The 144,179-nt window shown below is 33.1% G+C and overlaps 4 protein-coding genes across 10 annotated transcripts; 2 read left to right on the top strand and 2 right to left on the bottom strand.

The window, feature by feature from the left end:
* The first annotated feature begins 34,759 nt into the window (after window positions 1-34,759).
* dpr4 (defective proboscis extension response 4) lies at window positions 34,760-93,462 on the top strand. Its single transcript, XM_077434208.1, has 5 exons — window positions 34,760-34,884; window positions 70,196-70,406; window positions 70,484-70,583; window positions 91,197-91,354; window positions 93,236-93,462. Exons 1-5 carry the CDS (start codon window positions 34,849-34,851, stop codon window positions 93,370-93,372), a joined length of 642 nt encoding a protein of 213 aa, XP_077290334.1. The 5' UTR covers window positions 34,760-34,848; the 3' UTR covers window positions 93,373-93,462.
* Window positions 93,463-106,556: 13,094 nt separating this feature from the next.
* Window positions 106,557-109,104, bottom strand: RpS6 (ribosomal protein S6). Of its 3 annotated transcripts, none has more exons than XM_077441728.1 (6): window positions 108,979-109,104; window positions 107,981-108,185; window positions 107,767-107,912; window positions 107,280-107,441; window positions 106,889-107,035; window positions 106,557-106,740 (listed from the first exon to the last, which is right to left on the bottom strand). In XM_077441728.1, exons 1-6 carry the CDS (start codon window positions 108,982-108,984, stop codon window positions 106,648-106,650), a joined length of 759 nt encoding a protein of 252 aa, XP_077297854.1. In that variant the 5' UTR covers window positions 108,985-109,104; the 3' UTR covers window positions 106,557-106,647. The 3 variants fall into 3 exon arrangements, with proteins under 3 accessions (XP_077297854.1, XP_077297860.1, XP_077297868.1); XM_077441734.1 differs by having other exon boundaries at window positions 106,611-106,734; window positions 108,979-109,077; XM_077441742.1 differs by having other exon boundaries at window positions 106,611-106,722; window positions 108,979-109,077.
* A 2,308-nt stretch (window positions 109,105-111,412) lies between these two features.
* Window positions 111,413-118,294, bottom strand: LOC143909416 (uncharacterized). 4 transcript variants are annotated; one of them, XM_077427401.1, is made up of 4 exons: window positions 118,245-118,294; window positions 112,717-112,981; window positions 112,416-112,634; window positions 111,413-112,343 (listed from the first exon to the last, which is right to left on the bottom strand). In XM_077427401.1, the coding sequence occupies exons 1-4, from the start codon at window positions 118,277-118,279 to the stop codon at window positions 111,537-111,539; spliced, it is 1,326 nt and encodes a 441-aa protein (XP_077283527.1). In that variant the 5' UTR covers window positions 118,280-118,294; the 3' UTR covers window positions 111,413-111,536. The 4 variants fall into 4 exon arrangements, with proteins under 4 accessions (XP_077283527.1, XP_077283544.1, XP_077283535.1 ...); XM_077427418.1 differs by lacking the exon at window positions 118,245-118,294 and adding an exon at window positions 113,890-114,099; XM_077427409.1 differs by lacking the exon at window positions 118,245-118,294 and adding an exon at window positions 113,238-113,948.
* Iru (E3 ubiquitin-protein ligase Iruka) lies at window positions 117,090-126,755 on the top strand. 2 transcript variants are annotated; one of them, XM_077427383.1, is made up of 7 exons: window positions 117,128-117,375; window positions 120,129-120,293; window positions 124,740-124,801; window positions 125,069-125,122; window positions 125,280-125,566; window positions 125,648-125,839; window positions 125,940-126,755. In XM_077427383.1, the coding sequence occupies exons 1-7, from the start codon at window positions 117,265-117,267 to the stop codon at window positions 126,431-126,433; spliced, it is 1,365 nt and encodes a 454-aa protein (XP_077283509.1). In that variant the 5' UTR covers window positions 117,128-117,264; the 3' UTR covers window positions 126,434-126,755. The 2 variants fall into 2 exon arrangements, with proteins under 2 accessions (XP_077283518.1, XP_077283509.1); XM_077427392.1 differs by lacking the exon at window positions 125,069-125,122 and having other exon boundaries at window positions 117,090-117,375.
* Window positions 126,756-144,179: the final 17,424 nt, after the last annotated feature.

Genomic DNA, 144,179 nt, shown 5'->3' with positions numbered 1-144,179 from the left:
GTTCTTGATATCGCTTTTGTCGCCTTTTTTGTGTATTAAAATGATAGTTGCGTTATTCCATCCTTCTGGTATAGCATGGTTCTGGATGCATTTGCTGAAAAGCCTAGCTAAGATATTAATTAGGGAGGGGCCGCCACATTTTAGTAAGTCAATGGGAATATTATCTTCCCCTGGGGTTTTACCGTTCTTTGCAGTTTTTAGCGCGGCCTCTACTTCGCTAGGCAATACTGCAGGAACCCTTTGGCCGTGTGTCGATTCCAGAGCGGGGAATTGGCTGTTGTCGTTCTCGTATAGTTTTGCATAGAACGTGTAAACTCTGTCTATGATTTCTTCTCTATTCCTAATTATTACTCCGCTCTCTGATCTGATTGCGATCATTTGGTTATATATATATATATATATATATATATATATATATATATATATATATATATATATATATATATATATATATATATATATGTGTGTACATATGTTTGTATATAAGTATATTTTATTCCAGTAGTCTTTGCAGTAGACATACTTGATTCCTATTGGTCGAAAAGCTTTGTTTTGAACCAGTGACGTGTCGTGACTTGTCAAACAGGGGACTAAATATGGACTTATGGACTAAGTATAGTAATATAATCTGTCTGAAGTGATGATAATAATTTTTCATTTTAGTGCCAACAGAAATATTCTAAGTAGGCAATTTTTCTTAATGACAATTTTTGTCTTCAAAACTTTCTTCTGGATGATTTGTCGATCAATCAATCGAGAATACAACATTTCGAGGCCCCCGTTGTTTGTTTTCTCCCAATGGAATCGTTTCGTGAGCCGCGTCTTTTGCCATATTTTTACTCAAGTGTTAATGTGTATATATATATATATATATATATATATATATATATATATATATATATATATATATATATATATATATATATATATATATATATATATATATATATATATATATATATATATATATATATATATAAATATATATATATATATATATATATATATATATATATATATATATATATATAAATATATATATATATATATATATATATATATATATATATATATATATATATATATATGTGTGTACATATGTTTGTATATAAGTATATTTTATTCCAGTAGTCTTTGCAGTAGACATACTTGATTCCTATTGGTCGAAAAGCTTTGTTTTGAACCAGTGACGTGTCGTGACTTGTCAAACAGGGGACTAAATATGGACTTATGGACTAAGTATAGTAATATAATCTGTCTGAAGTGATGATAATAATTTTTCATTTTAGTGCCAACAGAAATATTCTAAGTAGGCAATTTTTCTTAATGACAATTTTTGTCTTCAAAACTTTCTTCTGGATGATTTGTCGATCAATCAATCGAGAATACAACATTTCGAGGCCCCCGTTGTTTGTTTTCTCCCAATGGAATCGTTTCGTGAGCCGCGTCTTTTGCCATATTTTTACTCAAGTGTTAATGTGTATATATATATATATATATATATATATATATATATATATATATATATATATATATATATATATATATATATATATATATATATATATATATATATATAAATATATATATATATATATATATATATATATATATATATATAAATATATATATATATATATATATATATATATATATATATATATATATATATATGTGTGTACATATGTTTGTATATAAGTATATTTTATTCCAGTAGTCTTTGCAGTAGACATACTTGATTCCTATTGGTCGAAAAGCTTTGTTTTGAACCAGTGACGTGTCGTGACTTGTCAAACAGGGGACTAAATATGGACTTATGGACTAAGTATAGTAATATAATCTGTCTGAAGTGATGATAATAATTTTTCATTTTAGTGCCAACAGAAATATTCTAAGTAGGCAATTTTTCTTAATGACAATTTTTGTCTTCAAAACTTTCTTCTGGATGATTTGTCGATCAATCAATCGAGAATACAACATTTCGAGGCCCCCGTTGTTTGTTTTCTCCCAATGGAATCGTTTCGTGAGCCGCGTCTTTTGCCATATTTTTACTCAAGTGTTAATGTGTGCTATTTTAACAAAACAAAAAAGTTCAGAATTATTTTTGACACAAACCAAAAAATTCCATAAATACTTGAAAAGACGAATAGATTTCAAAAAAAATTGTATTCTATAGAACGCTTATATGTACATAACAATTCGTCAGTACCGCGAATGGAACAAAATTGAGACAGCGAGTCATGAAATTGAACAACGCGGTGGACCATACTATACAATCTACTACGACTATCAATACCTCATGTAGGGCCGATTCCAGTTTCTATACTTCGCTAATCCGAGTGAACAATATCAATATGGAAAACGATTTGAATTTATTGTAATTGAATTGTTGATATTTTTAAATTTTAGGGGTCTAGCCTAGTCCCTTTGGTCCAATGACTGTTTTGCAAGGCCGAGCCAAGGAGCTTGACCGCCTGTGTGCAAACTTAAATCACCCACTCTTTAATTTTATCAGCATCTGTATACATTTTTGTATAAATCACCCACTCTTTAATTTTATCAGCATTTCTATAAAGTTTTGTTCAATTAAAAGCGTTAATAATGTAAAAGGGCCTTCGAAAAATCGAACACCAGCCAAATGATCACAAGATATATGTAATTATACATTTTAAAAATCCTCGTTCTTAAATATACACAAGTGTATGTATTTAATACACTGCTTGATGAAACCCTCCTTATATAATATTGAAATTGGCCTCCAATTGAACGTCTAAACTTCATACATATTCGCAATTGTCTTTATTAAATAATACTAACCACTAATTGCCCTATTAATTGACACTCAAATTTTCCAGCATATATTTTCATCCAATTATACTGCCTTATTAATTTATTATACTACACCATTTATTTAAATTCTCTATTATCTCTCAATTACTTTATTTTCTCTATCATCATTTTTGTTTCTTTTTAATCTATCAATTTTCAAAAAATTATCCATAAAAGTAATTTAATAAACTTTTAAATATAATGATATCTATTCCATTTTGTTATAAATACACAATCTGATTTGTATCACTGACTTCAAAGAATGTTTAGTCAAAATATTATATGTATGTATATGTTCATATGAAATTTACACACTTTGAACCTTTAATATTTTTATTTTAAATAGGTTTTTGTGTTTTTTTTTTCTATTATTCCGCTTACACTAACATTGAAATAAATACTAACAAAAAATTGTAATTAGTTAGATATAAAATGATCACTGGATCAATGGCGACTAGAATACTTCCAAAACGATTATATAATATATGTTTATAAAATATAATAATTAATGAACAATTGAAAAACATTTGAATAAAAAACCATGTGAAATGCAAAGGAGGTATGTAAAAAACTAAAAAAGAAGATGTTAGATGGGATTTAATTTTTTATTTAAAATTTAATTTATTTTTTTATACTTTTTGGCCGTTTTTTTATCGAATCTAACAAATTAATACGAGCTACGTATTTTTAGCATTTCTAAATTAAATTATTTCTGTTTTTAGCAATATAAAATTTTCAAATGATACGAAAATGAACCCTTATTTTAATGTTGAAAAACACCGTAAAACGTGACGCCATAAAACAGGATATGTAAGTTTATAATATATACAATATTATATTATATGATAATAAATATGAAAATTATCATAAAATAGTGCGCATTTAAATTTAATTATAAATTTATGTACATAGGTGAAGTTAATATAATACAATCATGTGCATAAAACTTAAAAAACATTAAAATTTTATTTTTCAAACGAAAAATCAAAAATAAAATTCAAATAATACATATGACGCTATTTTATTATATTTTATAAAATACCTAGCTCTATACGGACCGAAGCTATACCTGCTATCCCGCTATTTCCCCGAATTAAAGCTCGGGTGTGTTACAACTTGTAACTTGCAACAGCAATCCACAAGTATACAACTATACGCATTTTAAAAAGTACGATGTCTTGTTTCGTATTTTTAAGGAATATAATTTTTTCGACTCTCATTTATTTCGGCCGATTTTATATTTCAACCGCCTGTGTGCATTGTGCACATTTGCACATATGGGAGGCGCGGCCCTGCTGTTCTGAACCTACATACATATGAGCCCGGCCGCACACCAAAGACGCATGCAACATGCACGCTGCAAATACTTCAGGATGCATTTATTAAACCCATATATTTGAATGAGAGCACGCACACCGGGCAAAACATTTGCTGCGCGGCGCAGTATGAAAAATAAATGCTTCCTGAAGCAATTGCATCGTGCATGCTGCATACGTCTTTGGTGTGCGGCCTGACTAACATTCGCGATTTTTATAATTATTACCTGAACAATAGGGAAAGCGTATTTTTCTCCTTCCTGCAAACAGCCATCAAATTAACTATTGTCGAGATGAAATTCCCCGGAAGTTAATTAAAATTTTAGTTTAAAGCGGAATACCATTTTGCGTCGGGCACAATTGATAAAATAATTTCCCGACACGGCGGGGGATTGTTTGAATTAATTCCGAAATAATCGTAATCTATTTTTACGCGCACCTGATGCTCGTAAGTACTCGGATTAAATTTGAAATTTAAAATACCCTTAAACCGAATTATCCACTTACCCGTTTTAATTTAATTTTTCCGTCTATTTATCGCCGTCGTGTGCACACCCTTCAGTAAACCTTTTCGCGTTGAGACTTTCGCACGGAGACTTAACGTCTGGCAACAAATCAGACATCCTGATCCATTTTGCATGCCCTTCACGCCTTCCTGATCAGATTTACGCAATTACGTCCCGATCTCCAAGCCGGATATTGAGCCATGAAACATTTACACTTTACGTATCACAATCGTACATTCGATGTCGTGTGTATAGCAGAAACATATATTATACATATTCATGTTTATTAAAAAAAACCTTTCTATACAAAAGCAGATCAGAATTTTTCAGTTTGATCAGTTTGAATTTGATTTGGTTACTTTTTTTATTTTTATTATGTTTTACAAGACTTACTAGTGATCTGATTTTGAATCACTTCTACTCTTTAGGTATAAGCTATTGTTTCCAACATGAAGCTAGAGAAGTTTAATCATTAAAGAACTTATTATATCGAAGTCTTATGTCAGATCGAAGCGATGACAACTAGCTATCCACACGTGGCTTTCTACCACCCTTTTGCAAATCAATTAAACAGTAGTAAAAGCTACTTTTTTCACTCACATTTATTTATACATATACATATGTTGCAGTTAAATTATAATTACACTAACGTTTCAGTGAATTCATATCCAATTACATTTTCATTGGTTGTAGTTATATTTTCACTACGGAAATTATATATTCACTGTATTTTTGACAATTGAATTATAGTGAAATTCCAACTTAAGATTAATTTATAGAATGCTTTACGATTCAATAATTAATTGATATTACGTACTATGAAAATCAAGTTTTTGTATTCACCCCAAACTGAACAAAACACACATATTGTCCTCCAAATACTTATGTATTTCATAAATATAATAAATCCCAATAGTTAACTTTGGCTGGATATAACCATCGAGATGAGACTTCGCCTCTTTCTCTCCACCCACATTTTTTTACATACCTATACAATGTGTCTGAAAGTTGTATGTACGTAGAACCCGTCTCAAAAGATGTCTGTCTTCCATAACACGTGTCATCCATCGATATTTGAAATTTCAAGATGACTTTATAAATTTGATATTTATTCCTGAAAGATCTCGAGATAACTTATTTGTATTGAACAAATATTAGGGCGTATAGACGTGTCTAAAATTCAATCTTTGGCATGTCGGATAGATTAGTACGGTACACGTAACGTAATATGCATATATTTATATACATATGTATGTATGTAAATATTGGAGCACAGTAACGTGTACGTGTTTTCGCATCGTGTTTACCGTGTTGAGCGATCTGTATGTATGTCGTTCACGGAGCATTAGTCATGAATAATGCCAGGCCAGGAAAGCGTTGGATCGAGTCCAAATGTAGTATTTTTTATTTACAAAACTTCTGGGTAACATGCATAAAAAAAAGTTTGCAGCCTGCGTTCGCCATATGTATGACGAACTAGCAAAATTCATAGCCGTACCCGCCGCAAACCACACATACTATGTACATAGGAATGTACATACATACATACATACAATCGAAAAATATTAACTCGATGCCCCAAATCGTAAGCATACATATTTTACATAGAGAATGTGACAAAGGATTGAAATTTTGTATCTATAGATGCAGTGAACGGTGGTTTTCAATACAAAACATGATACATATGTATTTTCGTGAATTAAATCACAATAAAATAAATAAACAAGTACTATGTATTGTAATAAAATTAATCAAAAACAATGTGAATATTTTCGTGTTAAATATAATATGTATTTATGTATGTATATGAGTATGTGGGCATGTATGTATATGTATATGTGAAAGTGCATCGTAGTACATTTGTCAATTTGTTTCTTATTGTGTACACTATAACTAGCCAGATTGGTTCGTGTATGAACAACTGGTATGTTTGAACTGAACATGCACAATTTAGGAGTATATGTACGTAAGCTTTCTGGGTGAATCTAAGGACTAATGGCTACGTCCACACTACCGATGTCTACACCCGATATTTTCAAATTTTCCATATCCAGTTCCCATATTGCAACCTGTGGTTACTATTTAGGAACTAGTTATGGAAAAATTTGTAAATATCGGGTGTAGATATCGGTAGTGTGGACGAAGCTAATATATAATTTATATATAAAAATGAATGTTTGTCTGTCTGTTTGTCACGTATGCGTTCCTATACCATTCAACTGATTACAATGAAACTTACATGAGTTATTGTGTGTATGTCCACGATCGTTTCTGTAAAAAAAATCGCCCAAAAACGGGAACGGGAACGGGAAAACAGGAATGACTGGCATTGCAACGTAATAAGTATAAATTTGAAGCTGAAACATTTACTTATTGAAACACATCGAGAAACGGGAACAGAAATTGCATTCTTTATTATGGCATTGCAATGCATGCCGGGTTCAGCTAGTAATTTATATAAATAAATCATATATTTATGTATATTACTTAAATAAAATTTTGTTGAATAGTTTAAAAATTAGGCAAAGCACTTAAGAACTTTTCAAAAACGATCGATACCGCTTATACGCATATGTATGTACATACATAGGTACATACGTTCGTGTTGTTTAAGAGAAAGCTTCGCAAAAAAGCGTAACCCGTGCAAATTCTCATATATCATACACATATGTTTTTGTGCAGGAATAGTTTCCGGCTCAATTGGAGCCAACCATCTGCGGACCATTGTTGATTTTGAGTCCCCTGAGAGAGGTTTTCCACTGCCATCCCCTCTCCACCTGATCGTGCTTATTCCCCCCTCCCCCCATCACATCCCCCCCCACACCCCATTGGATGAGACCCTGGCAAAACTTTCCCTCGGTCGTTCAAGGTAAGAAAATCTATCGGAGCGAGACGTCGATATTGTCCCGTCTCGTTGCGCATATTTAAGCCGCACCATCGAGATTTTCCACGTAAGTGAATTTTCCCGAAAATGTATATATATATATATATATATATATATATATATATATATATATATATATATATATATATATGTATATATATATATATATATATATATATATATATATATATATATATATATGTGTGTGTGTGTGTGTGTGTGTGTGTGTGTGTGTGTGTGTATATTCGTCCGATTCGGACTGGGTAAGATTTCCTAAAATAAGAGAAGGATTTTAATGACCTGGCCAAAAGAAATATGAAGCAGTCAAAACGTATTAAGGCTTCGTACGAAAGTTTCATAACGCTCCGGTGTTTCTCGAATTGGGGACGGGGTGGGGGGGGGGGGGTTCAAATAATGGATAATCCTGTATCGACGGTGGGGTGAGATCGTAAAGAAGTCTCGCTGTCCCATCTTTTCTTAAGGACGAGGGTTTGAGGGGGTGGAGGAGTTGAAATCGGAACCGTTTAAATTAATGATCGTTAGGGCGGCGCTAGCACCCTTCGCTCATTTCGAAAGCAATTTGCTGGTCAATATAGCGGGATCATTGTCGTTATAAAATATATTTATTTCAGTATCTCGCTTAAATACTCTTTTCAATACCTTAAACGTAAGTCGTATTTATATTCGGATTTGGTTATTTACCTACATATATAAAGTAGTTCGAAAAGTGAAATCGATATATAGCTCGTGTATGAAACTACATAATCTCCATTCACAAACGTACTAATAATATGAAAATAATGTCCGTTCTTTTGAATCTTCTTTTGAACATAGATATTTTATAATAATTTAAACCGTTTAAGTCCGTTCTTTGAACATAGATATTTTATAATAATTTAAACCGACTAGTATCATATGGACAACTAATTTAATTAGATATACATATGTATGTATATGTACAAAAAAAATCATTGTTTATTGCTGTCAAATCAAAGTAAATCATTGTACATTCATATATTCAAATAATTAGGGAAGGCGATCGGGCGCTTTTGATAGCCAGCTTTCATCGTGTTGATGTGACAGTCGATTAAAATGATTACGTTAATGATTAAATTGTTATGTTGCTTTATGACGGAGAGATTTTGTTGTTAAAAATTCAAACTAACTCCTAAAAAGATAAAAAAGCGATCTGAAGAGTGGAAGTGGTTAAAAATTATCTCACAAAAATTTCTCCATGAACGCACAGTAGGGTTTCTGGCCGGGACAAAAATTCCCGGGAAATCATGGATTTTTCGATTTCCCGTATCCCGGGAATTATTATCTTGAATCCCGGGAAAATTATTTCAATCAAAACTTTTTTTAAATGGTTTAATGAAGGCGAATGTATATGTTACGATGAAAATTATTATAAAGCGAGTGTATGCTTTTTTTATTGACAATTCTACAATGGGAGAAACTCTTTTGGATTCTGATAAAAATGAGACAATTTTATATTTGACGATGAATGGAGAATTAATTAAGAAGCTATCCAAAACTTCAAAATAATGTAAATAAAAATGTTCTCGGCTTTAAAAAATAAATTAAAATATACATGATTACAGGAGAAAAGAAGATAATTAAAAAAAAATGTTATTATCCCCTTTAACTATAAAACGAAATTCGACCGAAACCGAAGATTTTTTCCATTGCTGGAATTATTTGTGCCAAGTCTAAAATAGGCTTTCGGATTCTCATTTAAAAATTGTGGTATTCTTAAGAAGCTATTTCAAATAGATTTGTTTTTATAAGTACATTTTTTCCAGGTAATAGACATATTGTTAGCTTATGATAATATATTTCAATAAATATATTTTATATTTATAAAAAATAAATTACATTGAAAAAAAATAGCATCATGTTTCGGGATTCCGAGAATCCCATAACGAACCCAAGCTCCGTCCCGTGTCCCAAGAATTGAAAAAGTTAGAGAAATCAGATAAAAATAAATAAAACTTGATTGAATGTTTAAACTGAAATAAATACTGATCAAGATATCCAAACGTCCATTCTTATATTTCGTAAAAAAATCAATATTTTTAATTATGAGTGAAACAGATAATAGAAAGTAGAGCAGGCTTCAATCTAGCTTCAGATTAAAAAAAGCATGCTGGCCCATGTTTAAGCGAACGTTGCTTAAAATCCTCTTTAAATCAATTTTTTATAGTAAATTTGTTCAGCTTTTCATATTAAACAGCGTTGCTTTGAGTTTCGGGAAAAATGTAAATGTAAAAGTAATACATAGTTACGTATGTACATTAATTTGCCGTCCGAGATTATTTATATTCCACTTTTGAAAACAACTGAATAAATATGTAATATAATTAATGAGACTACAATCCCTAACATTCAATATAAATATATATAGTATATATACATATTACATCAAAGCAATTCTTTTCGTTTGAATCGAGTTCTCACCTTTTATTTACAAATGTGTGAAATAATATACTTACAAAATTTCAAATACATACGAGTATATTGTTTGTTTGCGCTATTTATCATCTCGTGTTACTTCGCCGATTCGAATTCTCGCTAACGAGACACTTACCCTACGCGCCATAAATAAACGCCAATATGGGGAAATTCCTGAAAGCCTTAAGGTGGGTGACATTTTGCACCCAAGCACCTTGCCAACACCTTTCCATTATTATACCGCGAAAGTTCGTGTTAGGTAGGCATCTTCATCGTATCGTAAACGTAAATATGTACATATGTATCACACATATCATATGTATATTATTATTATATATTAGTATATTATTATATACAAACATATTGTATTTGCATAACATGTATGGGTGTGATACTTCGCTCGACACAATATCGCGTGGAAATATTGGATAAAATACGACAATCGATGTTTATATGTATGTGTTGGTTCAAGTGTTGGTTATTACAGAATTCAATTAAAAAATGTTTCTTGCAATACATGGCTCGAATGTGTATATGTATGTATGTACATATGTGCATAAATATGTATATGAAAGTAATTTCAATAAATGATGGAATGTCATTTAATACCACTTCATTCAGTTACCTTCACGAATCGTCCTAATACGACCAACGCAAACAAGCCTCGGTTGTAATTTATGAATACTAATATTTATTTTAGAATTTGAGTCCAATGTCATAATAATGCTAATTTTATTATTATTAGTTTTGATTTCGATCTTAGTCTCCAAAATTAAGCTCAAAACTTGTAAACTGAATATATAAAAACTTTTATAAAATTTAAGGGTCAGAAAAATATACTTTATATTTCTTGTATTGAATTGTTGGTTTCAAAAGTTAGATTCAAATTGAAATGAAATGTGACATGTAAAGTATCAACTTTCTCCATTTAGTGTTCCTTAAAGATTAAAATCGAAAAATTTTGAAAAAATATTGTAATAATTTGAGCTTATTTTCTGTTATTTTTAATTTTTGCTATATTTCACGAATGAAAAATAATAAGCTCTACTACCAAGCGCTCAATCGAAAAGTAATTGCTTCGAATAATACGTACCCACTTTAGATTAGATGATTTTTTCCAAGAAAAAATATTTCTTTTGACTGGATGACAATTTCAAAAATAGATTTTATCAACGTTTTTTACATTGAAATAAACACACATATGTATGTACAATGTACAATTTAGGCCAGAGCGAAAAACACGAATTGTGGATTTTAATCGATGGACCTAAACAAAACTTTTGTTATATCTAAAGCCCGGACCCTGAGGGGGCTGTATATTGTTCAAATGTTGTAAATGCATTGTTAAAGGTTTGCCGAACCTTTTTTACAAAGGATTTACAACAATTGAACAATAAACAGCACGCTTCCGGTCCTACCTCTAGTTATATCAAAGGAACGATAAATAGTCCTGTGCCTCCCTCCATCTAATCGCTTTACTCGAAAAAAAATTCTAAAAAGTGTTTTCTCATATATCTCTATTTCAAAAATAGTTTTTTTATTATTTTTATAAACAATAAACTTTTAATATTATTTGAGTCGATTTATGATCAGTTTTGGGGATGAACGAGAATTCAAAGTAGCCGTTTCGCTTGAAAGTCCACATACAAAGCTCTTCACGCTCGCAAAGGATGTTTGTATGGGAAAAGCGTTATTTTCAGAAAATCGTCATTTTTGTCATATTCCCGTGATTATTTTGAAAATAAAAGTCGCCGAGATTTTCATTGGGAGCTTCGTTGAGAGCTTCACTTTATAACTTTTTTCTATCTTCTAAACAAATACTCGCCTGAATTTCCAATTAGGATCGATCGAGTAAAGTACGTATGTTCTGCCGGTATTTTATGAATATTTCAACTGTTTTACGAATTGAAGGAAAGACATTAGAGCTCTTTTATTTATGATTAATAATAATAGTAATTATTCTAAATTTTTGTGCCCGTCAATCTGATTGAGTCGCCGTGTTTCGGCAGTTCTAATGCGAGCAAATTGTTCTGGTGTTGACGCGACTTTTGATTGATTGTTTTATAATACATGTGCGTTCAGAGTTGTGCGGTGAAAAAAAAATTGAAGCATGTAATTGGAAATGTTTGAGAGGGGACCAGCACGGCCCAAATATGTATGTCATTTATTTTTGCTAAATTTAATTAAGATCCGACCACCGGGACAAAAAACGGGAACAGGTTTTCCGCTGACTCTGTCGATTGATTTATTTCGTGCTGCGTTCATATATCGCGTTCTCGATTATGTTACAAACATTTTTAGTTACAAACATACTAACCGACCATGTTGTACATATACATTCGACGGAATTGGTTACATTGAGGTTTCTAATTAACCTATATAATCGTATTATACAACGTTTATAAAACACGACGAATTGTTTCATATGTTATCATATTTCGTTTGATCGATATGCTCCAAAATGAACCGGAATTTAATTATTGTTTAAAAGATTATAACAATACAAAGAGTGAATTCGATCGCGATAACATTTTTTTTTCAATTATAATATCACCGTTTTTCAGTTTTAGCTAGATTATGTGTGTCATTATTGACAAATATTATTCAATGAATTTCACTCGGCTATTATTTCAGAATCTAACTATCAATTTTAATTCGAAATGATATATGTATTTTTGCCACAAATATTATGTATATAATTTGTGACAATATTATATGATACACTTTATGCATGGCTGTTGGCATATTAAGTTATTAAATAAAAAAATAAATAAAAGAAATGTGTCTTCAAACGATGAAGGAAGAGATGCAACTCAAAATTAGTACCACGGAAATGAGACGAATGCATTCATAAATATCGGCATTTAAACATAAACAATAAATAAATTTAACATAAGTTTTATTTGACATTAGAAATTAAAATTAAAGTCTTTTGGGAATGGCGACCTTTGTTCGTCGCGCTTCCTCGATTAGGTTTTTACAACCTAATTCTGATAATTGGCAAAGACATCTACATGAGTGAAATTTTAAAAGAAAGAGAAATAAGCAGGAATGTTTTTAAAAAAGGTTTTACCTCTTAAAGAAAACTTAGTTGTTTCTTTAAATGCAAAAATAATATCAGTTATTCCTGCTTGACAATTTTTGAAAACTTATTGCATCTCTAATATTTTTTTCTGTTGACACATATGATTGTATTTGTTTTTATATCATTGAATAAATATTAGAAAAACAAAATAATAATAATTGAATAACATACCACTTTTAACATGGGCAGTATTAAAAATTAACTGTGAGATGTAGGAGTTTTTACTAAAAATCTTTAAAAATTAAATTTAAAAAAATCCATAAGACTTTGTACCAAGGTTTGTGTGGCTTCAAATGTTCTAAATGGAGCTATCAACCCTTTTAGGTTTTGCATTTAGCTTCATAACACCCTGTATGTATGTATGTGATTGAAAGTTAGAAGCAAAGAACTCCGATTTTCCGAAAACGACAAAACTGGAGAAAAACTTATGCACATACACACCTCCACACATATTTATGTATGTATATATGTACATATACTTATGTATGTATGCTTAGTCGCGTGCGCCACTTGGAAATAAATAAACCCCCACCCTCCCACGCACAACCCACCCCCTTTCCATCGTATTTTTTTCTAATTTCGCATATCTAGCACGCATCTAAAGCTTTATCTGCGATCTGGGCCAGTGGCGGCGTTACTTATGCGACAGATTTATGCGCGCTAGCTGCTAACAAATTCGCGTACGAGGCACGACGGGCGCCATTTGCATATCGCGACATCGAGAAAATCCGATAAAATTAGCTGTTTACATTGGCGGGGGGTGCTACGAAACTGGCACGCGACAATTTTATCTCCCGTTCGGGAATTTTTCAAATGCCGGATAACTGTTTAGCGCGATTCGATACGTTTCGGTGCGAGTTCGTATATTGTGTTCATGTTTTTACTTTATGTTTTTTTTACTCCATGGGTGAATGTGTGCGAAACCGTCGATACCGGGAGATAAACGTTTCGCGCTCGCAAAACCAATATATAAAACTGGACATAAATTTTCGTTTTCGCTCGAGGATAGTAAACGCGTAAGATACTTGGATTACCAATTGATCATTCGGTATTCTTTGCGGATAATCCCTCAAGATTCATTCGGGCACATAAACCTTTATTGCCTCCATTTCTTCTTGGTAGTAGTAGGTATAGCAATGTATAATACGCAAAATGTACGCTCATTTTTAGAAATTGCTCTTGTACGTATGTGTTCTTCATTTACATTTTATTATTTTATATGCATTATTGCATGATTTTCACATTTTGGATTAGTATTTTTACTTTATCTATATACGTAGTAACAATAGATGAAGTTTTGTGATCATGTGAAAATTCTAACTCGAGATTTTGACTGATTTGAATCGATCAGTGGTCATGTTTTCATGATTTAGAAAAAATGTGTGTGTGTGTGTGTGTGTGTCGGTGTATTTTGGGGATTTTTTGAACACCGTTAGTCTTATAGAACTGAAACTTGGTACCGATTACTAAAATTTTTATCGATACTACTTTAATTTTTTTTCTAATTTTCAAGTTGACCGGAAGCGGTACCTCCCCTTATAGGTGTCTCCTTATTTTTTTTTTTTAAATAATATTTCATTATTTTATTTCGAGCTTTTAAATTATTTCTATATTCATGATATTTTATTTTTATATTATTTATAGTTATTTTAAGTAATAATTTTTTTTTTTAACAAAATCGGACATCCGAAAGTAGAACTTTTGGCTTGTGTTAGTATTCATACATTTGCGCCCAACTTGTATCGAAGATGCTCTCATAGCCGGTATGTGTGAGCGTGTATGTTTGTTTCATTATTGAATTTTGTTTGTTATACTTCTTATATTCCTCAAATACATACATAGATAAATTCACATCCGAATTTTTTTAATAAAGCATACTTGATTTAAAAACAATTTCTTCGTTCAAAGTGTTGTGTATTGAAAAAAGTGTGCAGCTCCTTCTCTACATACATATCAAAATACTTACTGGATAAAATGAAACGGACAAGGATTTGAAGGAAATATTGTACAATCTCATCAAATAAAAATTGGAATTTTGAAAAATACACTTAAAAAAATATGGTGGTTTTGATTTGAGACATCGTTTTTCATTGGGACGATTTAAAAAAATCAAAACCTTTGATATGCATACATTCTTCCCTATTATCTGTAATAAAATAACTGTATTTACATGAACAATCAAATCTTGAAACTATTACTCAACTTGAAAAAAATATTTTATTTTGGTCTTTTTATATTATTCAACACTGCGCGTCAACAGCTAGGCATAGTCCTGCACAGAAAAGACTACTTGTATTCATACAATACAGCACCGCCCGTTTCAGGCACGTTCATACTTGTATTGGACTAGAACAATGCAAAATCTTCTTGCATATCCATTACAGAGTGCGACGATATGGTAAAATATTGCTATCGTCAAAACAATGTTGTCACAATATGAAATTCCGAAAATATTCATATGCACATGGCAACACTTTCGGGTGCACTCGCAAATTTGACGTGCAAATTACCATAGTGACCAAATAAAACTGCTTCTACTTGATATGTTTCGGTGACATGTTCTGCTGTATGATATGAATAGACCGTATTGGTTACGGCTGTTTCGGATGCGTCACATACACGTACGAAACACATGAATCTGTTCTAGAATGCACAAAAAAATACTTTTTGTAGTGACGTATACTTACATTTACTGGTTTGAGCAATTCCGGTATAAACGAACCTATAATTGTTTATAAAAATTTAAGGAAAAACTTTTTTTTCTTTTTAATAAAATTAAAATACTTCATATTATTTTGAATCTAAAATAGAAGTCAGAATACCGTTGAAATGTCCAATTCTATTGAAAAATTTACGCTTTTCATAAAATTTTCATTTATATTGGCGATGATTAAATTTTAACTTTAGCTGTCAAGTTATGAAAGTGCGTATATATTAAATTCAAAATTCATATTTCGTTATCATAACATTGGAAGTCGTAATTTTTATTTCATTCATTATCCGCCAGCCGAGGAATTTTTACGATAAAGTCGAGGAGAACAAAAAAACGAAGCCCTTTGAACTGTAATAGATATAAATGGCTCATCGGGATATGAAGGAGGCTCGATTCCTTTCAGCATTATCGTTCTCCCTTTTTATCCCACTGGCCGGGCCCGCAAATAATATTATTTTTCGCTTATATAAAAAGCTCCGATGATATATTTCAATTTAGTCCATTCTTACCCCCTCCGTATCATAATGAACACCGATGCGCGGAAAACTAGGGAAAATTTCCCGTATTCAACGTACATTCTGACTTAACTGTTTTCTCACAGTATCTCTGTGATATTTGGGATCGTAATTTTTTTCCAGGAATAAGCTCGCTCCGTGTCTCTACTGGGATACTTCTGTTTTATCTACGTATATCTTCAGCTGATATCGAACATTAATGAGAGAAGAAGAAATCTATTGCATAAATATAAGTTCTTGGAACTAATTTAGTGTAATGGCATTAGTGTCGATCCGCTCCCTACCCAGATACTGAGTGACGTTTCCGTTATTGACCGCAAACAAACAGTTAATGGAATTTTCCGTCAGATGTTTATAAAACACTACCTATACAATCTTACTATGCATATATATATATATATATATATATATATATATATATATATATATATATATATATATATATATATATATTAATGTGCGCGCGCAGAATACGGGAGGAAAAGCCTGTTCCTCTTGTTCCTGTTGTACCCTGCTCGCGCAAATTATGTGAGTATGTACCGTTTACCATGCACCCTTTATTTTTGATCTTTCGACTTAAGATCTTTTGATTTTCGGTCTTTGCCTTCCAATATTTGTGTTTTCTGTAATTTAGCATTCTGGCTCGTCACGTAGACCCATATATATATATATATATATATATGTACATATATGTATATACATATATATAAATTATGCAAATCGTACTGCAACTCGGAAGTGCAATAAATATATGTATACGATAAAAACGAAAGAAATATTTCATGAAAGCCTATTGATTTGACACATGTTATCACATTATCACAAGTGACGAAATTTCATATTTACATAAAATAAATAAATAAAGTTTATATAGAAATGAAATTTTATTCAGAGTAAATAGTAGAAAAAAAAATTTGAAATTATTTCAGTGGAAATAGATACGGTCTTTTAAAAATCATAAGTTTTTTACCGTCGCAATAAACCAAAAGGATTTATTCAACGAGACCATCATAATTACAAATGTACATATGTATGCATAATACAAACAAAACAACACGATAACGTCAAAAAAATGAAGAAAGGTTACCCACGTCTGCATAATTTTCAAGTCAAACGCATTTTTCAGACCGTGCGACACTTAAGCCGTAGAAAAATTAATTTTAACCTTTAAATTCGCGGCGCGCCGTTGATATAACCCTATTTACGCGATCCGCGTGCCGCGCGATAAACGCGCGTTATCAGACTTAGTTATTTTGTCACATTTTTTATTTTATTTTAACGATTCCAATCTCGAACACCATCAGCTCTCGTAAAAACGAAACGAGGAAGGTGACACATTTAACTAAACATTTCATAGTATATAAAATACATATATGAATATGTACATATGTATATTCAAAAATAAAAGCGAGTTTACACGGTTCGTTCGCTTTTTCCACTCGAATCGACCTAACGCGACTCACGCGAATACCAAGTCGAGTGATTTTATTCAAATTACAATAAATTTGAATACGTACGTGCGTATTTCTTTATTTGAACTCGCTTTGAATATTATAAATACATAATAATTTCCTAAAGTGAATTTTCAATTCGCCTGCCCCCCTCCCACTATCTTTCTCGATCTCAAAATAAACACACACTTTTCGACGGATCACGATCGAGCGGCCGATAAGGGTTGAATATTTACCGGAGCATGATCAAACATTTCCCCCATGGCGATACTAAAAAATAAATAAATTTGGTGTGTGTGTCGGGGTGTGTATATTGTATGTGTAAGATTTTGCTTTCTTCGTGTCGGCACGCACTGATTAATAATGCACGAAAATGCTAGTAGTTCGCTTTTTTGGCAAGGTGGTCGATGTTTGGAGCTTTCTTACAAATTGTAATCTAGTTAAAGCACCGTGCGCTAAACGCGAGTCGTTAACGAAAAACACAACGAGATCGTTATCTTCGAGAAATGCAAATTTTGCATTTAAAATAGGGCGTGTATTTTTTTACTAAAGAAAAAAATTCTTTCAAAATAAGGCCAGTCTGACAAAATGTTACTTATTGATTGTCCATTTAAATCATGACATAATCGTATCATATTTATAATAGCGCTATTAATAGTATAATTTGCTACCAATATTTCCTCACGAGCATTTAGCGCTATCTATTGAAAATTAATTTAATTTATTAAGTATTTTAATTTCTATTGGTGTTTAATTTTGTTTATATGTAGGAAAGTAGGTAGTTTTTACTTCTAATACACCCGATAAAATTTTCATCGGGTCTATCACTATATAATTTAAAATTGCATACGTCACGCCATATAAAATATACGTTACGGTAATTTTATTTATCGAGGTTTTGAACCAAACAATTTTATTTATTTTTTTTTTATTTTACATATATACCAGGAAGGCCTTACAGGTAAATCCCAATGCGCCTTCCTGGCCAATTACAAATACAAATGCAGCATTTTTTTATTATAAGTCGTTGAATTGCGAGACACTGAAAAAACTCGCAAATTAACGAGACATCTATGAATTGTACATACATTTTTATTGTACATCCATCAAATTTCAAATAGTAGTGACATAGTAGGTAGGAAGGCTTTTTAGCCAATTTTTTTTTTCTGGGAACCGTTTCAACAATGAAATCAGAGAAAATTGGCAAACTCTGATAGGAAACGATCAACCTGGAGCACAAATCCAGGTCTGACCAACAGCATACTCTGAAAAATTCATTTTCATTCAGGGATAGAACCCGGCACCTTCTTGACGGTAAGCAGAAGCTTAACGTCCGAGCTATGCTGCTGGCTAATGAATTAAATAAAAATATTAATAATTAAATGTATTTTAAAGGTATTTGAAAAAATTGCGATCGCGATGAGGATCGAACACATGACCGACACATTTCTTTTATTTATTTTTGTAATGAATAACTTAATATGACATACGATGATATTTCATCGGGATTATCATTTGTGTGTATATATAATTCAGATACCCGAGTAGGTGTATTTAATTATTTACAAAAAATCTAATTTCAATTTTAATCTCTTGATGCAATTAAAACCAAATGATAATTGTGGCTTAACTTCATTTTCATTTCGTTCTGTTCGTCTAAAATGGGCGAAAAGTACATCAAAGAGGAAGCAATTAGCATCGCTTTTGGCATTTGACATGCATACATATGTAGTACATATATTCATATGTATTAGGGATTCACAAAATATCAACATCACAACCAGTACTAAAAAGATGAGTTCTAATTTTCGCATGATCACAAATATATTGTTGCTACGTGCATACATAGATAAAGTAAACATCTAGTACCGGTAATACCGGCATATGCCGGTATTGGTTTATTTGAGCCATAAGTGCCATTAACCAGCAACATAAATCTGTGTTTAGCATTTAATGTAGGCTTTGTTACTGGCCAAACCTTGGATATGTAACTCCAAGGTCGATCGTTTTCTTTCAGAGTTTGCCAATTGATCTGGTTTCATTGAAAACGATCCTATTACTCGCAAAATTTGAAATTACAGCGTCTCATAATTTGTTGATATTTAAAAATGCTGCAAAAATTCATCCATAGATGTCCAATGGGATGATTGTAATATTTGATGGTCGATGTTTGTAATGGTGACACGACAACTCGTTCACAGATTTTCCGTAAACCGATGATGCGCTCCAGGCATTTCGTATACGGCCATCTCTTTCTCACCCCGTCTGTTCACCATGATCTCGTTTACTCTGCCATTACGTATGCAGCCATCTCTTTCACAGACGGTCTGTGAAAGAGATGGCTGCATACGTAATGGCAGAGTAAACGAGATCATGGTGAACAGACGGGGTGAGAAAGAGATGGCCGTATACGAAATGCCTGGAGCGCATCATCGGTTTACGGAAAATCTGTGAACGAGTTGTCAGGTAACCGTTTGTAATTGGCCCTGTATAATATTTATTTACAACGTAGACGATAGATATCGTGTTAATTAAAAAAAATAATGGGTGGATACCTGTATAAAATAAATAAAATATAGTGCAACAAAATTTAATTATGCAATTATCAATAAAATTTTAATTTATTAATTTTTCTGGTTAATAATTATTTATTTTCATCAATTATTTTTTTCCAAAAAGTTGTAAGGCCGCGATGCTTGTTATTGTTAACAGTCAATTATAAATCTATAATAAATGTATACGTATTCGGAAAGAGTCTCAGGAATAAATATAACATATTCAACATACTTTATCTTTGATTTAAAATTTATGAATCATTAATTATGATACACGACTCCTTTAAATAGCAGTTCAAAAATAATGTTGAGTTTTGACTCTTTCTTCGACTAACCCAAACAAACTAGCCGATGCAAGGTTTTTTTCTGGTACCGGTTTCATTAGCACCGGTATTTGAATCCCTATTATGTACGTTTATATACACAAACAAGAATGTAAAACACAAAGGTATTATCTTACATTAAGTATTTATTTATATAAATTTAATATGTTCTGTGTTCTTATAAATGTTCGTATTATTTCGTCGTGTTGACAACAGTCGTGTTGACAATAATTTTGCTTAACAATCTGATTTTCTTTGTGGAAATTATTGCATGAAATGGCACTGTCAGGGATCGTTAACCGTGTCACGACAATTTCCACTCTTATTCAAATTTGTTTTTACACACACATCCGCTTTTTTTCTTTGAGACATGCACGACCAGGTACCTTTCTTTGACTTTTTCCCCGACGCTAAGTTCGTTAGGCAAGGTCGAGTTAGCATAATGGCGGTCTATCAAGACATGGGAACTTTTCGGCATTTTCCCCATATAACGGGTAATATCGACTCCGGTCTTTTTTTCACTCTTTTTTCCATCTGCCCTCATACGAATTTTTTTCATGATCGTTATTATTATTATATATTTCCAAAATAAAGAAACGACATGAAAAGAAAATGAAAACCGTCGACTACCTCTCTTAATTTTTTTTGGCGTCTTTAATGTTTTTTTATTATGCCTCGTGCCATCAACAGGCTTTCGGCGTTGGAAAGTCCCGTTAATTACTTTACGTTATGCGGATAAATGGATAAAACCGCACAACAAAATGAAAACGCTCTCAATGAAAATTGCCTAATTATAACCCGTTAGCTGTTAGCCCACCAAATAAATTTCTGCTTTTATACACTTTCTGGTTTTGTACAATGCCGTTTCTAAAAACCGAATTCTAAATAGCTCCAAAGTATAATACAATATGAATACGACTAATCGAACCATAAGCTGTGAATGTATGCCTACATTTATTTAAAAGTATTAAAATTCAACACACTTTTACATTGTAGTCTTCGTAGAGTACATTGTTTGCATTAATTATTTTTGTATTATTTTGTATATAAACTTTGCCTCTCAATGAGTCTTTTGTGGACGAGATGGTTTTTGAAAATCAGCCATTAAAACTTCACTTACTTCGTAAAATCTTTGAAAATTCACGATTATTAAAACGTAATAAGAAATAGGACTTCAATAGATAGTTTATAACGCACGTCTATGTAGGAAATAAAACAACGTTACCTTCTAGTAAAACATTTTAATAAGTTTATCGAAGTTTTAACAAATAAAACACATTTTAATACAATCTTAATAAGGTTTACACATATGTATGTACATACATATTCACATGTATTTATTGATCCAATTTAAAATATTGTCATTATACAATACGTACATACAAAATACGTTTACACTATAAATTATCAAATGTGGTATAATGATCAAATGAATTCTATCAAATTTCATTACACCCTTATTAACGATGATATCTTTCTTACAAATTTCGCAATATATATATATGTATGTACAAGCGGCTTTCAAACAAAGGCAGATTAAATTTCCACACATTTGTATGTACATACATATGTACCTTTCTTAAGAACTTCTCAGTGAAACCCCTATTGTGTAAAGTGCATTCTATAAACCGTGAGTATTCAAATACCGAAAGTGGAAGCTGGAATTAAATACTCATAATTAAAGACATTGCAGATTATTAATAAATATATTACTCCTCATTATAAACAATATAACTTAAATTAAAAAAAAGTGAATTGTGTGGTTGACTCTTGTGAGTCATTTCTATCATCTTCATTGGCAATGAAGAAATATTTATGTACAACTTATGTAAATTGACTTTAATTTAATTTATTTTAATTAAAATTAGGATTAATTAAATATACTCTGAACTAATCTAATATATAAATTTGAAAGAGACTTTGTATGTACATATGTAACAGTCGTTGGGAACTTTGTAAACAAGTCGAAGTTTCCATGACGACGGTGGGGGTAAAATCCCGGGGGTGAAGGCCCGGGGGGAACGCCGGATTCTGGTATAATCTTCTAATATATAATTTCGAAAGAGACTTTGTATGTATGTAACTATCGTTGGTTCGTAGAATCCGTGACGTTAAATTTAATAAAACAAAAACAAATGAATATTCAAATAAATTTAGATAAAACAAAACTATTCAAATAAATTCTTTACTATGAGATTGGCCATTTGTAAGCGGTTTATATTACAAATACCGAGCAAAGCCGGGTAAAACCACTAGTATTATATAAATTCAAGTCATATTCGTATAGTGTTACAATTTATTTTATTCGTGTGTGTAGCTTAACTCTAGACTGGTGCATTTTAGGTCAACAGTCTGCGCCGTTGCAGCTATGCGCATCCAAAAGCGCCAGTCGATGCTTGCATACGAAAAATAATACATTCAGTTTAAAATGCACGACTTTAATTCGTATCCAGCTACGAAGTGTACCTCGTAAAATTGTACAACGTTGCATCGAAATATGTCTATTCGAATCAGATTCCCGCGTTGCTTTTGTGCATACATCGAGCCGAAATTGTTTGGTGTGTGCGAAAAACGCGCCGTCAGCTCTGATATACTAATCCTGAATGATGATCCCAGACTGGCAGATCAAGCCGAGTTTATTTTCTGTGAAGGGTGAAAAGCGCACAAAGGGGACGCCTGAAGGGTGCAAAAGCTCTCCTCGTGACAGGGTAAGCGTTTGATGGATGCCGCGCCAAGTCATAACCATCTCGGGTTGTTTTCACGTGGAAATCGGTGAATTTACGTCACAGAGACAAGTGGAGGTGTATTTGCGTACGTTATCTGAAAACGTACACGTATCCCTTTAATTCTGATGTGTTATCTGTGTCTTCTGAATGGCACGTATGACACTCCACGTAGGTGTAGCAATCGCACTATGTAGGATTAGTCACTAGATGATAATCAAACAAATTACATATACATACGTATGTGCAAGTATATTAAAATCATAATTTCAAATTGTGGATCGTGCTTTTAATTAATAATGTTCATATAATGGTCCGTACGCACCAAACCAACGACGATTTTGGGCCAACTTTTAAAACCAGTAGCGTACAAAATATCGAAATAAAAATTAAATTAAAAAATTGAAATTAAATATCAAAATTAAGCTAACGAGCGAGATTGAGCTAAAATTAGATCATCGTTGATGTTTTGAATTACAACAATGTTTTGAATTACGACGATACGCATTACAACCAGAGAAATATTATAATTTCTCTGATTACGAGTGAAAAAAACCTTGTTGTTTCTTATTAAAAGTCGTCACGATATACTACTGTTTCCGCCACCGATGAGACATTAAACAAAAAAACTGTCGGTGATTTGTCAAAGGGTTTTTTAGGTCGGTGATTTGTCAAATCTAATTTTAGGTCAATCTCGAAAATTTATTTAAATTGGGCATGTTCTCTTTTAACTTTCAATATTTTATTTTAATTTTAATATATTGATTATAATTTTATTTTGATATTTGAATTTAATTTTAATATAATAATAATAGTTTTAATTTTGATATTTAATTTCAATTTTTAAATTTGATTTTTATTTCGATATTTTGTACGCTACTGGTTTTATCCTGCTGGTTAAAACGTTGGACCAAAATCGTCGTTGGTTTGGTCCGTACGCAGCATAATATAGCAGTGATCGGAAACTGGCGGCTTCAAAGGCACATGTGGCTTTTTAACAGGCCTATATTAAATGTTTAGTTATTAATTCCCTTTGTTGGTCTAAAAATTAAATAAGTTGTCAGTGATACATCAAAATGCTCATTTAATATTATAAATGGTATACAGAAATTGTTAATTAAATTAATATATAGCAAGCGGTACAGCTCGGAGGTTGCGTTAACGTTAACTACCGAGAGGTTCCCGGGTTCAAGCCCCGGATTGACCTGTACTGAAGAGAATTTACTCGTATTTCTGCAGTGCTGCTGGTCAGCCTTGGACATTTGTGACTCCAAATTAATCGTTTCCTATTACAGTTTGCCAATTAATTTGATTTAATTGTTGAATTTTTTTTTATTTATTTAAATAATCGGTATAATATAAATGGGTTAGTATTCAAATGAAATAGTCAATAATTCAAAATAAATACACTCACATGATCAGTTTTATGATATGTTTTTAAGATAATTGGAAAACATGAAAACAGAACTCAAGTCACTCACTGTACGGTTTGAACACTCCTGTAAAAAAATGAAATATTGTTTAAAAAAATGGCTTCAAGGTAAGAAACGAGATGCAAATATGTTATTATTTGACAGATTAAAAATAAACATGTACGAAAATACCAAAATTAGTTTTGGTCAAATAGAGCAGTGGTGTTTGGATCAGAATCGGAGAATTCAGTATATGTGGTGTTTCACAATAAAATACTGTTTTTTACTGACCATTTTAATTTAATTGCTGGCCGAATTTTGTTAATTTATTTAGTAGGTAGTCAAAAAATGTGTTGCCCTGATAATTAAAGCCCGGACCCAGAGCGCGCCGTTCATTGTTCAAATGTTGAAAATGCATTGTTAAAAGTTTGCCGAATCTTTTTTACAAAGCATTTATAACAATTGAACAATGAGCGGCGCGCTTTGGGTCCATACTCTACTTGGGTCCATACATGTGGAACAAATCCATTGAAACTAAGCCACATACGACAAGCATTTCCGAATCACTTAAATTCACATAATAATTTCGAAAATTTGCGCAATTAACACAAAGCCAACCGCAATATTGCGCAATACGTGGCGCAATATAACCTCCGAGGCTTATGGCGTTTATCCTTTCCGCTCTAATGCACCCTGCAACCCCTTCAATATTACCATTGGCGATCTCCGCTCCATTTGGGCGTGAGAACTTGGGAGCGGTTGATAACAACCCGATTCCAACTCGCCTTAATTGGAATATTAGCGTTATAGCACCATTATATCGATTTGAACGAGCTCAAAGGGTTAACTCTGTATTATTATTTTGTTTCAGAAGTCAAGAGTCCGGAGGATGTGAACGAGCTGGAGCCGTTGACAGAATATAATTGAGAGTGGCTGGAAATTGTTAAACAGACTGTGCCAGTTTAGTATGTGGATATATTGTATGTAAAGTGCGCGTTGTGACGCTCGAACACAGCTTGTCAAACTTTTGCGGCAGCCATGCGCGCGCAGAGCGTCATCAAGTAATGCTTCATGGAGGCGAAGAGACGATGATGTGCTGATGCTGCAACCGTCTCAGCCCGATTCTGCAAACTACCTGGATACATCTGGAGTTTACATGGGATGAGGAAGTATGCCTGGAGTGCGGGCCGCGCGCTTCTACTGCGCCTTCTATTGCTCGCAGTCGGTAAGTACCTACATCCATACAATGTATGTACATATATATGAGCCGTTATATAATATTTAAAAGTGGCGGAAGTCCGATTTTCAGTTCCAAGAACACTATTCCTACTTGACTTAATTAACAAATTTTTATCACTTATTTTAATCCGATATGTCCAGAATCTCGAAAAAGCCGAATAAACGTATCAGTATTTTTAATATTATTAAACGCAAAACTTTCTATTTAATGTAATACGAAATATCTCTCAAAATGAAAAAAGTGGACTTATGCCGCTTTCAATTATAACGGCTAATGTTATCTGTTATATTTTTGCCGATGTCTGTGTTTTGTTTGTATAATTCAGATGACGATGATTGCACATTTGTGCTTCTGTCTATAACTTGATTATTTATTCGTTGATTTGAAATGTTTATACACATATGTATGTATGTATTTATGCCACATGAAATTCAATTCGATAGAGTGTGACGCATTATCGGAATACTTGGATGAAAAATATGATTTGGTTCAGCGGTCTCCAACCTTTCGGACTTAACAGACCACTAAATTCATAATTTTAAATCCCGCAGACCAATTCTATGATTTTTTGAAATATATACATATATAATATATAAGATAGTGATCACAGAATTAATTTGTAAAATAGTGATCAGAGAACTTTATTTATATGGAATAAGAGAGCCAGAGGCGTATCACGGTGTGGACCCTGGTGCAAAACGTAAACATCCCTCCCCTCCCCTCCTTAATATTTTTACTTTATCTATGTACGTAGTAACAATAGATGAAGTTTTGTGATCATGCGAAAATTTGAACTCGAGATTTTGACTGATTCGAACTCAGAATCGATCACTGATCACGTTTTCATGATCTAGAAAAAAATTTGTGTGTGTCTTTTTTGACCTCTTAAACATGTGGGATCTTCACGAAAAAATTCAAGTATAATTCTTGTATCAATTTAATAAAAAAAAAAAAAATCAATAAATTTAATAAACTGGAAGTGGGATTTTTTCCTCACAGAAAGGTCAAAAATGTTGTGGCCACTATTCTGTCCACAACCTTGAACCTATCAAGCTGAAAAATTATTTGATATTGTTTTGGTCAAAATTTGTAAACCGGAAGTAGTATTTTTTTTTTTTAACTTTCATTATTTTATTATGACCTTTTAAATTATTTTTATTTTCTTGATATTTAATGTGTATAATACTGATAGTGATTTTAAGTAATGAAAAAAAAATTAAACAAAATCCGACAACCGGATGTAGAACTTTTGTTTTTTGCAAGTTTCCATACATTTGCGCTCAATTTGTATCGGAAATGCTGTCATAGCTATTATTATTTCAAAATTCTGCCGGTATGTTTAAATGTGTATGTACAGTTCAATATCGAATTGTGTTTTGTGACCTTCTTATATTCCTCAAATACATAGATAAAGTCATGGGTTGGTCACATCCGAATTTTTTCAACTGAATACAATAATAAATTTAGGATTTGTAGGTATTTGTAGGTATAATAGCATTTGTAGGTAGTTTTTATGAATTTCAATGATCAATAAAAAATATTACCGTAGTGAAGACTAATCAATCGTTACTAAGTTTGACCCACTAAATTCGAATATGATAACGATTTTTATAAGATTTTTCTCGTTAAATGCGCAATTTTTATAGATAGAAAAACCAAAACTTTTGCAGTTTTTAACTCAAAATCTAGTATTGCTGTGTCAAAAGTGAATATTGGAATCAATAGTCAGATTTTTTTAGGTAATTAAAAAACAAAGTTTTTGTTTATTCAGGGTTATTAACATAAAATATACGCACCCCCGGTTAAGAACCACAGCTCTAGTCCATTGAAAAGCCCTGCTTCAAAACTCTATAGTAGTATTCAATGTTTTTATTTTAATCCCATACTAAGTTTATTTCATTTCCGTATCTAAAACGAGATTACTGCAGCAAAAATCTCTACTATCTGTGACATTTTGTAATTGAATCCGTTTCAAAAACTATTTGGGCGGCTTATCGTGATTTTCGAAGTGCTATGTGTGTATATTATACATAGCACTTCGCTTATTCACTTATTTATCTCAATTTAGACAAAAAAACAACTAGCAAGATATTAGTAAATATAGATATTAGACCGGTGTGACGCTTTGGGGCAACCTGTCAGGTCACACTGGTCATTTTATTGTTGTTATTATTTTAAAATAATAATAAATTAAATAAATACATAAATAAATATAAAAGCCTATATTTTAGCAACGCTAATTTCTCACACTTAAATACGAGTATATATCTATTGTATAATAATAAGATGTAATATGCAACCATATCGTGGCAGTTACCCAATACTTACTTACACACTGCCATTTTGTCGGTTCGATTATCGCTGACCATCCATCGTGGTAATAATCTGCTATTGGCGCTTACAACCGGATTACACCGTGCCACATAAATTTCGGCATCTTTCCTTGCCGGCCGACTTTCGTCCGCATTTCCCACCTCTCCACCCCCACGATATCTCACCACCGGGCTAATCCTAGGCTTACGGACACCATGGTGTTGAATATCCGGACCATCGATCATATCCGAGACAAGTTCGGGTGGGAAAACCGACGTCGGTTCCGTCCTTATCATTTCTCGGCCTGTCGCTGTCATTCGTCAAGCCAGACCCATCCAAACATGAGACACCCTCTTCGGAACTTTCCCAAAAAAAAATAAAACGCAATGGATGGGCTTGAATGGCGTATGTTCTATAAAATAATATACATACATATTATGTATATATATATATATATATATATATATATATATATATATATATATATATATATATATATATATATATACATAATATGTATGTATTTTATAGAACATACGCCATGCAAGCCCATCCATTACCACGCATTTCCATATTCGAGTCGCGGCGATACATCTTATCTTAATATATTGCGTAATGCAATCCATCATTGCGTCCCTATAATATTATTCGCGGTTGATTGTCAACGCTGCTGTTAAAATTCAATCTATCCGTATTTTTCGCTTTCTTCTACATATGTATATCAGGTATATGAAATCCGATTTTAAAATGTCACATTCAACTTTTTTCTCCATATAATGTGTAAAAGTTTCAATGAAAAATATGAATCAATCATATATTTCGCGTACGTTCATAGTCAATAATATCCCATCTAATATTATATATAATTTCGAAAGAGATTTTGTATGTATTTATGTGTGTTTGTTTCGTCCGTAAATCCGTGACGTTCATTTTAATAAAAAACCAAATGAATATAGGAATGATTTTTAAACTAGCCGAGCCGTATGTGTGGTTGGTCAAACTGAGACCGGATGCGTGTTGCTATGGTCACTTGTTGGAGAGCAAGCCCGAAGACATGTACAATAAATACATAGTTCTGACTTAATCTGCGTTTCACTTGGAATCCTTCACATCCGGATCCTATACTTGGGGGCTCGTCCGGGATGCCTGAAGACATTCCAGTGACAGCCAGGTGCGGTCAGACGACGACACGGAATTGTGACAGTTGAGGTTAAGGACGCGCGCGCGATGACAGCGATAACGCGTACGAGCATAAAGGCGAAGCCCGTGACGTGGGTGACGTCACGACAGCGAACACGCCACACAACAATGATGATATCCAAGACGATAACGCCATTGTCAGCGTCAGTTGTACGTCGGCTAACTGTCGTGGAGATGCAGAGGTTTGCGGACTTAGACGAAGATGATGACGACGAGGATGAAGAGGAAGAAGAAGACGAAGTGCCATATTTTGATAGAGACAAATTCGAGACGTACGCGCCACGGTTTAAGGGGATCGGTGGTGTGCCAATCAGCCAGTGGATTGAGCGCATGGAAGAGTTTGCGAAGTTCTTCCACTGGACGCCCCTGCAGCAACTGGTCTACGGGAGAGTATATTGCGTAGGAACAGCGAGAATGTTCCTGGATTCAGAAGGGATAATTAGATCATGGACTATCCTTAAGCAGAAGCTGATAGAAGAGTTCCAGTGGGATGACGAAGAGCTCGTCTTTGAAGAACGAGAAATGCTTGCTCAAGCAGAGCACATTGACTCCGATTCAAGTGGGGCCGGTGAAACACCAAAGATGTCAAACGGTACACAGCCTGCAGCATCGCCGTCTCAAACTACTTTAGACGCTTCTTCAGTGCGACTAGACACGGGTGAAACAGATATGACTAAATCACAAGAAGAAATAAGAGAACCAGTCAGTATTCCAACACAAGAGGACGGTGTGGACACGAGTGAAAAAGATATGACTAAATTACAAGAAGAAATAAGAGAACCAGTCAGTATTCCAATACAAGAAGAAATAATAAAAGAAGTCAGTATCCCGGGTGCCGCCCTGTTGGGTAGCCCCATAACAGAATCCATTGTGAAATTTGTTAATAAACCGTGTCTTTTGATGGAGGTTAACTTAGAACGGAGTCTGCCGAGGAGAAAAAAAGAGCAAGAGATGAGGGATCGTAAGGAAGTGTGGCAACAGGCATGTAAAAGACAATTTAAATGTCACAAAAGACCTTTGCAGCAACGGGCTTCACGAGAGATGTCTGCTCAAGCAGAACTCATTGTTTCCAATAATGAAGAGGACGATGCGAACATGGCTGATGGAGATGTAAACATGGCCGATGTAAGTGTGAACAGTGATGGATTGCAAAGAAGAAGACTTTGGGACTACGGAGACATACCGTCTTCAAATACAGATGAACCACCCGATGATCAATTTAGAAAAGGATCTAAGGATTATAGTCATTTGAAGAATTCTGAAGATGAGAATAAAGAAAACGAGAAACATAAAGACAAAGAGAAAGATATGGCTAAATCACAAGAAGGATTAAGGGACCCAGTCAAAATTTCAACACCAAAAGACACTGTATTCACTCTCAAGCTTGGTCGTAGTCGGATTGATGTTACTTCAATGGAAAAGAAAATAGAACCATGGATTGAGAAAAGACTTACTGGATGTATCAGTGAGCCAGAACCAATATGTGTTGACTTCATTTATGGTAAATTACTAGCAGAAAATCTGTGGGGTGACGGCAGATTCATCGGATGGTCACGGAGAATCGCCGCGGGCATTGGATAGAATTTAAGTTGTACCGATGGAAGTGAAGTGTGCGTTAGTGAATTAGAGTAGAAGTGAAATATCTGGAGGGGTTTAGTTAAGCCTTACTTGTAATTTGATGATTGAAAGGTGCAATGTTTTATTGCTTATTCTAGTATTTTTTGGGAAGTGCTTTGTACATTGAATAATGTTTTAATTTGGTTACATGCTTAGAAGAATATAAGATAACTGTATTGAAATGTAATTCTAGTAATGTTTTAAAATGTGATTGTTTCCGATGTAAAGATTTAACTTCTGTTATTGTAAAGGTATTGATTTTAATGTTTTGTATTGCTTGTAATAATTTTAAATTGTAATTGTGATACCTTTCTGTTTTGTATTGCTTGAAATAATTTTAAATTGTAATTGTGATGATTTATGTGTAACTTTAATTGTGATGATTTATGTGTAACTTTAATTGTGATGGTTTATGTGTTACTTTATTGAAGATTGAATTGTGTTGAAATGTAAAAATTGATTTGTAGTGAAATGTGTAACGATTAATTTGTTATAATTGTAATTGTTATGTAAATTGTAAAATGATTGATGTATAAGTGTATTGAAATGTAGTTGTGATGATGATTGTAATTGTGATGATGATTGTAATGGTGATGTAAATTGTAATTGTGACAATTGAAAGCATGTTTAGAAGAATATAAGATGATTTTATGGTATGGAAGATGAAACATTGTTGAGGATGATAGAGGAAATGTTTTAAAAGAATGTGAGATGAAACATTGTTGAGGATGATAGAGGAAATGTTTTAAAAGAATGTAAGATAATACATTGTATAGAGTAGAAGATGAAATGTTAAAGAATATGAGATGAAATGCTGTAAAAATATAAAAGACGAAGAATGTCATCCGAGGGCGAATGACAGTCAGGAATGACCGAATATAGGAATAATTTTTAAACTAGCCGAGCCGTATGTGTGGTTGGTCAAACTGAGACCGGATGCGTGTTGTTATGGTCACTTGTTGGAGAGCAAGCCCGAAGACATGTACAATAAATACATAGTTCTGACTTAATCTGCGTTTCACTTGGAATCCTTCACATCCGGATCCTATATGAATATTCAAATAAATTTAAATACAACAAACTATTCAAATAAATTTAATAAAATTTTTACGGGGTCTTATTACAAATACCGAGCGAAGCTGGGTAAAACTACTAGTAAAAAATAAATAAATAAATATATATATATATATATATATATATATATATATATATATATATATATATATATATACTTTTATATATGTATATTCATACTGTTATAATAATAACACGTACCTAATTTAAAACGGGTTTTATTGATTGCCACTTAAATATGCATTACGCACAGTACTTCTCAACTAAAACGCGATGATACCAATTTCAATGGATTCATTAGAGCTTTGTGTGTGTGTAAATTATCTCTTCCAATGATGAAACTGAAAATTCACCGCACAGAATAAGAGAACCACTAACGAGAGACCAGTGAGAGATAGAAAGAGAGACAAAGTGAATGTGGAAAGGGACGCTAATGAAATTACTTCGAATCTTTTTTTTTCAATAATCCTATTTGCAGACGATAAAAGCGAAACTCAAACGAGCTTATTCAAGGGATACTTCAAAATTTCAATTAATAAAACCGCTAAAATACAGCCTGACAAATCTGATTAGAAAATATTAATTGTACGATACGGCGAGACGGTTCATTAAATTAAATTCATCGTTCAATGTACCGATAATGTATAGTATTATATTTTAAATTATTAAAGTGGAAATGATTTTGTTTTAAATGAAATTGTGAAGTCGTTTTATATCATCCATTAAAATAAGTGTGATATGGCTGTTTGATATTAATTAACAAATACATTAAATACATGAAAAATTGAAAATAAAAGACGTGAGGTTGAACTTTTATGATTTTGTCTCTCGTTTTATCCAATTTTCTTTAATAATATCGGTTTATTGGCAAAACTTGGCTTATGTGTTGGCTCGCTTCCAAAGGGTCACATTTTTCCGGTTTCATGAATACAACCGAAATTTGTTTTGACAAAAATGCAGAGATTGTTAACCTACAAAGCGAACCTCATATGATAATATTGCATAATTTATACATGTGTACTATAATATTATAGGCTTCATATTATAATATTTACATATGATAATCTATTAGTGATTTAAAAACGTATATGAGAATATATTAAAGCTTTTAATATAAAGTTTATATGAGATGAGAGTAAATCAGATTGAAAAAACTAGTTTTTACCATTGTTTAAGTGAGTTGTGAAGGGCGGTAGAAAGCCACGTTTGGATAGCTAACTGTCATCGCTTCGATCTGACACAAGATTCTGATTTAATTTTTAATGAGTTCGTTAGTGATTAAATTCCTCTAGATTCACGTCATAGCTCCTCCCGTAAGTCGGTAAAATATCAAAGTGATCTGGGAGTGGGAGTGGTTCAATATCAGATCACAAATATTTGACTGGGAGGAATGTCACTGAACTAACAATGTGAAGTTAATAAAAAATTATTATAAAAAATGGAAAGGTCGTATGTTTATTTTGTATGATACCGGTAGTATATTTAGTTACATAACGGGAGTGTAGTCACATAGCCAGCAGCATAGCTCGGTCGTTAAGCTTCTGCCTACTATGTCACCACTATTTGAGTATGATCAATGTACAATAAAATTTAGGTACAATTCATAGATGTCTCGTTAATTTTCGAGTTTTCAGTGTCTCGTAATTCAGCGACTTGTATAATAAAAATGTTGTATTGTTTGTAATTGGCCAGGAAAGCTCATTGGGGTTTACCTGTAAGGCCATAATAAAATAAACATGTTCATTTATACGCGGACGGCCGGGGGAGCGTGCAGGAATGGCATGAGAGGGCAGTGCGGGGGGTGGATTGGGGGGTAGCAATGTACGAGAGTAGCATTTAATAATACACTGAATAATAAGCAGAGTACTATATAGTTTAAATACATATGTACATATATGCAAATTGACCACAAGGGCTGTGCAAGCTGAAACCGCTAGCGAAAATAGCCTTGGGTGTGGTTCATGTATCAATTTCTTTCTGAATCGACCAGTTGAAGTATTAACAGGCACAATACAAGTATATTGTGTTTTTGCTAATATGGAATTTAAGCGTTTTTACGTATGTAGTGGCTTTGTCGAAATGTCAAACTTTGTCATTTTCATCACAAAATTATCGATGATAAATGGACGAGAAATTTTAAATAATTAATTCTTCCTCATATATCGTTTGTCTTTTGCTTACGTATATTTTTTTCGTTAATTTTAAATCGAATAATGAACAAAATAGTGACTTGTATTTAAGTGTAGGTACTTAAAATATGGAAATCATTGAAACTAATATTTTTGAACGCCCAACAGTTTTTCATACTTTTTGGGCACGGGTAAATTTTCGAACAAGCGAAATTATTTAGTTATCATTTATCAATTTAAAATATATGCGTATATTAATTCTGATTTTGAATATTTACGTCAAGACAAAAGCTAATCATAAAAACACAATTTTTATGGAATATAATCAAATTGATGATTTGAAAACTTTATTTTAGATGTTAGTTAAGTTTAAAAACTCTATAGTTATTTGATTATTATTTTTTACAATTATTTCAGGAGCGAGCGCGGCTAGCTGGGACCCTTTCCAGCAGCCCTATTTCGACAACTCTACCAAGAGGGAGGTGACAGCAGCCGTTGGCCAAACGGCCTATATGCATTGTAGGGTCAGGAACCTTGCCGATAGGGCGGTAAGTCAATCCTTTCAATATCCGTATTTCGACCAAAACTAAATCCAACAATGTATCTAAATTAAGAAAGTAACAAAAAGTGTGAAATCAAGTAGTATTTTTAAAGATTCAATCACGATTCGAAAAATATTTCTGACATAAAGGTCACTTTTCATCCAGTACATTTTTACTGATTAAATTTGAGCTGAAAAATAAATATATAAATACTTATATAATTCAACTTGTGAAATGATAAGATCTTACGAAATTAAAATTAAATTAATCTTGAAAAATAAGTTTTGCAATTGAAATTACTCCGGAATTGTTACTTACGTTTAATTGTTACTTAATTAAATTACTTTTAATCAACTATTCATTAAAATGTATATACATACATATGTAAAACCTCAAAACTTTCATTCATACAATTACAAAAGATTTTCATTTTGTGACTTTCACCTTTAAGATTTCGCGAAACCTTATTCTATCTACTCCTTAAAAATTCATTCTTAATAATAAATAAATATGGAACAGTCCCTTTGTTACGAATTAAGTATTAATTCCTATTTTGCGTCTTTCAAATGATCAAATACTATATAAAAAATTATATTAAATATTTAAATGTACATAAAAATTTGAATTAGAAGAATTTACACAAAACTAAATACATGTATACTTTAGTATACATACTGGGCCGGAGTGAAAAACGTGAATTTTGGATTTTCATCGATGGGCCTATGTAATAGAAAACTTTCGACGTATCAAGAAAACATTAAATAAAAAATTTCATCGATTTTATAGTCAAAACTTGTATGATACTTTTTCAAAAATTTTGTCGAGATAAATCGATTGGTTGAAGGCAGACCGTTTTGTTTGAATTTTTTCAATTTCATTGTTCAATGATTTTTTTTTATAATAATAATGTTCAAGGGATACAACTTAAGTTTTCCACTAGGGCCATCGATGAAAATCCAAAATCCAAATTTTTGCTCCGCCCTAATACATACGAGTATGTGTGTACGTATGTATAGGTACATATGTACAAGTGCTCATACATCACGAACCGTGAAGCAGCCAATTGGCATTTTTAGCGTAATAATTGCTAGCTCCCTCTTTGCGGGTCTTTTTTACTTTCCTGTTTAATTCCTAACATAAATCACCAGCACGTCCACGCTTGGGACAGACGGACGGATAACCAAATTAGAACACACTCGAGACTAAACAAAATAATCCATCAATTAAGCTGTACGCCTCGCTGACAATGGGCAAAGTGAGCTTTCGCCGAGTAATAAAGTGCGCAATTTTCTTGCTTAATCCATTTGTCAAAAATCAGTGGCAGGACATGTGACGTACACGAAGCGTTGCGTGTCAAATGTTCCACATCATCCTCACGTGCGACAAAGTCGCGTGTGTAACATACCACGCGTCACCGCTGCATTTGACCGTTAACCTTATAAACACTTAAACATATTGTACTACGTACATACATACATATGTATGTATTCATATAATCAAACATTTCGCATTGAATTGAATAGGTATAATTTCATAATATGTCTGTTTACAGACATATATGTTAATATTAATGTTTGTTTGTGAGTAAGTACATACGTATGTAATGATATAAAGGCGGCCCAAGCATAGTAATATCTATATTTAATTACATTAGTTTAAGACGGGATCATAATTTTGATTGAAATCCCAATTATTGAAATCTTTTTGATTCAAACCTTAATCATGAAATCCCACACATTTTATATTATTATAGTTTATATTGTCGTACATTTGTTATTGAAATATTGTTTAATTTGCCTATTTACTTTATTTTATAATTATTTTTTTATATTTTAGTACATTAGATTTTTTTTATATTGTCTTAATTTTTATAAAAAAAATATAGAAGAGGCTAGTTTTAAAAAAAAACATTCTACTATTTTTTTTATACGTTTTAGTTTTAGAGAATTTTATTTTTATATACAATATTATGTAATTATTATTTACAAATTATTTTAATTTGTTTATTGGTTGGGTTATTACGAAGAGTTCTCTAAATTGAGAAGTCACCAATTCTCTCCGTAAACTTTGATCATGAGTATGGCAAAGTTCTGGTTACCTGACAACTCGTTCACAGATTTTCCGTAAACCGATGATGCGCTCCAGGCATTACGTATACGGCCATCTCTTTCTCACCCCGTCTGTTCACCATGATCTTGTTTACTATGCCAATACGTATGCAGCCATCTCTTTCACAGACCGTCTGTTATCGGTGAAAAAATGGTCTGTGAAAGAGATGGCTGCATACGTAATGGCAGAGTAAACGAGATCATGGTGAACAGACGGGGTGAGAAAGGGATGGCCGTATACGTAATGCCTGGAGCGCATCATCGGTTTACGGAAAATCTGTGAACGAGTTGTCGTGTCACCCAAAGTTCTCAATCTGCTGTAACGAAAGGAGGGTGAAAAGGGAAAAAACGATCAGAACAGTATGGACAAATGCGACAGTGTGAACGATAGATGTCACCGTGAACGAAGATGCAGTATTTTCAAACGTATCTATTACGGTTATTTTTCACTATCGTAATGGCGGACGTCATTTCCACATATATTGATGACCAAACCGAGCAAAATGGCAGAGTTTGAAAACTATCAGATAAGAACCCAAATTTCTTCTGACTAGAAATCGTAAGTGAAAGTAAGAAGAGGTTAGTAAAAAAAGAAGAAATCCAGTAAAGAGAAGCGTTGGTCGTTGTCGGTTCGTATTTTGGTATTCGTGACGTTGCCGATACAATGTATCTGTCATTTTAATATACATTTCATCGCTTTTTAAGTAGCAAATAATTTTTCAATGATCAAAGCAAGTTTTTAATGCAATCTGTATCCTTCATTTAAAATGCACACAATTTTTGAGTAATGTACAGAAACTTTTTTAATGTAAAAAATATTTTTAAATTGCTTTTTTAAATGCACATTTATTTTATAAAATGGACGTTTAAATTGTTCCCAAAGAAATTCACAACAACTCCAATAACCAAAACAATGTCGACGATTTTCTTCAAAGACCCCTTCCTCCATACAGATACCCGTTACGGTTTGTTTTTTAGTTTTTAATTGCTTTTTATCGTTAATAAATTATGTTCACAATACATCTTATAAAAGCTACCGATCTATTGACCATTTTTATTTTATGCTTTTATTTTCATGATATTATCTTATTTTTTAATATTATTTAAGTAATTATTCATAATATTATCTTATTTTAATGCTATAGGAAGAAAGCTCAAAAACCTATTTACAAAATACATATAAAATGTCTGTTTTCGTGAGCGAGTTTTATGGTAAAACGGTGACTTTTAACTAGCATTTATCAGTAAAAAAAATTTATTTACTATTCTTTTATTTACTATAAATTTACTATTCTCAAAATCCACTAAATCAATTAGTTGAAGGCACGGGACATTGTTAAAAATCGATAATTTTTTTATTTAATATTCCCTTGATATGAGATAAGTTTTCCACGTGGTTTTGCGCAGAAATATTGTATATACATACATACATATGTGCATCATTTAATTAAATAAACTATTCTCAAAATATTTTTTCATCCTATGATTGTAAGTTCCTTTAGGAAAATTAACAAATTCTAAATGAATAAAATATTTCAGGAATATATATAAAAAAGATCCAAGTGCCATTTTTAATATTTTGAGATATTTACATCGGTTTTTGTCAATGCATTGTATAACAATTGTATGAAAAATACAAACTTGATATTGATACATACACTGTTAAAAAACGATGTTGGGTACTTGGACCATAGCTTAAAGCATTTTCGCTGGCATCTATGTACATACATATGTAGAACGTATTTCTGGCATAAACCGATTTTGGATTTTTTGGCACTTATATAGTTCCTTTTTTATTTTTGGTATATATATGTATGTATTCTTATTAGAAAAAATATAAAATTTTTCGTTAGTCTTCAATTCTACTTATAACTAATTCAAGTTTGAGTATCTTTCCAATAATATTATGTTATTATTACAACCGTCAAACATTCAAAATGTCAAACATCCATCAATCGGTTCGCATATATGTATGTATGTATGTATATGTATTTAGTTTTCACGTTGTATTAATTGCATATTATATGTATGTATGTGTACATACATACATACGCAACACTTAACAAAATTAAAAACAACATTTTTGTGATATTCTATGCTTGCAACCAACGTAAAAATCAAAATAAATCACTGGGTGTTTACAAACGAAATGTTTGCCGTCAATCATCTCCCTTCCGGCACGACACGTTAGCCAACAACATTGTGCGTCGAAATTGGCAAATATCGATAACAATTCCGTTTCGAAATCGATTTTGATTTTGAACTCCAATTTGTGTTTTATTTACAATGTAAGCCATGTTCATATATATTATGTATGCAAATATGAAATTGCAGACTTATACGTTGATATAATATGTATATTACATGTACATACATATGTACATATGTATATATATTTGACGTTTTATGAAAACCGAGATCAACATCGTTGAACATGTAAGAAAAAGAGCAAATACACAGTAACGGCTACTAAGAATTGTAGCTTCCATTTATACATGTTATAGCAAGAGTGTACACACATACATTTCGTTTGTACATGAACATAATAGTTTGTTCTTGCATGAATCAATCTGGCTAGCTATAGTGTACGCAAAAGAAAAAACTGGCAAACAAATTAATTTGCTGATGCACAAACTATTAGGCATAAGTTTAAAACCAATAGTTCGTGTATGAACCAACTAGTATGTTCACTTTTGATCCTCAATTCACCCACAACCACATCAAGACAGTCGCTGACGTTTCCTCTCGTCGACTTGGATTTGTTTTGAGATATGCTAGGTTATTCTCCAACCCCCCTGTCTTCTCGCTTGCTTTTCAACTCGCTTGTTAAAAGTAAGCTAGAGTATAATGCGATTGTGTGGAATCCGCATTAAGCAATATACTCTCTTATTATCGAAAAAGTGCAAAAAGCATTTATTCGTTTGGATTTTGGATTTTATTTTTGATTTTTACACGTTTGTACATTTATTCTTTTTCTTATGTATAATATTATTTTTGTTTTCTGTTTTTTTTTTTATTTTTATATTTTCATTTTATCATGTTTTTCTGCTTTTGCATCTTTGCTTTTTATTTTATGTATTTTTTTTTCTTTATCAAATGTAGGCCATTGTGGCGCATTAGGCTCTTCCCGTAAAGCCACAATGGTCCAAAACTAACTATAAATAAATAAATTATTTCATTTTAAAATAAATAAATAAACTAACAGGCGTGAACTTAGGACTGTAACATATACACATTGAAATTCAGTTGTTGGTTTAATATTCTATTATCTTAGTATTTCATATAAATTATATACTTATCAGTATGTTCCATCACAATGTTTCTCAACTCGTAATCCCAATGACTTTGTCGTGAGTTGACGCAACAATTCCCAAACGTATCCGATTGGGTTTGAAACTTTTTGGAGGAAATTGAACATTCATATCATGAATTTCTTCAGTTATTAAGAATCTCTTTACTTTATCTTGTCGATGAACTTGTGAATACTATGTATTTAACGGATGCATTTAAGTCATTTAAATGCATCCATTAAATAAAATTATTTTATAATTAAGTAATTAAAAATTAAATTCTCGTACTTTGAAAAGTATAAATATGTGAATCATTTATTCTACTTTGGACCTGTTAATTTTTCATTAACTAATTTGTAATGTTTTTGTTGTAACTAATAATCTTTACAATATACATATGTACAAGCGCAAATACACTTTCAACGATGTGCGTCAGTTGTAATATAACAGTTAGGTTTTTACGAATGCTTTAGAATTCAATAATACGTTCATATTTGCGAGGTATTACGAATAAAGAATGAGTACCGTATTATGGTAACTCTAATATTGTATGCAAAAGAAAAATGTGAATTTTCAACTCAATTTACTAGTGGAGTGACGTTTTCACGAAACCTAACCTTTCCATCTTACATGGTACCAACTTATAATTGAACTGCATTTTAATTGTAATATATTTTGATCAGTTGGAATGTAATTCTCCATATGAATTAACTTACGTGGGATAAAAAAAATATATTCCAACTAGTTAAAATATATTACAACTGCAAGACACACTTCAACTGTAACATATGTATATACATAATTTTATTAGATGACTTTAAATATTATAATTTATATTTAATTCTGGCAAGTTGTTAATTTATTCATTTTAATTTAAAAATACTTGGGAGTGCTCCGAACATTGTTTAATTTGTTTAAATATTTTTTTTATTTGCTTATATACAGACATACATACTTTATTAATAATTTTGACAAATATGACATTCATTCATACTCGTTAAAAAAAACAGCGGGAAACATTGAAGAAAATCTGGAGCATGTTACGCAGACATTTGCCGAGTTTGAACTTTTTTAGTTTTCTTTAATTTAGAATTTCTTTAGCCAGTGATCGATTGAATATCTAATGAGCATATGTTCATGTAACGTGTACAAACAAAATTATTAAAAAACAAACATACTTCCTTTGGTTTATAGCTCATTTTCAAAATAAACTATTTCTTATACCTAAGCCTTCCGATAAATACGTCGAACGTTGCTCGCTTTTTATATTGGCAATACGATATCGGTTTCCAGACAACGATCTAGAACGAGATTAAAGCATTTACTCGCGTCAATATCAAACAACAAAAGCAAGGGTATCAAAGCGAACGGTCCCACATCACCTTTGATATTCTCACATTTGGCGCTTTCGCGTCCTACGGAACAACCCTCAAATTGATCAAAGGGGATGCGAGATGCCTCGAATTTCTTCGACCAAGTATCTCAGACCCATCGTTGTTACACCCTTCGAGTATTATCTGAAATACCACCACCATACCTCCCAATCCCACCCTATCCCGACTTACCCAGTGTGTAATATCGTTTTAATGATTTCCCCATTGTTTCGTGAACTCTCACTCTCTCTCTCTCTCTCTCCTCATAGTACACACATCGGTCGCTGGCAAGTTTCGTTATTTGCGGTTTGCGGTCTCCGCCTCATTTCACGAGCCGTGCGGTTTAATAAAAGTCATTGGGATAATTTTATCGTCGTCGTCGAACAAACCTGGAAGTTTGAGCTTTCATATTGCTAGAGTTTGCGGCTTCTACCGTATTTCCCGATCTTTAAGTCAATTTTGACTCGTCCTACTCAATTTGTTTTGACTATCTGGTGTATTTATATACATATTTACTTAACTGGTGATTATGAAAATCACTATCACGGTATTACTATTTAGAGAGACAAAATTCATTTTGGTCTGTTATTTGGGCAATTACTTTAATACCTATGTATATATAATATATATGTACATTTGTATATCCACATATTTTTTTTAATTTTATTTTTCATGATGCCATTACGCCTTGAGTGACACCTATTATATTAAAATAATACATATATAACTGTTACGTATACTAAAAAGAGCCGCCGAGTAATTGCGATCGGATTAGGCCGGGTAGCGTCCTGAGAGACCGTGTGACCGGTGTAAGTGAGTTTTAAGGATTAGCGATAAGCTAAGTGCATGAAAGCTAAACAATGATTGCACTTCTCATACCGTGGGAATACATATCCGAATACGTGACTATACAGTAGGTAAACAGATTAGACGTCCTGAGAGATCTACCCTTTATAAGGCGGTACGTAGGCGATATCATGTCATTCTGGACTTAGCACTGACAGTGCGTGTATCTCCTTAATCATCAATAAATGCTGTGAAACGACTGTTGGCCTTTTACTTGGATCCTCCACCCACCCCTACGCAACATAACTTTATAGATTTGAAAAGTTTATAATTATATATATATATATACATATTTTATAGACTTAATAGATTTGAAAAATTTTAAATTTGAAATTACATATATTTAAATAGAGGTGACAAAGAGTAGGTAGGATGGTTTTGCCAATTTTATGAGGTCAACTTCAATCGAGGTCAACATAAGGCTTGAGTCTGGGGATCTCTCGGTGGTTAGCATTAACCCACCAAGCCAAACTACCGGCTATATATGTTCAGTAAATAAAATCATAATATAATATACATATATTGGGGTCAATAGAGAAACCGTCAAAAACTACCTCCATACATACATAAGTACATATGTATATATAAAAAGGGGTAAAATTATCAATATTTGATGTTTATCACTCAGGACTTTAATTAAATCGTTAGTTTGTTTTTACAATCGGCTCGTAATTTAACATGTGAAGTTTATTACACGCATATTCAAATATATTAAAATCTAATTTATTTTACTTTACTTTTAAATGAAATATTAAAAAATCATTGAGACCTAAAAAATTTTAATAATATAATAAGTATTTACTGACAATTGATAATTCGTATATACATAGTTATCTAGCTGAGTTTCTGATTAAATATTGTAATTCAGAACTGATTAAAAATTTAGCTGCCGTAAATTTCAAGGATGCGAATTTCACAAGAGTATCACATTCTGTAATCGATCAATATTATTATCCAAACAAAAAATACAATTGTTTCGCTTAATTACATTATTCATGTAAATGTTCTCAATTCCTGTATTTAACGGTTAGTTTAGTTGAATTTAATAAAGCTTAAAAATAAGATACGCTGTTATTATTCAAATAACGGACCGAGGAAAAAAGTATGTACCTTTTTCACTCAGAGCACTCCCCGTTGTTTTTGACAAGCGTGTTTATACTGTAATAGTGCAGCGTACGAGGTATTTTCGAAAGTGTTTATATCGAACAATGCGTCAACACGTATAATTATGGTAGTAGATGTGGTTTCGCCGAACAAGGCTTCCCATTTGCGACCGTGATTAACGGTTCGAGTTTTCCACCAGTTTTTCCGGTTGAGCTTTCCCCTCCGAGTTTTCCGTGTCGACTTGGAAAAGCGCGTTTTCCAAAGCCGCCCCTCTCGAGCACGCGAAACTTATTATTAGTGAACGCCCGATAGATTTAATTTTTCATTTCGATATTTTTTTTAAATTACAATACCCGATTGTCATTACACACACATATGTATGCATACAATTTACTGTAAATCAGTCGTTAATTTTCTATTAAAAATATAAGTGTTTATTTTTCATTATTTTATTATTATTGAATACATAATATGTAATATTATGTATTCAATAATAATATAGTGTATTCGATATAACATCGCAATAAAAATGAAACCTAAATATAGATTAAGAAAATTGCTGACTTCCATTTACAACATCGGTTATTTCCTTTATTTATCCTTCTTACATAATTGGAAAACTTTGACAACGTGTTTAAAACAAATCCGAATATCGTTGGCATAAACAATTCATGGTGGGGGAAATTGGTAAGAAACATATTACATAGAAATAAATATTACATACAAATACATATGGATGTATTGAATACATAATATGTAATATATGTACATATACATATACACACATATATCTATGTATGTACATATAATATTAATTGGAACTGGCTGTAGGTGCAAGGCATTACTTATGCTATATTTTTGATTTGATATTTTTACTTTATCTGTTATTATTAAATGCTATTTTTTATGTTTATGTATGGATGTATTTATGTTTATGTTCAAATGTATTTTTTTTAGGTATAATTGATTAGTATATTATTTTCGTTATGTATTAATTTATGTTTAATTGTTATTTTGTTTTTTTTTGTGTTGTATTTTTTGACCATTGTGGCGCTTTAGGAATTCCTGTTATGCCACAATGGTCTGTTTAGAATAAATAAATAAATAAATAAAATATAATGAAAATTATTTAATTTTTATTTTTCAAAATTAGTGAACCAGCAGCATAGATAAAATAAGTAGTAAGCATGGAATGCTTTCAAACTGAGTAGTCATGTGCTCAATACCTGCCCGGTGCTGCTGGCCAGTCCTAGGATATGTGACTTCAAGTCGATAGTTTCCTAACAGAGTTTGCTAATTAATCTGAATTTCATTGAAACAGTTCCAAAAATTGGCAAGCTTTGCCTAGTTATCGGAAATTTAGAATTTTCAGCATCATCATCAATTTTTTTTTTTTATTTGTCAAAAAATTTATTACGTTTATCAAAATTTGTCAAAATTTATATGTAGACGTAGTCCCTGTTAGGCCTACTTTATATATGTATGTAAAATAAAGTAATAAATAAAAAATGTACTTTCATACCCGGCAAAATACTATTCATATTGTGCAAAGTAATACACATAATTCAGGGTATATTAAAATTCAAAAGTGAGTAACAAGATTTATTTTAAATGTATCTCTTAGTAAGCTCTTAGTTTTCACGCCTACTTTGTTTTGAGCTTAAGTTTTCATGCTAATAATTTGGTTTTTCCCAAAAACCGAGTGAAACTTTAGATCAAAATTAACATTGAAATGTATAGGTATATGTACTTAAGTCGTCTTTATTGTTGTTTTTAACCATTTGTAGTTGTATCTATATCGTATTCTCTATTTTTTTATGAAATTCATTGAAAAAAATGTTGCGATTTAAACTTTAGTGTTATTACTAAGAGGTTTCTTTTACTGACCGCCAAAAGTTAAGTAACTTAATAAAGCACATTATCTAATACTAAATGTATGTATTATATATTGTATGGATATTTTTACTTTATCTATGTACGTAGTAACAATAGATGAAGTTTTGTGATCATGCGAAAATTCGAACTCGAGATTTTTTTATTTCACACACAAAGTACTTACTTATTTCAATACCGGTTTGAGATATTACTTAAATTATTGGTTAGAGTACGAATTGATGATGGCTTATATCGATATGAAAACCAATCGAGAATCGCCAATTCGGAAATAATTTCTGAAAAAGTTTTCCCCTTAATTGAACACGATAGAAGTTATAATCACAATTGCTCACCATATATGTACAATATATGTATGTATATATGGTATATATGTACATACATACTGTGTGTGTTAGCATTGCAAAAGCTAATTTAATTCTTCGATTACAAAGCTTCATCGAATGAAATCAACCATTTCTAAAAATATTCTGAAAATTTAATTGGCATTCAATAAACCACCATTTTGGTCGCGTTAATATATATTACCAAAATAGAACATTTTCGATTATGTTACTGATAAAAATGTTTTTCTACAACACATTTTGCATATTCATGTGAATATTCATACATTTTATTTCTACGATACGCAAACATATTATATGAATACCAAAAATCCATATTAAAAAAACAGGAAGGAAACTTAATCGTTTTATGAATTCCATTAAGAAACCTTTGTGACACCACAATGTCACTCCTATCATTAAAAAGCCATCCGTCGGTCAATTAAAAGCTTTCATGTTAGTAATAATGACTAGAAAACTAGAATTAGTACAATTATAATGGCTTTATCTTGTTTGGCTTATAAAGGGAAATGCTGCTATTTTTAAATATACATACATACATACCTACATATATAATTAATATAAAGTTACGCATTTTCATATTAGCTGTGTTTGTATACATCATAACTAATAAATCAAAAAACTTCGAAACACCAAAGTTTCGTAGGAAAAACATCATATAATATGATTTTCGCTTAATGTACTTACATATAAATGCGAATATGCATATTGTGTAATATGTACTTATAGATATACTTATGTACATACATACATGCACGTGTGATTTTGCGGTGTGTGCAGGGTCAGATTAGTAACTTTTACCGGTTCAGAAATTAAATGCTAATTTAAGTACGCTTTTTGCATGAATTTGCATAAAATTCTCCCTTTTTAGAAGTGCGTCTTAGGATGCCTAGTTGGCATATCGCGCCAAAGTAGCCGGCTAAAAACACAGAAACCAAAAGCGATAGGGCTCGTTTGAGTATATTTACGCTTGATTTTCGCAGATATAATCGTCGTCTTTTGGGAGTACATTTCAAAAATACAAGACTCTCACGTATACGACGTTGTCTTATCTCATATGAGTCAGGAATACACTCATGATACTTTGCTTTAATGTACCTAGAGTTAATTTCGTAGACGATACGCCTTGTGATTTTAACATAAATTTTTGACCTCGTCTTATGTGTATCCATGTTAGTATTTTACAACGAATTTTTATTTGAAAAAAACAGTGTATACGAAAGCTTATGAAAAAAATCACGTTTTCAATATTCTTTGTTGTTTTGTTTTTTACGAAAGTTTTGCAGTTTTTCAGAATATAAAATGTTATGAATTCAGAGCAGCATACATATGTATATATGTATGTATGTATGTGCTCTCCCTCTGAAAAAAAGTATATATAATACATATGTATATATCATACAATAATACGATTTCCTTGATAAATATTTTTTTTATTATTTTAGATTGATTTATTAAGAAACATTAGTTTCTTTCAATACTTAACCTTTAAATTTTTCCAAATAAACACAAATTAAACTACATATGTATGTAATAAGGTCGATTTATATTATCCAGCATTGCACGTCAACAGCACGGAAAAGACTACTTTTAATCATACTGTAAAGTGGTAACATGAGAGAGAGTATCCACTGTCTAAGTGCATTCGTGGGTGAACAATAGAGACCCCGGATTAGGCTAACGGGACTCAGCAAGACCTGGGCGTAAACAATACCTTTAGACTCGCCAGGATAGACCTTTACGTGCCTATACATAGACACATTAATGGATCGGGTAAGCTGTGCTTTGCAACTTGTCCTTTATAAGTAGGTACACACGGTAGATCAGATTATTCTGGAGTGAGCGGTGGTTCTGTGTGGACCTCTGGGATTATTGAATAAATGCTGTGAAGTGACTTTGGATTTTCATTTGGATTCTGAGCAATATTATACAACAATACTATACAGCACTGCCCATATTCGGAAAGTTCATACTTGTTTTGGGCGAGTGCAACGCAAAATCGACTTGCATGTACCGATGTTATATTACAATGGGCAACAATACCCTGGAGGCGAGGCCCGGGGACGGGGGGCGCCGGGGGGACTGCCGGATTCTGGATTCCTTTTTGTTTCGGATTCGGACTCCATTTTCAGTTCCGGATACCGATCCCTGTTTCAGTTCAGATTCCCGATTTCTGTTTTAGTTCCGATTCCAATTAATTATTACTATACGTATTGTAACTTTATTTTAAATCATGTATTAATTCCTTTCCGAAACCACCCGATGAAATCAACGGGCACAACACTAGTAATATATATAAAAATTAACGTGACGTGTATGGATATGTGACTATGTGTGTGGGTATGTGGCAGATGCGTAGATACACACCCAATCAGAGTAAAGTATTTAAGGCGCGGGGAAGCGTGGTAACGGGGAAGTGGGGGAGGGGGGGTGCGGAGTGATATGGAGCGTCGTTTGACGACAGGCATGTGCGACGTTGAGCCGAGTCACGGGTGATACATACAAACACACACACACACTTCTTTCATCATTTCGACCAGGTTGGATTAGTAAGCGCGTAATGTACGCACTTTTTATTACGATTAATATTGTGCGCCCGCGTGCCTATAAATTATCTTACTAAATATTTATATTATAACATATAACTATATTTGAATTCGTGTATATTGATACGGATATGAGGAATTGTCCTTTCTTAAACTACCCGTTGAACTCAACGGGCAAAACACTAGTAATAGATAGTGTCGGTTACTGCTGTTTCGGACACGCCACGTACAAATTACGTGTCATATAAATATGTATATGTATCAATATAGAATGTACTAAATAAAATTTTTCGTACTGCTGTTTATGTACGTGCAACTGTCGGCTTTACTGGTATGATCGAACCTTAAATAATTATATTTGTTTAATTTATTGTGATACGTAATGTATATATGTGTGTATGAAAATAAAATAGCTTGACCCAAGGTTCAGACTATTTATTATGTATATCAAAAATTATAAGTGAGTTCTATTTTATTATTCAAATCAAATTCCAGTAATAAACTAAATGTATTAATAGTACATATCAGTGGCATGCCATGACTTTAAAAACAGGGGACTAGGCAATGACAAAAAAATATACACTTATACACTAGACAAAAAAATAAACACAGAAATAAATATTTTAAATTTTTAAATTATAAGAATCTGTCTTGAAGTGATGAGTAAAATTTTTCATTTTGTACCAGCAGAAAGTAAGCTAGCATTCTTAATACCATAATGATTTGAATTCGTACTCAAAAAGATGGGTATAAATATGTTTTAATATAACAAAAAATAGTCCATGAATGCTTAATGAAATGAGTAAATTAACAAATATTCTGTCTTCAACGAAACGATTTAATATATTTAACAATTAATTTATAATTAATAAGCTACGACGCGGTGGACCATACCATAACAATCCTCTACCACTACCACTATCTCAGGTAGGGCCGATTTCAGTTTCTGATCTTTGCTAATCCGAGTGAACAATATCAATATGGACCACGATTTTAATTTAATATAATTGTTGATATTTTTAAATTTTAAACATTTTGGGGAAATAGCTTAGTCTCTCTAGTTCAATGACGGCACCCCACTGGTATGTATGTTACTTATGTATTTACTAGTTCTTATACTTATATTATATACATACATGTATATGTGTTGCCATGGCGGGAATTTAAAAAAAATTAATCCCGTCTTTAAACTTATTAGAAATATTTAAAAAAAATATATGAGGGAAGTTCACAATCAACAATTCGATATTAAATACGAGTATATGTAAATATGTATGTATGTCTGTACTATGAATATCAAAATCAAAATACGATGTTGCTTAGCAATAATAAGCATTAGGGGATAAATTGATTGTTCTTTGCTCATAAATGGTACACGTAATTATGTATATATGTACATATAATATTAACAACCCTCACTCCATTCTATGAATATTATTTATAAACATTTTATCGGTTAAATGAAATAAATAATTGTATGACTTATTTTGAAATTCAGAATTTTTTCTCATCGAATAAAAACAAACAATAAATAGATTTTTGTATAAGAGAGGAAAAGCGACGCGAGAAAATGGAAAAATAACTTTTTACATCCGCATTGGCTTTTGGTTGGGAAAAATCGAATCGAAAGATAGAGGCGGGCGAGAAAAATGGAGAGGCATCGCATCTGAGAATTTTCCTGGCCGGGTGTTTTTCCGGCAAACGGCAAGTCATCCGAGTTGGCTTTCGCCCGCTTTTCTCGTTAGCGGCGGCATCGAAAGCTTAATAGGTTTCCAAAGGGAAAATATTGAAACCGCGTGCCGTTTGTGTGTGTCGAAGCATATGAACGCGACGAACAAAAAATACACACACACACACATGTATCCCAGGCCAAATAATATTCTGGAAGCAAAATCCTTGGAAACGCCTTCGGATGATATCCTTTGTGCTTTGTATTAGAATTCATTAATCATATTTGTCTCGGTCGGCTTGCTTCGATCTTCGACCCGATATTACATACCCTTATTTTTACGTTCGCTTTCAGGATCCTAATCGAACGAGATTCGTATCAATTAACGGCTATAGGTATTCGTCAATGGTCGATTTCAACATTGAATAGATTTTTTTCTCCAATTGTACAATTAATATTACGTAATATATAATGAGTGTAATACTCGTTAATAAATCTTTATGTACATATAAACTAGTGGTTAGCATATTATGTTTTCAAGCTGAGTGGTCACGGGTTTGAGTCCTACTAGAGTCCCGCTGCTGGACAGACCTTGGTTTGTGACTCCAGGTCGATCGTTTCTTATCATAGTTTGCCAATTTATCTGATTTTCATTGAAATGGTTCCTGTAAAATATGCATCTTCTTTCTTATCTCTCTTGTTAATCTCAAGTTATTCGGTGTCTTGAGGTTCGCCAATTTTTTTCCATAGATGTCACTGTGGTTGTATGAATTCGCATTGTATAAAATGCTTATGTATAGGTATATTGATTGTATTGTATCTGTAAAGGCGAGTGTTCATTTTCAATGAAATAAAATTTAATTAAAATTAAATATATATATATATATATATAAATATGTATATAGCAGGGACTAGGTCAAATACTTGAACAAAATGATGCTAAACAACACGTTTTTCTTTTACGTTATTTTGTTAAAAAAACACGACTTTTATTATCATATAGATGCTAGAACAAAAAAGAGCTTTAACATTGTGCACACCTGGACATCTTCAGCGCGCTTCGCAAACAATACAGGGTGGGCCATGAATTATTTATTCGATGAATGTATGACCGGCATTTACACCCTGAAAAACAGCACCGACGGACAATTGCCCGATCTTCTTTTTTTTCTGCATTTTTCTTCGTATCAAAGTATAGACAGTGGGACGTTTACTTTTCCAGTGTCGAACGTCGACAAACAATGGGCTCGATTTCTGTTTACGCGAATTATCGTAACAAAATTCTAGGCTATTTACATTTACGCTTCTAAGTCAGTGATCTGAAAAAGTATTTATTATTGAATTTTCTTCGCGCTTTACTGCTCATTGAGAAATTCTGAGTGTGTATTTTAATATTCATGAACTAATCATTCAAAGTCTGTATATTATAATAATGTATTCCGTTTTAATCGCAACGCTCTCTGTACGATTTTCTTTCAGACATGTAAATTTTCCGTGGGATGAAAATGCTCAGTGTGTTTGAATCTCTCCGCTCGTTTATTTGTACTGTTCGTCCTAAATAAACATGGCCTGGGCAACTCCGGTTCCGGTTAGATACCATTGATTTCAATTGATCCACTATTTACACAGCAGCTCAACGTTAATTCTGTTTTATTAAGATTAAGCTTTCGACAGAGATCAAGCGTTATTTGTTCGAAACGGACAATTCAATTGTAGCGTGTATCTGTGAAAAGTGATTACGTTTTAATTCAATGACCGTCATCCTTGTTTATGATTATGGTTTGGACTCATTCGAAAATATTTAATATCTTACAAATACAGCGATAGAAAATCACATATGGAATGGCGAATGGTATAAAAGAAAATTCAACGATTATTCCTGGGTAATTTATTTCAATGGAAATATTATACTGTACAATAAAGTGGAGTCTCGACATTTCCACGCGGACAATTTCGCGCCGACATTTCGGCGCGCAATATTTCAACGCGCGACATTTTCGCGACATCATTTTTGTCAGACATAGGTTAATGTCTTATTAAGATAAAGCTTAATTGCTTAAATGTATAAAAAGCATTAAAAGAAGAATTAAAACAACGCTTTCCGAACTAAAATCACTTTCATATGAGATTGAGATCACGACAAGAGATTGAAAATAATGAATCTCTACACTTTGGATATGAGAAGAATAATAATAAATAACATTATAAAAAACCACTGCAATTGTCTGATGACAAACCTTCTTACCTTTAATAAAAATACTCACTCGAGAATTCATAATATCAGACTCCAAAAATATATTTAATACAAAAAAATATAGAATAGGTAAAATATAAATATGTAGAATAGTCTACCAAATGAAATATTAAATTCGAATAATCTCTTAAAAAGTATACTCGATTTCCTAAAAAAATATTAGGCTTTCGTAGTTCTTCTTTAAAGGTTCATTCTTGTTGTACTTTTTCCATTTCTTCTAGTTTTTGTTTTAATTTTATTTTATTCTTGTTTTTATCTATGTACATATACGTAGTTAAAATGATAAGGAATATTTCTTCAACACCTCTCTATCATCAGCCCGAATAATTGGTAATAACTCTTATATTAATTTATTTTGTTTTTCTTGTATTTTAAAGCGCGCAAATGACATCGCGCCGAAATGACGCCGAGCTCAGTTGTACCACGCCGAAATTTCAGCGTAATATTTTCCGCGTGTAAATGACGGGGTAGCAATAAAATCCTAATTAAATTCAATAAAAAATAAAATGATACTTTTTATTGTAGTTAAATATATATGTACATATGTATGTACATAGATATTCAACATACATACATACATACATATATCTCTATATTATATCGGATAAAATAATATTGCATAACTACCCATTAAAATTTATACTTCATATTAATTGAAAATAAATAAGTATATTAATATCATTTCAAACATTGATGTTTTTTTATACTCACGTTCTCTCACTAGTGACCATAATATTTGAACAAGTGAACATTACTATAAATAAAAATGTTAAAGTGCGTTTTGTAATATTTAAAAATAATAGCTTTTAAATATACACTTTAACCCTCGACCACAACAATAACCCTAAATTTATTAAGACCACTCCTAAAGGATCCATATTTAATGCACATACGTGTGCGAGTTCGCGTGTTCACAATACCTCATTCTCTTTATCAATTTTGCGAAACATTGAATAATTTATAAACGAGCCATAAAATTAATGGTGTATGCTTTTCAACCCCATGGGCAGTACAAAAAATATATAAATAAATAAAATTCAAAATATCATTTATATGTATATGCTTATGCGTCGGGGACAGACTAATGTTGCGTTAAAATATAATTCGATAATATTTCATATTTTTAATGGATACTAAATCATTTGTAATGGGATATATGTATGTATGTACGCGCACATCGCACTTTCGAATCGGCCGAACCCTTATTTATTTCGACGTTTGAAAATATATATTGCAATTTTAATAAAAAAAAAACATATACATATGTATGTACATATGTATGTGTACATATATCGTCAAAGTTGACATTACAATAAAAGTAGTGGATATTTATTTATTTGAAAAGGTTACCCGTTTTATATATTTACACGACTTCTATGATCAAACATTGTACATAAATACTGTAAATAATATTCAAGTAAAATTACAAACATCGAACAGAGACAACTATGAACAAATTTTTGCAGCATTTTCGAATATCAATAAAATTTGGGATGCCTTAAACTCAAATTCTGTGAGAAATAGTACAGGATTGCCAATTTGTTGGAACCGTTTCCAATTAAATCAGATAAATTCCAGGAAACGATCGACCTTAGAGTCACATATCGAAGGTCTGGCCAGCAATAAAGACAGTCACATAATTGAAATAATTACATGCTAACAATGTATCTATGCCGCTGCATATGTACATAATATACATATGGACATAGTTAACAAACTAAATTATACTCATTTGCATATAAAGTTACCAAAAACTTCCATAGTCCATAATTAATTTTAAACTGATTTCGTTTCGTTTGTCAAATATTCGTCAGATGTTTGACACGGGTCTACGTGACGAGACAGAATGTTAAATTACAGAAAACACAAATATCGGAAGGCAAGGATCGAAAATCGAAAGATCTTAAGTCGAAAGATCAAAAAAAATGGTGCATGGTAAACGGTACATACTCACTTAATTTGCTCGAGCAGAATAAAACAGGAACAAGAGGAACATGGTTTTCCTTCCGTATTCTGCGCGCGCACATTAATACGGGAGGAAAAGCCTGTTCCTCTTGTTCCTGTTGTATCCTGCTCGCGCAAATTAAGTGAGTATGTACGTGAGTATATACCGTTTATTTAAGTCGAAAACTTAAGATTTTTCGATTTTCGATCTTTGCCTTCCGATATTTGCGTTTTCTGTAATTTAACATTCTGTCTCGTCACGGAGACCGGTTTGACACTATTAGACTATGTATCATTTATAGCTTTTTATAAAAGAAAGACAACAAAACAAGCTTTTATACATATAAAATTACATACACAAATTTTTGATATTGAAAATATCGTGCATTCATTCACGATATTTTTAGTATTAAAATATGCGTTTCCTAATACCTTGCTTGTCTTTATCCACCTATATACATATGTATATGTATGTTAATATGATGCTTGTGTTGTATGAGGATTCCCCTCGTTTTGAAGACGATAATCTGCCATTAGATTTTCTCGGCTCGTCCCGGGTCAAATTCAATAAGCGGCTTTGAAAGGTTGAGATAAGACCACTTCCTTACACCTGTCAACGTCCACGTGTCCAAGAGAGCTGCTGGGTGGGTTCGGGGGTGGGGTTTTTCCGGGGCTTTCTCGGGATTTTTCACGCCTGAGCACTTTCAGCAGAGGTTGAAAATTGGCGACGGTAAAGCCTCGGCGAAAATGACGCATTTTCGCACTCCGAACACCGGGAAAGCGATTTGCTCCTACGAGTAAAGCTTTACACGTAGTGCTTTCAAGTGAGGGATTTCTACGTTTAGTCCGCTCTAACGCTCCTAATGGAAAAATACTAATTCCACATTCGATGTTATTTAAATGCAAATTAAATTTTACTAAAACAACTTCTGAATAATACAAATAAAGTTCGTTTATTTAAATTTTCACATTTTATAGCATCCCTTGAAAATTTTCTATACGTAAATATTTATTTATTTATTAATAGTTTTGGACCATCGTGGCATTACAGGAAGAACCTAATGCGCCACAATGGCCTACATTTGATAAATATATAAAAACAAGTACTATTAGTAAAAAGCAGAAAAAGTAAAAAGCAGAAAACATGGTAAAATAAAATAATAATAATAAAAGTAACAAAAGGAAAATAATACATCAGAAAAAAAAATGAACAAAAGTGTAAAAATCAAAAATAAAATCCATAAATCCCATTCTTTGTTTACATTGAACAAAATTAAAATAGTACATAAAAATGTACAAAGGAGAAAGGAAAAGTAAAATAAAATAAAACAAAATATGAATAAAAAATAAAATAACAGCGAGGCCTAAATGGAAGAGATAAAATTAAGAAAATAATAAATAAATAGGTTTTTGAGCTCTTTTTCCTATTATGCTTTAGATTAACATTAGAATAATATAATACTGTGATTACTAACCAAATTAAATTAAATTATAAAATAGAAAATGATCAGTAGATCAGTAGCTATTAAAATAGATATAAGATGTATTGTGAACATAATTTCGTAATAATAAAAAGCATTTAAAAATCAAAAAATCAAGAAAATAATAATGAGCGCAGGTTACCAGATAAACATGTTAAAATAATATCCGATAATGTACGCTCACCAAGGTGGAAAATATCGCATTCAGGGACGACAGCAACGATTATATAATATATTATACATGAGTCTTTGAAGATTCATCACGCGTAATTTCACGAAAGAACAACGACTGAATATAGTGGAATATTTTTTCGAAATGACAGATATACATACAGACAGATATATATATACATCAAATATATCTCAAAGTGGTAGATATTAATATTCATATGCTTATGAATGGTTCAAATGTTTATTTATTAGCTTCTGATTGTGTTTTTATTATAAAAATAAATAATTAATTGTTCTCCGCCTAAAAAGCAAAAGCTAAAAAATAACTTGAAAGCTACCACTCTAAGCATTATTACTTATTCAGTAAAACTGCTGTAACGTGAATAATAAAGCCTATGAATAATAATCACTCAATTGACGTCGATTTCAGCGGGCACTTACATACATACGTACATTCATTGATTATAATCTGTATGGTTTGCTTAAAAGGTAACACTAAATTATGTACTATAAAATACAAAAATATTACATCCGATTAGCCACCTTTCACACTATTTTCATTTCCTTCTAAAATTATCAAGATTAGCCTTGTCGAAGTAGTCCAAATACGCGTATAAAATAAGCATTAAAATATACACGAAACCTGAACTTTCACTATTTTCAACTTGCGAAAGCTATGAAAACATCCAGAAATCGAGAAAATGCATACAATCACATCTAAAATCCGTCTCATTAAACTCTGCGAAGGTTTTTCAGCGTCGTCATGTACGTACGTGTATAATGTAATTTACGAGCGAATAAGTTACGCGGTGACGTATAAGCGACAGTGTGTCCCAAAATAACCGAGCTTTTCCTCCTTTCGTCCCCCCCCCCCCTGGCCATGTTATAATATATTTTCATAAATACACGCCAGGAGGAAAATGCGAAAACCCCGTCCGTGCCGGATTTCCCATTACGCGGCGGCCGAGAACTCGGCAATTTTAAAATTCCGCATTAAATATATGACGAGGTGTAAGCGGAATTCTCAATTTGCATACATTTTTCTTTCAATTCTAAACGTACACGTAACGTACGACGAGTCGACGAAAAAAAATTTCGTGTTTTTTTTCGTGCGTATTATTAAAATGTATATGAGTTCGTGAATATGATGAGTATGCGTGCGAAAGTGTTTTATATTGTTTATTATTTTCCAAACATAAAGACCTCTATGAAAGTATCTGTTTATAAAATACTAGTGTTTTTACACGGCTTCGTTCAGTATTTGTAATATAATAAATCGCTTAACATTTTATTACATTTATTTGAATATACTTTTATTTTATTTAAATTTATTTGAATATGTATTTGTTTGATGACGTCACGGAATTACACACCAAAAATAGTTACATACATACATACATACATACATAGTTACAAAGCTTCCTTCAAAATTACATATTAGATTAGTGTTGTACCCAATGAAATATCATCGGATGGGTCGGATGTTCGATCCGCACGCGGTTAAATGTGAAGAATGGGATACCAAAGATGTACATGATAAATGGTTATGCTTTTTTAAAAATACTAAAGAAACAGAAAGAAAAACTAATCTACTGAAATTATGCCAATACCTGAACATAATGCTCACATTAAGCGTGTATTTTCATTAATTAATACTCAGTGGACAGATGAACGAAATAATCTTTCAATTGACACATTAGAAAACATAATTCGGTGCGTTTTCAATTATAAAATGTCATGCGTCGAATTTTATAATTATGTAAAAGGGAAAAAGGAACTCGTTCAAAAAGCAAAAAAATCAGAAAAGTATGATTGGGTAACGAAGAGCAATGAAGATCAAGTTCAAGAAGTTGGGGAAGAGTGAAGGCAAAAGAGAATGAGTAAAATTAAACATGATTCAATTACAATTTGTTAATATTATAATTAAACATGATTCAATTTCTTATAATTAAACTATCAAAAAACATAATAAATTATTTTTATTGGGTGTGGAGGGTTTCCCCGTCTATGGTCCGACAATTATGGCAACCCTAAGCTATACGCCAAATTTGAAATTTATGAGAGTTAAAACTATAAATATTTATATATTAGAGATAACGAGAACCTATGAAGCAAATTTTACAAAATATAGAGTGAAAAAGAAAAAGTTATAGGCGTTTAAAAAATAAAAATTTGACAGCGAGATTGCAGGGCGAAAAGTAATGAAACTACCGATGTGAATGATGAATGTGACAGATAAACGTCACCGTGTAATACGATGCAGCATTTTCAAACGTGTATATTTTTTCACCATCGTAATGGCGGATGATACCTTAACTTATATTGACGACCAAAATGAGCAATATGGCAAAGTATGAAAACGATCGGATAAAAGATAAGATATATAAAAAAGACGTCTTAATATGAAACGTAAAGGAGGTTTGTAATAAAAAAAATATTCAAGTCTAACTAGCCGCACTAAAGATTATACTCGGAATAAATTATTTTCAATTGAGGTCAGCTCACGGGATCGAACCCGGGACCTCCTGTTGGTTACTACTATATAATTTGAAATAATCATACATATAGTATATAAATTTATTACCAAATCGTACTGTAGAAAACTGAAGCAGAGTTTATACGGTAATAAAAACCTTACTGCCATAAAATTTTGCTATTTTGTTAGCTATTGAAGCATATGCAATTTTATTAGAGTTGTAGCTAAAGAAAGCAGCCGTTCGATGTATTGAATTTTAAAATTAATGGTGATTTTACAACGAAAGCGACTTAATAAAATTCCAAATTCCCATTATATGCGTGCATACTATTATGTGTATTTTATGCAGATATATATGTATGTATGAACATACATTTATGTGTGTATATGTACATATGTATAAGATAGGACCCAAATTTGCACGGAGCATGGAAAAATTGATAAAAAAATCAGCATAGTATGAAAGAATCACGATATGCATTATCGTAAAAACTACCATCTTTCGAAGGGGAACCGTTTGGGATAACCCATTTGTATTTCTTCATCAGTGCCTAAATCGGTATCCCATCATATTCTATTTATATTGATAAATTGCAGGGGATGTCAACATTATTATAGTTCATGGTCTCTTCTTATAAAATGTAATCATAGAAGGTGACGGTTCCCGTTTCGGTTAAGTTAAGGAAAATTTCGCCGTTGAATATCAAGTCAAGTTTTCTAGTAATTTTTCTTGTGTGATTTATTTTTTTAATTAAAAAAATTATTTACTTATACTTGGAAAAGACGGCATAGATGATGGACCCAAATTAAAAATTTTCCATGATGTCGTTTTTGGATTTCCCCTAAGCGACATCTATGCCCTATGGCATTAAACTTCTTTATATATAAATTTATAGATCATAAATTTTAAAATCATATTCAAATAGTGATGACTAGAGACACGTATTTTGGGCATTTTGCTATTAATGCTTAATTGATGCTAAAATTCGGAATAGATGCTAATAGATGCTAAATTTGTAAAATATGCGAATAGATGCTAAAATAACAAGCAAAAGTGAAATTTGCATAAAATTTATAAAATTAATAGACAATTTAGAAGGGTCTTCCTATTCCTTTGCCCATTTATTATGTGAAGAAATTGAGGGGGATAAAACAGAGCTTGCAGTTTACCATAGACAGTGTTTTTCCTGTCGAAACCAAGCGACTGCTTTTGTCTACTACTGTAAACAAAAGAAGACAGTTGGAGCTGTGTTTCCAAAAGGCTGCTCAAAAAAGCGTCTTAAAACTAGACTCGCACTCATGACTAAATGAGACAAATCTGTTCCTCCAAACTTTGAGTAAACTATTCAATCCATCTGTGGCAGGTACAAAATCTAATATTAATGTTAAAGAAACAGATTTGTTTTTTAGAAACCTGCCATTGTTTAATGTTTTAACAGAGGCTCAATGTTTGGAAGGATATCAGTACCTTTTTAGACAATAAATAGAGAATATAAAAAGTGAATCCACGCTGGATATATTTCTTTTATTGATGGCAACAAAAATTAAATATGAAGAGTAAATTTTTTTTTGGTGTCCCGTCAATAGTATGGATGCTGAAAGGTATTTTAGTAAATACAATATAATTGTTACCGATCGTCGCACGAATTTGTAGAAATATGCTCCATGTTGAGTTTTAATAAATTTTGATTGGTATCATATTTTTGTATTCATATTTTTTGTCTTTGTATTTTTATATTCATGTTTTTTTCATTGTAATTTTAATTCCAAAATATTTTTGAATTTTTCTATTATTTTTTAATTATTGTGTTGTCTTTAAATTGTATATATGTATACAAATTTTATTAAAATTAATCGAAATTTTTTATTATTTAAAATTAAACTCTTCATAAAAATAGATGCTAAAATTGAACATTTTTAATGCCCTAAAACGCTAAAATGCAAAATGAAAATGCTAAAATTGACAAAAATAGATGCCTAAAATACGTGTCTCTAGTGATGACATAGTGGATAGGAATGGGTTTTTCCAATGGGTCACAAATATCCAAGTTTGAGTATTACAGATAATACTCGAAATAAATTCTTTTCTATCGAGGTCAACCCACGGAATCGAACTCGGCAATCCCTCACTGGTTAGCATTAGCGCAACCGCCAAGGCGTGGTGCTGCCTATTTTGATATGATTTATACCAGCAGCATAGCTCAAAAGAGACGCCGGGTTCGATCCCATGAGCTGACCTCGATTGAAAATAATTTTTCTGAGTACATTTGTAGTGCTGCTGGTCAGACTTGGATATTTATGACTCCAGGTCGATCGTTTCCTATCAGAGTTTGCCAATTTTCTTGATTTCATTTTTGAAACGGTTCCAGTTTACGGTTGAAACGGACTTGTAATAAAAATGCTGCATTGTTTGCAATTGGCCAGAAAGGCGCATTGGGGTTTACCTGTAAGGCCTTCCTGGTATATATGTAAAAAAAAATATATATTTTTTGTCAAATTGCGTAGGAATGTCAGTATTCTCGTATCTCAGCTCACCTTTCACAACCATATCAAAAAAGTCGCTGACGTTTCCTTTCGTCGACTTGGATTTGTTTTGAGATATGCAAGATTATTCTCCAATCCTTTGTCTTCTCGCTTGCTTTTCAATTCGCTTGTGAGAAGTAAGCTAGAGTATAATGCGATTGTGTGGAATCCGCATGAAGCAAATTACTCTCTGATGATTGAGAAAGTGCATAAAGCATTTCTTCGTTTCCTATATAGGAAAGAATATGGGTATTACCCATATCTCTACCCCACTCCTTTCCTTTTGGGCATGCTTGGGTATAATTCCCTTGAACTTCGGAGAAACTTCTCATTAATTCGTTTCGTTCTCCTGCTCTTACGTGGTAATACGTCATGCCCGTTGTTGCTGGAGCAGTTGGGGCTTTATGTCCCTAATCACTATGTGCGTGGTAGACATCATCATTTGCTGGCTGTACCTCCTGCCCGCACAGTCCTTTTTCGAATGGCTCCTATTCCAAGAGCTATCCGACTTCTTAATGAAATCGTTGCTGCCGAGACTGAATGTGATATTTTCCACCTTAGTGAGCGTAAATTGTCGGAAATTACTCTAACCCATTTATCTGGTAGTCTGCGCTCATCATTGTTTTCATGATTGATTGTGATTTATGAGTGAAATTTTGATTAACTCTCTTCCATTTGGGCCTTACAGGGATGTTTTGTATTTGTAGTTGTTTCTTACATATTTATTGAAACTGGCTGTAGGTGCAAGGCATTCCTTATGCTATCTTTTATTTGATATTTTTACTTTATCTGTTATTATTAAATGCTATTTTTTATGTATGTATGGATGTATTTATGTTTATGTTTAATTGTTATTTTGTTTTTTTTTCTTTTTTGTGTTATATTTTTTGACCATTGTGGCGCTTTAGGAATTCCTGTTATGCCACAATGGTCTGTTTAAAATAAATAAATAAATATATTTATGCGTAGTATATTCAAACGTCGTCTTTGTACGTGTCTACGCCATTTTCGTGACTTTTGCAATAAACACATTTAACTTGAGATCCCGAAATTCTGAAATTCGTAGCTAAAACTAAAAAAAATTCAGATAATATATTTTTTTTAATTAATTTATATAAATAAATATAAGTATATATACCATAAAGGTCTAATAGGTAAACCCAATTTCGCCTTCCTGGCCAATTATAAACATCGATAAACAATTCATAGAGCAATTTTACATTTAAATAAATTTGACATTTTTACAGCATTTTATAAATCAGCAAATTCAAGATGCTGAAAACTACAATTTTTTGAGAAATAGGACAATTTAGATAAATAGGACAATTTATCCAGTTTCAATGAAATTAGATAAATTGGCAAACTCTTTATAGAAAACGATCGACCTAAAGGAACATATCCAAGGTCTGGCCAGCAGCACCAGGACATTGATTGAACCCGTGACCACTCAGTTGAAAACATTACACGCTAATCACTGATCTATGCTCCTAAACACGGATTTTTCCCACCAACAACTATTTATTTCAATGTTTAAAGCTTAGAATTGAAGCTGAGGATATAGAACTTAGGCACATGAAATTATTTTCGAAACAAACAACTATTCGTATTTGTTAGAAAAAAGTGACGAGACTGAGACTGACGGAGATACATATGTATGAATGTACATATGTACATATTTACAGTTACCTTACGCACATTTATTGTATACTAAAGTTTTTACCTGGTTTCGATCGGTATTTGTCATATAAACCGTTTTAACATGGCCAATCTAATAGTAAAAGTTTTATTAAATTTATTTGAATTGTTTTATTTTATTTAAATTTATTTGAATATCAATTTATTTGAATAAACAATATAAATTGAACGTCACGGAATCTACGACCCAAACAAATAAACAAACATACATACAAAGTCTCTTTCGAAATTATATATTAGATGGGATATTATTTACTATGAACGTGCGCGAAATATATGATTGATTCATATTTTTCATTGAAATTTTTATACAAACCCCTACGAATACTCGTCTAAGAGCCTATGGTATATTGAAGCGAACACACATACACCGTCAAAGAACCCTCTCGTACTTATAATCCACTCAATATCGTTCGCAACGATAACGATAAGATAACACGGGGTAGTTTCTTTATAGACGGCCGTCGGTGGGTGAAAGGGTGGGGTTTGGCATTTTTTTCGCCCTTTCTTACAAGCGTCCGCCTCGTAACAGCCGTTAATGTACAAAACGACGTAAAGTGAGGGCTTCGGGTGCATGTCGGTCGCAACCCGAAACCGCACAAATCGAAAAATAATGGCGAATTAATGACGCGTCGCGACGCCGAGTGACGCCATTACTACGTCGGCATCAATCATTCCCAGTCGTCGGATGTATAAACAAAAGAGAGAACAGCCAACACACAAAAAATGTATATACTCGTAGGTACATACATATATACAACATATATAAATATAAATTCGTCTCGATAACTAAGGGCGAAACTTTTCCGGAAGATGTGGATGGATGGTGGAAGTAATGAATGGAACGATGGTGTGGGTCAGGGGTGGGTTGTGAGTTGGCCGCGTCACCATTGGAATGGGGAAGTATCGGGGAGGGGGAAATTCAAATGAGGACCGGTGAAGAACGGTTAATTTAAATGAGAAAACGTGAAAGCAAAACAGATCAGGAGCAAATCCCCCACCCACCCCGATTCAGCGAAAATGTATTTTTTTTTAGATGGAAATTTTAGGTGAATGAGCTGTCACTCAGTCCTCTCATATTTTCGAATTTTATATTTATTCTTTTAAGATTTTCGCGTTCTTAGAAAATTCCAGTTAAGCATACTTCGTCTGTAATTGTCGTTGTCTATTTTCGACTTGGTTCTTATACACCGGTAAGGGGATTATGTATTTTAAACGTTCTTTTATTTCGTTTCATTTAAAATGTTGTCAGCTAAAATATATGTATATACACTAGCTAAATAAAAACATTTTTGGAAAATAGCATTCAAAATTTTAATGTTTCAATGTGAATGTTTTGACATGGATACATATGTATGTATGATCTTTAACGTTTTTAACCCGCGATGAATTTTTGAAATAAACCATTTTGTACACTTGACACAACACAGAACAGAAAATTATCTTTATACTATACAACACCACTCATTTTCAACACCTTCATGTTTGTTTTGGACGAGTGCAAAGCAAAATTGGCCTAAATTTGTATTACAGAGCACGGCAATACGGCCCAATATTGCTTGCGTATTATCATCGAGTCACAATATGAGGTGTCTGAAAATATTCATATGTGCATGTGCACTTTCTTGGCCAAAGAAAAACCCGGTTCTGCTTGATTCGTTTCAGTGACATATACTGCTGTATAATATGAATAGATCGTGCTGGCTAATGCCGTTACGTCTACACCACGTACATATTACGAAACATATGAATGTTTCCATACAGAATTATATATATTTTTTACTGCTGTTTACGTGAAGCTTTAGGTCATTTTTTAAATAAAAACTTTTACGTTACATACATATGTATACATATGTACATGTACTCGTATGACGCAACTTTTTCACTAGATCCATTTATGGGAAAGCCTTTATTTCTCCAGCCTAATGGACATATCTACTATATAACATTAAAGTATTAAAAAAAATCAAAATACCCTTAAACAAAATTGGAAAAGAAGTTATGAGACTTTTATGAAAAAAAATCCTAGGAAACTTGCTTTACTGTCTCGACCCCCATATTTTCTATATATGTAATATAAAGATAAGGAAAGAAACTGAACTTATGTTCAAAGTGTCCTTAACTGATATACATATTTAAATTTTATTAAAAAATAAATCACTCCAATTAATATCAGAAATATGTGCCGTTTTAATATAAACAGTTATGTTCTTGATTTTGTATGTGTGTACATGATAGCTATTTACAAATGTGTATTATTTATATGTATATACATATACATATATGTATATATATATAAATAAATATATATAAATAAATATATATAAATATATATATATATATATATATATATATATATATATATATATATATATATATATATATATATATATATATATATATAACTATATATACATATATATACGAACGTATATACATATGTATCTACATATATTGGTTCAGTATTTCAATGCCTTTGTTTATAATAAATATCACCCCTCTTTGAATCAAAATTAAAAACAAATTATATTAGCTTGGCTCATAGTTTATAGCTCATAAGTACCTTTCAGCAATGCGCTTTTGAACTAATATTAATATATTTCATTTGAATTCGAGTTGAATACACACACACACATGCATTATGATTGCGGATAAAATTCTCATTTTTTTAAAATATCTACTATAATGAGTACATATGTATATACATACATACACATACATATATGTATGTATGTACATATGTATGTATGTATGTAGTTAGGATACCCATGTAGTTACAATTATCCGCGAATACAAGCTCGTCAATCTTCTACGTGGTAGTGGTAATCTTCTTCGAATATTCCACTCGATCTGTCCCATAATAAAAGATTCATGAATTTTATTGAAAGACAGGGGAAATAAAGTCCCGCGGGAGTGACCTTTGGGGAAGAAAACCAGTCACAAGGAGGACATATCTTGAAAAGCACACGTCCCATAAGAGACATAGTTACAGATATCAAAATCCTCAGACCTCTTTTGATTTACCGCGATTTTCGTTCTTTGTTTCTGTGACTTAAAATTGTCGGATTTGCCACTGCTCTATCTGGATTTGTCCTTTTTCAATTTAATAATATTATATTATATATATACATATGTAGGTACATTTACTTTCACAGAATTGTGGATGTATCGAGCAAGCTCGAGGATTAGTGCGAAAGACGAACATTATTTTACCTACACAATAGTAGAAATCTTATCCGAAATGTATCTCTTATTAAAATATTATATTCTAACCAGCAGCATAGACTTGTGGTTAGCATATAATGCTTTTGAATAAAGTGGTCGCGGGTTCAATCCCAACGGCTGCTGCTGGCCAAACCTTGGATATGTGACTCCAGGTCGCTCGTTTCCTATCAAAGTTAACAATACTTGTTAATCACCACACTCGTCGCTTTGAAGTAATCTATTAAGACGAGTGTGTATGATTGGTTGAAATAAAATAAAAATATGCAAATTCACATTAATAAAGATTTTCATGTCATTTCTACTACTTATATATTAATAATTATCAAGTTGTTATATATATGCACATATATTTACTTTTTGCCTGCTTTAAAGATTAATGATCGACCTACATAGATATGTATTTCCACCTTTTAACCTATTCATTCTATACTGAAAAAACTCAGGTGTCAGTATATTATGCTATTCACTAGATTTTGCAAGATTAAATATTTATCATTGCTCATAATAAATGATAAGGTGATCTAACACAACGGATATGAATTTTATTTTAAATAAAACACATATTTAATGAATGCAGTTCACAAAATTTGACTAGTGCAAATTATTCACTGAACAAAATGTCATTCATATGATCATCACGGATAAACGTTTGTGAATTATTGATATATCCATTTGTACACTTTACTTTTCAAAAAACATCAATGAAGTGTTTTATAAAATAAGCACGGAATTCGTCTTGTATGCTTTTTCGTCATTATACATACGGTTACCTGACAACTCGTTCACAAATTTTCCGTAAATCGAGGATGCGCTCCAGGCATTACGTATACGGCCATCTCTTTCTCACCCCGTCTGTTCACCAAGATCTCGTTTACTATGCCATTACGTATGCAGCCATCTCTTTCACAGACCGTCTGTTATCGGTGAACAGACGGTCTGTGAAAACATAATTATAGCTACTCTTTCAATTTCTTTACAGTTGAACCTTTTATACTTTGAATCTATGTATGTACGTATATGTATGTAATTATGAGTGACTATTATATAACTTCTGATACAGTTTTCCTTCTGATTACTAATCAACTGTACATCTACATATTATATGTATGTAGCAGTGGCGTGCGCTGAAATTCTCTCAATTTTTGTCGTACAGCCTTACTTAATGTGCACGAACGGGATACAAGAGGAACAGCCTGTTCCTCTTGTATCCTGCTCGTGCACATTAAGTAAGGCTGTACGACAAAAAGAGAGAGAATTTCAGCGCACGCCACTGGTATGTAGTATGGAAGAAGCATTTCAGTACAGTTTCCAGGGCCGTTTATTCCGCTTTCGAATTGTTGTCGTAAAAACTAGGTGAACCAACGGCCATTTCGAACGGGCATCGCAAGCCGTGTCATACGACCGTTACGCCAGCGTGCTACGATTATAGCTACGACGTAGTATCGATCCACATCGTTTGGTCTAGCAACGACGTCACACAGTGCAAACATGAAGACATTTCGCACAGGTGACGCCGACCGCACCATCATCGGTCGTGTCTACGGCCCAATTTGCGCAGACGAGAGCTGGGCTGGACCGGTTGGCGAATAAATTACCATCCCCTTCCCTCGCTCCTCGATAATCCCGTGGGAAGATAAACAGAGGGACACGTATGTATATACCGTTGAATTAAGGCTGTGGATCTGTGTTTTCGTCGACGTCTCTCGGCAAGTCGTTAACGATTGCAAGAAATGCTGTACAAGCAAACAAACCAACGAATGTAACTGCTACGGCGTAGCCCGTCGCTCGTGGGACTGCTTTGCATGCGAAATAAACGCTGGCGGTGCAGCGCGAAAGCTGCGAATGCCGTTTGAAAGTCGTTTGTTTAATGGCCAAAACCTTTACATGTGCAATTTAGAATCTATTCTTGTGTTTGTATAGGGCTGTCGTGGCAACTTTCTCTCCGTTTTATATTTCTATTCATTGCTTTATCTACATATGTATGTACATAGTAACAGTAGATGAAATTTTGGAATCATGTGAAGATTCGAAGTCAGATTTTGACTGGATTTTATTATTTCATAAAAGCTTAATTTTATATGTTAACTGAATGTTCATTTTACAAAAAAAATCTACTGAAGTAAAATTTGATAGGTAAGTATTACAATATATGTATTTACATGTAGCTCAGCAGTATAGCTCAGTGGTAGCGTTTGTGTTTAGCACCAATATATTATTGGGTTCGATTCCGGGCTAATCTTTAATAAACTGCTGGTTAGACTTGGATGTTTGTGAGTCCAAGTCGATCGTTTCTTATCAAAGTTTGCCAATTTTATCTGATCATTGTTGAAACGGTTCCTTAAAATTGGCAAAAAATCATCTTACCTGCTGTCGCAAATATTCTGTATTAATTTATGTACAATTTTTAAGAAAGTCTAAAAATCCATAGATGTCTCAGTGGATTAATTAATTAATTAATTGTTAATTTCGTGTTCAGCTTCTCGAAATATAGTGATTTACGTAATAAAAAATTCTGCATTGTTTGTAATTAATTATCCAGGAAGGTGCATTGGGGTCTTTCTGTCAAGCCTTCTTGGTATACATATATCTATGTAAAAAATAAAATACAAAAATATATCAAGTATGAGCGTGGGGAGCTCAGACGGCGTTCTTAGTAATCAACATTTTTTTTACTATAATACGGGTGAGTATATTTTACAGGATTCAAAACGGAACGCTACGCAAAAAAATTCTCCTCCCCTATATAAAAAAATTTTTGCTCTATCAAAATTTTAATATCTCCTCAAATAATCATTAATATTGTCAAGGAATTATAGTTTATTTAGATACAAGTTAAAAAATAATTATAGAAAACTAGATACTAAGGGCGGTTTCAGACTAGCGTATTTTTCTGCGCGTATACCGTCGTTTCGGCATACGCGCTTACACGCGCGCTACATTTCGCGGATCGGACTCGCGTACACGGGCTTATTCCGGCGTTTTTGCTCGAACCGGTAGTGGTGATTTAGTATTAACATGGATAATACGAGCTTATAAGCGCGTCTACGCTCGTACGAGTTGCGCGTATGGAAAACGACGCGCCTATACGCGCCTACATGCAATTCAAAAAACGAGATTATACGCGCGTATAAAACGCTAGTCTGAAACCGCCCTAATGCAGTGCAGGCTGATTTTTTTTTCTGAAATTTTTAATTGCAAAAATCATGTGCAACTGAAAATTTTAATTTCTTCTTTTGCTAAGTAACATAACTTTTAAATAAAAAATGGAAGAAGATAAAAAATGAAATATAATATAATATTGTATTTTACTGTTTTTGTGCAAAAAACATTTACCTAACGCCGATCTTTGTATATAATTTTTATGACTTTATGAGTAAAACGAAAAGAGGACAAAAAAATTCTTATGTGAATCAGTGGATGGACAAAACGGAATAAATCAAATAATTTTACGAAAACAACAAAACGAAGGGCAAGGCACGTAAAAAACGGGACTGTCCCGGCCAAAACGGGACGTATTGTCACCCTACCATATAGGTAATATCTAGAGGTAGGAAAGTGACAGTGCTATCCATTGTTCGGCAAACCTTTAACAATGCATTTACAACCTTTGAACAATACACGGACCACTCAGGCTACGGTGACTAGTAATATCATCATTAACTGCCATTCAACATCCACTACTGGATGAAGGCCTCTCCAAAACGTTTTCATTCGTGTCTGTCTCATAATTGGCTCTAAAAAGCAAAGTTAAATAATTAAAATTGGTTTTAAATCCTTGGGATCTGTCTCAAATAGCCGGTTGACTAAATACCAGTTGTGCCAATTAAGCAGAATACACTTTTTTCAATTTTGTCATAATTTTCACGTAAAATATTGGTTTTGTGGCTGTTATTTGTAGCCCTAATGATCTTGACATCTTTGGTTTAATATCCATAAAATAACATAAAAATACATTTTCATCCCCTCCCCCCCTTCCCTTCTAATAAATATGAAAAATTAATGAAAAAACGCAGACGTAAAGACGTTCCACCTAGTTTTTCAGGTGAAGTTTGTCCGTGATCGCTTATATGACTGTTTTTAGTGCGTTGGGTTATAATTTGGACGAGCCATTATACATACATATGTATGTAATGTAATATTATACTTATGTAATTGATAAAATTTTAATATATACTTTGTGATATGAGGTATAATAACAAATAAATTAATTCATATATTATGTAATATAAATTCATTAAAAAAATAATTTTGACCGTCGCATTCATTATATAATGTATGTAAATTACGAAAATTTATAATATATGTACATACATGTACTTCCATTGTCTTTTCACTTGAAAATTCAACTTACGTTTTAACATTTATATTCACGCAGGTGTCCTGGATAAGAAAACGAGATCTGCACATCTTAACAGTGGGTGGCTTGGCGTACAGCTCCGATGGTAGATTTTCGTCCCTGCACGCAGACGGATCCGACGAATGGGCCCTCAGGGTTGCCTCAGCACAGCCCAGGGACTCTGGGATCTACGAGTGCCAAGTCTCATCCGAGCCAAAAATCAGCCAAGCGTTCAGACTCAACGTAGTAGGTCAGTAACACGTTCATACAAGTACAGATGTACTTTATTTAAGCAAACAATTATGATGGAAGTTTCTTTGTTTTTAGTTTCTCGAGCCGAAATCATGGGCAGCCCTGAATTATTCGTTAGGAGCGGTTCGGACATAAATCTCACATGTGTGGTGAAACACACCCCAGACCCGCCCAGGTATTTAATTGTGAAACCATATTAAAATTTTGTTTGTTTTGTCAGAAGATATGATACTTGCCATGGTCATCTATTATGATACTGCAATATTTATTATACATGTATGTATGTACCTTGGCATGAATTAAGCCTGTTTTTTTTTTTGTTTTTTATGGTTTTATATACAATGTAAGCTACATATGTAAAATGGTGTGACTACATATCGTATCCTTAGAGCGCAAAGTTGTTAAACTCCATTATATACATAGGTATTATATAATAATTATTTCAAGCAGTATAAGTACATTGTGCTTGAATTTTACCCATTGACAATTCAATGAGTGTTTTTGAACCTAACTGACAAGTTATTTTCAAATTCTAGGGGTGAGCTTTTCCCTGAATTGCGACAGTATAAACTAAACGAGATAGCGTTTTTTACGTGTGCAAAACTATTTATTAATAATTAATATTTGATCAAAAAAACACTAATGATCAAATATTGCAATTGACAACTTTGTTTTCTATATATGGCAAGAGTAAATTTATATTCTTTAAATTTTTCAAATATGTATATGTTTGTATGTATTTATGCATATTTGAAATAGGATTAAAAAAATGTTTAGCACATTAAAAAATTTATCGTCTAAGCAAACTGAATATTTACTCGTTGTTTCAAATTTATCACTAGCTGAATATGCGTTATTGAATGTAGCGTTAAATATCGTATTTGTACACATATGTATGTATGTATGTATGTGTACGACAATTTATCACTCACATATATATGTATAATAATTATTATTTCAAAACCAGTATTTTTTTCATATGTGGAATAATTCAGTTATTCCATTATAATGCGATAGAACCGTGTATTTAGAATAGGTATATGGCTGTTCATATCCGCCAATGTAAACGCTCCCTAATTAGAAGTTATGGAATAGTTTCGGTGAATTCAAACAGGCTATTCCATTCCGTCGCATTCAGGAGTGGAAAACATTGTTCAAATGGCAGTATTAGCTTCAAAAATTTAAAGTTACTCGAAAATGTAAACCGTGTGCATTGTTCCGGAATTTTACAATTGTGCAATTGGAATTTTATGACATAGAAGCGTGACGTGACGTCAACGGATATAAAAGTGTACTTGGATTTTCCTTACAACCTTAGCATATGAATGTCTTAAAGCAATGTTTCTTATGCCGGGATGACATGATACGAGTAAGCCCTGACCTGATCGGACGTTACTTGGTCGAACGAACATACGAGTAATGTCCGAATGACCAAATTAGCGCAATCATATCGTGTTAGCCCTGTGTCTTTTGTGCATAGGTTGGATTATATTTAAAATACGGATAGTATACATTTGAAAGACAACAGATAATTCTTCATTTTAAAAGCCAAATCAATCTGAAATTTACTATTAGTACTTTTACATAAAGCAAAATTTGTATGAAGGCTATGAAGTTTTATATCTCATGCCCATTTTAATGCAGTTTCCACAAGCACTTTGCTCGTTTTATTGAAAAATTTCAGTTTTCTCATTACGGCACGACTTTAAGGTGGTGAGCAATTAGCTAACGAACTAAACAATGTATACTTGAAAATCGCAAGAGATGGTGAATGTGAAAAATATACATATATTCATTATTATATTTGAAACGGGTTTTATTTTGTTTAATATTACATATAAAAAAAATATATACATATCATCTTCTTCTTATATTTAAAACCGAAACGGCATCTGTAATTCGTTTCTGATTAGCTGGATTAGTCTAAGACCAAATTTTTCGGTCATTAAATATTTTTTTTTTCGATTCAAATAAATTCAATAAAAAAAAAGTTTTTTTTGTAAAACGGAGATCGTCAAAAGTGGAACCGAGCGCAGCCGGGTAGTGGCACTAATACAATATAATGGTGAGGTTTTTTTTTTGTAAAGAAATAAAATATTTCAATTATACATACACGTTATAATTGAAAGTGGCTTTTTTCATACACGTTATAATTGAAAGTCCACTTTTCTTCATTTAGAAAAATATCTTATAAAACATTAAATATATTTTTTTGGGTTTAACAATACATACGTATTTAAAAATATTGGTGGCCTTTAATACGCTTATTCTGTTTTTCCGAGATTCTGGACATACATATAATATGTATGTACATACATATGTATAACGGGCATATTTATAACGATATTTTTTTAATCGTTCTAATTTGTACCTAATGTTTTTTTTATGGGAAATTCGAACCACCTTGTGTAAACATACACACAAGAGTGTGTATGTTTACATTTTGTTTTTTTTTTTGGAATATTATGACTTTTTTAATTTGGGAAAAACGGCATAACCGATCGCCCCAATTTTATATTTTTCCCATGATGCTATTTTCGGGTTGCCGCTGAACGAAATCTATGGTATTGAATTTATACATACATATATCTAATATTAGTGATATACATTTGAAGTGATATATGGATGGTTTTTGCCAATTTGATTAGGAACCGTTTCAACAATAAAAAATTGGCAAACTCTGGTAGAAAGCGATTGACTTGAAGTCAGAAATATCCAAGGCTGAACTACAGCAATATAGAAATACTCCGAATAAATTCTATTCAATCAAGGTCAACCAAGGGCTTGGACCTGGGAACCAAGGCTCCAACCAACCCGGGAATATCCAAGTCTGACCGCTACAAAAATACTCATAGTAAATTCTTTTCGATCGAGGTTTTCCCACGGGATCAAACCAAGCATCCATTCGGTGGTTAGCATTAAGCCAGCCACCAAGCTATGCTGCTGGCTAAATTAACAGTATTTTATTACGAATATTAGTTGTTTATTTTTGTTTTTACATGCATGTACATCGTTAAATTTGTAAAGTAAATTTTACCATTGCCAATTTAAACGCCAAAGACACGATAATACGTTTGCCGACAGTGAAAATTAACATCACTTTATGGTGGACATTGTCGGCACGCGCGCCAACGGTTCCCCGTCGCTGGCTTTTATAATTGCGCCAAAGGCTCGTGCTGTAATGAAACCACGTACCCGGTGACTTCAGGAAACATCAACAATTTATGGCCCGAAACAAGTTCATTTGTCCACTGATAAAAGCCGAGCGAAAAGAGTCGACATTTTAATGTTAGCCAAAAAATAAAAATATAGCAATAAATAAAAATAATAAAGATACGTCTTTATTTACAGTGTCGGGATTTTTATACGATATTTCGTTAATATTTCGAGAATAACATAAGTCTCCGCATCAATTATTCGGCGACGAAAGTGCGAAAGTCTCTCGCGAAATGATCACTTTCTTCGCGAAAATTCTCTCGAGAAAAAATCCAATTTTCCAGAAGCGTGCGGGGGCATTCCTCTCTTCAATTATTTAAAGTAAAAACAAATTATTATTAAATCGTCTAAAAATATTAAAGGAGTTCTTTTTCACAACGTCACGATTGTTTATCTGCTCTGAAATAATAACTTGTCATGTGATACATTATAAAATGCGTAATTTTAAAGTCTTTTAAGGACGTGCGTTTGTCGAGTTAACAAGGGAAAACATTTCCAGATGGTTCCACGTTATAATCTCACATAACAAACAATGTCGTACGAGTAAATAATACGTTTGTCTTTTTATTTGCCTTTTATTCTGTCATTCACTAAGTACTCCTCAAATTTGTATTGTAACATATTTATTTTAATAATATTATATGGTACATCATTCCTGTATAATATTCAGACATTCGTTGGTATTCCGTTTATTAATTTAGTGAATTTATTATACATTAATTTTGTGATGTTTATAAAATATAATTTATGATATACATATGTACTACATATTAACAATGAGACATTTCAAGAACCGTGCGAAAATTAATTTATACAATACAGCAATCAAAACTAAGGAAGATTTTAGAGGTCTTAAATAGTTTAGTAAAGGTGAATTTAAGGTTTTCTAGTACCATGAATCCCGGTGCTGACACGTCTCAATATCGAGATTACGGTGCTGGCAGACATTAATTTAAAAATACTATTTTTACAAAAATAATATTTATAGAACATAAAACATCGTTATATTAGGTCATCTGCTCGAAAATGTGGATTTTTATACAGATTTTTGAGAATCAGTTTTGTTTCAACTATCGGTCTGAACACGAGTTCTGTACATGTACATGTACATATGTATGTATTGAACAATACGTAAAAGAAATTCAATTAAAAATGGACGTCAAAACTCGATGGAACAGTATGTTTTTCATGTTGCGGCGATTTTTTGAAGTTAAAAACTGTATTTAAAAATCATTGATTGATGTGGATTCACTCGATTCATTTGAAGAGAAAAAATTTGAATTGATTCATGATTTGGTGAAAACGCTAGAACCTTTAAAGATTGCGGGCGAATCATTTTTTCCTCGTGATGCAACACTTCTCTCAGCTAACACGACTGTAAATTTGATGATGAACAATTTAGGAAACAGCGATTTAGCAATTCAGCTGAAGAATTCACTTGCTCGTCGAATAAACAAGCTTCGGACTCATGTTTCGTCTTTATTCCAGTTTTTACATAAGGGCGAACATGAATAAAAACTCATTGATAAATAATAATTAAATTCAGTACTGTATAATTAAAATAATACTGTGTATTATAACATTTTCATTTTATTTTGTTATTTATACGTTTAATTTTATATTATTATTACTTATTTTAAGTATATTTGTATTTACGTCTATTTCTTTAAAGAAATATTCGATTGAAAAAAAAATATTTTCTTATACATTTAATTTCCCGGTGCTAGCACCAGGATCCCGGGATCGGAAATTTCCAGCACCGTAAATCCCGCTGCTGAAAAAACCTTCCGGAGTTGGAAACCATACTTAATATGAAACTTATTTTCAACGGGCATAAATTTAGTTATATTACAACAATTAAAGAAAAACTGAGTATAAAAGAAATCTTAAATTGATTCTATTTTTCAGCTTGTATACACAAAATATATATTTTGATATGAAATATATTTTGAAGAAATTTGGTTATAAAAAAAGTATTTTTTTAAGATATATTAAAATTCAAAATATTGAGGGAAATATTTTCCAATAATAATTTTCCATCTCCCAGAATAGTTTTCGATTTACTTTTACATAATACTTCAGTCTGTTTACAATTACAAATACATACGATATTATTGAACGTAGATTGGTTTAGCTTCTCTCGCCCTGTAAAATTCAATAATTATTATATACTAGCTGTATTACCCGGCTTCGCTCAGTGTTTATAATATAAACCGCTTAAACATGACTAAGCTAATTTAATTAAAAAAAAAAAAAAAATTTAAAAAAAAAATTAAAAAAAAAATAAAAAAAAAATAAAAAAAAAATCAAAAAAAAATTTTTAAAAAATCAAAAAAAAAAATCAAATTTTTTTTTTTTGCCTTCTAGGGCTTCGCCCTCGGCACCCCCCTGAGCCTTTGCCTTCTAGGGCTTCGCCCCTCCACGCCCCATGAGCAATTGCCGTTTAGGGCTTCGCCCCCATGATCAGTTGCCTTTTAGGGCTTCGCCCCTCCGCGCCCCCATGATTCAAAGCCGTCTAGGGCTTCGCCCCCCTTAGTTAATGCCTTTTAGGGCTTCGCCCCCCGCGCCCCCAAGATTAATTGCCGTTTAGGGCTTCGCCCCCCTTAGTTAATGCCTTTTAGGGCTTCGCCCCTCCGCACCCCCATGATTAAATGCCGTCTAGGGCTTCGCCCCCCCTAGTTAATGCCTTTTAGGGCTTCGCCCCCCGCGCCCCCAAGATTAATTGCCGTTTAGGGCTTCGCCCCCCTTAGCTAATGCCTTTTAGGGCTTCGCCCCTCCGCGCCCCCATGATTAACTGCCGTTTAGGGCTTCGCCCCCCTTAACTAATGCCTTTTGGGGCTTCGCCCCTCCGCACCCTCATGATTAAATGCCGTCTAGGGCTTCGCCCCCATGATCAGTTGCCGATAAGGGCTTCGCCCCTCCACGTCCCCATGGTTAAATGCCGTCTAGGGCTTCGCCCCCATGATCAGTTGCCTTTTAGGGCTTCGCCCCTCCGCGCCCCCATGATTAACTGCCGTTTAGGGCTTCGCCGCCCTTAACTAATGCCTTTTGGGGCTTCGCCCCTCCGCACCCTCATGATTAAATGCCGTCTAGGGCTTCGCCCCCATGATCAGTTGCCGATAAGGGCTTCGCCCCTCCACGTCCCCATGGTTAATTGCCGTCTAGGGCTTCGCCCCCATTATCAGTTGCCTTTTAGGGCTTCGCCCCTCCGCGCCCCCATTATTAAATGCCGTTTAGGGCTTCGCCCCCCATAATTAATGCCTTTTGGGGCTTCGCCCCTCCGCACCCTCATGATTAAATGCCGCCTAGGGCTTCGCCCCCCTTAGTTAAAGCCTATTAGGGCTTCGCCCCTCCGCGCCCCCATGATTAAATGCCGTCAAGGGCTTCGCCCCCATGATCAGTTGCCGTTTAGGGCTTCGCCTCATAAGGCTGCGCCCCATGGGGCTTCGCCCCATGAGGCTGCGCCCCCTTCGGGGCCCCATGGGGCTGCGCCCCCTTGCGCCCCCTTCGGGGCCCCATGCGGCTAAGCTCCATAAGGCGGCGCCCCATAAGGCGGCGCCCCATAAGGCGGCGCCCCATAAGGCAGCGCCCCATAAGGCGGCGCCCCATATGGCGGCGCCCCATAAGGCTGCACCCCATAAGACAGCGCCCCATAAGGCTGCGCCCCATAAGGCGGCGCCCCATAAGGCAGCGCCCCATAAGGCGGCGCCCCCCTGCGCCCCCTTTGGGGCCCAATGAGGCTGCACCCCCTTCGGGGCCCCATGAGGCTGCGCCCGTTTTGGGGCCCCATGGGGCTGCGCCCCATGGGGCAAACATACATGTTTTGAACCTTATTCGCAATCCTACGATGACCGCTAATGACGCATCAATTTAAAATGGCGACTGCTGATCTAAATGGCCGCACATTATTCACTGCGCGAAATTGACACCTCTCCCCCGCATTTTGACGATACGGGTCGACCTTGCGCGTTGATTTACGATCGGCAATATGTCCCAATTATATCGAAGCAGACTTCTGGTGAAATATTGGCATTAATTTTGGACGGCGATCGCCTAAAGCGGTGCGCCATTCGTCTTGATTCCGGAACGGGGGCCTTATTGCGCCCCATTTGTTCCGTCAACGCGCGAAATGATTATCAATTTCTCCGGCGAACGTGTTCACGACAAGACATGTTTGAATTTGACAGTACGTTATAATAAGACACACAAAGCTGAATTTGTCATTTGCATTGTCGGTAGATGCGGTACGTAGATATACAGGGTGGGCAAAATGTCAAAGCAGACAGTGGGGCTTGAAGAATCAATGACTATTTTTAACAATTTACCAATTTTTACATGATATATGTATGTAGTATTAATAAATGAAGTTGTTTTATCATCAGAAAGTTTGACCTAGATTTTTTGTTCAGAAATCACGCTTCCATGATTTTTCAAAAATATATGCTGTGATAGTTTGAACGCCGTCAATTCTATTACACTGAAACTTTGTACTTTTCAGTAAAATGCAGGGCTGAGCATTTTAAACGGAGTCGGTGTCGGAATCCAACTCCTTTTTATTATTTTCTATATTACGGTATGTGTCACTAAAAATCAAACGGAAGTAAATCCACTAAAAAATTTAAAAATTTCTGAAAAATCATGAATCCAAATTACATTACAAATAAAATCTTTAAATTGCACGTTGTGGCCAAAATCGATTGTTTCCTCCGTCTTATACTTTTTTTTTTTAATGAAATAGATTTGTTTAAGTTCATACACTACTTACATTTTATTCATTTCGTTACGTTGTAATTTTTTTCAAATTTTCAAGTCGACCGAAAATAATACCTTCCTATAAAGATCCTCTTTCCTCTTTTCCTCTTTTTTATATTTCAAAGATTAAATTATCTACTAAATCGCCTATTTAATTGGGCTAAAAGTTTCACTCTTTTACATATAATAGGTCTGATGCATTTCATATAATAATGTTTTTTTTTCATATTTTTATCTCAGTCGGATGTAATACTTTATGATTTTTATGTTTTCTCTGAAACTGTTCGGCGAATTAAACTGAAATTTCACCTGTATGTATGTATGAGTTTCAGCTTTTATTCAAGTTATTCGATAAATTTAATGAAGATCCGTCAACCATAAGTGACAGTTTACATATGTATGTATTCTTGTTCGCTTTTTTTCGAGCCTTATGTTATAAATGTATGCTCTTCACAAGGAAATGACAGTATCAATATCATGCAAATAAAAAAAATAACAAATTTGATAATTCATAAGCGAAGCTTTTCCGCTGGTACATACATATATGAACATATATATTATACATGAGTCTTACACATACATATATATATATATTATTTTTTATTTATAGTTTTGGACCATTGTGGCATTATAGGAATACAATGAATGATACAATGGCCTACATTTGATACAAAAGAAAAACAAAGATGAAATAAGTAAAACACAAAGATAAAATAAGTAAAATATAAAATAAAAAGAAAAAAGCAAAAGCAGAAAAACATGATAAAATAAAATAAAGTAACAAAAGAAAAATAATACATAATGAAAAAAAATGAACAAAGGTATAAAAATCAAAAATAAAATCCAAAAATCACAGTATTAGTTTCATATTGAACATAAGAAAAACATTTCATAAAAATGTACATAAGGAGAAAGAAAAAGAAAAAAGTAAAATAAAATAAAACAAAATATAAATAAAAAATAAAATCACAGCTAGGCCCAAATGGAAGAGAGTAGATTAAGATTCCACTCATACATCACATTCAAATTAAGAAAATAATGATGAGCGCAGGTTACCAGATAAATATGTTAAAATAATATCCGATAATCTACGCTCCCCAAGGTAGAAAATATCACATTCAGGGACGGCAGCAACGATTATATAATATATTATACATGAGTCTTTGAAGATTCATCACGCGTAATTTCACGAAAGAACAACGGCTGAATATAGTGGAATATTTTTTCGAAATGACAGATCCATTATTTTAATCCAAAGAGCTTACCGCCGCCACTTTATTGTGAAAAATGAATGATTCAGAAACTATGGTAACGTTTTGAGGAAGAACTTCTTCGATGAATTTAATGGTGATGAAACTAGTGAATGATGAATCGTAGTAGTAGTTGTGCTTTAACAGTAACTGACTTGAGATCTCGTGATATAATTACGTACATACCTTAAGTATGTAAATAACACGACGAGGCTATTTACATACTTAAGGTATTTTAAGCCCAATAAACTTTCTGAGACGGAAACTGTTCGACAATCGTATAATTTCAAGAAATTTCCAGACTAATTAGCTTTGTCCGATCTTTCTTCCTGTGAGGACATCTGAAAAAACATATGCTTGAATGCTCTCATATAACAAGCTTATGAGAATATCCGTGCAGGAATTCAAAAGAGTCTTGTTCATCAGCTCATGTTATTATGAACGAGCTTTGTGAAACGGTAAAGCTCATTTAAATTGTATTCTCGTTGAAGCAGCTTCCACTCCTATTCTTCAATATATGTATTTCAAAGTATGAAAATGCTCCAACGTTCACCATAAATTCATATTTGTATATTCTATTGTTTAATGTTTTATACGCTATTTTTTTAATATTAATTAAGCTATATCGAAATGAAACAAATTTGCATACATTACATGTAAAATGTATAATGTATAATATAATTGAATCGATTCAATAACGGAAAAATTTGTGATTCCTCAAACCCTAATAATTGGCCCATCCTATACATATACATTGTATGTTGGTATGTATTTTCGCAAACCCACCGAGATAAGCATCTGTCGAAATCAATTATTTCCAAAGCAGCGCCGACAATTTCGAATTCAAACAAACGAGGCATATTATCTCATACGCGACGCTAACGAGTACACACGAGGACATGTAACATAATATCCGGTTAATAGATGAAACAACAACGTTTCGTTTGTTGAGCTTAACTCCTCACCCAATCATCCCATCTATATATAAAGATAATATAGTATATTGTACAAATATAGGATTTAGTTTCCGAACTCAGAAGAGTTCATGTACAAATGATGAATTGAGTATATCTTCCAGAGTACTCCAGTATAGAGGTAAAGAGACAATTATTTATGTACTTTTATACTAGCCTCCATACTGGTGAACTATGGATGAAATACAGGCAGGAGACAACGAAGAGGATAAAGGTATAATACAACAACTGCTAAAGGGTTGCAGCACGTCGGAAATTTTTGTAGAAGGGCACGCGTCTCACTTTTAGGCCATTCTCAGAATGGGAGCGACCACCCTAAGTCATCGTGTATTTTTATCGAGAAATTATTTGCATGCTGCCGCGTCTTCTCATTTCCGCCCATCTCGGTATGTTCGGTGGGGGTCTACCTCACGGGCCGGAATGTGAAATTACCGAAAACGCAAATATCGGAAGGCAAAGATCGAAAATTGAAAGATCTTAAGTCGAAAGATAAAAAAGGGTTCATGGTAAACGGTACATACTCACGTACATACTCACTTAATTTGGACGAGCAGGATACAACAGGAACAAGAGGAACAGGCTTTTCCTTCGCACATTAATACGGGAGGAAAAGCCTGTTCCTCTTGTTCCTGTTGTATCCTGCTCGCTCAAATTAAGTGAGTATGTACCGGTTTACCATGCGCCCTTTTTTTTGATCTTTCGATTTTCGATCTTTGCCTTCCGATATTTGCGTTTTCGGTAATTTCACATTCCGGCCCGTCACGGAGACCGGTTCGGTGGATGGAGCTACATACTTCATCGACCACCTTAAATAGACATTAATTGATTCATTATTATTATTATTATTTATATTTGTATTATCAATATATTATTTATATGAACGATGGGGATTGCTCTAATCTACCTATCGTCTGGAATAAAAAAATATTATTATTATTTAATTTGGTATGACAAAACGCCGAAATAAACATACATAGTTTAAGACGTTGTTCGAGTGTCATTGACCACCTACATATAATACGTGTCCCTTTGCGAATTGAATCCTACATATGAATGTACATATAATAATTATAAACATTTTCTCTATGTCTATCTTTAATATGGAATATAAGTATGTACACATATACACATCTACCTCCTTTTGAGTTTAATATTTCTGTGTCCTACAAGTTGCTCGAAAGAAAAACAAGTGTAAATATATTTCTTATGAACTACATACGTACATACATACATTTTTACTTTTATTTACAAAAACAAAATATGTACTTACTTTAAAGTTTACTGTATTTGGTGTGATCCTTGTGAATGATGCAAACTAAAAAGTTTATTAATGTTGATTGCAATGTTGTCAGCGACAAATGAAGATCGCCTCTTTTGACAATCTCAAGACAGTTTTGTGGTTTTGAGAAGAAATATATATATATATATATATATATATATATATATATATATATATATATATATATATATATATTATGATTATTATTATCATATATGTATATAAAGACCCTTCGATCCAAACGAAATGTTCTCACGAGCCCGCGCCGCACGCCATATCCTCGCCCAGAATACATGTTGTAAATACACATCATATGTATATGCACGTAATTTGTTATGTGTAATAATAATATTCAACGTTACGAGGTCAATGACCGTTTGTGTATAATCGGAAAATATTACATTTTGTTAACTTTAATTAACATTTTGTTAACGTTAACTTTAAGAATTGAAAATTATTACAAATAAAGAATTGAAAACTATATATGAGAGTCTACGAAAATAACGGTTCCGGTTTCGGATTTTTTTTTTTAGTTTTATACGGATATATAATAATTGTATACCCATGCGATGATATTTCATCGGGCTATTCACTAGTTTATAATAATGTGGCTCATGCTGAACAGTTGGTACACATGTGTGTTAGTGTTAAGAGTTGGTACCCCATAGTGCGGGCCAATGCGGGTGACGCCAACTGACAGTTAGTAGCGGTGTACCGCTGACATACATAAACATTATGCTAAATAATAAATTCAATATCAAGCAGAGATATTGGAAAATGTGTCTGGAATGATCACTATGATGATCCGAGTACCAAGCCAACGAGATATAGAAATGGAGAGTTCATTTAACGAAAATTGATGTTTTTGACTTGTGCCTCTCTTGAAATGTTCTAGGGCTTCAAAGGGACATGGACCCCGGTTGAGAAACGTTGATGTAGGCTATTAAGAAAAATTAATGATTCAACCTACACCTAGCGTCAATTGTCTATTTTTAAACATTCATTAATTACAATTCTTTCTATAACACCCGTTGGTATATTAACGGGTAAAACTTTAGTAATGTTATATTTTCGTAGAATCGCTCATGAATACTCGCCGTCATGGCAAGTCGTATAAGATAATCCATCGCCATCTCACCGATCACTCGCCATTGCGAAATAAATAATAAACAAAAATTAATTGCTTTCGTTGATTAAACGCGAGAAAGAAACGCCAATAGCGAGAACAATAAATATGTCGACGAGTTCCGATCCGCAGGATAAAGCACGCGTACCGTTTCTACGAGGTATTGTCGAACCCTTTGTCAAACTGGTTGAGAAGCTTTTGTTTGAGGTAGGGACGACACAGAATGATAATTAATTCATTGCAATCGTAATCAAATTTCGGTCTCGTTAAATTTTATTAAAGGTACTCAAAATTCAGAGTTTCCAAAACTTCTGCGGATGATATGAATTATAAAAAGTCCATGAATTATAAAAAGTTTCCTTTGAAGCCGGAACTGCTCAAGCAAATCGATCAGTATGTACATATGTAACAGAACAGATGTACATTATATACGTATTAGGGTTTCTGATTTCCCGGACTTTTTCAATTCCTGGGACACGGGATGGAGCCCGGGATCGTTCCCGGGATTCCCAGGATCCCGGGACACATGTAAAAAACTTTTTTTTTCAATTTAATATATGTTTTATTAATAAAAAAATATTTATTTATTTACAAAACAATACATAATATTTAACTCGAAAAACTGTAATTATAAAAGTTAACTTATTTAAAGAAGCTTCTTAAGAATACTGCAATATTTAAATGAGAATCCGAAAGTCTAATTCTCGAATTGGTACAAAAATCACCAGCAATGGAAAAAACTCTTTCAGTTTCGGTCGAAGTTGGTTTTATTGTTAAAAGGGACGAAAACAATTTTTTTAACTTGTCGGTTTTTTTCTCCTGTCAGCATGTATATTTTAATTTTTTTTCAAAGTGGAGGTTATTTTTATTTACGTTATTTTTTATATTCGTCTTTGCTAACTCCTTATTTAATTCTTCATTCATCGTCAAACAAACAATTGTTTCATCTTCATCCCAATCTAAAAGAGTTTTTTCCATTTTGGAATCGTCAATACAAAAAGGATAATACTCGCTTCATAATAGTTTCTCCGTAGGATATATATTCGTTTTTATTACAACATCATAAGAATGTTTTATTCGATATAAAATCAGAATTATTTAAAATTTGTGTTAAAAAATCAGTTTTAGGCTACTTCTTTCTTCGATTTTAATTTTTGAGAATATTTTACGATTCTTTGTGTATTTGATTTATTATTTTCCTTCGTGTAGTCGTGAAAATGTATGTTTTCAAGATTTTTTTAAATCCAATTCCCGGGAGTCGAGATCTCCGGGACACGGGACAAACAAATATTCCGTGAATTCCCAGGAATGTCTGTCCCGGGTCGAAACGGGTCAGAAACCCTAATACGTATGAATGTACATATGTATGTGTTTATTGAAATTTAAAATCGCCACCTTTGACGAGGGTGATAAATAATAATATACTTTACTTATCATATCTGTACATATGTACATACATACATTAATTGATCTTCGAAAGATAACAAAGTGAAATTTCAAATAAAATTTTACCGTTAAAAATCATTTTCAGCTGTCATTTTCTGTTGGAATATTACATAGACTTTCGCATGGAATATTATATAAAGCACTTTCGTTTGCCATTATAATAATTGATGACGTTTAAAAGGTTTGTTCGATACGAATTCAAAATGTACGCTGAGCTGACGGTTTAATGAAACTGAAAGCCTAATTAATAATCCAAAATCCTCCTCAATCAATCGACTATTGTTTTAGAATAAACCTACCCCCATAAAATATTCCTTAAAGATTTTACAAATGTCAATGCTGTTACTTTATGCAAATGTCGATAAGAGATGAGCCAGTGCGGAAAAATATGGCTTAGGCTTATCTGCCAAGATAAAATTTTAAAATACTAAAAAAATATTTTACTAAACACTTGCCACACTGTGATGGATACCGAGTGACCAGGACTTATATTTTATTTTATTTCTCCAAATATTCTGAATGCAGAGTCTTCATATTTCATGTATTTCTCATCAAAGCCTCAATGATTCGAATAATATCATTACAAAATAAAAACATTGATCAATATCATCAGAAATAATTATTTTCTCTGGAAGCCCCTTGTACATGGATGCGAGAGAGAGGGGAATTCAGTGCCGCGCTCAACGATCAATGAGAGAATGTAATGACGGCTTTGATATAGCGGCTATTGTTTTCATTTCCTGCACTTATTTTATATTATTTTACATTTTATACATGATAAAATGGTTTTTAAAGCTAATTACAATAATTAACCTCGCAGATGTGGCATTATTTTAACTTAAATCACAATTTTGTTAGTTGCACGCGTAGCTTCCAGCACAGTGGCTAGCGGATATTTTACATTTACATTTCACATTAAGGCAAGTTTTAAAGGAATAAACAAACATTAAGAATTATCATATATGTATGTATGTACATAAATATAATACCTGAATTTGATATCAATATGCAACGATCTTCATCGATTGTATTATTTTTTTCAACACCTTCGTTTGGTAGGATTTTTTTATTTTTATTTAAATATGAATTATGTATGTCTCACAGGTATCATAAAAACAAGGCCAAACACGCGCCACGAACGACAAACAATCGACTTTTACAGGGTTGAATATGCTGGGGGTTGCCGCATTAAATATTCACCACTGGGAATCCCGGATGCCAAAAAAAGTGAGAAAAAATCGGGAATAAAAATACAAAATATGTACACGTTCGAAATCGTATAGATTCGCTGCGATAAACGTACTTTCCTACGGATACATGAAATTTTCATTTCAACGACGAACGTTTCGTTGTTAATTACACTGAGCAACAAAAAAATCACGTTTTTGAGTTACCAGAGCGGAGACTAGCTAATCTTTACTAAGTTTGACCCACTAAATTCGAATATGATATTGATTTTTGTTGGTGGGTGATCATTTACGAGATATGAGCGTTTAAAAAAATCCGCGATTTTTACAGTTTTTTGGCTTTTGCGGTCTTTAACTCAAAATTTAGGATTGTTACGCTCAAAGTGAGTATTGGAATCAATAATCAGATACTTTTCCTATTAATTGTTATATTTCATTTCTTTGAAATACTTCTAATTAATTGTCTAGCAAATTTTAAAAGTCAAAAATATATTTTTTTTACGGATTTTTTTTCCGTGCTATTTTTCATTTATTTTGCAAATTTTTTATTTCACCACGTTTATAAGGATTTATAATATTGATTCCAATACTTTGAGCGTAACAATCCTAAATTTTGAGTTAAAGACCGCAAAAGCCAAAAAACTGTAAAAATCGCGGATTTTTTTAAACGCTCATATCTCGTAAACGATCACCCACCAATAAAAATCAATATCATATTCGAATTCAGTGGGTCAAACTTAGTAAAGATTGGCTAGTATCCGCTCTGGTGTTTTTTTTTTGTTGCTCAGTGTTATTAAAGTTGTTTTCATATACATACGTTTTCATAGTTGGATGTATAGATTCTTAAATTATTTATAGATGTTGAATTGCGATTACGATCGCGCAAAAAAACATTTAAAAATCAAATTGATATTTCAAATCTTAGTAATTATCTAAAATGTAACGTGATTATCATAAAAACAATGAATATGTTAATATTTATGTTTATTTAGATGCGTAAACTTATACGTAAATCAATTGCGTCATTTTTTAAATTATAATTTATTCATTTTCTTCTTCATCTTTTTCTTAATGCCACCTCATCGATTACACTGTTCGACAAATAACGACTTTTTTTTTGGTTCAGAGACGATACATGTATGACTTTTCTTATAGATCTATGCCCAGTATTTTTTCTATATCTTGGTGTTGTCTCTGAACCATTTTTTGTGTCGAACAGTGTTATTTTAAAATATCCGCATCGGTCTTCAGCGGCTCGGAACAGCTCGTCAGCTCTCATATTATTAAATTTAGCATCCTTGGTTTTAGTTTAATCCACAAGATTTTAGGGCCAAAATTTTGCAAGACGGTCTGGTAATTTGAAACTTTGACAAGCGAAATCTCAACAAAGAAAATTCTGACAAGCCAAAACATTCACGTAATAAAATCTGATCTATATACATACATACATAGTTTACTTTAAATGGATTTGAATTTAGTTGCTTTACATCATTTAGTATGATTTTGAGAATTAAAAATTTATTTATCGAGTCGCAAAAATATGTAATAAATATCCAAAATAAATGTAATACCACGCATAATATAAAATCAATATATTTCATTTCCGAAATATAATTTGGCGGTTTGCATTTGTATATTATTATTAAGTATTCCTTACTCCTTGTGCTTTCATATATGTATAATCTAATATATAATTTCAAATGAGACTTTGTATATATGTGTATTTGTTTAGTTCGTAGAATCCGTGACGTTCTACTACGATTTAATAAAAAAACAAATAAATTTAAATAAAATAAAACTATTCAAACAAATTTAATATAATGTTTACTATTAGATTGAACATGTTTAACCGGCTTATATTACAAGCGAAGCCGGGTAAAACACTAGTATTATTTATTTATTTATTTAATTAACATTTTGGACCATTGTGGCATTATAGGAAGAACCTAATGCGCCACAATGGCCTACATAATAAAATAAAATATGAGGGAGAAAACAAAAAATAAAAAAATTAGAGAATTAATAACAAAAAGCAAAAAATTACAAAAACAAAAAAAATAAATACACACTCTGTGTATGAAGATAAGAGTATTATTAAAATTTTATTTTAATAAAATTGAGATCTTAATAGCATTGCAGGAAATTCCGATACTTAAAAAGTTTACTTAAGATATATTATAATTACGATAAAATAAAATTATATCATAACTTTTTGGAAAAACAACTTCCACACATATTATATTTGTATATGTATGTGATATAAAGCCTATCTTTACCACTCTTCTTTTTTTGCGGATTATTTTCATTTCAAGATTTTAACCATATTATGATATAAAATCAATGCATGTATAAATATTGTATTTTTATTTTTTACATACATACATACATAAGTAGAGCTAACATACATAAGTAGGGCTTACAGGTAAACGCCAATGCGTCTTCCTAACCAATTACAAACATCGATATACAATTTTTAGAATAATTTTAACAAAGCTTCATAAAGACATCTATGGATACATTTTTGATAAGCTTGCATACATTTTCGGAGAATTTTTTTTATAAAAATCGTCAAATCTCAAGATGCTGAAATTTTTGAGACATTTGTGAACTAATTTGCAGCATTTTTATACGAATCAGCGGAATTCAAGATGCCGAAAACTCGAAAATCGCGAGAAATGGCTAAATGTTGCCAATTTGTTGGAACCGTTTCAATAAAAATAATATAAATCGGCACACTCTGATAGGAAACGATCGACCTGAAGTCACAAACCAAGGTCTGGCCAGCAGCAACCAGTGGAACTTGAACCCGTGACCACTATGTTCAACAGCATATATGTATGCTGACCACTAGTCCACACTGCTGGTTATTTATGTATGTATATGTATACTAGATTTACAAGTAAAGTCTGTCTAGTGCAGCCAGTATCAGGCATCCAAAAGTGTAATTTCCGTAAAACACCATATTCAACGCGGCGTTTTAATCTAAGTGAACAAAATAGGGGAGTGTTAATAAGCAGCCGTCTGAAAACAATAGTTCCACTGAAAAACGAAACCCATCCGGCCCGCATCTTTAATAGAAACTGAAACCAACGTCTGCGACAGCTGCGCTCGCATTGGAACTTCACATTTTTTATGCGACCACAAATAGACGGGGACAAAAGGGAAACTCCGCGAAGCAAACACACCCCAATACCCACGTACACGTGTGTATGTGCTCACAAGAATGCTAGAAACAAAAAAAAAACCTCCATAGAAACGGTGACGAGGCTGTGGAGTGGGTGGGGGTGAAAAACGCGACCGCATTCTGAGGCTTTATTGTTAACCCGGGCCTCGCTTACGCGAGACCGCCTCAAAAGAAAAACGGAAAACCTGAGGAAAATTCACGTGCAAACAGCACGAAACGCATCGAAAAATAAAGTAGGAAATAACGTTGGCGTTCGACATATTTCAGCGTACGTAAAAACGATCAGAATATTGATATTAGCCATGTATGTATAATATATGTATAGTTTTCTAATAATAATCTAATAATTTAAAAATAATTGTTTTCTTTTAAATTACCTATCAATCAACGTAGTAGAAATCATGAGCCACAATAGCTACGATTGACAGTTGAAAATAGCACAAAAATTATAGCAGACAAAAATTGCTGATTATATAATACTAAATAGTTTGTTGTGTACTATCTAAGAATGGTAGCGCAGAGCGTTAAATTATGAAACAATCATGAAGTGAAGCGTATTTTCATATGATTCATTCAAAATCGATCATCTGGACGGTCAATATCTAATCCATTACTGCGAAAAAAAGAGATATTATATTATCTTTTTCTTTTCTCCTCTCGATTGTTCGGATCATGTTATCTCCATTTAATCCGACTATCAAGATTGTATGTGTATACTTATTGTATAAACCAGTTTCTTTACCGAGGTCCGGGAGGCCTCATTTGAGCCTCGACTTTTGAAGAGGAATAGTAAACTATAGAGGAGAATCGGAATAAAATATATATATTTCCGATAGAGCGGTAGATCGTTTAGTATGAATTCAATTTACAGTAATATTGAATTGCAAGTTCAATTTTAAATTTCACCGAAAACACTCCAGGGGGTGTTTTCTCTATATCTACATATGTGGTTCTACCTTAAGGTAGAAATCTGATTCGGTGTTTCTCAACTGGAGTTCACGTGGCCTTTCTTGGAGCCCCAGAATATTTGTGATAATGAGCCCCAAAACATGGTGTGATTGCAATTGATATAAATATATGATTTTGATATTGAAATGATTTTTCTTGTTTATAAATTATGTTCATTATACATATTAAGTTTATTAAAATAGATTCTCATCTAGTGATCATTTCCTATTTCACAAAATATTTATCTTTATATATTTGTTTTATTTTAATATACAGCATACAGCATAATAGGAAAAGTATACAGCATAATAGGAAAAAAGTTCAAAACCTATTGATATTAATGAACTGAAAGAAACTCTTATAGATCTGCAAAGTGATGTGAGAGCCCAAACTAGATTTAAACTATGTAAATAAAGATAATGTATGAATAAGCACTGAAATGGCGATTACATTTCCTCGTCTCTGACAGAAGGCAAGGTTATATTTCATTGCATTTTCCACATCTTATCTCACTGAATCTGGATATGGTCACGCAATTTATCTCCTCTCCTCAAAAGCTTGTAACCATCTTAATATTGTCAATAGAAGCGATCGTCATCTGTCGCTGACAACATTGCAAACAAATATTAATAAACTTGCTAGTTTCCATTAGGCAAGAGGAATACACTAAATAAAGTTTAACTTTCAATATATTACATATTTCAATATATTACATATTTCAATATATTATATAATTTTTGTAAATAAAAATATTTAAATAATTTTGTAAATAAAAACTTAAATAAGTAGTGTAATATTTTATACGTACTTTTTCTCGTATTGTAATATTTTATACGTACTTTTTCTCGTATTGTAATATTTTATACGTACTTCTTTCGAGTGATTATTGTATGGAGCAAAAGCACAGAAACGCTGATATAAATTAAAAACTAAGGATTTTTTTTATTTTGACAATATTTATTACTCGTAATAATATGCGTACTGGAAAATTCTGAGCTGTGGTAGCAAATTACGGGCAGCCTAATTACAAGTAGTCGAATTACTTGAAATTCTCGAGAATTATGAGGGTTGGTTAGTGCTCCACACGTGTTGATCGCAAAATAAATTTCTTCCTGACCCCAGGGTCTGAGCAAAGGGTCTAAATTCTTGAACCGTTGTTGCTATGAAGCTCGTTACTAACTACATACATATATACATATATACATATATGTACATACATGTACTAAATCTTTTCCGCTAAGCTTTCGTCCTTCGTCAAGATCCTTCCGGGAATTATACACGTAATACGTAGTACATATATTATATACATATGTAAGTACATGGTACGTAGATACATGAATAGTGAACCAAGTGGATATCGTAAACCAATGATGATGGTCATTTGTTATAATTGTGTAGAATAACTTTGATTGATTTCGTGTTACAGCTTCATATACTGGTATCATGATGGTGCAGTCGTGAATTATGCGGCTCGCGGTGGCGTTAGCGTGGAGACTGAAAGGAAAACTAGAACTTCACGTCTTCTCGTCGCCAGAGCTGGTCCTACAGATTCTGGAAATTACACGTGTTCTCCCAGTACTTCCGGTAAATATAATATTTTCCAATAAATTTTTTATTTAAAATTTTATGATTGACGGACATTTAGCCAAAAGGACACTAGGCCGATGGACGCTTGGCAGAAAAGATATTAGGCCGATGGACATTTGGCCGAACGGATGCTTGGATAAACAAAATTTATCAATTGCTTAATATGAAAATTTATGAAAAAGATTAAATTTTAATAAGATCGGGGTGATTTCTGAATAATGAACATATCTGTTTTCGGCGAGTTTTGAGTAATTGCGATACACATTCAGCCAAACATCCGTCGGCCTAATGTCCGTTCAACCAAGCGTCCGGCAACCAAAAGTTCACAGACGAATTTTTTAATATTTAATTGATTCAAAATTCTAATTTATTATTGAAATATAAACTATTTTAAAATAATAATATAGTTTAAAGCATAATGCCGATTAAGTCCACAAGGATCAATTTATCAGAGCAGCTTTTTAAAGACTGAATATAAAAATTATATTATACTCTGATTATGGTTCAATTGTTCATAAGTTTTAGCTTTTATTTTCTACTGTTTTTTTTTTTTGCTCGGAACATTTCAATTAGTGTGTTTTAAAAAATTATTGATCCGTGTTCTGAAATTTAAGTTAAAATGTTAATACATTGTATTATTAGAAAAAGCGATGCTATTTCTAAAAGTTGCCAATTTGCACTGATTATAAAAATAGAAATAAAATTTAATTAATTACTCAACTTAGCTAAATTATGGACTTATGACACATATCTACACAATATTTCAGATATATATTGTTTTAATTAAAAATTGATTCACGGTGATTTATTTCATCATAATGAATCTCATCGCGGGGACAATTGTATGCATACACACACACGAGTACTTTTACTTCTCTTTTTTTTCTCTTTGACTCGGTAAATTTATGCTACGGTAACTGTTAATTTTATTTTATTTCATAAAAAAATAAATCAGGATTTTTTAAAATAATTCGTACATACATATGTTTGTACAATCCACCCCCACATCGGATAATCGAATGACCTTGTTCTATGTCAATTTTTTTTATTTGTCATATACACACGTGGCAAAATATTTAACTTTGGCACGAAAACCATTGAAGATAATCACGAATTACTTCGGCTCAAAGCCTCAAGCGTAAAGGAAACGCTTTCATTTTCGAAAATCAATCAACCGAGCAAATCCCAAAAACATTCGTTTTTCTTCCGAGAAACCGAGCGGGACTCATCCAAACGCAAATAAATCAGCAGACGAATGAAATGCTACTCCAGATTTGATTATAATTCATTTGCCTATTTTTCGCCTTGACAGTACATGTGTACAACTTAAGCCATAAATGTTGCCTGAGGAAAAATTGTAATGGCACCATGGTAAATATAAAAAATAAAATATTTTCATACATTTTAAAAATAGCTGCTGATACAATTATAATTTTTTTCACCATCCATTTTAATATGCCGTGCACGTATTCCGTCGAATTTCTCATCTCACAACTTTACACCATCAACTGGCACCTTCACCTTTCCATTATGCCGGGACGCCATTTTTCTTCTGCTCTGGTGAAATGTTTCTCTGCTTTTTTCCGTCTTACATTTCCTTTGAAAATCCGATCAATGTATTACACAAAATCCTCCTATATTACTCTCTACGTACCAGGCAAATCTTTTTTTCTCCTTCCATCCAGGTGATATATTGGTGCACGCTACATTCGAACTCGGATCATTTATTTGCTCCAACATTATTAGGGTTTTTCCCAAGAGCTTAATGGCATTAATGCGACCATTACCTGTGACGGCGACGAAATTTTAAGAAAACCCCCCTTAAGATTAGATGTATACCGTTTCGCCCCAATAAATACTCTTTGCTTACTTACACAGATTCAGCATCGGTGGTCGTGCACGTGCTAAGCGGAGAAAGACCGGCTGCAATGCAAACAGGTGGAGCATCACTACTCCATTTACCCCAAGCACTGATTGTCGCATTAATATTGCGACTTTTCCTGGCAAACACTTGACTGAGGCCTCCAGTTCAAACCTGTGACACCTGGACCAAAATCTAACTTTAAAAAATGCAGTCAAAGTGAATGTATGTACGTGTTTCTATCAAAAGTATGAAAAAAATAAATTAATAATATATGTGAATCTACGATTTAAAATTAATGTATACATATATAAATAATAATAATCGTAAATCAATTGTATCACCGCGAGCCAGCATCGTGTGATACATTATTGTAACTCGCAATTTCAAACCAAAATTGTTCCGTGAGGATCTTTGTGCTAAAATAAAATGTGAGTAAATTAATATTTATTATTATGTATAAACTATAATATTATCAAGATTACTCAAATATAAATGTAATAATAATTAAAAATATTATTTATTCATCAAATTTATTTAATGGGTAATATTAATCAATATTTCAAAAAAATCAAAAATGTTTTAAATCATTCTCATATTGAGCCTAAAATAGGTCTAACTAAAAGAAATCTACATTTCTGAACTACCTACTTTTTACAATACCAGAATTTAATTTTCCCTACTGAACAAGTACCTCAACCTACATGTATGTACATTTATATAGTTTTTTTTTACATTCAAATATTTATTAATTCAATTTAAATTAATTGAACCATAATTACGTTCCCGTAATTTTTTTAATACTGCATTTATATTGACACCAATTTTACATATGAACTTATATAAACTTTTTTGCTGCGCAAAACTTTTGTAGTGAACAATTTCGTCATAAATAATAATTGGAAAAGTTTTATTTCCGTTATGTACATCGTAACTTCATGTTCTTTGAAAAAATACGAAAGCAAATTTTACTTATTATGAATCTTATATTTGCCGGTTGATTAAAACTTAGTGAATTATAAGTATTGAAACATTTCGTATACCCATTTGTGCATGCGTATTCTATATTTGTGTAAAATATTATATAAATTATTCTAGGCTCTGAAAATGTGTCATTCAGAAGTCAAACTTTTTTTTTATTTTGATAAAATAAGATTGTTTTAAAAGTACATAGTCACTTTTGCACTTTAAGAGTGGTTTATATGTAATAAAATAATCACTACCGTAATATTAATTATTATTGCTGTGTGATGAAAATGTTCTCTTCTATTATATTATATTATATGATCGATTTGATGAAGTTTTTACCAGGTCAATGCTCACCTTTGGTTTGAGCCAAGATATTTGCTTGTCATTGCATACATGTATGCATGTATTTATGAATGTATGTATATCATATTAGTAATTCATTGTGTGATATTTGTGAAGATATATAATATACATTGAAACATTCAAATGATGTTAATAATTTAGACAACATACAAATTACATTTTTTTTGCGTTACATATTAAAAAGAACTGTCAAAAAGAAATATTTATTTTAATGTAGCAATGGCGTTATTTTTTTTTTTTGTTATAAAATTAAGCGTTGAATACTTACATGTGTATGTTAAATTATAGGTATTCAATTTTTATTTTCCATATTATTATATTAGAAATGCTTCAAAGAAATAAAAATGAAAAATCACTATTCGTAATACTTCATGGTGTGTATATACATACGTAGTTTTCTTGTATTATAAGTAAAATTATTGAAAAAACACATAATTGTATATAAATATTCATAAAATGAAATATTGTGTAATTTAAGAAATATACATGTATCTACATATATCAAAATTTTCTAAGTGTAGACTAAACGGGGAAAAAATCATTATAAAAACATGTTGTTTATAGTTTAAGATTCTAGTATTGACTTTTGTAAATAAATTTATGAATAAAGAGATATATTAAAATAGTATTGTTTTAATTTATTTCACATTTGTATGTATACACATTTGTACATATATCATACAATCTGTTAGGTCCAATAAGTCCAATTCCAAATTCAAACTGCAAGTCGAGTTCATCGTAAACGTATTAACGTAGCTAGTCAACATATTCATATTTTAGTAGCATCACTTAAAGATGTGAAACATATTAGAATGTATTTATTCGATACACTTGAGGGAAGTTACATGGCCAACGGTCCTAAAAATCGGACTACATATATGACTACATACATTTATTTTAATTTATATTTTATCATGATGCCATTACGAGTTTAACCCTCGAATGACACCTATGGCTATGGAAAATATTTTTGGGGGTGCTGCATGTTATATAAAAAAAATAAACCACAAATCATAAATTAAATAAAGACGATTACATGGAATCAACAAAATTTAACCCAATTTTAATTATATAGATACATAGATTTACGTAAATATAAACATCATTGTCCTAGTTTTTTCTTCAGAAAATAATTCAATTACGATCTCGTTAAAATTACTGAAAAACATTTATTCTATGTATTTGATGAAGAAATGCACAATTCCGGTTCTGTTGTTGTCATCGGAATTGTAAGAGATATTTTAATAAGTTTTGATAATTTTTAGTTTTCAAAATATTTCAGATTAATTATTTTTCACAAATAAAATTTAATAAACTTATTATACCAGTAAATTGGTGCATTTCTAGAATATTATAGAATACGCTAAATATCACTAGTAGTTTTTCTTCTTCTAGCATTGGATATGCTTTCACAATATCTTAGGTATTTTTTTTCAGAGAAGCTCCTGAATTTTATTTATTGAATAATTTTTCAATAACTAAATGACTTATAAAAAAATATTTTTTCTTCATATCGATACATATATAATTGCAAACTTTTTTAGCTTCTGAAATTTGAGTAGCTGAAAGTACGCATTCGAATATTTTCATTGGCATCAATATTTTTTTTAATTTTCAATATGACCAAATTGTACGTAACATACATTCATTGTGATAAATAAGATAATTGCTGTGGAAACCCCATAAACGCAAAGTAAATAAAGTAAATATTGTCGCGAAATCAATTGTCACGGCTCGGTATTTGTAATATAAACCGCTTAAACATGGCCAATCTAATAGTAAACATTTTATTAAAATTATTTGAATTGTTTTATTGTATTTAAATTTATTTGAATTGTTTTATTGTATTTAAATTTATTTGAATTGTTTTATTGTATTTAAATTTATTTGAATATTCATTTGTTTTTGTTATTAAATTAAACGTCCGGGTCCTTCGAACCAAACAAACAAACATACATACATACATACAAAGTCTCTTTCGAAATTATATATATTATATAAATTTAAAATCATATTCAAATAGTAGTTACAAATAGTAGGTAAGATGGTTTTGCCGATTTGATGAGGAACAATTTTCAACAATAAAATCAGATAAATTGGCAAACTCTGATAAGAAGCGATCGACTTGGAGTCACAAATATCCATGTCTGGCCTGCAGCATTGCAGAAATACTCCGAATAAATTATTTTGATTGATAATGACATGAAGATACGCCTCTCATCCCTGGAGTCCACGTATAGGTCCCATTCTGCGCTTTAGAGTGTGTTCTTACGATTAGTGAACACTTAAATTGAAAACTTAACACTTTCACTAGTTATCTCAAATAAATACATACGATATCATTATACCACAAATGCTTTTATTTTAAGATAATGTTATTCGAATGAACTAATACATTGGACGCCATATAAATCTTAACACTTCATCGACCTCAATCTATTCACGAGTTGAAAAATAGCATTCGAGCAGAAACTCAGCTATATGTATGTATGTATGATATGATAGTTAGTTGGATACATGGATTCATAAAAAAATAGCCTTAGTAGACATCTTGGGTCAATGGCATTCTCATTTTCAAATTTAATAATAGTTTGTAAATTATTTTCCTCTTTAAAATATTTTTGATCATCTCGTAGAGACGGGTTGATTACTTTGGTATTAGGGGTTCCAAAAAACCGCCCGAAATAAAAAGCCGGTTTTCGGTTTTTTTACAAATAAAAAACCGGTTGGCCAGCTTTCACCGGTTTTAGAAAAATACGATTTTTTTTAAGTTTAAAATTTTTATATCGAAAAAAAAATGTAAATATGTATGTATATATTTGCATAATATATATCTATATTATGCAAAAAAAATAGTTTTTTATAAATTAAATTAAGTTATAAACATTATGAACTTTCATAAGATCATTACTTTATATTATTATTACAAATATTACAAATAATACAATTTGTATTATATGTACATATATCACAGTCGTAAAATGGCAGATCCTAAATACGCACATATAATTAAATGATTTAAATAAGCTAGATATATTATAGATAAAGAGATTTCAAAGTTGTTTTTACGCATCTGTTTTAGCTTAAAAAAATCCAAAAGCAACCGTTACAAATTTCGGAAGCAAATTCATTTGAAACGGCAAATTCATTTGATCACGAACATTTTAAATCCATAATAAAATTAGGTATGTGGCCTCAATATTTAAAGGGCAATTCCTTCGAAGAAAAATCAATTATATTTCGGAAATTCCTATACATTTTGCCATAAATCATTTGACTACTTTTTTTGATGTTTTCAAGTACAAGGATTTGCGATAGTGTGGGATTTGCGATAGATAACTATGCTTTCTATACCTGAAGTTGGGTAGGTCATTGAAACTACATACTTTCAATAATATTTTATTGGTTTATGACCTGGTTCTTTTACTAAATCTCAAAGAAACCGCTCAAGAAAGAAAGTAATGCAGCTTTTTTTTTGTTCAACGAAATATACGCCTATTACCTAAGAGCGTTTATACATATTTATTTTGATCTTTCATAGAAATTTAAAATTCATAATTCTTAATTTTGAGAAAAAAAACATTAATTAAAGAAAACCTTAAAAAGCCGGTTGATCGAGCCAAAAAGCCGGTTTTTGGTTTTTTGAAAAATGGTCAAAGAGCCGGCTTTTCGGTTTCGGTTTAAACCGGTTTGGAAGCCCTACTTTGGTATATTTCTTACCAATAATTATTTATTTTACATTGACTGTTCATTTTCCTTGACAAAATGTGCGACTGGCATTTACATTTTCCTGGAATTTGGCACCCGATTAAAATTTCATTAGTAGCATTTTGATGTTCTCAACAATAATTTTATTTTATAAATACATAAATAAAACCGCTATTTTACTTCACTGTAAGTTACATATCCAGTAGTGATTCAACATTTGTAGTAAAATTTTGTTATTTTAAATTATCTGTGTATCTTTACGTTCTACAATTACGCTCTAGGAAACTCGCCTACTTTTGGATAGAAATAGTAAACTAGATTTTGGGAATAAAATTTTTAAAAAAATAATATATTCATGATTGTATGGTAGATTATTTAGTGTGAATTCAATTGATACTTATATTGAATTTCAAATTCAATATTAAATCACCAAAAACATTCCAGGGGGTGTTTTCTGTATCTGAATTTTTCTACCTTAATCGTCTGATTCAGAGTTTCTCAACCGGAGTTCACGTGGGGCCCCTTGGAGCCCCAAAACATGATATTGCAATTGATATTAATTTTTAATTTTGATTTTGAAATGAAATCTTAATTCTATTAAAATTGACTTCTAATCTAATGATCATTCTCTATTTTACAAAATACTTTTTTAAAAATAAAAAATAAATTTAGTACATATTATGTATGTAGGTAATTTCGTATATCAACCTTTATTGCCTTATTTGAATAATAGTGTACAGCATAATAGGATAAAATGTCAAAACCTATTGATAATAATTTTGAACTGAAAGAAACTCATATATGTAGATCTGCAAAGTGATGTGAAAGCTCAAGTTAGATTTAAACTAAACAAATATAATTTCTGAATAAGCACTAAAGCGGCGAGTAAATTTCCTCAGCTCTGGAAGAAGGCAAATTTATATTTCATTGCTTTCACACATCGTATCTCTTTGAATCTGGATTTAGTCAAGTAATTTATATCCTCTCCTGAAAAGCTCGTAGCAAACTTAAGAAACAATAAAAATAAATATATTCCTGATTCAGTGTGAATGCAATTGATATTAATATGCAATTGCAAGAAAGTTTTATACTTAGATCTGCAAAGTGATATGAGATCTCAAGTTAAATTTAAACTAGATAAAGATAATTTCTGAATAAGCACTGAAATGGCGAGAACATTTCTATAGCTCTGGGAGAGGGAAAGTTTATATTTCATTGCAATTCTCACATCTTATCTCATTGAATCTGGATTAAGCCATGCGATATATCTCCTCTCCTCACGAGCTGGTATTGATATTATAAATAGTAGCAATCTTAGTTCATCGCTGATACAATTGCAATCATTAATTAATTAATTTTATTTCGCATCAAGGATCACTCTAAATAAAGTAAACTTTTAATTTATTACATATTTTGTTTTTAAAAAGAATTTATTAGATAATTGCGCATGTATAATACATATATGGTAATTCGTAATTTTAAAATAAAGCTGTTTGAGCTATTTAGTCTTACAGCGACAAAATCTTAGGATACGCATACATATATTCACGTAAGTCGTAATTAATAAATAAGTGTTCCCAGGCACCATCCTGTTGCCACACAATGCCCATTAAATTTCATCCTTTAATTGTGCCGAAATCCAGGAACGAAGGATGTTTTGCTTTGGGTTCCATTGTTACTATTACCATAACAAAGCGAAGGATCTATGATACTGTGTCGGATCGTAGAACATCAAACAATTTTCCTGGTTATACTAATTGCTTCGCGCCGAATCAACGTTTGTTAAACTTCACAATATCTCGTTTCATGGTGTTTAATTACTATGCGGCACAACATCCATTATATTGTATATTATTATTTGTATCCACAATGCTGACGGGAAAAAAGGCATTAATTCATCCAGGGGAAACTAGACCGGAAAATTTATTATATACATTTCACTCTAGTTATTTCCTAATTTCAAGCTGTGGCTCCCCCGGCGGTCGTAAAACTTTTATAACAAGGCCGCCGTTTTGCGACATCAAAATATAAAATTTCATAACGCAACATTAAAATAAATTTGCATGTTCATACCTTTAAAATTAACTAAGATTTTCATGGGAACGAAAAAAAAGACGAAAATGAGTATTATACATATTTACATATTTACCAACTAAATTCGTAATGGCACTGAAACTTTTCATCGAAAAGTTTATATAGATATATCTATAATATAATCCATTTGTATATGTAAGTAAAGCTTCATGCATATTTATACAACACGGCGTGACATAACATGGCCACTTCAATGCTGAAATATTATATTATATTTATAGTGTTACGTCGCTCCAATATGTACATATTCTGAGCATACAATAGAGAAAAAGCTTTTCAATATTGATATTCATACGAAACTTCAAGATTTTATTTTTATACATAGGTTTAAACCCCAATGCGCCTTCTTGGCAAATTGTAAACATCGATAAACAATTTATAGAGCAATTTTACATAGCGTCATAGATACATACGTCTATGGATAAATTTGTCAAAGAATCAGTAGTATGTCAATCTCCAAGTAATCCCCAAGCATAGGGGCACACAAAAATAAGGCCACGTTCATTTATTAAAAAAAATAATGTGGCGAATTCTATCAGCTGAACCGTCCTTAAAAAAGTGTGCGCCCATGTCGCCAAGTTCAGCTAAAATTTAGCTACATCGGTAAATGCCCATCAATTATCCAAAAACCAAATATACAAATACATATATATTTACATGTATATGTATTTGTACAATACTAAAAATCCCTTCCTACGGACAACTTTCTCCACTGTAATATTTACAAAGAAAATCCCGTCGCTTTATTTCGCCTCGAGAGCAAAATAAATAAGAAAACTTTCAAATTCAATTAGAATCGAAAATCTATCTAATTCGTCGTTTCAAACCCCATTGGTTCAATAACGAATTGTTTTATTTAATTACGATCAAATAGAAAGTATACTCAACGTACAAGTCGACATCATATCCCTATTATGTGTATCTGTGTGAGATAACGCTCGCCGTACTATAACGATCGTTTTGATTAGACTGTATGAATTAAGGCTTCCAATTCCGGGATCCCGGGATCCCGATGTTTTCTGGTACCGTGAATCCCGGTGCTGAAACTAGTCTGAATACCGGGATTACGGTGCTGGCAGAAATTTCTTTAAAAATATTATTTTTACAAAAATAATATGGAAAAAAACATAAAACAACATTATATGTATGGTGAACAATGGTGGGATGAGCAATGACAGTCATAGTCCATTTGTTTGCCACCCGTTTTGACGCCGGCTTGCCGTTTCCACGAAATGGTATGAACGGCCTGTATTGTGTCGCAGATATTGTGCTCAACGGCAATGATATTTGAAGCATATTTTAACTGATTCGAACTCAGAATCGACCACTGATCACATTTTCGTGATCTAGAAAAAATGTGTGTGTGTCTGTGCTTCTGTGTCAGTGTCTGTATGTTTATTGTGTGTCAGTGTATTTTGGGGATTTTTTGAACACTTCGTCCTATCGAACTGAAACTTGGTATTGGTTACTGAAATTTTTATCGATACACGATTTTCATTTTTTAAAGTAGGTACCACCTCTTATGTGTCCTCTTTCTTTTTAAGTTTTTGAATTAAATTATCTCCCAAACCACTCATCAAATCGGACTGAAATTTCTTACTGTAATAGAAATTATTGATATTATACTCCAATATTTTTTCCTAAACCGAAAGTAGTTTTTAATTTAGAGAATCAAGGTTTTTTATGTTTTTCTAAGAAATCCTTTAATTTATCGAACTGAAATTTTACGAAGTTATGTATAAAATTTGGTAAGCATCCGTCAACCAGAAGTACTTTATTTAATTACATTTTCGGATGTCATTTATTTAATCTTAGAAATTTATGGATGCGAACCGAAAATTTAAAAAATGTAGCCAAACTCTCAAAATTAATACGCCAATATGGGAGTATTTTTTGCGTGAAACATCGGGAGAGTTTGCAAAATGCAATTGAACGTTTTTGAAATATGAAAACATGCAATTGAAATTTTTTTTCTTATACATTTGAAATCCCGGTGCTAGCACCGGGATCTCGGGATCGGAAATTCCCAGCATCGCAATCCCGGTGCTGAAGTAACCTTCCGGGATTGGAAGCACTAATATGAATGTATGAATGAAATATAAATATACATTTCATTACCATATATATGTATGTACATAGATGTTGCTATTTTAATGTGCATAGAATTGTTTACAAAGTTTGGCCATATGTGTCACCTTGAGGCAATCTGTCATGGCACCTATTGTAAAGTGTATAAATAAATAAATTTCCAGAAAATTACTGAGTTTTTGTCCTTTTGTTTTGATTACTGCTATTTTCTTTCTCTTTACTTTTATTATTTCTACATACATACATATCTATATGCATTTTAATATTTTCTCTGTATTTAACACATTTTTATACGTATGCTTTGTAATTTTCTTAGATTCATCGGCTATGCCGCCTCTCCAAGTATTTCAAATAAATTGAATAAAGTGAGATCGCATTCAAATTAAAAGTAGAAACCGTACGCCACTGATATGTACATATGTATGTAAGTACATATAAAAAAAAATTCATTAAATTGAATCTTAAATATATGTACATATCAGTGGCGTACGGTGATTGTTGCTGTTGGGTGTGCTGTGTATGAAAAATTTATTTTATGAAAGCGTAATTGAAAAATTAATTTCTAAAAAGAGCGAAAACCGAATTAATGTCTAAATAATAATAAAATTCGTTTCAAGTTTTTTTATTTTTCATACACATCACACCCAAAATCAACACCACCGTACGCCACTGATACATACGTACATACTTTTATCCGGCACACACAATTTCAACTGAATAATTCAATTGAATCCGACGGTTAAATTTCAGACCGAAACACAAAAGTTATACCGGCCACCGGTCAAGAAGATTGAGTTTGGACCAAGTTTGCAGGAATCCCGCCGAGACCTGGAGATAGGAAATAGTGAGAGGAGAAAGGGTAACCTCGGAAGGCCACAACACTCGTGCTACATTATTCATAACCATCCAAAACGGACTTCCGAACGATTGAGTTTGTCCCGAAACAAAAGTTGGGCTCTTTGAGAACACTTCCAAAGCCGAACTTCGATTTTGTCCAAGTACATGCGAGTAGTTTCGAATCTGATTCGAAAGCAGAACTATTTCGGATGAGCTCCTATGAACACTTTGCCTTTGCGTGGGATAAATGGATCAACAATTGAAAAAAAAAAAAGAAGTGACGTTAACGCAACCCCATATCGTGTCTTGTGAAAGGATTGCGTGATGAAAATTTATTTCATATAATTTGTTTAACTTGACCTAATTCCATTATAAATTTTGTAATCATAATTATTCGTCGGTTGTCATGTCATATTGTTGCCAAAATCACCGGTAATTAGCATCATCGCTCAAAACGCTATGATGATTAATAACCCGAATTTTCTCGACAGTAAGCACGAAGAAAGAGGACCCGTGCGATGAAATCAACGTTGAAACTTTCCAAAGCAGTGATTAGAACGTACGATTTTTTACATTCGAAACTTGGCGATGGAGAAAATTGCGTAATATTCGGTAAAACAAAAAAACCTTGTTAAAACTTAAATTGAAAAGAAACAAAGGTAAAATAAAAAAAATTAATGAGATTTCCCTTCATCGAATGTGGGCTCGATTTCAACACCTGTGTCTCGCTTTTCAACAAAACAAAGACTTTAAAAGGAAATTACGATTTTACCTCTAGAAAAACTTTGGCTTTCTGGAAACCTTTCCAAACTCACATAAGTATACCTTACACCGAATTACAAATTGTACCTTATTGTACATACAATATGTAATTCAACTCCAATTACACCTTTTTTCAGATTTTTCTATATAAATTTTAATAATGACATAAATATAGTGTTGATACTTTGGTAGTTACATACATATATAGGAAAGAGTATGGGTATTACCCATATCTCTACCCTATATCTTTCCTTTTGTGTATAATTCCCTTAAAATTCGGAGAAACTTATCATTAATTAGTTTTCGTCTCCAGCTTCTACGTGATAATACGTCATGCATGTCGTTACTAGAACAGTTGGGACTTTATGTCTCTAATAATTACGTGCGTGGTAGACATCGTCATTTGATGGTTGTACCTCCAGCCCGCACAGTTCTTTCCCGAATGGCTCCTATTCCAAGAGCTATCCGACTTCTCAATGAAATCGTTGCTGTCGTGCCTGAATGTGATGTTTTCTACCTCAGTGAGCGTAGGTTATTGCAGATTATTTTAGCCTATCTTGTCTGGTAGCCTGTGCTCATAATTATTTGTATTAATTATTAATTATATTGTAATTTTATGTGATGCATGAATGAAATTTTGAACTTCCCTCTTTCATTTGGGCTTGGCAGGGGTTTTGTATTGTGGCGGCTCTACGACATGGTTGAGTTTCGGACACCATCCTGCGAGTTGGGACCAACTCAGCCATGTCGGTCTGTTGCTACTTTACTTCCTTCTCGCCCATCACACTAAACAGTTAACAATTCCGTTAACAAACCGTTAACAGCCTTAACAATTCCGTCGTTTCACTCCATGCGCCCCATAGTATTATTACTTACGGCTGGTTCTGTTATTTGATATGTTTACTATTGCCTCTTATTGTTAGTGCTATTGTTTTATACGATTACGTATAAAAGTATTTTTGTCTGTATGTATACCTACATTTGTTTTCTTTCTCCTATCTTTGTTATATTTTGAACCATTGTGATGAATTAGCGATTCCTATAAATACTGAAATGGTCCAAACTTGAATAAATAAATAAATATCTGTTCATTAAAAATAGAGACATACATATGTATAATATTACAATATTTTTTCAAAACATTTTTTTTATATAATATTATAAAGTAGAGATTAGGTGAATGGCGCTCGTGGACAGATGGCTTACGAGCGCTAATCACCTGATCTCTCGTTCGCGCCAAAATGTCCTCGCCGAATGAATAAACCAATGGGATCGCCCCACTCATTGACCAATAGTTTACATGTGTGTGTATGTATGTGTATTGTGCCCAACGGGTATAAATATGGGGCGCTTTCAGCCTGGAGACCATTCCTACCTGGAGCGCCGACGAGAGCACACGAATAAAGACCTTCTGTAACCGTCCTGCGTCTTTCTCTCTGATTCTGGAAGCACCCTCTTCACGTCCACGCAACAATATGTATATTAATAGTAATGTCTATGTTCAAGTATTCTGTGAAAAATCAACATACGGCTGAAATGGTTTTAATGCATGTATTTTATAGCAAATTATAAAATAACCAAGGCTTTTTGGACCACCAATGTAGCCTCTCGGACCGTTCCGCGGAAGAAAAGGTTTGAGAAACCATACATACACGGAATCTAAGCGGTTGAAGGTTCACATGTCAGATTACGAATATACCTCACTTATATGTAGATGTATACCAAGAAAAAAAAACCAACTGACAAAATTTAATGAATTTACAAGCATGCAAATTTAAAGAGTTCTCTCATTACTAAGGGATGGATCCCCGAAAGGCGATGACAAATAACAATTGCAAATGGCAAATACGAGCAAACCAAAATTTTTTATAAGCCGACGATAGCCACGACACCCCAGAAGCGGATTGCCCTCTGCTATCTACTCATTACGACTTTCCAACACATTTAAAGCTTACTAGTTGTTTTACCCGACTTCGCTCAGTATTTGTAATATAAACAGCTTTAACATGGCGAATCTAATAGTAAATATTCAGTTTTTTTTATTAAATTTATTTGAATCGAAAAAAATGTATATCGAATTGTTATAGAAACATAGATTTGTTTTCGATGTTACTAACCAACATTACATATTTATATACTTACATACAAAGTCTCTTTCGAAATGATATATTAGAAGACACATACTGCACAGACGTGTATGTATGTACATGCGTCAAGGCGCAAACCATGCGAGGTTGCTGAAGCATGTACATGTAGGTCTACTGAATGTAGTTTATAGTTCAAAGGGTTCAAGTCAGTCTTTAAAAAAATTATAATTCTAACTGACTTTGGTTGACCTAATTCAGCTCTACATATAGATGCATTCCCCAACATACATCCATTCAAAAAAATCAAGAAAACAATATTTTTTGCCATTTTGGAGCGAGTAGTTTTCGGTTAATGAACTTTAAACTGTATTTTCCGTAGCTTCTGAAAATCTAATAAAAAAAACACAACAGAACAAATCAAACTAAAAGCAGAAATTACAAAAAAAAAAACAATTTATTTTGCATTTTTTTTTATTTTTATCCAAATATTAAAATAATAAAATTATAATTCCATTTCACATCTACTTGGTAGAGGATGGTGTGCTCTTGTCAGAGCTCTTGGATTCCCTCAATGAAGCAGATTTACGTTGCTTCAACTGTTGTTGACGCTTAGCCTAAACAAAATAAGTTTCATTAATATATTGTAAAGAAGAATAATAAGATAATTTTACACAATGATTGATTTGATTCTAAGAGTTATACGACCAAAATTCACATCACACATAGTGTACTGTACATATTTCTATTGAATTTAACTATCACCTTAGCTTCCTTCTTCCTCTTGGCGATGAGTTTGGCATAAACTGCGTGTTGTTCCTTACGCTTCTGGGATCGCTTCTTTTTCAGTGCCAAACGATGACGTTTACGTTGGAGTACAGATGGAGTCACTAATCGCTGAATTTTGGGCGCCTGGAATAAGATCAATCAACGAGGTTAATAAGCGTTTCAAAAACTCATAAAATATGTAGTTACAATAGAGACGATATAATGTTGGTTCGAAAATAATACCACAAATTCAAAAAAATTAAGACATTCGTGGGGTAAGCATAACCATATGATCTAACAGCAAAATTAAAAAAACCATTCAAATTAGAAATGGTGTTAAAGTCTTCACTGTCACCGGAACAGGGTCGAGAGCGATGTTAAAATATACCTTGGATCTTTTCGGTTTTCCTTCCTTGACTGGAAGAGGCCTCTTGATCACATATCGTCGTACGTCATCATCCTTAGCCAAATTGAACAGCTTGCGAATGTTTGACGCCCTCTTGGGACCTTTTCGGCTCGGCACAGATGTGTCTGTGAGTCCGGGAATTTCCTGTAACATTTTACTTAATCAGAAATATTTAACGGAACAAATCGACAATTAAAAATAACAAACATTGAATTGTATAATAAAAATACAACAAAAAAAGAATGTATCACTTCAGTAAAAAAAATCACAAATCTCAATTAAGAAAAACGTGAAAAAGCTCATGAGTGATCGATATAGTCTCACAGTGGCAAGTCAAAACCCAAATTATAAAACGTTTAGGAATGTGTTTAACTGTGTCGAATTTTAAAACTAACATTACGAACTTTGGATTATAGATATTGTATTAAATCAATGTATTTCATTTTAAACATTAAAATAATAATTATACCTGTTCTCCTTTACGTACTACGACGAGAGCCAATACTGAGAGATTAGCATCGACGACGCAACCACGAACAGATTTACGTTTACGTTCTCCGGTACGACGAGGTCTGTAGCAAGAATGACCCTTGGCCAGCAGTAGACGGACACGTCCTACAAAATCAAAAATGAATCAAAATCTACAAATAAAAAAGTGTAGAAAGCCAGTTATGAAACCGTACCGGTGGTCAACACTCCTTGCTTCATGGGGAAACCTTGTTTGTCGTTTCCGCCAGATATACGAAGGACATAGTCCTTCCATTCGTCTCCGAGAGCATCGGCGGGAATTTCAGCTCCCAAACGCTTCTCATAGAAAATACGAAGCTTGTGCTCGTCGACAACTTCAAAGAGCTTCTGGCAACCCGTAGCCGGGTAGGACACGTTCAACTGAAATTTTTTGAAGACACAATTCAAAATAAATCATCTTTTCGTCGCTTTAATACACAAATATCATATACGAAAAAATAAATTTGTATCACAACAATAAAAATCACAATTTCTATTAAAAAAAAAACGTGATTAAGCTCATGAGTGATCGATATGGTCTCACAGTGGCAAGTCAAAACCCAAATTATAAAAAGTTTAGGAATGTGTTTAACTGTGTATTAGTCTTAGTGATAGTCCTGTTTGATATCTAGAGTGAGCAATAACCAATACCAAACTCAAAAGGAGGGCCAAAACTCAAAGCGACTGAATCATTAATGCGTATTGAACACATGTAGGGGTTAAAAAAACCGTAAACAACATTCAACATCAGCTTTCTATATAAATGTTGACATATCAAAGGAAGCAATGGCGACAATTTTAGGTTAATTTACCGTTCAATATGCGGCGAGCCTCACATTTGGTAGAGGTTATGTTTCTAGTCTGGTGAAACATCCCGATCGAATATGACATGCGAATTGAATTGAATGGAATGGAACAGAATGGAATGGAATAGAATAGAATAGAATAGAATGGGATGGGATGGGATGGATGGAATTGAATTGGCTCGACACGTCTCACTGGAGAAGCGAGGAGAGAAGAGCTGAGCCGAGCGAACGTCAGGAGGCGCGCGACATCCGCACACATCGGCGCGAGGGGGATCCCCAGGACGCAGGGGGCGCGGGGGGCGAAGACCGAGGGGGCGCGCGGACTCGCCGGGGGGCGGATCACCCTCCCTCGACTCGCGGGGACTCACCTTCATGTCGGCAGCGACACGCGCCTCACTTGCCGGACATAGAAAGGATAGCGGCAGCTAATGTCACCACTACCACCACAAGAAAGGAAACAAACCCCGCGATTCACGACCATTATTCAAACAGCTTATTTGTATTGTATTATTTCCCTTTTCGTCACCTTTGGTTTGCAGACGACATATTATGAACTCGCGATCCAGCTGACTTACTTAGCAGACTAACACGGCCGGATAGGGAATGTAGGAAAGTAGGACTTTAAATGAACGTAGATAAGACCAAACTAATGTTCAATAGTTATTGCATGCGTAATAACATTACATTAGATAACAAAACAGCTATTATTTATATTTAGGGTAAATAATAGACATTTCCGGTAGAAAAAACAAGGAAATAAAGATTCGTATGAAATTAGGATGAATGAACGGCGTTTTTATTAAATAAAAAAAATGCCCCTTTACCTGAAGAATAAGATCTTCGATCAACGTGTTTTAATCATTGGACGCCAAAATGTTACACCAAAATCCAATGTACTCAAAGAAGTGTGACACGCTAGTATGCTTGGCAAAGATATAAAATGGAATGAAAAAAAGATAGGAAACGGAATATGTGGGTTAGAATTATGATAAGGGTGTAGTAGAGACAGCGAAGAGATTTAAATGGCAATGGGTGGGTCACTATTACTATTACCATTATCTATTTATCATTTTATTGCGATTTTTCACTGATTTAAATAAAAATTTTCATTTAAAAAAAAAAATTCATAGATTTAATAATAATATTATTAAAAAAACGATGTGTCGCTTTCTCAATGTGTCTAAATATTGGTATTTGGATTATTTCCCACATTGCGATCGCGCGCACAATAATCATTACCATGAAAATCGCTAATAGGGAATATTTAGCACTCGAGTTCTCGTTAGTATGATAGTTCGCGTGGGGTAGCTCTCGATGGATACTGTGGCGGCTCGCTTATACGACATGGTCGAGTTTGGTTGCCTTCCTGCGAGTGGGAACCAACTCGGCTGGGTTCGGAGAGCTGCTACTCACTCTGTCTTCAGCTGTCATATAATAAACACGTGCATTAACATGCCAGTCGTCTCATTCGTTCATCCCCCATAATACTATCGACTTATAAACTATCAAATTTTAATAGTTTTATTTGGATGAAATTAGATAGGGCTCCAACTTGGGAAGAGATTGAAAATTCGATAGTATTTATTGCCTCCAAAAACATCGCTGTGGATGATTCAATATGTTTTGATCAATTTTACAATTTAAAGAAAATTTTAGAAATTTGATTTCCTGTTTCAAATTTCATTCGGAATTATTAAAAAAAATTCTTTTTTTTTTTTGCAATACCTGGTTAAAATGCCAATCTAGAAAGAATATTTTCTATGATCAGTGGACAGATAAATTTTTTGTCATGCATCAGTTATAAGAAAAAAAAAAGGTTGAAAATTTCCACTGTCATAATATTTCATGCACAGAATTAATTCTATACAGAAATAAAAGAAAATAAGAAACTTTTGCACCAAATTAGCAGTGTAGATAAATATAACAACAAAGATGATGAAATTAAGAATAAGAATGACGATGATTGAATTCAACAATTCATTTTAAAGCACCCTATTCATGTTCCTATTATTATTATTAACTATTATTATGTACATTTATGTATGTGCCAGTTATTATGAAATTGGAATAAGTCATATTTCATTTGTAATTGGTAAATTTGATAAATTTACTAATTTGAATTAAAAATATTTTACATTAACCAAATTTTGCGTAAATTTGAATTAAAAAATATTTTGATACTTTAATATTTACATTTAGAACTTTTATTTTAAAGTTTTATGTAAAAAATTTCGCATGCGGCGTTTTTTATTTGTCTTATATTATCTTTTAAAGGGGAGACTCCAGAGGGGTGGTTTGAAAATCCTAGTTACGGCACTGTGTACATTATGATTACATAAGCCTTATAGATATCTTTCCTGTACTGTACACTTAAATAATAACCTACACAATTATAAAGAAAATTGTTAAAAACAAACAATTTTTTGTTAAATGTTCTCTTTTTTGACCATAAAAGTTGACAACTGTTATGCTGACGAGGGGGGGGGGAGTTGGGGTAAAGTTCCAGGGGCTCCATTTCGGGACGTCCGACTGATCGATATTTTATATTATTTTACATAAAAATACATGTATTTATTTAATGCTATTTATTATTTTTGATGCACGCATCCTTTGTGTCCAGGTGAAATCGTACCTGTCAATCATACTTTCTTATTAAATTATTTTAAAAAATATCAACCAACATATATTTCTGATTTATAAGATTTTTTTAATTTGTCAAAGGGCCCGGAATTATTTTTCCCAGGGCCCAGAATTCCTCTCGGCGACCCCGCTCATTTTATTATATATTTCTTTTTTGTATACAAAGAATTAGTGAAGAAGGAAAAAGGAACAAATTATAAAAATGTGATAGCGAAATTGGTAAATTTATTATTCAAACATATATAAAATAATACGAATATTTTAAATCAGCAATTAAATGTTATTTCTACTCATTCCTCGATGACCGACGGTGAGGTTCATTACTATATGTCTGTTCTTCAATGTTTGTCTTATTTCCATAGTTTTCAGTCATTCCTGGAACTCTGTACAAAAATTGTCCGTCGCTATCATAATAACAATCGTTTACTTTATAAGTAGTTCCTTTCTTATACGCTTTCTTCGGTATTCTGATACGCTTCATGTAATCCATCAATTCCATCTCTTTATCAATTTTTTCTTTAAATTTTTGTGGTAATTTCATATCAGTGTCAGTTTCATACAAAGAATTTCCTTCCAAATTTACATTTGATAGATCTTTTGATTTGGTGTCAGGTGCAATTAAATATTTATCTTCCAATTCTATTTCTTCATTATTCTCAACATTAAGCATAATATTCTCACGCAACGACTCTAAAGTTATTATTTTATTAGAATGCTTTGAATTTTTGTCTGTTTCAGTTATGTCGCTATCATATTCTTCATGTAATTTTGATTCAATTGCTTTAGGTGTTTCAATTTTAGATAAAATATTCTTTTTGTACATTTCCTCTGCCTCGTTACGATAACCATCAATCAACTGCGAGAACTCCCCAATCGGTTTACTTTCAGCTGATAATTTTAAAGTTTCTTCTATATCTTTTTGGGATCGGGGAGGTATATTTCTTTTACTAAATTTTAAAAATTGTCTTCTTAATCCCGGTGACACGCCCGCTAAAGTGTCTTCTTCTAATTCTTTCCAATTTCTTATAACTGATGCATCATGTCGATTAATTCTAATTTGAGTAGATGGTTTCCACGTAACGTTGATAATTTTCTGAAAATCCATAAACATTAAATATTATCAATTGAATAAATATACCACATGGATGTATTTGAAAATAGTTACTTTGGCTGTGTCGATAGTCATTGGAAAACTATCAACTAATCTTTCAAGTGTCCACTCAACCGGATCCTTATTATGTAAATACCGAATTTGTTCTTTTTCACTCCACGTTAATAAATTGGGAGTGTTCTCCTTAAAGTATTTTTGTTTTACAATTTGCTTCTTAAGCATGTCTTTTTTCTTCAACATTTCATTTTCGTGATCTCTGTGGGATTTATTGACCTGAAATTTTTTAGTTAAATTTTAATAACCAATATACCCAAATTTTTCCTTACAATATGATACGGAAATCATCATTAATTACATTAAAGAAATCAGATTCAGAATTTTCAAGTAGTTCTTGATCAAGTTCATCTTTTGATGTTATAACGCCCTCATCTAATAAAGCTTGTAGAGTATTATCGACACCAGGATTATCATTCGCAAGCGGCGCTTTCGGTCCTTTAGGTTGATACTCGTATCGTGTCTTATGTGTGGTAATTTGAGGTTTTTTCATTCTTGAATAGTACTGGGCATGACATCGATACACATACCGCGACGCAAAACAGACAGACTTAAACATCGTTATTCTGCAAAAAAAAAACAAAACATGTCAAATATTGCAAATTGAATGAATGACTATAAATCATTTTTAACACCGATACAATGAATCGAAAAGTTCGTTTATTTATTTGACTAAATTATTGAAATACAGATTCAATTAAAAGAACGAAAGCGTTTATGTATATAGAAATTCAATGGCATGCCGAGCATTGTCATTGAGTACTTTTTCAAAGTTTCAAATATTCAATGGTGATGAAATGAATAAGGAAATGATATACACACATGCAGTAATATATACGTTTAAATACGAAGGTGTAAGTGGCAGATTAATGCGAACTGCCACTAGATGAACGTCGGCTAGATTTCTTCTTATGTTTACTTTTACTTTTTTTCTTTTCTTTCTTGTGTTTCTTTTTGTGCTTTTTAGACACTTCTGATTGCGATTCCGAGTCTGCGCGTTTGCGAGGAGATCTGGAGCGACCGCGACTGCGACTGCGTTTGCGCTTCTTTTGCCGTTGCTTAAGTTTCTCTTTGAGTTCCTGATCTCGAAGGGTCTGCAAAGGCGTTGTCGTGTCTTCTGACTCGGAACTGGTACTCGACACGTCTAAAACGATATCCTTGTTGGGATCGATTCGTATGAAATTTCGACACTGATAGGTGAGGTGACCCGCGTAGCCGCACTTTTTGCACGCCGGTCGAGCGCCTTCTTTCCCGCAAGACGCCGACGTAAATCGCGCCTCGGACTCCATATGAGAATCCGAGTTCCGGTTCTTTCCACACCTCTACGGCTCTACGGCTCTACGGCTCTACGGCTCAACGACTCAACGACTCTACGACTCTACGACTCCACGTGCCTACGTTCCTACACCCGTACCGAACACCCTAACCCCCGCCCCGCGGCTACCCTCACTCGGCGGTGTATGTGCGCACTCACCGTTTTGAGGTTAGCTGCTCTCACTATCGCACGACGCCGTTTGACAGCTTCGATTGTCTAAAACAAATCGTTCGCCGCCCATCACAGAAACTCATCTCTTTGTTATTTCGTTCTGAACACTTTCGTGAAACTCTGTTCCTTTCTTTTTTTCTCTATTACAGCCTTGCTTAACTTGCGACCTGTGAAGTCATGCTATGTGTCCATAGACATTTATTTACTTTTAAAAATACTAAAACATGAGTACTATCGACATAATAATAAATGATTTTACATTTTCGGTTTCTGATTTAAAAAATATTCCCAAACGTCGTTTTGCGGCCCAGTAATTCGAAAAGGATTACTGAATTAAACGGTAAACGGACTACTAGTCATATGTGAACCAGTCACGGGACAACTGGTCGCTCTAGATCAGTCACACGTGCTCACCCGTCACACTAAAACTGGTCACGAAAAAACTGGTCACACCCAAAAATTCAACCAATTTTTAATTTTTGGGTGTGAGCAGTTTTTTTTGTGACCAATTTTACGGTGTGACCAGTTTTAGGGTGTGACCAGTTTTCTCGTGACCAGTTTTAGTGTGACGGGTGATCACGTGTGACCGATCTAGAGCGACCGGTTGTCCTGTGACCGGTTCACATTTGACTAGTAATCACCGAACCAATTAAACAGGCCTGCTCCATGAGGTGGTGGCCTAGTCCGAGTATGTATAATATGTTCGAGTGAAATTAAATAAAAAGATTTGTATTTTATTGGTAAGTATTTTAGTCTATTTTTATCAGTATTTAAATATGAAAGGTCAGTAGTTATATTTAATGGCCAGTATTTATATTAAACGTTTAATATACAAGTGGTCAGTATAAATAATTTAAAAAATTAGTATTTATATTAAATGGTCGTTATTTTTATTAAATTAAAGTAAATGGTCAACATTTAAACACAAATGGTCAGTATTTATGTTAAATGGTAAGTTTTATTTTGACGAATGGTCAGAATTACTTTTTTTTTTGGTATCACCATAAGGTTGATACCATGTTGATAAGATAATTCCATCAAACAGGCATTGTTTTTTATTCTGGCGTATGTATGTTCGATTTTTTATTTATACTGACATATAATAATATAATACTGACCATTTTTTTAAATAAAATACTGGCCGAAAACTGATCTCGAATTTTCCATATCTAGTTTCCGTATTGCAACCTGTGGTTGCTATTTAGGAACTGGTTATGGAAAAATTCGCAAATATCGGGTGTAGATATCGGTAGTGTGGACATAGCCATTTACGTATATACCCACCGAAATTGATTAAAATACTGGCCATTTAATTTGTTGCTAAATAACAAGAACGATACAAATTGTACAACACGAAAAGTTCAAATAAAACGATGAAAATATAAAAATGAAACTTCTCATCATGTGTCTTGTATTTCCAGAACATCGGCAACTAGTCTTCTCGTCCGTACTGTTTATGAATATATATCCTTAACATGTTTTGGATATGTTTTCCCATCAAGGCCAGCGCCTAGGCATCGGTTCGACGCGTCATCCACGAGATTCTCAGCATCCGTTTGTATGTTCACATCTTAAAGGCCTGGAGCTTTTTACACATAGCACCTGTCAGGGTCCTTGCTTCTGTCCCATATAGGGTTGCCAGATGATAATTTGATAAAGGAGGGCAGATGGGACTAAAAAGGAGGATTTTCTGTAAAAAAGGAGGACATTCAGAAATTAAACGAATTTTTTATATTATTTTAATCATATTCAGCTGAGCTGCCAATTTAGGGAAGAAGTTCTTGGATTTTAACAAATAATTATAAAAATCTTCACATGTAATGTTTTTGAAGTTGAATTGAGTGAGAATTAAAGATTTAACTGACTGCACACTTAGTTTATTCCTCTCTTTGCTCCACTGAGTATTAATCAGTGAAAAAACTCTTTCCATATTTGCATTATGTGCGCTTATACAAAAATAAAATTCGCAGATCTTGAGCAGTTCTGAGAAACATTCAATATTTTTAACACTTTTGAAGTAGATTGTCCACTGCTCGTGCAACTTCAAATCAAAATATGCTTCATCTTCATCTGATTTTGATTTAAGAAATGAAATCAATTTACAAAATTGATCGTGTAGCTTAACATCGTCAATCTCTACACCTCTGATGCTCAAGAACTCAATGCATGAAACTAAATCATCATAAATAAGTTCCACCCGATGTTTAGCAAAAAGGAGGACTTACAGTAGGTAAGGGAGGACGGGAGGACAAAACATGGAAAAGAAGGTTGCCATCTGGCAACCCTAGTCCCATACAAAGGATACTGAAAACATAGCATCGTAAAAGTTCAAGTCGGAGTACTATGCTGAAAAACTATGCTGAATTCGGCGTTCGGCAATTGAATTTTCCGAGTGAAGTAAGAATTTGATAAGATGAAAACGGTAAACGGACTACTAGTCAAATGACAACCGGTCGATTTAGATCGGTCACACGTGATCACTCGTCACACTAAAACTGGTCACGAGAAAACTAGTCACACCCTAAAATCGGTCAACCAATTTTCTCGTGACCAGTTTTAGTGTGACGGGTGATCACGTGTGACCGATCTAGAGCGACCGGTTGTCTTGTGACTTGCCGCTGGTAGTGGACCCGCTGGCCACTGTCATTGGCTGCTGTGTGAGAGTACTAGAGTATTGCCGTGCCGTGATTAAAACGATGCGCAATTATTACACGTACCTATACAGTTTACCAACAACAAGACATTTACCGATATACTTATTACGTTTAAAATTATCATGAAACGAAAAATGACGCCTTTTGAACTAAGCATCTTTTTAAATTCAAATTATAAAAATAAAAATATTGTTATGGGGACTGGCTAGAGTTGTGATGTATCTCATAACCAGCCACCATGTTGTTTTGAGACAGATTCGTCTGTGTGAATCTGACGTGTCCAGTAGTGGAAATACGGTTGTATGTTTGAATAAATTGTAGGCGAGGGTATGGATGTTGACCGTATCCCGGCCAAACGAAACACGGTTGTGTTTTGTTGAAATAAATTGTTTTATTATATAAGTAGTTATGGGTATACAAGTGTATAAATGGTTATGTTGATGAAGCGGATATGTTCGAATATGTTCACAAGTAGTAGTAATCACCGAACCGATGAAAACAAATAAAGCGGAGATGGTCATGTTTGGCAATGCGCAGACCCGTGTCTCGTACCAAAATCATATCGCATAGTAGCCGCAGCCGCAGCCGCTCGGTCGGTCGGTCGGTCGGTCGGTCGGTGGGTTGGTGGGTCGGTGTCGGGTGGCAGTCGGCGCCTGCGCCCCCACTTGCGCCCCGCAGCCGCCGCGCCCCCGTCGCCCCCCGCCTCGCCATGGACTCGTGCGCGCCCCCGCCTCCGCCCCCGCCCCCGCCTCCGCCCCCCTCCTCGTCGCCCCGCTTCTTCTGCTACTCGTGCTGCATCGAAATCCAGGCTGTACTGCAGGTGAACTGAAGTGATACTTATCCACGTCAGTCGTGACTGTCATCACACACGTCACTGACGTGTGACCGGCGACCGGCGACCGGCAACCGTGCAACACCAATTGACCAGTTGCGACGTTGCGTTGTGCAATTGCGGCGCCGCCCCTGCCCCTGCCCCCCGCCCCCCGCCCCCCGCCCCCCGCCTCGCCCCCGGTCGATAGCCCTGGCTGCCCCTCGCCCCCCCGCCCCCCCCGCCGCTTCTTCCCCTCGCATCCCCACCCCACCCCACCCCCACCCCCTGCTCGTATTGACGCGCAATTCAGGCGCAACGCACACATACACACACACACACACACACGTACATTATCAATACTATCAGTAGTGTATTATACCCTACCCTATCCTATCCTATTCGATCTGCCTTTTGGATCTCGTTGTGTACCATCGCCATCGCCATCGCATTTACACGACTCCAATTACGTCGATATTCGAATATTCGAGATGTCCACTACACCCTGTTGTTGTTTTGCGTTGACAATTGCGCAAACGGTCGCCATTTCGAATGTCAAACCTAATCCTGTATCTTGCGTATGATGTTTTCACCGATTCTTCGAAAGAATCTTCGACTATACCATTTGACGGTGGTCGACGACAGTGTGTATATTGTTGCCAATTTATCGCACATTCGGGTTGGTTGGATCCTTTTCACCAAAATACTCTTATTACATCTCCGAGGGTCGTGACATTCCCATTTTGGTCTTCAAGCTCTTTCGACATCCCACAGCTTGCCGTGACTTGACTACAGTTTTCCCAGTGGCACTCCATCTTGTTGGGAACGACCGATTCTTCCAGGATGTGCCCAAAGAACTACAAAATACGCTTATGACAGACTCATTTCTTGCAGGACAGAGACATCTTCTCACCATCCAGGAAATTCTAAGTGTCTTTTCTCCACCTTTCCCGAGCTCGCACCGTCCATGTCTCCATTGTGTATAAAAGTACAGCAAAGCCAATGCTCGGACCAGACGCACAGTGATGCTCTGGTCTTACTGAGCTTGCACCATTCAGTATAAAAATACAGGGAAGCCAAAGCCACAGTGATGCTCCGGTCTTACCAAATTTCGTTCGATTTTGACATTGAGCTTTTCGTCATGCCGATCCGCCTTTTTGTTTCGGTCTCACACCCTCCGAGATAAATGAATTCATGTACAACTTCAAGATCAGATAGAATGTCCGTCTTCGCGTGTTGATTACGTCGGTCCACCACAATAATCTTGGTTTTCGCTCTTTTAATCTCGAGTCCTAGTATACTGCTTATCTGAGATTGGATATTATTTCATGTATTAAAATTATACACGTATGCCATTAATTATGAATGTTCCGTATATGTTTAAATAATTAAAAAAAAAAAAAATATATATATATATATATATACATACTAATACCAGACTAGTAGGAAAAGAATTAACGTCGAAAAAACCAAACTGATGTTCTTTAATTATTACATGCCTGATAACGTTTCATTGGATGATATAATAGTAGAAGTAGCCAGTAATTATTTATATTTAAGACAAGTAATAGACATGTACAGTAGTAATAAAAAAGAAGAAATAAAGAGACGTATGAAATTAGGATGGGGTGCATTTGAACGAATGATTGGGGTTTTTTTAAATCTAAAATGCCACTTTGCCTGAAGAAAAAGATCTTTGATCAATGTGTTTTGCCAGTGATGGTGTCTGGGTGTGAAACTTTGACATTGAACGCCAAAATGCTACACACAATCCAATGCACTCAAAGAAGTATGGAACGCTGTATGCTTGGCATAGCGAGGAAAGATAGGAAGCGGAATAGGTGAGTGAGGAATATGACAAGGGTAATGGATATAGTGGAGGGATTGAAGAGATTGAAATGGCAATGGGCGGGTCACATAGCTAGATTAATGCATAAAAGGTGGACAAAAGAAATGCTAGAATGGTACCTGAGAGATTCTAAAAGAGTAAAAGGAAGACCGCAAAGAAGATGGGTAGATGAAATTAGAAAAAAATGTGTGGAACTGCGCAAAATAGAAGTAAAAGCGTGTTGGAGAGGCCGTCATCCAGCAGTGGATGGTCGATGACTGTAAATGAAGATGATGATGATGTATATACAAGAATATAATTGATACGAGACGAAAATTTATGAAATCTTTGCATTATTAATGCCCCCAAAAAATGTATGAAACATTGATTTTATATACATATGTATATCTACTCGTGTCTTTCATAATATCTATATATAAACGTCTTTCGAAGATTATTGATTTTATATTAAATAGAGCCAGTCAGTTTCTCTTTTGAAATATTTAGCTATCCAAAATCATTCGTTGCACGAGACATTGTAAGATATGTGAAGCTATATGAGCCTGTTCTCGGAATATTTCACATTCAGAATAATTTTTCAACTGCACGAAAATGTATTATGATATTCGTATTCCGAAATTTTTTTTTCTTAAAGTTTGTTTGTGCAATTAGTGTTGTTTTTTTCAAGAGATTGTTTACCACAGCTATAATAATTCTAGATAATTCTATTTTGCTTTATTTATCAGTTAATCTAGTGGTTACATGTTTTCTTCATACTCGCTCATACAATACATATATACATGGAAGTAAATCCTTGTATTTTTTTTACATACCTCTTTTATGTTTTTTATCACTATCAATTACTAGATGATGTAAACACATTTCAGAAATTTCATAAAAAATCAAATTTTAAAAGTTGTACTTTATTATGTTTCAGGACTTTAAATGCCCATACTGCTCTGAAGGCTTCATCGAGCAAATGGGACCTGAACGCCCCGAATGCATTCCTAATCCTGAAAACACGGAAGGTCAGAGTGTACCTCGACCGGTCACCACACGACAAATCACAGATATTGGCATCGATGATGATCCGTCTCCACCCGTTAGTATTACATGTGTATTTTATTTTCACGTCTAGATTGATTCGGAGGATTTTAGTAAATTCAATTAGACTTGCAAAGGTGAATTATTAAAATAGAAGCTAACTACATAGTTATGTTTAATATTGCCTCAGACTAACGTACGGTGGTGAAATCAAATCAAATCTGCATTAAATGTTGAATTAATTGATTTATTATAACCGTTGCTAGGTTCTATGTGCCAAAAGTGAATTATTTACAGGGTGTTCAGTGTGACGGTGGTAGATGGTCTAACTGGAGTCCGCCGTGGAATTATAGAGATGAAAACACTCCGGCAGTCAGTCAGCATTATTACATATCAATTTTTATTAACATTTCTAACAAGATTTGGTGCTACTTTAGTATACGGTCTACCTTAGCATGCGATCTACTTTTTGTATCGTAGCAACGAAATGTTTATTACAATTTTTGTTTTTTCCTGCCGCCCCATATGTTGTCGAAACATTTCTATCAAAATATCGTCACATATCTCTTAACCAAATCTTAAATGAATAGGGCCAACCTTAACTTAACCTAACCTATCCTGAACCTTAATTAAAACGGTGTTGGCTGTTAAGATTTGTATTTTTTTTTGTGAAAATATTGATGAAATAAAACTTAAAAAAAGATATCTTGGCAGCCAACACCTATTTATTTAAGGGTCAGGCTAGGTTAGGTTAAGTTAAGGTTGGCCCTATTCATGTAAGATTAGGTTGTTAGGGACGGTATTGTTCAGTCTCAGTGTCATACGCGAGAACTGAGACAGTGAGACCGCATATTAAAGTAAAAACGTGAAGGTAGATCACATACTAAAGTAGATATGTGTAGATATGTGTGACCGCATACTGAAGTAGCACCTAAGATTTGTATGCACATGCTTCATTTACAAACGGGCATTCCCACGTTTCGAACAGTGTCATTAAAATTGTGTACATCATGAATATGCCAATTAATTTCTTTATATTTATATATTGACTCTTGAGTTATTAAATATTTAAATATTTGGGGTTAAAAGTAACTACGTTAGATTTCAGAAACTACACCTCAAATAATTAAAAAATTACTACGATTGTAACCGTATGTTTTATTGCAGTGAAACTCCTAAGAGCCGAAACTCGGATGACACATCTCCCGTGGATTTATCAATCGCCCAAAATTCTTACAATCATTTTAAGAACTGAATTTAAAATTGAAATGATTATTTTAAAACATATTCAGCTAATCGTTATTGCAATAGTGTCAATCCAAATAGAAATTTTTCTTGATATATCTTGTGTTCCGGCTTTGAAGAGTTTCACTGTATTTGTTTTTATTGTGGTGTGTACTAAATCAATGCATCGTGTTATTAAAAATAAATTTTACATCTCGCTTGTTTTGTCCCGCTTGTACATATGTTGTATTCTGTTTATACTACAAATTTTCCCCCCATTATTTGCTTGTATACCATGTTTTTCGATGACAACTATTTTTTTTAAATATCATATAACAAACGGTGTACTGAATAGGCAATATTGTATTCAGATGTAAAGCGTAACAAAGGGAGGGGGGGGGGGGAGGTTATCGATGCTGTTTTTTTGTTATATTTTGAAGTAACTTTCACTTCGAAAAGTACAACATGAATTCAAAGACTATAATACGAATAATACTCAAAAATATTAAAGTTTTTGAGTGTTATTCGTAATGCGACCGTCGAACATGAAGTCTTTCTAGGCTTTATACTCAAAACAATAATGTGGCACCAGACTTGAGCCCGACTGTGAATGCAGAAGATAGATAAAAGACGAGGCTTTAATCTACAGCCGCTCACCATCCACTGTTGAATGACGGCCTCTCCAACACGCTTCCACTCGTCTCTGTTTTGCGCAACTCTCATCCATCTCACCCCACACATTTTCCTAATTTCGTCTACCCATCTTCCTTGCGGTTTTCCTTTTACCCTTTTGCATTCTCTCTGGTGCCATTCTAGCACTTCTTTTGTCCACCTTTCGTCCATTCTTCTAGCCACATGGCCATTTCAATCACTTTACTCTATCCACTATGTCCACTACTCTTGTCATACTTCTCGTTCACGTGTTCCGCTTCCTGTCTTTCCTCGTTATGCCGAGCATACAGCGTTCCATACTTCTTTGTGTAGCATCTTGGCGTTCAATGTCCAAGTTTCACATCCATACGTCATCATCGGCAAAACGCATTGATCGAAGATCTTTTTCTTCAGGCGTATTTTGTGTATGAACGCTTGAAAATACGACAAATGAATAAAATACAGAAATTCTTGTAATATCCTGTATTTTAAGATACATATTTGAGTTTTACAAATCGAAATCATTTCGTCATTAATTAACGTATATAAATATGTATTGTGTTTTTTTTTTACTTGGCAAATTATAGCAGCAGGGCCGACGAGGGGGGGGGAAGCCGGGTTTAAGTTCCAGGGCCCGATATTGATATTTTATATTATTCTATATATTTTATATTACATAGATTTATTTAACGCTAAATGTTAATTATTTTTTGATCCACTCATTCTTTATGTCCATGTGAAATCGTACCTGTTATATCATACTTTATTATTCAGTTATTTTAAAAAATAACCAACAGATAGATGTTTTTCTAATAGTTCTGTTAGATTTTTCGCATATTAAAAATATATATTTTTATTTTAGTTTGTTACAGGGCCTGGAATTATTTTTCCCAGAGCCTGGAATTCCTCTCAGCGGCCCTGGTCAGCTGTATAGCTCGGTGGTTGCCTTAATGCTGACCACTGAGAGAATTTATTCGTATTATTTCTGTAGTGCTATTGGTCAGACTTGGATATTTGTGACTCCAAGTCGACTGTTTCATATCAGAGTTTGATTTCATTGTTGAAACGGTTCCTCGCCAAATCGACAAAATCATCCTACCTACTATTTGTCGCCAGTATTTGAATATGATTTCAAATTTATATATGTATGTACAAGTTTAATACCATAGGTAAAGGTAAAGCCGGCAATGGCGTCATGGTAAAATATCATTAATAATATTAAAAAAAATCAAAGGAGGGGGGGAGGGCGCAAAAAAAATGCTTGTCCCAAGGGTAATTTAGGGCGAAAACACCCAGTGGGACGTCATACGTGTTTATTTAGATGCTTTTAACACTGTGGCGGCCGCTGACTCATATTTATATCATGTTGTGTGCACAACGCTTAGTGGCCGCTGGTTCATATATGATTTACGACTGGGCGAACTGTTTCAGTCCGCTGATATATTTTTGTATCACGTTTTCGTCAATCGTTTGTGGCTGATGATACAATTTTGTTTATGACGAAAGCGTGATACAAAAATATATCAGCGGACTGAAAAATATATAGCGCAGTCTTGAATCATATATGTATCAGCAGCCAGTAAGCGTTGTGCACCCAATATGAGTCGAATATAAGTCAGCGGCCGCCAAAGTGTTAAACATGCGAATAAAACGCAGCACCCCTAGCCCAAATACATGGTACACAGTCCCAAAAATCAACCTCTGGAGTGTTTTCGGTGAGATTTTATTCTTGTATTTATCCTTGCTTGACAGTGGTCGATAACAGTGAATCCCATATTTGAAGAAATGTAGGAGAAACTTGTCGTTTGCATATGGATATATATGTATACACGTGCAACTTCCCAAACATATGCATTCTGCATGTGCTACTACACCCGAATTTGGTTTGGGGAACACCCAGTGGCAGTTAATCAGACATGAAAATAAGTGCGCGTTTGATGGGCCTTTTCTACCAAAATTTACAACTTAAAAATTATTATCATTGTCCACAATACGTTTGTAAGCCAAGAATAAATGAAATACCTATTTTACATAGTATTTTAAAATGGTACCTATTTTATTCCAAAAACTGTTAGTGTTTCAAGTACATATAGTAAATAAATAAAAAAAATATGGTTTTGTAAAATTCTGATGAAAAACTATATACTGAAAAGCATGGTAAAAAACGATGATAACTTTTTTTTTTACTGAAGTGGGGGCCTCAAATTTCAAATGCGCTTGGTGCCCCCCCATTTACTTGATTTGTCGCCGAAAACACGCACTATTTACGGTCACAGCGGGAAGCTGAAGCCAAAAAGAAAGGACGTGACGTCCCATACTACTCGGTGTGTTTTCGCCCTCACTACGCCACTGTTACACTGGTACATTTCTCTTATAAGATTGTAATGGGAAAAATATGTCAACACAACACACTTAGAAAACCATCTGAATATGTCTGCTATAAAAAATGTCTTCAAATATGCTTAAATGGTATATGATATTTTTGATTTCAATATAGCTTAAAAAAATAAAAGTAACTATAATTTTTCCATCTTCGTGTAAAGTAGAGTTGTAATATTTTTAAGTAATTTTGTTTTGTTTATTCGATATAAAAGAATATTTCTACAATTTTTCTATATTTTCTTTTCAGACAAACTCACAAGCACCTTTTGGCAATGACCTAGCATTCCTTATGTCTGGCGATAGAGTACGGTGTGTAATTTTACTATTTGTTCAATATTTTACATATGTGTTTTGTTTTTTTTTATTATTAGGTGCTTATAAAACATGCCGTGTGTAATTATTTTGATAACGCGATATGTACTTTCCATGTCTTTTGATATTTTATTTAAACTTTTTCTTTTCATTTTATAATACCTTCTCACATCTTCTTTAAATTGCTGTCTTATTTTTCTTTTATTTCGATATTAAATAAAATCAAAATGCACTTTTCACATCATTTTTAACCTTTGCCAACAGATGGGACCCAATATTTACTGGAAATTATAATTTAGAAGATTCCGCTAATAATAGGTAATAAATACGATCGGTAAAATGAACGCAAACTTTTTTCAATAGTATTATAAAACAAGTAAAAATTGACGATTAAGGCAATATGAATAATCCCACCGCTGAAGAAAACCAATTAACTATCACATTTTGATCGTTTTTCTTTCTTTTTGATTTTTAGAGCGATGAGACTTGGTAGTCCAGATTCCTTATTACAAACATTGATGTGGCAAGTGACCGGAGGAAGAGCCGGCGGGCCACCGTTGATGTTAGTCGGCTCGGATCCCAATGACTACGTCATGTCCAGTGAAGGATTAGACGCCATCATGTCACAATTGTTATGGCATTCAGACAATGACGGTCCGCCACCGCTCGCACAAAATATAATAGATAGTCTACCAGAAATTACGATCACCGAAGAGCAACTACAGTCGCAGTGCTCTGTATGTTGGGAGATTTACAATTGCGGTATGATGCGTGCAAATGATATACATACGTATATGCGATGTGAATTAATAGATTTGTAATTGTTGAATTTGTATCTTTCAGACGAGAAAGTGCGACAGTTGAAATGCGGACATATATATCATAAAGATTGTATTTCACCTTGGTTAGCATTACACGCCACGTGTCCTATCTGTAGACAGAGCCTCGCTCCACCTGAGGGTTCGGAACCGGAACAGAGGAGTGGACCACCGAGGGACGGGCCGAATTTCGCTCAAAATATACGTGGATTTCCACGTTAGTGTTATTGTTACTTGCAATTTGTATACAATTGTGATGTGTCTATTGCTTTTACTGCTATCTCTATTGATTTCTAACGTTTTCGATTTCATTTCAGCACCGAATATAGCAGCACTTTTGTTGAGAGCTTGCGGCAGTCCTCCGCCTAATGGTTCTGCTCCCGGAGGTCCCACAGCTACGGGCTCAGAACCGCTCAATCTGGCGCCGTCAAGATCGGTGCCGTTTAGTCCGGCTCCTGCTGATACTGCACCGAACCCTTTGTCGACGCCTGAATTCGCGATGTTCAATAGTGATGCTGCTGCTCCTCAGCCGGCGGCCGATCAAACGAATCCGTCAAATCCAACGGCTCCAAATCCAAACCCAAACCCCGCTAATCCCAATCCTACGGCACGTCGATTAACAGCCACCATCACTCCCGGCGTGAATCACATCGTCGTAATGTCCGGACACGGATTGGACAGCAATAACATAGCCGAGTATCTCGCGTTTTGGAGCAGCGGTGCTCCCATATCCTCGCCGGCGGTCAGTTCAACTACTTCCGATGTCAACTCGCGTCGTTCCCCAGCAAACTTCGATATGGACCTAGAATGATTTCAAATTCGAACGCATAAATGTGTCATTGGTATACATACTACTACTACTATTGAATTCGACACTATTTACAATTTTTTCTTTTTGTTTATAGATTCATTCCTAAAAAAATCACGATCATTTTATATATTGTGTAATGAAAATTACCTAGCCTACACCTAAAGCTAAAACTATTTATAAATATTGTTAAATTGTAAAAAAAAATCTACTATGGGGTCGTCGAAATATTTAAAAGATTAAATGAAACCCTAAAGAGATCTTTGTTTTTTCTTTTTAGGTTTGTTTATATTTTTCACACAGTTTAGTATGAAATATAATATAACGCAGCTTTGCTCCACAAACTTGATCCCAATAAAATAAAAAGAGCTAATAAGCAAAGAGCGTAGTTTTATCGTTTTATTTAATTCACATTATGGTGAGTAATTAACTAATTTATTTATATAGTTTTTTAACGATCTAAGTAATAAATTTAAATAGTATAAACTATTACCGCAACACTTACATATTTAAATAAAAAAATAAAGCATATTTCTGTTGAAAATTTTAAATTGATTCGGCATTGTTTGATATTTTATTTGATAATTATAATTATTGTGTGGCAAACCTTGTGATATAAAACATTATTCTTTGTTTATTCGGACGGTCTTATAAATATATGGAAAATATCCGATAACAGTTTGTAATATTTCAAATAAAATTTTAGATCTACGTATTTAGTATTTTATTGTTTGAAAAACATGATCGATTTTTTAACTATTTTTTTTGTGATTCATACTTTGCCATTTTTGCGACTTTTTTTTATTTGACTAAAATTTTTATTTATCTTCAAATAAAATAACTAGACATAAAGGAGAATTAATTAAATTATGAGTGCTCACCTTTTTGAATCCTAGCATTATGACCATCCTATTGTGCATATTATAGATATACTTTGATTTATTATACTATAAATGTGTCTTTTTTATTGACCTTTGATATATATACATATATATGTAAATTCTGTTCTTTGTAAATAATATTGATTTATAATATTAATTTTACTTTATTTAAATCTATCAAAATTAAAATTATAATTCATATTTGTATTGTACAGGGGTGTGTTCGGTAAAATTGATTGATTTAATCGTACATTTTATTATATTCTTGTATAATAAAATACGCAATAGTTCGTTTTTTTTATTGTTGATATTTTTCTATAAATCTTAATAAATTTTAAATTTGGAATTCAGTAAACATCCTTTCTCTTGATGTAATCATTACTTCTCATTGATCTATGAAAAATTAACTCGTAAAATATATTTCAGACACTGCATATAATTAATTGTACACAAACGTAGTGTAAGTATTTAATGTATTTTTGTACTATATGTAATTTATTTAAAACAAAGTGATCATATTTCTTGTTATTTTTATTTTTTCCTCTACATGGCTTCTTTAAAGAATTTTCGGTGCTACTTTAGTATGCGGTCTATCTTCACATATCTACTTTAGTATGCGGTCTCACTCTGTCTCAGTTCTCGCGCGTGACAGTGAGACTGAATAATACCGACCCTAACAGCCTAATCTTAAATGAATAGGGCCAACCTTAACTTAACCTAACCTAACCTGACCTAAATAGGTGTTGGCTGCTAAGATATGTTTTTTTTGTGAAAATATTGATGAAGTAAAACTTAAAAAAAGGTATCGTAGCAGCCAATACCTATTTATTTAAGGGTCAGTTTAGGTTAGGTTAAGTTAGGGTTGGCCCTATTCATTTAAGATTAGGCTGTTAGGGTCGGTATTTTCTTCGCTCATGACGATATTTTGATAGAAATGCTTCGAAAACATTATCGGGTGGCAGGAAAAAACAAAAATTATATTAAACAGGTCGTTGTTACGATACAAATAAAAAAAAATAGTCGACTGCGATTCAAAGGTAGATCGCATGCTAACGTAGACCTCGGAAGTTATTTACACAATTCGAAGTAATGATTCAAAATATTCATATGTATTGGATTCATTTATGTGCATATAATAATAAAAAAAAGGATCGCTGCTAATTTGCCGACACCTTACATACCTTTTGATAAAAGTAGATATCCTATTGGTGAATCGGCTCGAGTATTCGATTATTTTTTATTATATTTTTAATTCAATCCAGTACTCATTTAGCATTCGCCTACCTTATTTGTATAGTCTGGGATGAGTGTAATATTTTTAATTAACCTTCGAAACGTGTTGATTATCGTAAATACCAGTTGCATGTTATCAGCAAATGCTGACTCTTCATAAAAGACTTTAATTTTGATTGTAAATACATTGTATAAAATATTTAACGTAACATTTCGAATGTCTGATGCAGTTTGTATGCGAGAAAATTTTGTGTATGGATGTATTATATATAACTGATATTAGTTATGATTTCAATAACGCAAAACATTTTTCGCCTTGTTTCAATTGTGAAATTTGCTTCAATGTTAGGAAAATAGGCTTTAAATAAAAAGTAACGTAGCATTCATTAAATAAAGCATCACCTAATGTAAGCGAAATGTCTATATTACTATACTATGCAATTTTTTAAGGGCTTGTAACATAAATAACCATTTTTCTGTTTATTTTTATATTGCTAGTCATTAAGATGTTATTTTATTCCAATCACAGTGTTATCTTTTTTGTTTCGTTTATTATTAAATATCATATATTATAACTTATATTATTATTATGACTATTTACATATATAATTTGGTGGTAATGGAATTTTTTTTTGTTTTAGTGCATTTATCGAAACTTCTGTCTGATAGCAATGCAAATATGAATTATAATTTTATTATGATTCTGAATTAAACTGTTTAAAAAAATTGATAGATATTTTATCTATCTGTTAATTTTTTTTATGTGCCTACTTTAAAATATTATGTTTATTCTTACCTTTTTTGATGGAAGAATAATTTTCGGTGGACATATGCTATATTGAAACTAATCTTTATCCATAAATGAAACACTCATTGATATCTTGTCGTCCAGAAGCATTAGTTGACTTACTATACATATGTATGATATGATGACTCAAAAATAATATAATAATAAGTATAGTTACATGCTCACTCATTTATTATTTATTGTATTTTATAACTATGTACTTTTTCTAAAAAAGAAAATGTTCACTTAACATCAGTGTAGAAAGTTTAACGATTGATTCGATCGTCTTTTAGGTTGTCAGTTATCAATGTAGAAAGTTTTCAATTTTAGAGAATGTAATTTTTGTTGATATAAATTTAGGTGGTTCGATTGTCAGATGTGTCGAATTTCGTACGCAAGTGATTTTAAGCACTGCTTTACGGAAATTGAAAGAAAAAATAATTATTTTTGTATGCCTTGTCGTTCCTTGTTTAATAAGAAGTTTTAAAAAACCTATTGGTGTGTGTCTGACGTGTATGATTCAGGTTTGTCATGATCCGTTGTGACTCTCCGGGTAACGGTTGTTTGATATCGTGTAACCGTAGTTAAAATTCAAGATATTTGTTAGCACTATTATCTATCACCATTTAATGTAAAAGGTTTTGTGGAAGTTGCGGAAGTGTGGGGGAGATTAATAAAGTTGTATATATATACAAGTGTTTGACTTCTTACCTAAAACAACTTTTTTTTTACCAATAGGTTTATTTGTATGTAGTACGTTTAACAAAAACAGTTTTTGACAAGTACCATGGATATACAACATCTCAATCAGGTATTAGGGGCTAGGGCTCCACAGTCCTGGAAAATAGCTAAAGTACCTACATGTGTAGTTCGAATGAAAAAGAAATACGAATCTTGAAATAGACATCTATTTTTTGAGTATAAAATAATTCGGTTCTAAATAATAGTTTATTAATTTTTCAATAGATGTCTCTTTACATCTTTTTAAAATTATATTTATGTAATTTTTAAACTAAAGTACGTAATAGTAATATTGTGATACATACCGGTCTCCGTGACGAGGTAGAATGTTAAACGACAGAAAACGCAAATATCGGAAGGCAAAGATCTTAAGTCGAAAGATCAAAAAAAAAATGGTGCATGGTAAACGGTACATACTCACATAATTTGCGCGAGCAGGATACAATAGGAACAAGAGGAACAGGCTTTTCCTCTCGTATTAATGTGCGCGTGCGGAATATATATATATATATATTTTATCTGGTAGTCTGCGCTCATCATTGTTTTCATGATTGATTGTGATTTATGAGTGAAATTTTGATTAACTCTCTTCCATTTGGGCCTTACAGGGATGTTTTGTATTTGTAGTTGTTTCTTACATATTTATTGGAACTGGCTGTAGGTGCAAGGCATTCCTTATGCTATATTTTTTATTTGACATTTTTACTTTATCTTTTACATTATTATTAAATGCTATTTTTTATGTTTATGTATGGATGTATTTATGTCTATGTTCAAATGTATTTTTTTTATGTATAATTGATGAGTATATTATTTTCGTTATGAATTAATTTATGTTTAATTGTTATTTTGTTTTTTTTGTGTTATATTTTTTGACCATTGTGGCGCTTTAGGAATTCCTGTTATGCCACAATGGTCTGTTTATAATAAAATAAATAATAAATAATAAATAAATATAAAATACATACATTTCATTTCTGCTTCGCATTTTTAAAGAACACGTAAGATCACTTTAAAAGAGAAAATTCACAAAGCTGGACAGGGTCAAAGCAGTCCTTTAATTAAGCAGTTGTTTTTTTTACCTTAAATGTTATATAAAAATTTTATGTTTCAAAAACAATTAGATGATACAATACATTGAAAAATCCGGCAGAGGAAATTACTTCAAATTTTATTTTATTGGACTAGGCCTAGACAATTCATAATAAACGCGACAATCTGTCGCGCTTACTATGAACGCTATTAGAATTTGTCGCGGCGACATTGTCGGGACTATGGACTAGGCCTGATAAGTGAATTGCGACACAACAACATTAACCCCCAATTTTCGCGATCCACGTGCAAAATTTATCGTTACACGTGACAGCAAAAAGTTAAAAAAATTATCAAGCATAAAATACACGAGGGTGTAAATACGAATATATAAAATCGCATAATAATTTCCTTTCTTAAAAAATCTAATATATAATTTCGAAAGAGACTTTATAAGGTTTGGATGGTAGAATCCGTCACGTTATCGAAAAAATGTAATTTCTATGACGACGATATCGATATCGTTGTCGATTTCGATTCCTTTTTCAGTTCCTGTTTTTCTTTCTTCTGGAGTTTTTCAGTTCCGGATCCGGATTCCGATTTCAGTTCCAATTCCCGGTTCTGATTTCAATCCCGATTTCGGATTTCTTTTTCAGTCCCGGTTCCGTTTTCCTTTTTCAGTTCCAGTTCCGGATTCCATTTTCAGTTCTGGATCCGAATTCTTTTTTCAGTTCCGGATCAGGGTTTTTTTCAGTTCCGTTTCACATCTACAAAAAAAACCGTCCGTTGTGTGTTTAATTTCTGATTGGCTGTCATCAATCATTTTTTTTTAGATTCAAATAATTAAGATTAGCCAAGTTTAAGCGGTTTATATTACAAATACCGATCGAAGCCGGGTAAAACCACTAGTAAGCTATATTTCTGTCACGTGCTGACCCACACTCGAACCATTTTACCGATAGCTTTTTAAGTATCTTAATGTACAATAAATAACATTTATTTACAGGTAAATGTTTAATTATGGAGGCTTCCAAAAGAGGGCTTAACCCGAGGGCAGCTGGCTGACGAAGCCCTCCGTCATGCAAATGGCCGGTCCAGAATGTCGAAACACCACCTGCCGTCCAGAGAAAAACCCTCACAAATAAACGAGCCCTAACAACGAAACGCTGAAACGGACAGCTGGCCATTAAGTCAAACTTACATCGATGCCAAAAGTACCTGCGAATCTACTGAATTCGCGATACCATGTATGTATGTAGTCAGTATGCATCGCTATTTGGTATGTAATCTCCTTTTCAATAATCGAGCTCAATCGAGTGTGACATTGCAGTGAAATTAAGTTTGTAGTAAGCGTGGTGTGTATGAGTCGAGCTTTAGTATGCACGTGCACAAGGTGCAATCTTGCAGCACCCACTGCAACTAGTCAAGGTGTGTGCAACTATGGCACGTGTTCATACACTTATAGTAATTTATGATTCACTTATTCAGTGAGCTTCTCAATTTTTTTACGCCCGGTTTAATAAATTTATGACAGTTGAATAGTCGCTGAATAATTTGTTAACATATTATTGTTACAATCCTAGAATAAACTGTATTTTTATATACATACATACCTATACATTGAAAAATAATACATTTCACGCAATTTATCTTATATATAAAACGAAGACCGCTGTGTATGTTTAATTCGTTTCTTATTGGCTTGGTGTTGTCAATATTTTTTAATTTGATAAAAAACAAATGAATGTTTACTTATTATACAGATTAGCATTATACAAGATAAACTATATTATATCATAGCTATGGGTATACTTTAAATATATATTTTTATACATCCATTTATTCATAAGATTGTTAAAATTTATGGTAATTTATGTAGGTCTGCTTGTTTATATGTGTTCTATTAAATAATCGTATATGACTGTTTTTACCTAAATAAATAAATAAATATATTATATATTTAAAAAATGTATAAAAAATATATTTAAAAAGTGGGATTATATTAATACATATAAATACCGAGCCGGATGGAATCACTAGTTTTTAAATAAAAATTTGTACTAAATATAATATTATAATTGCTTAAAATACACACAAAGAATAATTTATTAAATCAAATGGTGCATATGAATATTATCAATTTCTAAATATCACCCCGCTTTAATTAAATTACTTAATAATGTTGATCTTCTAATATATAATTTCTAAATAGACGTTGTATGTAAGGTTTGTTGGGAACATCGAAAACAAAGCAAAGTTTCTATGAAGACGATATCGACATCGTTGAATATATATTTTTTCGATTCGAATAAATTTAATTAAAAATCAAATGAAAAAATCTAATCTAATAGATTATTTTGCCATGTTTAAGCTGTTTATATTACAAATACCGAGCGAAGCCGGGTAAAACGACTAGTATTTTATATAATGAAAATAAAAACTATCATTTCAAATGATATGTAGATAAAAATTATATGAAATAACTTCCTTCAATTAAATATGCCGGTTTTTGTTTATAAAATCAGAAATTATTACGTCATTGAAATATCGTAGTTATTAAATCGTTTTAACATAAAATACTAGTAGAAAATAAAAAAAACCAAAGGAACTTCTAATTGAAATACAGTGATACCGGGTTGACGCGATACGAGTGCACTCGTACTGAGTTCGTTAATTTGGTCACTCGAACTTTACTTTACTTTAAAGGTATATTCATACTATCTAAAAGGTATAATGATTAGAGGTAGGATAGTCACAGTGCTATCCATTGTTCCATTGTTGTAAATCCTTGGTAAAAAAGGTTCGGCAAACCTTTAACAATGCATTTACAACCTTTGAACAATACGCGGCACCTTCTGGGTCCGGTGACTAATAATGATACTATTCACGGCTACAGCACCGCACAGCAGCTTACATAAACAACAGTTTCTATTCAAACTATACAGCACCTCACGGCTTTGGCAAGTCCAGAAAATTTGGCCAACAAGGCAATATAAAATAGCCGCACTAACACTTTCCTTTATCTGAAATTACATACATTTGTATATAAAAGCGTTTTACACTTTCAATATTTTACGTTTATCTCGGCGTAAATTTATTTAGCTCGGCACAGCACTTCACGGAAAATACTGCATTTATGAAACGAATCATTTTGTTCACTCGGTACAATATAGCACAGCACTGCACAGAAAACACTAGTTTTATTTATACTACACAGCACCGCCCGTTTTCGGCACGTTCATACTTGTTTCGGATGGCAAAATCGGCTCGCATATATATACATACATTACAGAGCGAGACGATACGGCGCAATTTTGCTTACGTCGTATGCTCAAGCCAATTAAAAAAAATACCCTTAATCCACTATTGTATTTAATTAAAAATCATTATTTTTGGAGGGAAAATTGTAGGCGGCAAACTCTAGCAACACCGCTGACTGGAATACAAATAAGAATAATCATGTTTACAATCAATCCCCCTTGGTTTATTGCAGTCTTGAAAACTCTGCCCTGATTAATTTTGTTTTGTGGACATGTCGCCATTGTGCTCTGAGAACGCGATACAGTAGTTTGAAAAGGGAAGAGAAAGGTGCAACCGAAAAGTTTTATCATAAAACTTTTCCGATCACAATGAATAGACACTTCAAATACAACACAATAGAGCAGAGAATTTCCACGACGTCAAAGGGAAGTTTTGAATGGTCCTTATCTATAGTTTGAGAAGCCCCGATCTAGGGGATGATGCGTATGCGCGGATGCGTTGCACAACAATGCGAGCGCAGGACGAACCGAGGCGAATGGCTGAAAGGTGTTTCGGCACGCAGCTGTCGTGGCACCTGCCATTTTTTCTCAGCCCGAAATTATCGGGAAGTTTTACTCTTTTTATGTTATTTTATATTGCATTGGTGCGTGTGTGTGGATATCGCCTGTGCCGGCACGGGCCGCCCGTATCCTTATCATCATCATTATCGTCGCCGCGGTCTGCCTACCGGTTGAGCAGATGGAAAACAGCACCCCCTCCCGAGTGCCATGCCGCAAATTCGAATTGTTATTATCGAAACACGTGCCAACGTGCACTGTTTGGCGACGATTTTTTCATAAATTTGCACCAGGCGAATCGGGCAATTATGGAAACAGGTGAGCGGGTGAACCTGTCAATGCCCGGAGACCGGTTCATAAAAACACCGGAACCAGTGCAAAATTCACGTCAAGGCGAATTGCCAACAAATTCGAATTTAATAGTGTGCCTATAACTTTCAAATATGTAAGTATATAGCATATATACATATTTTTTCATTTATTTATTTATTATTTTTATAATAATAATAACAATAATATGACCAATGTGACCTGACAGGTTGCCCCAAAGTGTCACACCAGTCTTGCAAAAAAAGAAAATAACAAAGAAAAGAACAATAGAAATTACCAATCATTCATCTCATTCAAATAGCCAGCAGCATAGCTCGGTCGCTAAGATTCTGCTTAGCGTCGAGAGGCGCCGGGTTCGATCCCATGAGCTGACCTCGATATTTGTGACTCCTGGTCGATCGTTTCCTATCAGAGTTTGCCAATTTTCTCAGATTTCATTGTTGAAACGGTTCCCGATTAAAATTGGCTAAAAATCCTTCCTACCTACTATTTTACCACTATTTGAGTTTGATTAATGCACAATAAAATTTATGGACAATTCATAGATGTCTCGTTAAATTTCGAATTTAAGTTAGTGTCTGGTAATTCAGCGAATTGTATAATAAATAAAAATGCTGTATTTTTTGTAATTGGCCAGGAAGGCGAATTGCGGTTTACCTGCAAGGCCATTCTGTTATAAAATGTATATATATATATATATATATATATATATATATATATATATATATATATATATATATATATATATATATATATATATATATATATATATATATATATATATATATATATATATATGTATATATCATCATTATCATCTACAGCTATTCGCTATCTACTACTGGATGAAGACCTCTTCAACACACTTCCACTCGTCTCTGTTTTGCGCAACTCTCATCCATTTCCTAATCACATTTTCCTAATTTCGTCTACCCATCTTACCTGCAGTTTTCCTTTTACTCTCTTGCATTATCTATGGTACCATTCTAGAACTTCTACGTCCACCTTTCGGCCATTCTTCTAGCTACGTGGCTCGCCCATTGCCACTTCAATCTTTTCACTCATTATACCTGCTGTCACAAATCTTCTGTATTTAATCTATGTACAATTTGTAAAAAAATATGTACATGTCTAAATCCATAGATCTCTCAATGGATTAATTAATTAATTGTTAATTTCGTGTTCTTCAGCTTATCCAAATACAGTGATTTATGTTATAAAAATGCTGCATTTTTTGTAATTAATTGTCTAGGAAGGCGCATTGGGGTCTTCCTGTCAAGCCTTCCTGGTATACATATATCTATGTATGTAAAAATGAAATAAAATATCCACTACCCTTATCACACTTCTCTTCCACGTATTCCGTTTTCTGTCTTTCCTCGTTATGCTAAACATACAAAGTTATATACCTCTTTGAGGGCATTGGATTCAGTGTAGCAACTTGGCATTAAATGTCCAGGTTTCACATCCATACGAATGATCAAAGATCTTTGATCACATTGATCTAAGATCTTTTTCTTCAGGCAAAGATCTTTTGATCGAAGATCTTTTGATTTAAAAACCACATTAATTCGTCCAAATGCACTCCATCTCCATCATTATTTCATATTTGTATGTACATATATTTATATGTACATGGAATATATGTATGTATGTATGTATATCGAAACAATTTCGCAGAAGACTCGTACGATAGCGTGACAACTGCTATGGCCTTTGGTGACGGGGATACGGACATTTATACGCATTTTGGCAAAAGATCAAAATAAAATACTAAAACATATTCTGAATTTAGATAGGGGTTTACATTCTTCAGCAAAATTTGCCTTGCGGAAACTTGGACCGCTACCTTAAATGTATGTACATATGTATGTAAAGCGCTCGCCCAAAAGTCACTAAAATCTCTATAAGGGAACATCTGGCAGCCGAATAGTCCATCATATTAACGATAACAATCATACTAACGAGAACTCGAGTGCCAAATATTCCGTATTCGCTATTATCATGGCAAAAATTGTCTTTTGGGCGATCGCAATGTGACTAATAATCCAATTATCGTAGATATATGTACATCAGTACATATACATACATTTTAACTTTATCTTTATCAATAGGTGAAATATTGTGATCGTGAGAAAATTCGACCTCGTTTTATTATACTAACATCTAAAAGTATATTATACTAAAAGTAAAGATTTGCAATTCTGTTATAGATCCGTTTATTTAAATCCAGCACTGCAACACAACAAATTGGCACAACACAGCAAGGAAACGACTAATTCTGTCCATACTATACAGCACCGCTCGTTTTCACCACGTTCATGCTTGGTTTGTACGAGTGCAAAACAAAATCGGCTTACATATACATTACATATCGTCCAATCAATATTGTCACAATATGACGTTTCCAAAATTATTTATGTCCCCAACGCCTTCGTCAGTACGAGTGGACTCGCCACTATGACGTCACGTCATGCGTGAATATTTCCATAAAGGCCAAAGAACACCCGGTTCGGCTTGATACGTTTCTATGACATGTATAGTATGAAGCAGTGGCGGACTGGCCATACAAGCGAACATGCCCGATGGCATGTGGGCCCCACTATCTGTTAGAAAATATGGGTCCTCAGTAAAATTAAATAACTTTTTAATTATTTCACGTGTGTAAAAATTTAAACGATATTGCAACTTTAGGACCTAAAGTTTGGGTATTTCAACAAAACAAATTTCTTACGATATACACAAATAACTAATACCTGCTTTAACAGCCCAGGGATCGGTTAACTTTTTTTATTAGGCTCGAAATGTAAGTTTCAACATTTGCGTGGGCCCTTTTGCCGGGCCCATTTCCAACGTCAATATTATGTATATACCAATACCTACATGTAACTGTATGTAACAACTATTTACTGAAATAAAAATGGGAATAAACAAATTTTCGTGAATAATATAAACTGAATTGCTTAAAACAATTTTGATAGGACGACTCATCATCAACCAGCGATTTAAATTTACTTCATACTTTCAAAATAACATTTGATTATACTTCGATGATATAGTAAGATTTAAATACACAATTTTAAACAGTTTCCGAATATAAAATCTATTCCTAATCTAGACACATCCATGTAAATAGAAATATAGGATAGGGGCCCCCTCCCCAAAATCCCGATTTTCGATTAACATTACATTAATTGAAAATATTATGCATTTTTTTCAGGGACGTAATTTGGGGGGGCCATAGAGGGGCACTCGCCTAAATTAAGGAATAGTGTGAATTTAGAAAATATTATGAATTTAATGATTAATGAGATACTATGGATCTATAAATGCTACCTTTATTTCTTATGTATGTTACTTTTGGGTAACTAATAAAATAATCGCTGCTATGTGCTTTGAAAAAAAACAAAACAAAACTTTATCTAATGTTATTACGTACATATAGATAAAGTGAAAAGACAGTCGGTAGAAATTAAGTTAATTGATAGTTTTTTGGTGACTCAGTTTGATGGTCGATTAATGTTGACCATGTAAAGATTTGTGGAAAAAATTTTCGCCTGCGGCGCTTTTTTCTCTTTTTATTACATAATATTTTTTTATAATTACTTTTTCAAAAATAAGCTTATTTTTTTCATATTTTATAACTCAATAAGGTAAAAGCCGTAAGGTAAAAAGTAAAAGCCGCTTTTATGCCGCATTCTATCTACCTAGGACAAGGTTTAAAACGAAATATACAATGTAATTTATGGATCTATTTTGCTTTTGCCATTTTTCTTGTACCTAAATTTCTTTATTCCCATTTTTGAAAATTTTATTTGTTTTTTCCCTTTTTTGAAAATTTTGTTATATGGGGGGGGGGGACAAATTTTATTAACCCTGGGTGAGCCCCCTTTGACTCCTGGCATGTACAGATTTCAGTCCCAGTCCGCCACTGGTATGAAGAGATCATGTCGGTTGCTGCTGTTTCGGAACATAATGTGTACTATGTACATATGTATATGTAGAATGTACTAAAGAGTATATTTTTTCGTACTATTGTTTACGTGCAGTTGCCAGCTTGAGCTGTGCTTTTATTAACGAACCTTAATCTGTAGCCTGAAAGTGACCTCAAAATAAAACACATTATGTTGGTTTGTATGAAAAATTATCAATATAATAATGGATGATAAGTAATAAAATAAATAATAAAAGAGTGCGTCTCCATCCTCTATTTGCCCAATTCGCGCAAACAAAGGGCCATATTTACGCCGAAAATAAGGGCGACGATGACGATGAGAAATTGGCGAAAAGCCGTCGGAAGACATTACCCCCGGTAATGCGATGACTTTACAAATGGCCGCAATATGTTCACCCTCACAATGGCCGTCGCGAAAGTGCGCCATTTTGACGCTAATTTCATCCGAACGAACCAACGGGCACGTGCCGTTACTCCGATCTCCTACTTTGCTACAAGGGTTTTGGTACATTGTCATCTTGCTCTTACCCTTGCCTCATTCAACTAACACATTAGACATTCAAGCGAAATGTTACCACAGTATGACACTTCAATATGAGTATAAACACACGTTAGAGCTCGTACTCGGGATATTGAGATTTTCCTAATATTTACATCAGAGGCGTCATTTCAGCTTTTCCTAGGGGGGCAAAATTTTTGACCTGTAAGGAATGACATTCTGATGAAATTCTTTAGAATTTCAATATTCTGTTTTTGTTTTTTTAGTATTCCGCTTAGAGAGAGAGAGACAAGTAAAGACGATCTCAATTCAATCTTATGTTTATTTAGAACAATCGGTAATCGATGCGCGTACGCAACCGGCGCGTCAAGGCGCGACGCCTACTACTGTCGCTACCGCACACGGTTCGGTAGTACCAACCTTAACATTAATACATACAGTGCATAATACCAACTGTTCGGCATGAGCCACATCATTATACATAATTATAATCATTTTATATTAATATCCTACAGTATTTTAATTCAAATTCATAATAATACATTAAATGCCCACTCCAGCCCCCCCCCCCCAATGACGCCCCTGATTTACATACATATTTACATTATTTTCCAAACTTTGATGTGGTTTTTCGAATGTATACGTGCGGTTTTTCGAATGTATACGCTCAGTCGACGTAAGCACACTTACATATGTGTAATACTACATATATGTATAGTATACACATACATATGTATAATACTGTAACACACGTATATGATATATACCTGATCATATTCACGATATTAAAAATTCAACAGTTCATTTTATGATGAACCTTTGTTAAAGGTTCGCCGGACCTTTTTTTTGCACTCTAGCTTTGTGAATAGACCCAAAACGCCGTGATTCCTGGAAAAAGCACGCTCTCTATCCGCTCTTTACTCATTACTCACGGCGTTACTCAACGGAGTGAAATTTCGTGCGCGTAACGCCGTTGAGTCCGTGAGTGATTTGTTGTGACACCGGTGGCCACGCGGGCGTTTTTTGGGCGTAGTTCATTTCTCCAGTATTATCCTTTTGGCCTATTTTTTCTATAGATGCAGTTGACAGGGGTTTTTATAATAAAATATAGCATATCAATACATCAATAGAAATGTAAATATTTTCATGTTAAATATCTTATCGTTTCCTTTTTCTCTTTATCAGGGAGGTTTATACCCATTTTTTACTTAATTATGTACGCAGTAACAATAGATGAAGTTATGTGATCATGTTATAATTCGAACTCGAGATATTGACTGATTCGATCTCAGAATCGATCACTGATCACGTTTTCATGATCTAGAAAAAATGTGTTTGTGTGTGTGTATTTTGGGGATTTTTTGAACACCGTTCGTCCTATCAAACTGAAATTTAGTATCGGTTACTGAAATTCTTATCAAATACAACGGTATTTGTTTTCAATTTTTTAAGTTGACCGGAAATGGTACCTCCCCTTATAAGTGTCCTCTTTTTTTAAGTTTTTGAATTCAATTATCTCCCAAACCGCTAACCGAATTTCATACAAAAAGTCTCAATGAACGGGCATATCAGGTACAATATACTATAAATATTCAATTCAGTTATTTCCATACAAAATATGTGCGAACAATATAAATTTCTTGACTGATATTTGTCCTTTATTAGTCGAAAAAAAGGTTCACGCCCAAAAAAAGCCCGAGCGGCGACCGGTCTTAGTTAATGTACAATGATAAATTTAATCAAATTTGATAGTTTTAAAATGAAAACGGTATATTTACCTATATAAACCAGCAACATAGCTCAGTGGTTAGCGTATAATCAGCTGAGGGGTCATTGGTTCAATCCTGGCCTGGTGTTGCAGGCTAGAATTTGGACTTCAATGTGACTCCAGGTCGATCGATTCCTATCAGAGTTTGCCAATGTATCTGATTTCATTGTTGAAACGGCTCCAAACAAATTGGCAACATATCCTCATTTCTTACCATTATTTGAATATGATTTCAAGTTTATAATATTAATGCTAAAAAATTATATAAAGTACATAATTATGTACAAATATAGCCATAGGTGTCGCCTTGGGGCATAGCCCGTAATGGCACCATGATAAATGTTTTAAATTAAAAAAAATAAAACATATCGAAAAAACAAAAGTTGAAAAGAACCCCTTCCAAGACCCTGACCTCTTCCAAAACCTGTCTTCAAGCTAAATTAGGGTGCCATTAGATAGGGTACCAAATATGGTGGTCTAAATTTTAAATATAATGAAAGTTGGATGAACATGCATGTTGGATGAGCATGGATGAACAAACGAAACAAAACCTTTAAACATCTAAAAAATGTTTTACGACAAACTTTTTGATACAATACCAATAATGGGTGCTCAAGTCAAAAATATTCTCCACTAGTACGAATTTCATATAGCGCGATACAGAGTCGGTGGCGTCTGCCAAGTTTGAAACTAGACGTGTGAACGATCCAATATGATTCGCAGATTAATCCTGTCGAACTGTGTGCTTTAAAAAAAAATAACTCGATAGTGAAGTCATCGTCTAGCCCCCTTTGCATTTGAGGCAGTTGACCTTCCTCCCTGTTTAACCCCTGAACGACCCTGTGAGTGTCGTCTACGTCGCAGAGTAGACTGGCTTCCCTACTGCGTCTGTCTGGACCGCTACCGGGAGGGTTGTCGGCCCTCCGAAAATGCAACTGAGGGAGGGTTCTTCATAGGCTCAGTTGCCAAAGCAACAAGGTCGTACCCACCCAATATTCATTTACTAAGCTCACATGAAAACCTATAAGAATATTTTTTAATTTTATTCTTGGACATTGTGCAATTATGACAGTAAATACTACATATATGTACATACATATTTATATGAGTTGAATCTACATAATGGACGAATCACTATTAATGTATAATTTTTCGATACTTTGACTTTGTGTTCATGTGAATTCGTACCTGTTATATCATATTTTATTATTCAACTATTTAAAAAATAATAACAACCAACATGTAGGTATTTTTCCAATAGTTCTAATATATTTTTCGTTTATTGAAAATATATCTATAAGATCTCTTTTTAATTAATTCCTCTCGGTGGCCCTGCACATATTGTACATTCCAAACTATTTATGTTTCATCCTCTTCTGTATGGTAATTTTGTTGCCGAAATAATTTCTTTGGAAATCTACACGAACAATCTTTCTAGGAATGATTAAGGGTGTGGTTCATGCCGTCACTTAAAATATAGCAAATAGGTACAATTCTTTTATTTTGATAACGTAAATTAATTGAAAACCAATCTGGGAATTCCGTTTAAAGGTTCATTTATACCAGTGAACCCCAAGCCGGCGACTGTATGAACATAAACAGCAGCATGAAAAATATTATTTAGTACATTCTATATGGAGACATTCGTGCCAGATTTACCTATGTACTAAATAAGGTTCAGCCTAGAGCCTCAAGTTCTAGGGGGGGGAGGGGGGGCTAGATTTCTCTATTATAAATGTTAAATGTTACGTCCTAAAATTATTCATGAGTTTACATGACGGTAGTATTATCTGTTACAGCTGTGTACAATTTTTGTCGGATATTTTGTTTTATTTAGCTTATCAATACATCCAAATCTAATAAATAGTTCTTGAAAACTACTAGTACCACCACTGTGATTTTCAAAAAAAATATATAGTTCGAAAGCATACACAAATTATAAAACAACAATAATATTTAATTGACTGATAATAGAGATTTACGTGGTTATTCTTTAAAAATACATGCATATTAAAAATAATAATTTGGTCTACAATTATTGTATTGTAACACTTCAAATTCCAAATTTTACAAATCAAATTCAAAGTCAAAATTTTGACTGATTCGAACTCAGAATCGATCACTGATCACGTTTTCGTCATCTAGAACAATGTGTGTGTCTTTGTATTTTGGGGATTTTTCGAACATCGTATCGAACTGAAACTTATCGTATCGTTACTGAAATGGTTATCAATATTACGTAATTTTTTTTAAATATTTAAGTTGACCGGAAATGGTTCCTCCCCTTATACGTGTCGTCTTTTTTTTAAGGTTTTTGAATTCAATAATCTTCGAAACTGCTCAACGAATCAGACAATTTTTTTTTACATGTAATAGAAATTATAAATCTTATACACTCATGTTTTTACCTTACCCCAGCGGTTTCCAAACTGGGAGGCGCGGACTATTGCCAGGGGAGGCGCCAAAACTTTTTAATAAAAAAATAATTTTCATACCATAATATCTACAAATAAATAAAACAGTAAAAATTCAATGCATGAATGTTTATTTTTATTTTTCTTTCATTTTTATATATACATTTAATTCCTATAAAAAGTTATCCGGAGAAGAAGATTTTAAAAATTGCGCCTTTGCATACGCTCTGTTTTAGCTAAAGATGCCCATTTAATTGCATATGTTCGATATGTCGCGGATAATAATATATT

Source organism: Arctopsyche grandis, chromosome 1, assembly GCF_051622035.1.
Source record: "Arctopsyche grandis isolate Sample6627 chromosome 1, ASM5162203v2, whole genome shotgun sequence".
Taxonomy (NCBI): domain Eukaryota; kingdom Metazoa; phylum Arthropoda; class Insecta; order Trichoptera; family Hydropsychidae; genus Arctopsyche; species Arctopsyche grandis.
The sequence above is the reverse complement of the archived record's forward strand: the minus strand, read 5'-3'. Positions and strand labels throughout refer to the sequence as shown.

Excerpts from the sequence above, each read along its gene's own strand:
- RpS6 (XM_077441728.1), bottom strand. Across the intron at positions 107,913-107,980 it reads GCAAGGAGTGTTGACCACCG|GACGTGTCCGTCTACTGCTG; the intron begins GTACGGTTTCAT and ends TTGATTTTGTAG. Across the intron at positions 107,036-107,279 it reads GAAAACCGAAAAGATCCAAG|GCGCCCAAAATTCAGCGATT; the intron begins GTATATTTTAAC and ends ATCTTATTCCAG.
- LOC143909416 (XM_077427401.1), bottom strand. The coding sequence starts at position 118,279 with ATGGTGAGAAGATGTCTCTGTCCTGCAAGAAATGA. Across the intron at positions 112,982-118,244 it reads CTCTGTCCTGCAAGAAATGA|AATAACGATGTTTAAGTCTG; the intron begins GTCTGTCATAAG and ends TTTTTTTTGCAG. Across the intron at positions 112,635-112,716 it reads CTGAATCTGATTTCTTTAAT|GTCAATAAATCCCACAGAGA; the intron begins GTAATTAATGAT and ends AAAAAATTTCAG.
- dpr4 (XM_077434208.1), top strand. The coding sequence starts at position 34,849 with ATGCATTGTAGGGTCAGGAACCTTGCCGATAGGGCG. Across the intron at positions 70,584-91,196 it reads CACACCCCAGACCCGCCCAG|CTTCATATACTGGTATCATG; the intron begins GTATTTAATTGT and ends TTCGTGTTACAG. Across the intron at positions 91,355-93,235 it reads GTGTTCTCCCAGTACTTCCG|ATTCAGCATCGGTGGTCGTG; the intron begins GTAAATATAATA and ends TTACTTACACAG.
- Iru (XM_077427383.1), top strand. The coding sequence starts at position 117,265 with ATGGACTCGTGCGCGCCCCCGCCTCCGCCCCCGCCCCCGCCTCCGCCC. Across the intron at positions 120,294-124,739 it reads ATGATGATCCGTCTCCACCC|ACAAACTCACAAGCACCTTT; the intron begins GTTAGTATTACA and ends TTTTCTTTTCAG. Across the intron at positions 124,802-125,068 it reads ATGTCTGGCGATAGAGTACG|ATGGGACCCAATATTTACTG; the intron begins GTGTGTAATTTT and ends CTTTGCCAACAG.